Below are 114218 nucleotides of genomic sequence, written 5' to 3' on the forward strand. Positions count from 1 at the left end.
CTGTGTAAGTTATTCTTAGATTTTTTTTTTTATCATTAGGTAAAATCCATAACTCAAAACCATTGAATCTTTTTTTTTTTAATACTTGTAAACTGCAGTTCTTTGGGATCATCAGATCATCATCGTCAGTTCTCTGACCTTCCTTTTCATCTCTTTTTTGCTTCACTTGCTCCCTAGCGCCTACATGATGAGGCTTTTCTATCTTTCCCCTCTTCTCCCTTGAATCCATATCTTCTCCAACACTGACCTGACACTGTGTTCTCTAGAAACTTAAAATATTTACATTGTTTTTCTTAACATTCCTGCTAGTGGGAAATGGGATTTCATTTACTAATAAGGCTGACATTGCATCATCTGAGACATTTCAGAGTATAGGAATAAAAACTTATCTAGTTAAAAATATAAAGCCAGATTTTTTATGCTCACATTCCTAAAACCCATAGGAAACAATGTGATTGATATAGATGAGCAAATATCTCTTAAATAACTGTTATAATTTGCCAAAAATGACAAGTTGGTGGACAAAGCCATATTTGGAAGGTAGGGGGAAGTCCAAGAAAGGGTTCGCTGCCAAACCCTGGGCTCATGGGGAGAGAACAGCAGGATGGGAACATATGGAGCATGTTTTAAGACAAAATTTGGACAGGAATGCAAGTGTGATAAACATGGTGGTCAGGAGAAGAATCACTGGTATGTCCACTGCAGAGCAGAGTACAGCGCCAGTGAGGAGACGTTCCAGACAAACTAAAAGTCTAGACTAGAGGTCCCAGTTCACTCTTCTTTACCTTGTACCACATCTTCCCTGTTTAAAAAAAAAAAAAAACTGAACACGGACATGGGAAAGATGTTTGTGTGCTGTGTTCTCAGTTGCTTGGTCATGTCTGACTCTTTGTGACCCCGTGGACTGTAGCCCACCAGGGATTCCCCAGGCAAAAATACTGGAGTGGGTTGCCATTTCCTCCTCCAGGGGATCTTCCCGACCCAGGGATCAAACCTGTGTCTCCTGTATGTCCTGCACTGGTGGATTCTTTACCACTGAGCCACCTGGGAAGCCCTGGGCAAAATAGCAAGCAATAATTGGGAAGCTAGAATTGTAGCTCCAGATATGGAAAGAAACTTAACTGCCTTGTAAGCTTCTTCATTTAGACTTCATGGTATTGGTCCACTTATCCTTAACATTTCTTCAGTGCCTGGCACTGAATGGATACTGGTTGGATGAATGAATGGACTAAGAGTGATCTGTGGGCCCCCTTCCTGAGTGCTGAGGGACAGGTTAAAGAGAGAGAAAGGTGTTGCTGGTTGACCGAATAATATTGGTGAGGGGTTGTGGGGGAATCCTCAAAGCTGGAAGCAAGAGAATTAATGGGAAGAAACAGGTTCTACTGCTCAAAGAGTTCTTAAGAAAAGCACAAATGGAGGAGAGTGAAAAGGCTTGATTAAGAAGTAGGCTTGGCTTCCCACTGTACTCACTGCCTGCAGGGGTGCATCTTGGCTCTGGGGTAAGCCTGAGTGACACACGGCGTATCAGTTACTCAGTAATCTAAGAAATTACATGTTCAGGGACTTCCCTGGTGGTCCCGTGGCTGAAACTCGTCACTCCCCAGTGCAGGGGGCCCAGGTTCTATTCCTGGTCAGGGAACTAGATCCCGCATGCCTCGACTAAAATTCTGCAAGCCACAACAAAGACTGAAGATCCCGAGCAGCAGAGCTAAGATCCAGTTCAGCCAAATGAATGAATAAATATTTCTTAAAAAAAGAAATTACGTATTTGAAGCTTTTGGATGTCTCTGCCCAGGAAATTATGAGTCTATCGTCGTAGCTGGTTGGTCATTTTGTTGTTGTTTAGTCACTAAGCGGTGTCTGATTCTCTTGCGACGCCATGGACTGTGGCCCTCCAGGCTCCTGTGTTCACGGGATTCGCCAGGCAAGAATCCTGGAGTGGTTTGCTCCAGGCCTTTCTAATACCAGCCCTTATTTTGAAGCTCTGACATCAACTCTTTGGTGTTCCATTTTTAAGTTATCACAACTCTAATAGCAAAAACTTTACATTATTCAAACTAGATAAAAAAAATTTTTCATGTAAACATTTAAAACAATTTCACACATATTTAGGTACCACATCTAACAAATAATGCAGTTGTACATTAAAAAATAATGTACATAAAAAAGGTTCAACTCACATAAATGAATCGCAGAAGGCAATGGCACCCCACTCCAGTATTCTTGCCTGGAAAATCCCATGGATGGAGGAGCCTGGTGGGCTGCAGTCCATGGGGTCGCTAGAGTCGGACACGACTGAGCAATTTCACTTTCACTTTTCACTTTCCTGCATTGGAAAAGGAAATGGCAACCCACTCCAGTGTTCTTGCCTGGAGAATCCAGGACGGGGGAGCCTGGTGGGCTGCCGTCTATGGGGTCACACACAGTCGGACACGACTGAAGCGACTTAGCAGCAGCACATAAATGAGTGAACCCAGGGCTCTGATTGGAGTTTACTTCGAATAGTCACCTGCCATTGATTCCATGAGTTGGCAAATTAGAAATACATTTGTTCCCACTGGTACTTTACGCATTCTTTTCTCAAATATAAAATGATTTCAACGTATGGCTTTCTTTAAGCTTAAGTTGGCAAAGTTCCTCAGAACCAGCTTACCCCTAGTGAGGTAATTCAGTTACAGAGCTTCATTAAGGCTGGTTTGCTTTGGGAAACTGTTTCAGTGTTTGGGATCTCTGCAATGCTAAATTATTACTTTTAACTTTATCTTGTAAAAATTATGATCTAATTATTTTTAAGTACTTTCGGTTAACAAAATACAGCAGTGGGTGTGCCTTGTAGCAGATGAAGAGACCACTTTTTACATTCCTTAGAAATAAGATATGGTTCAGTATTTTAAATCATAGCAACAGTTGATAAGAAAAACAGCAAAAAGGTAATCATTTCCATATGGAAAGAGAAGGAAGAAACCAGTGAATCTGCGAACTGTCATTTTTCCACATAAAAATAAGGCACCACTGGTAGCCCTGGCAGAAAGGGCAAGTGGTCTATTTGTTTCCCATTTTCCATCTGTTAACACACTGCACGTGATGCGTTTTATTGAAATACGCCATTCCCCTCAAACTCAGCTGCCAATTTCCAAATGTGTTTTGTCCTAAATGAGACCAACATCTATAGGTGTCAAGTTCACCTAGCACAGTATTTCTTTGTAGCTCAGATGGTTAAGAATCTGCCTGCAATCAGGAAACCCGGGTTTGATCCCTGGGTTGGGAAAATCCCCTGGAGAAGGAAATAGCAACCCACTCCAGTATTCTTGCTTGGGGAATCCCATGGACAGAGGAGCCTGGAGGGCCACAGTCTGTGGGCTCTCAAAGAGTTGGACACAACTGAGCAATTAGCAATAGTAATATATTAGTATTTCCTTGGTGATAATTGTATCAACCTAGTGACAGTTTGGTGAAAGCTCTCACCGCTTTTATTGAAAAGAATAGACCTTGAAGTATATTACCTTATAATTACCTTCTTCCACACCAGCTAAATACTTATCAGTAATTTAAAAACACTATTTGAGCAAAATCAATTCCTACTCTGGAATTCTAAGATGTAAAAGAAAAACAATTTTCTGATGCCCAATTTAAGAAAAGCAAACAAAGTAAACACTTGCTTATTTACTTTTTGCACTTAAGCACGATATACATTAACAAAATCCTGACATTTATTTTTAAATAGCTGCTTAAACTGGAAAATCTTACCCTGTTATAGAATAACATACTCAAAAAGAGATGTTCACATCATAGCATTTGACAACAGCTCCCTCTTGTGGTCCAAAACATTTACTTCAAAGATGAATATATTTAAATACAGAATTGTAATTTCTTAACTTAAAATTGTGCTATGAAAGTTTAGCTCATATTTACTGAATGCTTTTTGGAATAAAGAGGGAAGTTTCCTTTCTGATAGCTTCAAAGTTGTAACATCTCAGCCAAGTGTTCCCAAAATTCTTTAAAGAAGCACCAATTTTTTTTTCTTACAAAGGAAAATACCAAGTAGATGTTTTCATTGAAAACATGAAAGGTTTTCCTCCTCTGACGCTATAGCATAAAGAAGGAACCAGCATTCGACTTTAGCATCAGCAGACTGGAATTTTAAAACCTTACAGAGAAAGCAGTACTGCAAGTATTTTAGTCCAAAATTGACTTAAGGTAATTTTTCCTCTTGGTTCAAAATCAGAGGTTGCAGTAACTAGCAATAACCTGTTCTAACAACGTGAAACTGTCCAAAAAATCCTCTTCTTCAATTCCAAATTTTGTGTACTGATGAAGGTAGGCTCTGGTGAAAGAAACAGAAAATACGAAACAAAAATCTCAGGCAACTGAATAATTCGGAATCAAATAACAGCTCTTTTGTAGCTCATGAACATGTGAACATGGAAAACTCTCTTAAAAGTCTTATCTTTGCTTCAATGTTTACTCCAAAAGTTAGCAAACTTTCAAAATTTATTTCAAGCTCCATCTATTCAAGACAGTGACAATAAAAGGCAATAGGAGGGGAATTCCCTGGTGGTCCAGTGGTTAGGGGAGCTTCCCAGGTGACTCAATGGTAGAGTCCACCTGTCAATGCAGGAGATGCAAGAGGCATGAGTTAGACCCCTGGGTTGGGAATATCCCCTGGAGGAGGAAACAGCAACCTGCTCTAGTATTCTTGTCAGGAAAATCCCATGGACAAAGGAGCCTGGTGGGCTACAGTCCCTGGGGTCACGAAGAACTGGACAGGACTGAGCGAGGATGCACGCGTGCCAGTGGTTAGGACTCGGAGCTTTCATAGCCAGGGCCTGGGTTTCATCCCTGGCTGGGGAACTATTATTAAGAAACCTGCAAGCTGCCAGGCGTGGCCAAAAAAAAAAAAAAACAGCACATAGGGGAAAAAAAGTGTGTTCAGATTTGGCTGTCTACCCAGCACATATTCAACACCCTAGAGGAGATGACTGGGTTCTCTATAAACTCTTAAGAAGTGCCTGGGAAGTCTCATCTAAGGTGTGAAACTGTAGAAACACACGGGTCCGGTTCTAGGAATGAAATGAAGCCTCCTAAGTGTTTTTCAGACAACACTTAATTTGCACTTATGCCAGGTGATCCTGTTAATAGCCCCAGCCCCTCAAAATGTTCTGTAGGAGGAGAAATCAGAATATCAAGGGCAGACATGAATTCAGTTAGTGAAAACAGCTGCTACCATTTAATGGCAGTGGGACAGGAACTAGACCAGAACTATACAGAAAGTGCACAGTCCTGAGGAGCTGGGGTTCAGGGAATGGCCATGTACAGGACGGGAGACCCTTGGGAATCCTGGCTAATCAAAGTTCAGGCTTATCCAGTCATCTGAGGAGTTCTGCTGTCACATTAAGTAACTGGCAGAGGACAGGGAACCCACTAATGCAATTCTTCACATCAAGCAGACATTTCATAGTATCAGGTGGAGCTGAACTTGCTATATCCTTCTTACTGAGCAAGATCAGGATCTCGTCCATTCTCAAGGATCTTATTTTGGAAAATGACTATGGAACAGTTCTTGAGCATTTACTAGTCAGGCACTGGACTGGATGTTTTTTCACATTATTATCTCATTTTAACCTTCACCACATACATCCTCTCTTCTGGATCCATCATACAGGAAAGGAAGTGAAGCCAGAAGGAACGTGTTCAAAGTTTCATATCTACAAAGCGCTTACTCCATGGCACAGACTGAATGTGTTCCCCCCATATTTACACAGTGAAATCCTAACTCTCAAGGTACTGATATTAGGAGGTAAGGCCTTTGGGACTGAGATGCGGTCACCACAGTGGAGCCCTCGTGAGGGCAGCGACAGGCCCATGAGCGCTCCTTTGCCTCTGCCGCCAGCTGAGGACACAGCAAAAAGACGCCATCTATAAACCATGAAGTGGGTCTTCACTGGATATCGCATCTGCGGGGATCTTAATCTTGGAATTCCCAGCCTTCAGAAATAAACTTCTGTGGTTTATAAGCCACCCACTTTATGCTATTTTTGTTATAGCAGCCCAAATAGGCTAATACACTCCAGAACCTGCCTAGCAGTTATCTGCCTAAGGTTAGGAAAGGTTTGTAGATTTCTTTTGTACTTACCTGGAAGCAAACATATTCCATGCTTTACCCACAATCATATCAAGTGGCTTTACTAAGGACTGGCTATTGCTGACCAAGGCTGCAGACTTCTCATATTTCCTAAAGGCTCTCTGGGTTTTCCACACACTGAAAGCGTGAACAGGCTCTAACCAGGAAGTATAGAGAGCTGGGTCTTTAAATGCTCCTAGAGTAAAACAACAGGCTGCTGTTCATATCACAAATCATCAATTTTGGCAACAAATTAATAAACAGATACTTTCTTTTCCATTTCACCATAAGTCTTTTGTACTGCGTTTTAAAACTAGCTTTGTATTGCTTTTGGATAAATGATCCATGTTCATCATTATTAAAAAAATTCACACCATTCAGAAAAGTATTAAGAAAATTTAAGTCAACTCAACAGCTGAAATGTCACCACCCAGAAATAATGACTATGAACAGTCTGCTGACCCTCTCTTATATTGGAATTTTACACGCATGCTCTCATGTGATTTGTATTTTCCATCCACCAATACGCTGTGAACCTCTTTTCCATGTCAATAAATATCACTCATATTTTTAAAAGCTTCTGTGAACATATCATTTACTTAACACATTTCCTACTGCTGGGCATTTTGTTGTTCCCACATTTCTGTCAGTGTGAAAGATACTGCAATGAATATTTTTGAAAGAACACCTCCATGTACCTGCATCATTTCCTGTGGGCAAATTTTTTAAAGTTAGATTACTTTACATGTCCTTTTATTAACTCTCTTATTTTAAAATTTAAAATGAAGAATATGAAGAAAGTACCGCATCTGATTGACTTGATAAGACCTCTTAATTATTACTAGTTTTTTATTTAAGGGTGTTACAGGGGCTTTCCTCATGGTTCAGTGGTAAAGACTCTGCCTCCCACTGGAGGAGACGTAGGAGACAACGGCTCGATCCCTGGGTTGGGAAGATCCCCTGGAGAAGGGGATGGCAACCCACTCCAGTATTCTTGCCTGGGAAATCCCAGGGACAGAGGAGCCTGGTGGGCTACAGTCTATGGGCTCTCAAAAAGTCGGACACAACCGGGGGGTAAACAACAACACAGGGATGAGACTGACTCTCTTTATGTCACAGCTGCCACCATGCCGCACCAAGCCGCACTCAGTCGTGTCCAACTCAGTCGAAGGGGTATAAACACAAGCGTGGGGTGTGACCCGTGCAGGACCAGGCCTGCCCTGCTTTGCTTATGCCTACGTGATCTGATGGAAAAGGCGATGGCACCCCCTCCAGTACTCTTGCCTGGAAAATCCCATGGACGGAGGAGCCTGGTAGGCTGCAGTCCATGGGGTCGCGAAGAGTCGGACACAACTGAGTGACTTCACTTTCACTTTTTACTTTCATGCACTGGAGAAGGAAATGGCAACCCACTCCAGTGTTCTTGCCTGGAGAATCCCAGGGATGGGGTTGGCGGGGGGGTGGGGGGCCTCATGGGCTGCCGTCTCGGGTTGCACAGAGTCAGACACGACTGAAGCGACTTAGCAGCAGCAGCAGTACGTGATCTGATGGCTGAAGCACTAACAGATGGCTCTAAGCCTGAAGCCACAGGTGAGGATGACAGAGCAACCAGATTCAGGAAGAAAGAATTAAAACTTGTCTGTTATTTACACCACTTCCATTTTGGTGTCTGGTCACCTACTGGTACAGGGGTTACATTTTGCTACTAAAACAGAGTTGTTATTTTTCCTTTCTTTAAAAGAATGAATTTGGGGGACTGGCATTGACATATAACTGGTAAGAACTACTGTAGCATAGGGAACTCCCTTCAGTGCTGTGTGTGACCTAAATGGGAAGGAAATCCAAAAAAACAGGGTATGCATGTATAGCTGATTCACTTTTCTGTACGCCTGAAACTAACACAACATTGTAAAGAAACTATACTCCAATAAAAATTAGTTTAAAAAAATTCCAAGAGATATAGGGGAAAAAAAAAGAATAAATGCAGGGGGAAGTTCCTGGTGGTTCAGTGGTTAGGGCTATGAGCTCTCACTGCTAAGGGTGTGGGTTCAATCTGTAGCCAGGGAACTAAAGATCCCACAAGCCACATGGTGAGGCCAAAAGAATAAGTTCAAGAACTTCTTTTTTTTTTTAAAAGAAACCATCTGTACCATGAACATCTGCAAAATGTGCGTCTTAATTTTCACCCTAACTTTGCTCACCCACATCCGCACTCTGCACATCTTTCCCACGAAGGATGACCAAGTTAGCAATGGAAGTGTTAAAATGAGTCTCTTTGTTGACAGACATTTTACCAAGAGGAGGAAGTCCTGATAAAGGTGGCCGCACCTGCCAATCAATACCTACCAAAAGAAAAAAAAAAAGATTTTACAAATGGCCTTGAACAAGAACAGAAAAATGTTAAGATGATATATGTATTTTATAGAAATTTCCATTTGATAAGTACAAGTTAGGGGGGTGGCATTCTGCTAAAAATTTAAACATTCTTATCTGGTTGACCTAAAGTGATTCAAACCATTCAATTCTGAGACACGCATGAAATATTTCTTCACTGAATATTAAAGGATGACAGTAAGTACAAAGGATGGAATTCTACACTGCAATAAAAAGAAACTGACTATGGATACACAAAAAGACACAGATAAATCTCAGAGGCATGATGCTAAGTGAAGCAAGTTTGACTGAAAAGGTTACATACTGTTTGAGTCCATTTATAGGACTTTCCTGGGCTTCAAAATCACTGCAAATGGTGATTGCAGCCATGAAATCAAAAGACGCTTGTTTCTTGGAAGAAAAGCTATGACCAACCTAGACAGCATATTAAAAAGCAGAGACATTACTTTGCCGACAAAGGTCCATATACTCCTCAGCTATGGTTTTTCCATTAGTCATGTATGGATGTGAGAGTTGGACTATAAAGAAAACTGAGCGCCAAAGAATGGATGCTTTTGAACTGTGGTGTTGGAGAAGACTCTTGAGAGTCCCTTGGACTGCAAGGAGATCCAACCAGTCCATCCTAAAGGAAGTCAGTCCTGAATATTCATTGGAAGGACTGATGCTAAAGCTGAAACTCCAATACTCTGGCCACCTGATGCAAAGAACTGACTCATTGGAAAAGACCGCGATGCTGGGAAAGATTGAAGGCAGGAGAAGAAGGGGACGACAGAGGATGAGATGGTTGGATGACATCACCAACTCGATGGACATGAGTTTGAGTAAGCTCCAGGAGTTGGTGATGGACAGGGAAGCCTGGCATGCTGCAATCCATGGTGTCACAAAGAGTCGGACACGACTGAGTGACTGAACTGAACTGATAGGACCATCTAGAAAAGGCAAAATCATAGGAATAAAATTCAGATCAATAGTTGCTAGGGGCTTGGGGTGGAGAAAAGAGACTGTCTACAAAGGGGTGTGAGGAGACTTTTTGGAGCACGGAAATACTGTCTCAATTGTGGTGGTTACATGGTATTAAGTGTGTCAAAACTCATGGAACTATCCACCTAGAAAGAGTGAACTTCATTCTACATGTCTCTCTGAATAAACAAGCAAAACAGATACAAAAATGGTAAGGGATGTAGAAACACAAAGCAAAAATAGGATTGAAAACTGACTAGTCAAAGGGAAATATTAAGAAAACACTCTTAAATTATACATAAGATAGGGAAAAATTTCAGTGTGCAGTAACAGTTTGATTTTCAGCAAAAGAAATTTCAGAACAAATAAAAAAAATACTGGCATACTGAAATCATTGATAGTAATAAGACAAACAGGCCAATTTAAAAATCTGGAAAGATGTTTGAACAAACATTTCACCAAGGAAGATAAACAAGTAGCGAATAACCACATGAAAAGATGCTCAACATCACTGTCATTAGGAAAATGCAAACTGAAACCACAAGGAGACACAGCTTCACAGCATCTAGTATGGCTCGGCCACTGGCTCTTAACTGCACCACTAGGAATGGCTAAGCCGCTGACTCTTAAACTGGCTTTACAACCATGTGAGGCACATCTGCCTTTGACTCCTGCTCAAGGAATGTTGCTAAACTTGTCTGTTTATCATGACGACTGCCTCTTTCCTATCCTAGCAGGAAACTAAAGGTTTGCTTTCTGGAGAGGAAAGGACTGAGTGTCTCAGTCTGAAGAACGCCAGGCAGAGCTAAGGGCACGGTGCACACCAAAACTGGAGAGCAAGTGAGACCCAGGATAACCATGGCCCCCCCCCCCCCCCCCCCCCGCCGCCCCCAAGACCACTAGGGCTTTGTCTAAACCCTCTGGGCAGAATATCTAACACAGCAGACAGGCAAACAGAATATCCAGTATGACAGACATACACGGGCTAGAGAGGGCAAAAAACACTGGACTGAAGCAGGTCAGAAGGCTCTGGTGAAGGTTTCTCTAGGAAGATGAAACTGACAGAATACTTGAATACAGGCAGAGCTTGCAGGTTTTGCATGCTTGGTTCCAACCACCACAATAAAGTCAATTATCCCAAATTAAAAGACACTTGCTCCTTGGAAGATAAACTGTGGCAAACTAGACAGTGTATTAAAACGCAGAGACATTACTTTGCCAACAAAGGTCCAGACAGTCTAAGCTATCGTTTGTCCAGCAGTCATGTATGAATGTGACAGTTGGACCATAAAGAAGGCTGAGCGCCGAAGAACTGATGCTTTTGAACTGTGATGTCGGAGAAGACTGTTGAGAGTCCCCTGGAGACTTCTCCCCTGCAAGAAGATCAAACCAGTCAATCCTAAAGGAAATCAGTCCTGAATATTCATTGGAAGGGCTGAAGCTGAAGCTCCAATACTCTGGCCACCTGCTGCGAAGAACTGACTCACTGGAAAAGACCCTGATGCTGGGAAAGATTGAAGGCAGGAGGAGAAGGGGACGACAGAGGATGAGATGGTTGGATGGCATCACCAACTCAATGGACATGAATTTGAGCAAGTTCTGGGAGACGATGAAGGAAAGGAGAGCCTGGCGTGCTGCAGTCCACGGGGTCGAAAGTGTCAGACGTGACTGAGAGACTAAACAACAATCCCAACAAAGCATGTCACACAAATGCTTTTTCATTTTCCAGAGCATATAAAAGTTATGTTCACACTATACTGTAATCTATCAATTCTGCAATAGCACTGTGTCTAAAAAAACAGCATACCGACCTTAATTTAAAAATACTTTATTAGTGCTAAAAAATGCTAACCGTCATCTGAACTTTCAAGTTATAATCCTTTTTTTAACTTGAAAGTTGTTTTGCAATAGTAACATCCAAGGGACTGTCCTGGTGGTCCCACGGTTGAGAGTCCACCTGCTGATCCCCAGTCTGGAAGGATCCCACAGGCTGCAAGGTAGCTAAGCCTGTGAGCTGCAACTCCAGAGCCCACACTGCAAAGCCCGTGCTCTGCAACAAGAGGAGACACCACAACGAGAAGCCCGGGCGCCACGACTGGGAAGTAGCCTCCGCCACCACCACGAGAGAAAGCCTGTGCGTAGCAACACAGGTCCAGCACAGCCAAAATAAAGAAATAGTGGTTTTGAAAAAAAAAAAAAAAACACACATGATGACATAAAAAAAATAGTAACATCAAAGATGACAGATCACCATAACAAATATAATAAGAAAAAGGTGGGAAATACTGTGAGAATTGCCAAAACGTGCCAGAGATGTGACGTGAGCAAACACCGCTAGAAAAATGGTGCCGACAGATTTGCTAGGTGAAGGGTGGCCACAAACCTTCAATCTGTCAAAGAACACAATATCTGCGAAGTGCAATAAAACGAGGTATGCCTGATATTAAGAAAAAAAAAATTTGGACAAGTAGGGAAACAGGGCTGAATAATTGACAGGTACATAGAAAAACTAGGCAAACGAGAAAACAAGGCAATCATTAACGCCAAAGAAAACAAAAAAAATTATACAGGAAGGGAAAAGTAATCACAGGATGCTCTGTTGCTCAGCTGTGAATAGCATTTACTTGATCATGATAGTATAAAACTGAGTATCGCTTTAACCCAATGATGACACTACTGTATCAGAAAGATGAGGAGACAGAGGGTACTTCAGGGCTTAGGGTCCAGTGTCAGGAAAAAGCTGAATCCTAACTCTCCATGGTGGGAAGTAAATAGGTAATAAATAAATGAAAAATCTATAAGTGGCAATATGTAGATAAAAACAATAACAAACAACAACAGAGTTTTGAGAGACAGTTACCTTTAACAAGGAGACAACAGAAGAAGGTTATGGACTAAGAATTTTTAACAACCAGCTTCATAGAATTAATTCACTCTTTAGGTACATATAATGAGTTGTGGCTTATAGAGTAGAAAACTATGCAGCTACTAAAAAGAACAAGGCATGTCCAAATGAATGAACTGGAATAAAGGCTACACAATACTACACTCAAAAAAGCATAACAACAACAACAAAAATACATAGTGAAGGCTATGGTTTTTCCTGTGGTCATGTATGGATGTGAGAGCGGGACTGTGAAGAAAGCTGAGCGCTGAAGAATTGATGCTTTTGAACTGTGGTGTTGGAGAAGACTCTTGAGAGTCCCTTGGACTGCAAGGAGATCCAACCAGTCCATTCTGAAGGAGATCAGCCCTGGGATTTCTTTGGAAGGAATGATGCTAAAGCTGAAACTCCAGTACTTTGGCCACCTCACGTGAAGAGTTGACTCATTGGAAAAGACTCTGATGCTGGGAGGGATTGGGGGCAGGAGGAGAAGGGGACGACAGAGGATGAGATGGCTGGATGGCATCACCGACTCGATGCACATGAGTTAGGGTGAACTCCGAGAGTTGGTGATGGACAGGGAGGCCTGGTGTCCTGTGGTTCATGGAGTCGCAAAGAGTCGAACATAACTGAGTGACTGAACTGAACTGAATGTGATGTTAGTTTTATTTAAGTGTGTTTATATATACGCCCTTAGAACTTCGACTCTCATGTGAATACATTAATGCAAACTAGCAAAAATAAATCAACTAATAAAGTTTTTAAATACTATAAGTAAAACTTAAAAGTAAATAAAATTGTAATTTAGCTTGGTTCAGAGGGCCAAGCCAAAAGCTGCGGAAAATTCTTCCCAGGCCTTAATGGTTTAATCAAGAAACTACCAGCATGTACCCTGCTGATCCTTAGGGACCAATGATGTCTGTGTTCCTTCCGTGTCCCCTTTTGGGAAAGCAGTGTCTACAGTTATCCTCCACCTGTTCCAGCATGGTCTATAGGGAGTGGGGCGTCCTTAGAGAGCTGTACTCAGGAAATCTCACCCGAGAAACATAAACCCACACCTGGACCTGTTTTTACATGACAAGGTTCTGCGTTTCAGGCTGATGGGCTAAAGCAGTGTGCTAGGAGGCTGGCGTGCTAACTCTGGAGGGCCTGGGACGGGTTAAGTGCGTTCTGCAAGTGGGAGGACGTGACGCATGAGGTGACAGAGGGCAGAGGGTGGCAGCCAGCTCCCAACAGCGACTCCTGTGCTCCTCGCCCCTGGTGTTCAGGCTCTCGCATGGTCTTCTCCCCATGGGACAGGCTTGACCTTAATAACCAAAAGGATCATGCGAAATGATGGCATGTGACTTCCAAAGCTAGGTCATAGGAGACACTAACTGCTGCCTTGCTCCTTCCTGAGCCACTCTTCCTTCCTGTTCTGAGGACATGGAGAAAGATACATTGCTGAAGGCAATACTGATGGGGTCGATCTTCACACAGAGCATTCCGATAATGCATGAGGAGCTTTAAGACTATATCCTTCAACCTGGTTAGTGACATAAATACATTTATTCATATATTTACTTTGGTCACCTGATGTGAAGAGCTGAGTCATTGGAAAAGACCCTGATGCTGGGAAAGATTAAAGGTGGGAGGAGAAGGGGACGACAGAGGATGAGATGGCTGGATGGCATCCCCGGCTCAACGGACCTGAGTTTGAGCAAAGTCCAGAAGATGCTCAAACATCTGGCGTTCTGCAGTCCATGGGGTCGCACACTGTCAGACAAAACTGAGTGGCTGAACAACAGAAATTTATAGGAAAACATTTAAATGTTCAAAATTCATATCTATAACTGAAAAAATGTTGGTACTCTAAATTCCCATATGGAAAAATGACCTGAGAGGGCCCAGAGGCCCACGTCATAAGCTACCCTGAGGTACACTGTGTTCCTTGAGAACAGGTATTGCCAGAAAAACAGGTCCTGTGGCCAAAAAGTTTCCAAAGCGTTACTTAAGATGTGAACTTTCCACTTATCTCCAAACCTCAGGCACTATGATCTAAAATCCATAAGGTATTACAGTAAATGTAGAGGAAATCCACTCTCATAGTACTGAAACCTAACTGATTGTAATCTGTGGTAAAATAAACACTCCCAAAATTGTACACAGTAGTGACTTCAGTTAAACACGACAGACTGAACATACCAGTTTACTCCTCAAATCTCACTCACAACACAGGAATTTTTTTAAAAGGCACGAAAAAAATGGAAAGAAGATAGCGGTGACAGAATTTTCGAAGCTGGAAAGCAAATGAACCAGTGGTTACTGAGGTAGCAAAAACTGAGACTTCTGCCCACAGTGAAGGTCCTAGAAGCTGACCAAGTGCTTCTAGAAGAGGAGGAGATGGGAGGATTAGTTAAAAACCTGTATGAGAAGCAGTGAGAGCTCCAGGCCCTTCCCCAGCCCCTGCAGTAGGTGGGCTGCCCCTCTCCATCTTGGAAGGGGGTTTCTACTCAGTAAAGGCGAAACCTCTGATTTTCAGCAATAAACACCCCAGATAAAGATCTCTGCACTCATAAAGTTTACAGTGTCATGAGATAAAAGATCCACTCTAAGGAATTCCAGAATGCTAGAAACAAAGAGGAAATCCTAAAAGATACAAGAGAGATTAGAAATCAGACTGAAGTGGGACTGCTCAGCTGTAACACTGGAAGCTGGAAGATTATAGAGCAAGGCTTTCAAGACCCTGAGTAAAAATGATTCCCAGCCTCAAATCCTATACCTGGCCGAATCATCAATCAAATAGAAAAGCAGGATAATGATATCTGCAGCCTGAAAATGTTTACCTTCCCTGTACTCTTTCTTACAAAGCTCCTGGAGGGTAATGTCCAGATGAGGGAATAAGCCTAGAAAGAGGAAGATCTAGAATCTAGGAACCGGGCTAGAATACAGAAAGAGGCAGAGAGGCCAGTGCTGGCTGCTTCTCAAGCCTGCAGAGTAAGGGTGATGGCCTCTGGAAGGGATATCTTTAAGAAGATAATGGAAGTAATAAGATTACCTGATGGGTTGGCTGAGAAGAGTTTCATTTTTACGGGAAAGTTTAGGGGTAGATTCGTAATAGGTACAAAGAGTATCAACCAAATAATTATTAATTCTAGGAGGAAAAAATAAATGGTACATGAAATAAAATGTAATCTGTGTATGTAGTACATGGCTCAACTCTGAATAAAATTTACATAGCAAAAATAATACAAACACTGAAAACTTATTTTAACTAGACTGGGAGGCGAGAGGGAAGGTGTGTGTATGTGTGTGTAGAGGGTATAAGAAGATTTAATTCTCAGTTTTACGCTAGGAAGGCAGAGGATATCTAAACCTGGAAAATAAAACAAATAACAGAATAAGGAAGATTTTAGAAATGGAGGCCAATTCCAGAAAGAACATCTCAAATGACTGAAACAGTGCCCGCTGGGCTGTGGAGAAGTGGAGAGCTGACTGTTCTCTTCCCCATTATAAATTCATACTGGGCAATTATGTGACTTTTTAAAAATTTAAGATGTACTTTACATACAATGTGATGTACAGATTTAAATATACATTTAAATGAGTTCTGACAACTTGATTCTTTTAAAAAAAACTACATTCATATATTACTTTGATAAAAATAAAATAGAAATAATTGTCACACTCATCTGAATTTTTTTTTTGAGAAATGAAACTGTGAAGTGATTAAGAAATCTTCCCAGGATATGCTGGTGAGTTTTTATAGGAGCCTCCCAGATCAGAAGAAGGCACTATTATTTCAACTGGCCCAAGCCAGTTTATATTGGGAACTTCAGTACAGGCATTTTTCCCAGCTTGTGGGCTGCATATTTTTAAAATACCCTTTACCTTCTTCCATTTTCGCATTAGAAATGAGCATCTGTCTCAAATGCTTGAGGAGGCCAGCCCAAGTAAACGTGCTGTATGCCAGTGAATTCTCAGACATTTGAGGAATGTTACGAACACCCAGCATCTTGAATTCTGGATGGGGAACTAAATTCTCCATTAAGTCTCCTGCAAAAAAAAAAAAAAATCTGAACTCAATTCTTAAATTCCATGTTATTTTCGCTGGCTCATATACAACCATGATTGGACGGCTTGGGGGGACCAAATATGTTTTCTCCTCCAAGGCTAAAACTGCTTAAATTTCAAAATGTAAATACAATTTCGGAGACAATATGTATGAATGCTTGATTAATGCTAATGCTTAATCAACTAATGCTTGGTTTTGGCACCTATTTGAGCATGAATGAAAAAAAAACACACTTTGCCAAAAGGAAATAATAATTTTTTTTAAGTTAAGAACCTGGAAATGTGAATGAAATATTTAGCTAAACCTCAGGAAATCAAAGTAAGCATTAGAGATAATATATTTTTATTGTCATTCTGTGTTCACTAAATGCCCGCTTAGAAATTTTCTTAGATCTCTAATTTATTTTATTTGGTTAAATGATAAGCAGAACCTCTTAACATTAAACTCTACTTGGAAAGAAGACAAGATTAGTAATTCTTGAACACAGGAATATGTCTATCTTTAGAACGTTATACTTGTCATGAAAGAGAATGAAGGAGAAAGGCTATACTTTGTTTTTCATTCAGAGCTTACTTATTTAAAAAATATTTTTATCTTTTTAATATATCTTGCATATATTTTATACATTTATAGAAAATACTCCTTTCTAGAGGAGAAAGAAAAACCTATTACCGTAACATGAAATTTAAATCTTATGGGGACTTCCCTGGTGGTCTGGGGGACTGGGTTTAATCCCTGGTCAGCAAACTTGATCCCACGTGCTGCAACTAAAGATCCCATGTGCCACAGTGAAGGTCGAAGATTCTGCATGCCACAAGAGCCTGCGCAGCCACATAAAGAAATAATACTAAAGAATAAATTTTATGATAACATTGATTGCAAACTCATAGCCTATGTCCTAATGTTAAGAACAAATTCTGACACAAACATCTACAAAATGTTGCACAAATTGATCTTATGGCTAGTGGTGTTTCCTCTAAACGTAAGAAGCCTTTTCTGTAAAGCAGCTAGGGCTGAATTCTGTCACATAGCATGTATAACAGAAAACAATCAGCAAATAATCCCTGAATGCTAACGCACAGATTCTTAAAATCTGTGTTTACCTCCAGCTTTCTTGTTCACCTGGTCTCATCTTAACCATTCTTGGCCTTGTCAAACTCTGAGTTTATGTCCCCACAAATTCCCACATTGAAATCCTTACCTCCAAGGTGATGGCTTTAAGGAGGCGATGGGGCCTTTGGGAGGTGAAGTCTCCTTATGAAAGAGACCCCAGAGAGATCTCTTGGCCCTTGTGCCATGTGAGGACAAAGTGAGAAGAGGGCCATCTGTGAAGACGGCTTCCCATCAGTTCTCCACAGGCAGTCCAGTGGATTTTTCACAACGCGATTATGCCAACAACCTCCTTAAACTCCTTCAGAGGCTTTCCCCTGCTCTTAGATTAATGAGGCAGCCTTTACATGCTCATGGGCTTCCCTGGTGGCTCAGACGGTAAAGCGTCTGCCTGCAATGCGGGAGACCCGGGTTCGATTCCTGGGTCGGGAAGATCCCCTGGAGAAGGAAATGGCAATCCACTCCAGCACTCTTGCCTGGAAAATCCCATGGACGGAGGAGCCTGATAGGCTACAGTCCATAGGGTCGCAAAGAGTTGGACACGAGCAACTTCACTCACTTTCCCTTTACATGCTTACAGGGACCTACAAGGTCGGCCCCTGCTCACTCCCCTAGCCCCAGGAGTTAGTCGTCCCCTACACCATTCTCTGTGCTCCAGTGACACTGGATTTCTCTCTGTTCCTAAAGGGCCATGCTTCCTTCTGCCACAGGGCCTTTGCACATGCTATTCCTGTCTCCCTCCCTTTGCTTAGTTAACTCCAAGTCTTCATCCAGCTTTTTGCTTGTGTTAACTTCCTCAAGGGCTGAATTCTTTGCCTCATCAGCCTAAGTCTGGTCCCACCGTGACCCATTCTCTTGGATCTGCATTCCTTTCCTTCAGAGCATTTAACTCAGTTTTTAATTACACCTTCTTGGCATAATTGTTTAGTGTGAACACAATGTCTACACTGGTTCCTCACTGGATCCCCAACATTTAGCATAGTGTCTGGCACATAGCAGGAAGTCAATAAATACTGGTTGAATGAACAGATGTGCAATATGGTGAGTACTGTGGAATGCACAGAAATTAACAAGACACATGTCGCCAAGGAAGTTGCAAATTAGTGGGGACTACAAGACACGCACATGACAGACTCCTCCAAGGAAACACATGACGCTAATCACAGCGGCGGCATCTGGGAGGGGTCAGAGGGTGACTTCCTTTTGATTGCATATTCTTTTGTACTCCTTGAAAAAATATGTGCGTTTGTCTGTGTAACTCTTAAAGATAAGCAAACACACTTAAAGAAATAATAAAGGCAAAAAACATTAAGTAACATAAAGGAGATACAGAATGCCGAGGGAGTACAGGGGTAAAGAACTTGCCTGCTAGTGCAGGAGATGTAAGAGACATGGGTTCGATCCCTGGGTCGGGAAGATCTCCTAGAGGAGGGGATGGCAACCCACTCTAGTATTCTTGCCTGGAGAATCCCATGGACGGAGGAGCCTAGCAGGCTACAGTCCATAGGGTTGCAAAAAGTTGGATATGACTGAAGTGAGCGTGCACACACAGGAGTTCAGAGGTGGGAGGGTTAATTTGGGACTTCCCTGGTGGTCTAGTGGCTAAGACTCTGTGCTCCCAATGCAGGGAGCCTGGGTTCAGTCCCTGGCCAGGGAATTAGATCCCACAGGCTGCACTAAAGATCCTGCATGCCTCAACTAAGATCCGGGGCAGCCAAATAAACATTAGAAAAGAAAAAAAAAATTATCACTTGAATTGGATCCTAAAGGATGAGTAGGTTTCAGTAGAAGTGAAGAAGGGAAGCAGGAAGTGATTTTTAAAAGAGGAGACACCGAGCCAAAGGAACAAAGAAGCAAAGTTCCAGACTGAAGAAGGAAGTGGAGACAGGATGAAAAGCAAGTGGGGAATCTATGCGGAGGAGGCAGAAGGTGACAAAAATGCAAAGTTAAGACTCAGAATATGGAGGCCAGGCTAAGGAATTATGACAAATCTGGCAGGTCATGTGTGAGCCACAGAATGGGGGGGGAGTAGAATACGAGGATTGGATCCATACCTCGGGGAGGCTCATTGGGGTCAGTGTGTCAGGAGGACAGATGCCGGGGGAAAAGGCAGGCAGCAGGAAGGGAAGCAGGGTTAGGACCACCTTAAGCCAGGGATGTCCATGTAGCTGCAAGCTTCTGTTTTTATGAAACAGAGACAGAAAGAGAGAGAAAGGCAGAGATTGAGAATAAAAAGAACTTTGTATTCAGGGGGAGCACGCAATATCAGTTAAGAGATGCTGACCAACTGAACCAATGTCAGAGAGACAGGGAGGCAGGAAAGAATGCAGACAGCTGGGAGAGATGGCACCAACAGGTCTGAGCATACTGATGAGATAAGAGGACAGTGGGAGAAATTCACGCAACAGGAATGGAGGAAGTGGGGGAGGGGAGATGAGCCAGGGGGAAAATGATGAATCCGTTCAGGGCATGCTAAATTTGAAGAGGGACAGGCAACTATTTGGGAAAGGGTAGGGCTGAGACGTATAGATTCCTGGGTCCTTTGCATCTGGATGGTTTGAATGGATAAAGCACCACTTGACAAATAAGCTGAAAGAGTGGTGGGTTTTATTGCAGAGTGATGAAAATGATGGTTATGAAACTTTGTGAATATGTTAGAAAACACTGATGTGCATATTTTAAATGGGTAAGTTGTATGGTATGTGAATTATATCTCAAAATTATTTTTTAAAATAGGGAAGGAAAAAGAAAAAGAAGAAAAACAGTCCTGAATAATGGAATCAGTAGAAGGTTTTGAAATGAGGGAGATGTGAGTATACCTTCAGGTAGAGGGGAGAGCCAGAGAAGAACAGCTTTGAGGTTTTCACAACATCAGACTTCTCTACAAATAACCCACAGGGACACAAATACCTAGTGGATTTCTCCTGTAGTGAAATAAGCCTTCCCCGGAGTAAGTAGGCTGGAACACACTTCCCAGCTGATGTGCGAGGACTTGATTTATATCACAGAAGGAGACCTGCTTGATATTCATCAGCTTCACACAGATCTTATGAACAGCATCGTTCTCATGAACAAGGAGGGCGTCTGAAGATCGGTATAAGTGAGAAAGTGTCAAAATGGAGTTGTAGTTCTGAACAATAACCTGGAGAGGAAGAGGCCACAAATAAGAAAGGTAGGAGAAGGACTTCCCTGGTAGTCCACTGGCTAAGACTCCACGTTCTCAATGCGGGGGCCAGGGTTTGTGCCCTGGTCAGGGAACTAGATCCCACATGCTGAAACTAAAGACCCCGTGAGCCACAGCTAAGACCTGGAGCAGCCAAATTAATAAAGAGTAAAAAAAAAAGAAAAAAAGGTAGGAGAGAATAGCAGTTAAGAGGGCATCCACTTAGGTTCAAATCCTGGCTCTTCCACTTTCTAGCTATATGATCTTAGATAAGTTACATAATCTCTCTCTGTCTCAGTTTCCTCATTTGTAAAATGTGGGTAATAATTATACCAGCCTCTTAAGACTTCTAAGAATTAATGACAGAATACCAGGAAAGCACTTAGGATAGTGCCCTGTGTATAGTAAGGGTTCAGTAAACGATGACTACACTATTCCTTTCACTATTACTATCATACTTTCTACATCATTTCCTCCTGTGACTTATTTCATCTCCATTTTATTATTTCTCCTACTAGGCTGATCAACAGCAAATTGGCTTACATAGAAATGTCCTTTCAGTGGTAAGAAATGAAAACTCTTTGAAGGTTAGCAATGGCAGGTCAAGGTCCCTGCTTTACAGGCAGTAGCCAGAGGGACTGACCCAGGAATGGGTTTCTGAGAGAAGACGCACAGTTGTCTTCTTTGGAATTTTTATAAATAAGGACACCTCATTTGCTTGGGAAAGTTTAAACAAAGTTAAATGAGTTGTTCATGAAAGTATCATACTGTATACTCACTCCTGACACAATAACTTAACATTTCCAAGGAAAGGATGAGATAGATCTTTTACGTATGTTTGTTTTAAATCACAAACACTACAAAACAGAAATTTTTAAATTGATATGTTCATACCTCACCAGTTCCATAAGGCCATATAATCTGATTCATTTTCAAAGCGCTTGAGTACTGATCTTGTAAGTTCTGAGTAACGAAGGCTCCTAGCCCAGATCCGGTGCCTCCAGCCATACTCATTATGATGAAAAAGCCACTCAAAGATTCGCACTTCTCTACTTCCTTCCGGATTAGGTTCATTATAGATTCTTCATGCCTGGGTCCATGAACAGAGTATCTATGCAGTCAAAACAAACATCTTTCAATTTAACCAGAGTGATGGATTGCAGAGAAAAGTACAGGAGAGAGAAGGCTTTCTAAACCTATGGAAGTGAACTACCTCTCATGAGACATACAGGTACCCTGAGTGACCAAATTTTATATACACAAGTTAAGGGGACTTCCTTGGTAGTCCAGTGGTTAAAAGTCTGTGCTCCCAAAGTAGGGGGCACAGGTTGGATCCCTGGTTGGAGAACTAAGATCTTGCATGCGACACAGAAGGGCCTAAAGATAACAATAATAATAATATACACCAAAAATAAAATGAAAAATAGAAGAAGAAAATAATAAGATACACAAGTCGAACAGTTTTTAAAAGTGAATAGGACTGCTGCTGCTGCTGCTGCTAAGTCGCGTCAGTCGTGTCCGACTCTGTGCGACCCCATAGACAGCAGCCCACCAGGCTCCCCCGTCCCTAGGATTCTCCAGGCAAGAACACTGGAGTGGGTTGCCATTTCCTTCTCCAATGCATGAAACTGAAAAGTGAAAGTGAAGTTGCTCAGTGTGTCCGACTCTTAGAGACTCCACGGACTGTAGCCTACCAGGCTCTGCCATCCATGGGATTCTCCAGGCAAGAGTACTGAAGTGGGGTGCCATTGCCTTCTCTGAGAATAGGACTGCTAGGAGAGCCAATTTACTGGGAAGAGAAAATTCTCTTTAATAGGCCACTCCTTTGGCTAGAATTACCACGTGGTTCTAAAGATTCAGTTCAGTTCAGTTCAGTCGCTCAGTCATGTTCGACTCTTTGCGACCCCATGGACTGCAGCATGCCAGGCTTCCCTGTCCATCACCAACTCCCGGAGCTTACTCAAACTCATGACTATCCAGTTGGTGATGCCATCCAACAGTCTCATTCTCTGTCATCCCCTTTTCTCCCCCCTTCAATCTTTCCCAGCATAAGGGTCTTTTCCAATGAGTCAGTTCTTTGCATCAGGTGGCCAAAGTGTTGGAGTTTCAGCTTTAGCATCAGTCCTTCCAATGAATATTCAGGACTGATCTCCTTTATATGGACTGTTTGAATCTCCTTGCAGTCCAAGGGACTCTCAGTCTTCTCCAACACCACAGTTCAAAAGCATCAATTCTTTGGTGCTCAGCTTTCTTTATAGTCCAACTCTCACATCCATACATGACTACTGGAAAAACCATAGCTTTGACTAGACAGACCTTTGTTGACAAAGTAATGTCTCTGCTTTTTAATATGATGTCTAGGTTGGTCATAGCTTTTCTTCCAAGGAGCAAGCGTCTTTTAATTTCAAGGCTGCAGTCACCATCTGCAGTGATTTTGGAGCCCAAGAAAATAAAGTCTGATACTGTTTCCATTGTTTCTCCATTTACTTGCCATGAGGTGATGGGATCAGATGCCATGATCTTAGTTTTTGAAATGTTGAGCTTTAAGCCAACTTTTTCACTCTCCTCTTTCACTTTTATCAAGAGGCTCTTTAGTTCTTCTTCGTTTTCTGCCATAAGGGTCACGTCATCTGCATATCTGAGGTTATTGATATTTCTCCCGGCAATCTTGATTCCAGCTTGTGCTTCATCTAGCCTGGCATTTCACATGATGTACTCTTCATATAAACTAAATAAGCAGAGTGACAATATACAGCCTTGACATACTCTTTTGTCGATTTGGAACCAGTCTGTTGTTCCATGTCCAGTTATAACTGTTGTTTCTTGACTTGCATACAGATTTCTCAGGAGGCAGGTCAGGTGGTCTGGTATTCCCATCTCTTTGAGAATTTTCCAGTTTGTGGTGATCCACACAGTCAAAGGCTTTGGCATAGTCAATAAAGCAGAAGTAGATGTTTTTCTAGAACTCTCTTGCTTTTTCGATGATCCCATGGATGTTGGCAATTTGATCTCTGCCTTTTCTAAATCCAGTTTGAACATCCGGAAGCTCACGGTTCAGGTACTATTGAAGCCTCGCTTGGAGAATTTTGAGCATTACTTTGCTAGCATGTGAGACGAGTGTGAATCTATAATATTACGGTACAACATAATCTTCAATATTCATAACAGTACTCCTAAAGCAGGAATTCTAACTTTGCCACACATTAAAATCACCTTGGGAAGCTTTGAAAAATTCCAAAATTCAGACTTCATCCCAAACTGATTAAATCAGAATTTCTGGATGTGAGCCCTAGGCACTGGTATTTTCTAAAGAATTCAGGCAATACTACTGTGTAGTCATATTCCCTATTAACTAGAATACTTGGCAGATAAAGATACTGTATTGATAATAAGTTGGCTGGCAGAACAAGAGTGAAAAAGTGGAAACCCTTCTGCAAAAGACACTTGGTTTCAGCAATACCTAGACCTGAAGCATACAGAAAGGTGAGACAGAATGAGTGACTTCTGGGTGAAATCACACTCTAAATGTTAAAACAGAAATTCAAAGTTTGGTATGAGCTTCTCAGGTGGCTCAGTGGTGAAGAGCCCACCTTGCCAATGCAGGAGACATGGGTTTGATCCCTGGTCAGGAAGATATCCTGGAGAAGGAAATGGCAACCCACTCTGGTATTTTTGCCCGGGAAATCGCATAGACAGAGGAACCTGGTGGGCTACCATCCATGGGGTTGCAAAAGAGTCAGACACAGCTAAGTGGCTAAAGAACGACGTTTAGTATATCAACTGTGCAGTTATAACTACACTGTTCATCAACTGTGCAGCTGTATCTAAACTGAAAAGCATGAGAATTATTCTTACCCATAGGCCCAGTTGTTTCCAGAACCTTGCTTTTGACAGAAGCATGAATGCTGGCCATATTTCCATCGGCCAGAACAGGCGGCCTTTGACAGTGTTTGATTGATAACTTTAGGTTCCATGTCAACAAGGACAGCACGAGCAACTGGAACTAGAGAGGGGGAAAAAAAGATCAAAAGAAAAATAATGCATATAATCTTATTTGGGGTAACTCAGAGCATAAACTTCTCTAAATTAAAAAAAAAAACAATTCAAAGATTGAGAATAGAAAGATGTGTCATTCTGCTTAGAAAGTGAGGTGGGCAGCAGCAGGCAGATGCAGATGGTTCATATGCCCAGCATTCTGCTGGCAGGCTGAATAAATATAGGCTAAAACGATGACTGGGTCAGGTTTACAAACATCTGTTGAGTGCTTATAATGTGCTATGTACTGTGCTAGAAACACAGAGATGAAGACAGTATGAATCCAGCCAGAGGAAAACCAGGGAGGGAAGCAAAGCACAGCAACACTGAATCATGAAGCGATGTGATGGGACCCAGAACAAATCCACAGTAACACAGGCGCATATTCAGAAGCACAAAATACCAAGGGCACAAAAAGCATCTCAGGATTATTGAAGCAGAAGATGGAGACGCGGGGTGTAAGAAATGATGGACAGGATGGGAAGCGGCAGGGCTCAGATATTAGAAGTCCTAATATACAATGCTAAAAACCTTGAAACTTGTTTTTCAGGCAATGAGAAACCACTGGAAACCTTCAAGGATGAAAGGAATAGTCACGTGTCTTTTTTTTTTTTTAATGTCAGATGTCTTATTTTTTTAAACAGCTTTTTACTACATTTATTTCTTTACTTATTGTTAAGTAAGTTTAAGTACTTATTGTTAAGTAAGTAAGCAAGGCATATGGGATTGTAGTTTCCCAACCAAGGATAGGACTGGCCCTCCCTGCAGTAGAAGTGTAAAGTTTTAACCACTGGACCACCAGGGAAGTCCCTCAGATGTCTTTTTGAATACAGCAGTGTGGAGGATGGACGTGATAGATGCAGGAGACCAGGCAGGGAAACTCAGGAGTGTCTTGAAACAATCCAGATGAGGAATGACAAGAGCCAGAACTAAGGCAATGACAGCGAAGATGGAGACGGGAGAGGCGTTTCAAGGGACACGTAGGAGATAAACTAAGCAGATCTGAACGTAGGCAGTAAGAACACTGTTTTTAAGGGAAAAACAATGCATGCCCTCGGGTATGGAGATGTTGAGTTTGAGGTACACATAAGAGACACAGGTGATGTTCACTAATCAGTCTGCAGCTTGGAAGAGACGCTAGGCTACAGATTTGAGAGTAACCAGTATAAAAGATGGAGCAACATTTCAGAGTCACTGAATTTGCCCAGAGAGAACTACACAAGTGAGGAAGACGCTGAGATGCAACCACTAGAAAAGTTCAGTGACTAAGAAGAAGGAGTTTCAAGGAGGGAGTTTTGTAGTTAATGTTATCAAATCTGGTAGAGAAGTTAAGTGAATTAACAAAAACAGTTACTGGCTCTAGTAATTAGGAGATCACTGGGAATTTTTCATGGGACAGTTTTCAGTGGTATTGTAAAGCAGAAGCAGGATTATAACTGGTAAAGAGGGTTCTCCTTTGAGAATCTTAGATGAGAAGGAAGGAAAAAAGCTATAGTCAAGAGCCAAGTTTTATTTGGTTGGTTGGTTTTAGATTGGCAAGATCTGAGCAAGCTCATAGCCTGAGGACATGATGCCACTGGAGAGGGAAAGCTTAATACAAAAAGAAAGGGCTGAGAACAAAATCTTTCTGCTGCAAGATGAAGGGGGTTCAGACACCATGTGCAGGGCGAGGCCTTGAAGAGATTGGTTATGTGGACCACACATACCTCCATTTTCCTCCTCACTGAAGAACCTTTCTTTGCAAGATGCTTGATACGCCTCATTCTCCCTTTTAGAGCAGAGTCCTCGGGAACAGTGTGAGTCATTAAATAAAGCATCAAACACTTCAAAACCAATCTGATTGCCACACTGACCAAGCTGCACTGTTACTATTGACATGCTGAGAAACAAACCAAAACAAACTCCTTCGAAAAAGTGAGCAACCTGTAATAGAAAAAATATGGTCTTAGAGAACCACTACATTACTAAGAACAAACAAAAATGTTCAGTTCAGTTCTAATAAAAATATATAATTTGTAAATACTATATACAGATAAAATACCTATGTTGTTTAAGGAGCCAATCATTCAAGGAAATTGTTCTTTTTCTGTATATGGTTTCGGGACTTGAGACTGCTGTACCCAAATCCATTCATACACAGCTCAACAGTTTCCAAAATCTCACGTGTAATCGCAACTTTCTACGCATGCGTTTAAAACAAACAAAACAGTGAATTCTGGTTGAAGTAATTCGTAGTATCCATGTCACACCAAAGGGACATAGAAAATGCAAAAGTGAGCTCAACGGTAGCAGACTTAATTAACATTAATTTTCTTGCTTCTAAATAATAACTTTCTCTCTCCACCAATCAACTTTCTGTACTGGTAACTATCTTAACACTTAAAAGAAAGTCTTTGTATTTAGCTCAAATAAGACAGCAAGGAAGACGAGACTTAGAAGAAAAAAAAGGAGCAATAGTAGAGCAAGTATCCACTACTTTTAACAATAAAAAGAGACAGTTTTTGGTAAAGACCTTATTATGGGGTCAATGCAGCACTGGAAGGAGCCGTGGCTTGTAAGCCAGACTGTACTTAAAATCATCAAACAACTCTGCAAAATTAGTATCATTATTTTTATATTACCGATAAGGAAACCGAGGCTCTGAAAAGTCAGTGACTTTCGCAAGGCCACTGAGCTGGTACAGAGTAAAGCCAACTTCTGCCTTTCTACACCTCCCCAGGAGCTCCCCATTAACCCCACTCACTGGCAACCCCAGGACCAGCCGTTTCCGCCCGGTTCAAACTTCACGGGAGCAACATTTTCCTAATGCGCAGGCTCACTTTCCATACCGAAAAAACTACGGAGAACGAATGCGCATGTTCCACATACAAGCAGATTTGTTGTGGTTTTCTCCCCCCGCCCCCCCATTCAGAAAGGTTAATTACGCATGTTCAAATTTATCAACTTCAGACACGGCACGCATGCTCACTGTCCATCGGGCTTTAGCTGACTCTGCGCATGATCTAGCTTCCAAGCGAGGCTTCGGAAGCGCTTCTGCGCATGCTTCCGCCAGTACCTGGCCCAGGCGGCGGCACTGCGCACGTCCGTTGCCCATAGTTCGGCTTCACGGAGTCCTGTGCGCATGCCTCGGTGCCGAACTTGAGGAGCCAGTCTGGGGCCTAGGCGCAGACGCACTGAGCCCCAGCGGCCGGTGATGGCGGCAGCGGCGGCGGTGGCTGCGGCGGGTCCGGGCCCATGAGGCGACGACGGAGGCGGGACGGTTTCTACCCAGCGCCGGACTTCCGAGACAGGGAAGCTGAGGACATGGCAGGGGTGTTTGACATAGACCTGGACCAGCCAGAGGACGCGGGCTCTGAGGATGAGCTGGAGGAGGGGGTGAGGCCCGGGGTCCCCGGGGGTGGGGTGGGGGGGGGGGGCACCCGAGGTGACAGGGCCGGGGCGGCGGCGCGGGCCCGGGAAAGCCCGGCGCGTCCGAGGGCGCGGAGACCCGGGAGCGGGGGGCGCGAGTCGTTCCCGGAGATCCAGGAGGAGTCGAGGCGCCGCGCGGCCCGGAGCGGGGCAGCGGGCGGGGAGGACCTGGCCCTCAGGTGTGAGGCCGCTGCTGGGCTTGCAGGTGCCGGTCGCGCCCCTCGCCCCGGATGAGCGCAGCCGGGAGCAGCCCGTGGAGGGGACGGGGACGGGCGCGCGCGGCGGACTTGCCCGGAGCCCCGGGACCTGAGTGTGCGGGACGCGCGTGCTGCAAGCGTGTGCGTGTGCGGGGGGGAGGGGGACTGCGTTTGCTGGGTGTCCCGTAAGTGCAGGTGAAGCGCGGAAAGGGTGTCCCTTCGACTGTAAGATCTCAAGTGTTGCATCTTCAGACGTCCCACAACCACCTCTCTTCTCGGCCTGTCGCTTCTCTCCTAGGAAGCGCTCAGCTGTTAGAAGTGACAGCTGAAAACTTCTGTCGGGAGTAGCGCTGCCGCTGCAGTTACAGCCACCAGGAGTTTTATTTCGGGAGCAAGGGGGCTCTGCTGCATCTTCCAGGGTTTGTTTGTTTGCTTTTTTTTTTTTAATTAAAAAAACCCCTTCCGTGTGACTTAAAAAAATAATTTATAACGACACACGGCATTTGTAACTTACTTTTCCCTTAGTTATAGATGTCTATATTTTTTTCGAAATACTTGATGTAATTTTGGGGTGGAAAAAAACCAACGTTGACAGCTGTGATTTGGCTTGCCAAAAATAAATTGCTTGAACTGAGACTTGTGAATGGTGGTGTGAGGGCTTTCCTCGCTGTAATTTAGGGTGCTAAATTTAGAATTGTTTTTCCTAAATGCATAGCTCGTTTTTACCTTTGCTGTCTTAGTTATTCTTTATTCAAGATAAATTTATTGCAAAATCACAAGTTGTACCTGACGTTCACAAATAGTGTTGTCATGCTAAATCACTGATTCTGGGGCAAATGACCATCAGTGATAACCTCATGATAATTTAGATTGTAAATTCCATTGTCTAGATGAGTACATGGGTTTATGACTCAAGTCAGATATTTGCTCTAACTACAGAAGGGGCCTCCCTTTTTTTTTCTCCCACCCTATCTCCTCCCTCTGGCAAGTAAGTTGTTTCCTGCTTGTTGACAGAAGATGCTATATATGTTAAATACTTTAGGAAAATAGGTTTTATAGAACAGAAATGCTCTTCTTATCAGTTGAGTCTAAATCGAAATCAGGCAGTGTGGGCTGTGTGGAAGGTGGGTATTGAGATATATACTTTTTTTTTTTTGGTGGCTGCACAGCACAGCTAGTGGACTCTTAGTTCCCCAACCAGGGATTGAACAGGTTTCTGGCAGTGAAAGTGCCAAATCCTGACCACTGGACCGCTAGGGAAATATCCCTGATGTATATTTTTTAGTATGCTTGCATATGGAATTGCAGTTAGCTTCTCAATGGAACAAATATGGGATTACTTTCATTACATATAACATACTCTCATCAGTTATATTGGCTCCATATGGCAGTGGCTTGGGAGCGAAGCAGGGGAGGAAAGGATAAGGGTGCTTTATATCAATAAAATCTTCACCAGTTGAACTGATAAAATTTCCAGACCTTGGGTTTATTATGAGCTGAAAGTAAAATACCGTATTAAGATTCTTGCTGTGAATTAGGACCCCTCTTGAATGTTCGTTCTGCTGGGTACAGGCAAATAGGATTTTGAGCAGGTGTGGAAGAGGAGGTCAGAGAAATTGGTGGAAATAGGAAAGAGGAGGAAATATGACTACTACCCTAGGGAGAGGAGCTTTAATTACAAAGGTAATTAAAGAGGATTTTGAGGAAGAGGCTTCAGCAAAATATATCTAACATAGCAGTGCTTTTGGAGTCGAAAATGTTTCTTTTGAGTGTGTTATTCTAAGAGATGCAAGGTGGACAAGCAAAGAGTTGGAGTGGAATTGGGTTGGCCACCCAAGGAGATTCAGTGACATCCAGGTTTCTCTATAGGTTTTAAAATTCTGAAAAATGAGAGAAATTTAGATTCTTAGAAAATCTGACTACTGTGAATTTCTAATAATATAATTAGAATCCTGTTTGTGAATTTGTATCCTTTAGTGTGTCCATCCATCAGGTGCTCAGTAGTATCCAACTCTTCGTGACACCGTGGACTGTAGCACACCAGGCTCCTCTGTCCACGGGATTCCCAGGCAAGAAATCCGCGAATTTCCTCCTACAGGGGATCTTTCCAACCCAGGGATCTAACCCGAGTCTTCTGTGTCTCCTGTATTGCAGGCGGATTCTTTAACCCCTGAGCCACTGGGGAAGCCCCCATCCTTTAGTACAGAAGCTTTTAAAACATTGGTGCATATCAGAGTAGCCTCACATCCTCATTTTACAGAAAGGAAACTGAGGCATCAACCAGGGATATGATTGCCCAAGACCACGGAGATAACTAGTGGTAGTATCTTCTGACACAATTCAGTAAGCTTCGTTGCACAGCTTCTTCACTGCATTCACTAGTCTTGTTTGTAATGTACCTGTTTGTGGTGTGTCAGAGCTAATTCAGATCCTTCCAGCCACGCTCACTGACTGCATGATCTCAAATAAATTGCTTAACCTCTCAGACTAAAGACTCAGAAAAAAGACTTTTTTCTTCTCCATAAAATGAAGACTGTGTGAGATAGAGTATATCAAGTACTCTCAAAATATCCTGGCACATTATGTAGTTAGCTGGTTTATGGAAATAGAGCTTGTCAGTGTTAACTGATTGCCAAGGAACCAATCATTCAAGTTTACCCTCATCTATACATAAAGACATAATAATAAATGCAGTTATACTAGAGGTACTGCATTTTTAGAACAGCAGTTTGTTTCTTTCCTTCCTTGCTTTTTTTCTCTTTGTCGTTGGTCCTATTTAGAAATACATCCCCCCCCCCCGCTTTTTAATTTTTAAATTTTTGGCCGTGCTGGGTCTTTGTTGCTGTGTGCGGGCTTTCTCTAGTTGCAGAAAGCAGGGGCTGCTCTTGAGCTGTGGTGCGGTGGCTCCTTTCGTTGTGGAGAACGGGCTTTAGGCACAAGGGCTTCAGTGGTTGTGGCATGTGGGCTTAGTTGCCTTGTAGCATGTGGCATCTTCCCAGACCAGGGATTGAACTTGTGTCCCCTGCATTGGCAGGCAGATTCTTAACCACTGGGCCCCCAGGGACGTCCTAGAGATACCTACTTTTTAGGTATGTGACACTGAGTGAATCTATATTAGTGAATATATGTATTTATAGTAAATAGATGTATTTACATGGCGCAGTTAATTTTTCAGTGACTAAAAGATGAGAATTAGTTTTAAGTACTATATTAAAACCAGTGGTTGAAAGGGTTTTTGTTTTTCTGTTTCATTGGTGATAATATAATTTGGGAACAGAGTTGAAACTAAAGGAAAGTTTTCCTTTAGAAATTTTTTCATTAGATTATGAAAATGTTGGAAACCTCTGCTTTCTGTGAAGACACAGGTTAAAAGAGTAAAAGAAAATTGTTAATGCAACTTAAAAAAATCATGAATTTTTACTCTGCTAGTTCAAAATTTGAAATAGAGACTTCCTGCCGAATTTCAGATTGGGTTAGTAGATTTTTATTGAGCAAAAAGTTTAAAAAATTTTTAGTGTTTTGAAAAATAGTGGTATATAGATAATATGTATTCAGATGTTCATGATTATTAATATCTCAATATCTTGCATTTTATTAGATACTTACTGTAATGTACTTTTAAATAGCCAGTATTTGAGGCCAGATTTACTTCTTTTCCCCAGATTACTGAACCTTATTTTATAAGGAAATATCTGTGAACAGGCAGGCAAGTAGATAAATGACTTAATGAATATTTAGATTAAGGATATTTTTCACCCATTCTGTAACAATTTATTTAAAACTTTTTAAACAGTTTGTTTAAATTTTTATAAAATTGGGACTTAAGGCATATTAACTTGAATTTATGTATAATTTTAATTTAAAACTTTGTAAATAGTCATTCTGGTGGGCTAGTTTGAAACAGTTACCTTCTATAGTACCTTATTGTGTAGTCACTAAGTCCTGCGTCCAGCTCTTTTGTGACTCCATGGACTGCAGCCTGCCTGGCTCCTGCATCCATGGAATTCTCCAGATAAAAATGCAGGAGTGGGTTGCCGTTTTCTTCTCCAGGGGATCTTCCCAATCCAGGGATTGAACATGCGTCTCCTGCGTTGGCAGGAGAACTCTTCACCCCTGAGCCACAATGGGGAGAATTCTACTTTGTCAGTCGTAGTGGCACATACACAAAAAAACATTAGATGGGTCATAAAGCTTAAGGCAGAAAAAAAAATCTGCATAAAGTTTCCTGTGAAGGATAACCGTCAGTATGTCCTGTAGAATAGCTTGGTGTTTCTGGTGTTGGACTTCTAGATACCATTGAGTAGCAGAAAAAAATTGTGCCTCAAAATGCTTGTGCTCCAGAAGTAACGGTAGGAAGTTCTAAGCCCAGATGCAGGTGGCAAGACAGGCCTGGCTGACTCCGGAAGTGAAACATAGCCCCAGGGCATGTGGCTTCTTTCTAGGTGGCTTCAAAGTTGTGGCTCAGTGTTAATTACTCTGTAGTCTTTAATTTAGAATTAAGTAAAGTGAATATTAAAGATAAAACAATTATATAATACCAATTTTATAGAAGTTAGCCTTTTGTCTTTAAAGTGAAGTCTTCATAGGTGATTGTATGAAGCCCCAGAGACCTCCCCCCAAAAAAAATCCTCTAATGATAACCACCCCTGCCTGCCCCTCCCACACAAAAGAAGCTGTATCAAGTTGAAACTGCAAGTATTTTTTCCCTTGATACCGCACCCCCCTCCCCCCACTCTACCCCATTTGCCTAGGTCTAATCATGAGACACACATCCTTGGTGTTAGACTTCATCCTGAGTTGTTCACACTGTGGGCAAGTTCTGACTAAAACACTTGTTTTGAGAGCGCATTTGACCACTCATTGTGTAAAAATACTGTCCATTGCCTTTGTGTATCATGACTGTGTACTGGTATCTTTGAAGAAAGATGAGTTCACCTAAATATTCATTGAATTATTCCAAAATTCTTAATAAAAACTTTAAAACTTCTAATTTTTTGATGCCTTTGATAGAAATTGAGAGTTCATAATCAGACTGTATTTAAGAATACTCATTTTAAAGCTGCATTTTATAATACTAATAACTGAGTTTCTGCTGCCAGGTTATATTTTAGAGTTCCGTGACTTTTAGTATATTTATAGAGTCATATAGCCATCACCAGAATTTAGTTTTAGCACATTTCTGTCGCCCTCAACAGAAACTCCTCACTGCCATCCCCAGCCCTCAGCAGCTACTAGTCTGTTTCCCATACCTGTAAATGTGCCTTTCTGGAGCGTCCATAAGTGGGCTTATATATTACGTGGCCTTTTGTGTTTGGCTTCTTTCACTCAAGTTGATGATTTAAGGATCATCTTTGTTGTAGTATATATCAGTGTTTCATTCCTTTTTATAGCCAAATAGTATTCCATTGTTAATGTCAACGACATTTATCATTTCACTGGTTGATGTTCATCTGAGTCGTTTCCATTTGGGGGCTATTGTAAATAATGCTGCTATGAACATTTATGCCTGAGTCTTTGTGGAACATGTTATTTTCATTTCTCTTGGGTAGATACCAAGGAATAGATTTGCTGGATCATATGGTAAGTCTATGTTTAATTTTTGAAGAAACTGCCTAACTTTTCCAAAGTGGTTATACCATTTTACATTGCTGCCAGCAGTGTATAAGGGTTACAATTTCTCTGCATCCTTGCCAAACTTTTTTTTTTTGTCTTTTTAATTGTAGCTATCCTGCTGAAGCTATCCTAGTTGATGTGAAGTGATATCTCCATAGAGTTTTGGCTTGCACTTCCCTAAGGGCTAATGATACTGAACGTACTTTCATGTGACTTTTGGCCACTTACCTTCTTTGTGGAAATGCCTGTTCAGATCCTAACCTATTTTTTTTTAAGTGGGTTACTTATTTTTTTTATTATTGAGTTATAGAAGTTCTTTGTATGTTCTTATTTTATGGATTGTGAAGATTTACTCTCTCCTAGTTCTTCTAAAAATTTTATAGTTTGTAGTTTTAGTTCTTACATTTAGGTCTGTGACCCACTTTTACGCATGGTGTGAAGGTAAGGATCCAAAGTAAATGTTCGCATGTGGATATGCGATTGTCCTGAACTGTCATTTATTGAAACAAGTCTCTCTCCCATTGAATTTTCTTAGCATCTTTGTCAAAAATCAGTTGACCATAAATGGAAGGGTTTATTCTGCGCTCTCATTTCTATTTCATTGATTTATATTTCTGTCCTTATGCCAGTACCACACTGAATTAATTGCTGTTGCTTCATAGTACATTTTGAAATCAGGACATGTAAGTCCCCCAACTTTGTTCTCCTTTTTCAAGACTGTTTTCACCCCACCCCCACCCTTGATTTTCTGAGTGAATTTTAGGATAAGCTTGGCACTTTCTGCAAGAAAGGGACTAGGTGTTTTTAAAAGATTGAGTTGAATCTGTAAACCAATTTGTTTAGTATCGCCATCTTAACAATGTTAAGTTGTCTGATGCATGAACATGGAGTGTCTTTTGATTTATTTAGGTCTTTTAAAATTTCTTTCAGCAATGTTTTTGGAGTTATTAAATATTGAAACCTTGCACTTTTGTTAAATTTATTTCTAAGTATTTTATTCTATTGATGCCACTGTGAATGGAGTTATCTTAATTTCATTTTTGAATTGTTCATTTTGCTATTGTACAGAGGGTTAAATTAAGTTTTGCACTCATTTATACTATGGTCAGAATAAATGTTTGGCCAGTATGACTCCACACAATTTGAGACTGTTGCTTAACTGTTTTGCTTTGATCAGCCGTATCATTCATGACAATGTCTTGGAATGGTTGTGGTTACCTTAGGCTTGGTTAGGTTGCAGTTACATAAGGTTTCTAGCATTATGTTAGTCTTACCAAAAGCATGTCAAAATAACTTTTTATAAGTCATTTGATTAACTCAGAATGCGGTACCTTTAGTTTAATAAAATGCAGAATACATACTTTGAATACATGTAATTTTTGAAGGAGAAATCACCCGGTTTTGTTTGTAGGTCATTGACGAGCAGCATCTATAGCTTAGTTGTCACATAAAATTAAAAGTGAAATCCCCCCAATATTGTTTGTGTGCTTTACTTTGTTCATCACATTTACCTATTAATAAAGCATAGAGAATTTGTAAGCTGATTTCTTTCATTCATTCTCCTTCAGTAATGGGGTGAAGCATTACATTTTTAAATTTCTTGTTTATGGGATTATTTATTTTTAAAACTTTAACATATTTTTCAGGGTCAGTTAAATGAAAGCATGGACCATGGGGGAGTTGGACCATATGAACTGTAAGTATATTTGAAAAGGTTTCACTGTGCTGTCTTTTTTTAATTTAGGTTATATCAGCTCCAGTTTACAGCCATCATGTGATTTTAATAACCTATTCTTAAATATATAGTCATACAGAGACTTGGTTTATTGAGCTTGGCACCAATATGAAAACATATCTGGGGTTTTGAGATCATGTATGGATTTTGAGAAGAAGATTATTAAAATTCAGAGTATTCTGATTATGAGTCTAAGTGTGTAAAAGATTTTTATTAGTTTAATATGGAGAACTACCTTTTCCTACTGAACAATAAAAATTTTAGAAATGCTCCCCAAATCAAATCCCTCTTGTTTTGCTTGTAATGCGTCATCTAAACAGAGATTTGTGCATTCTTGTGTCATTCTGGGAAAGCTTCATTAGTTGAATAAGGTGTATCCCACCTTCAAGTAAAAAGCCTTGGATTGTGGGGAAATTAAGATCACTCATAGAAAGCATTTAAATGACAGATAAATTGCTACCCTTTTTGGAACCTTTAAGTATATATGGAAAGATGCATGGTTATAATTTAATAACAAGAATTTTTAGCTGAAAACTTGAACTAATTGGGTACTTTTAGAAAGTGCTTAGATTTTCTGCTGATGTTGCCAAGTACAGTTGGATAATATCTAACCTCAGACATTTTGAATAAACTAAATTTGAATAACTAGAAGACTTTTTTCCTTTGTCAGCTTAATAAACTTGTTCTAATTCATCTTAGTTTGGGAGTACTTGATGCTTATGAAAATCAATAATCAGTAGCACATTCTGTAAACAAGCAGATCAGCAGACAGTTCTCAAGCCACCCTAATCTTGACCTACCATGTCATCGAATCATTAACTTAGAGCACAGATACTAAATTTGCTATCATGTACTTTTTTCCTTTTACTTAATTGGAGTATAATTCTCATTCTAACAATATGCTGAAGGTAATTTAACTTCTCACAAATTTACTTTTGGTTTTGTTTTTCTCCCCAGTGGCATGGAACATTGTGAGAAATTTGAAATCTCAGAAACTAGTGTGAACAGAGGGCCAGAAAAAATCAGACCAGAATGTTTTGAGCTCCTTCGAGTACTTGGTAAAGGGGGCTATGGAAAGGTAGGAAGTATTTTGAAATGAGAGCTGTCTTTGTCTGTCTCGGGTAGATTAATGTTTACACCGTTTCCAGCTGTCTTCTTCAGTCTTTGTAAGCTCTCAGCAAAGGACAGGATCATTTAACCTGGTATTATTTGAGCAATGTATAGAAGCTCTCCTCTTACTACCATTCACATAACAGCCTGGCACTTTGTGGGTACTCAGTCAATATTTGTGGAATAAATAAATAGGCAGCTGGGCTAGGGAGTATCTGTTATTAGAGGATTCATTCCTTCCTTTTGTTAAATGGTACCGACTATAGGTATTCTTTTAAAAAACAAACTACTCCTTACTTTCAAGAGGCATGGCACATTAGATTAGTATCAGTTACTGAGACCTTAATCTAAATTGATTTTCTTTGACTTGCAGTATTCAGAGCAATAGAGTTAGGGCAGTTGAAGAATTTAAAAGAGGAGAAGAAAAATGAAGAACATCTTTTGGTTTCATAGTTTTGCCAGAAACTTTCTAATTTAAGACCTCACCTTTGAGTGTTCTATTCAAGAAAATTTGGACATTCTGTTTGCCATTCTTTTTCAAAAGACAGAGTTTGGGTAACATGTTAGTACTTAAGATTAAGCTTGAGAACTACTTATGCTATTGTGTAGTGTTAATTTTTGCAAAACATGGCATTTGTAGTTTATTCTTAGGCTTTAGGACACATTCTCGTCTGTTTTAATCATTGTGAATGTATAGCACATGCACTGTGAATCTCATATTTTAGCTGTTGCATGAGAGGATATTATGGCTAATCATTTTAAGGCTTAAGTAATTCCTGTCAAATATTAAATAGTTATATGTGAAGCATCTCTGAAAATTTATGAGCTATTTTATAATTTCTGTGTGTCTAGGAAACATGATTATAGTCTTTTCTATGCAAACTTGGATTTTATAAAGTAACATGGAGTGCTTGTTATTAGATGGTAATGACCACTTTTGCCACCAGATGTCAGCAGAATAAACAGGAAGGTTCTGTGTTGTATGACAGTTTTCACTACTAAGGACTTCCTAGGTAGCTCAGCTGGTCAAGAATCCTCCTGCAATGCAGGAGAACCCAGTTCGATCCCTGGGAAGTGAAGATCCCCTAAAGGGACACGCTACCCACTCCAGTTTTCTTGGGCTTCTCTGGTGGCTCAGATGGTAAAGAATTTGCCTGCAATGTGGGAGCCCTGGGTTGGGAAGATCCCCTGGAGGAGAGCATGGCAGCCCATTCCAGTATTCTTGCCTGGAGAATCCCCAAGGACAGAGAAGCCAGGTGGGTTACAGTCCGTGGGGTCGCAAAGAATCGGACACGACTGAGTGATTAAGCACACTAGTAAATCTTGAATGCAGTCTGGCTCTTTTAGCTCATCATTTTTGTACACAGTCCTTGATGGTGCTAGTTTCTGTAAGAATATAGACTGCTGTATCATTTGCTTCGTATACCTAGGAATTAAGGGACTGTGACTTAACATAGTTTAGCTTTTAATAACACACACTTTTATTTTTCATCCAGGTTTTTCAAGTACGAAAAGTAACAGGAGCAAATACCGGGAAAATATTTGCCATGAAGGTGCTTAAAAAGGTGATTTCTCTCCTCCCCCTCAACTATGTTCTTAATTGCTATAAAATTGATATTTTGGTCTAAAATTCTCAGTTAAAAATTGTATTTCTACCACAATTATAAGTCCTCTTGGAATGTGGGGTACATTTTATCATTCTTACGCCTGTTTTATTCTGCTTGGTTACTTGGTGAGGGTGCAGAGGAGATCGTTTCATTTCTCCTCTGAGGTTAACTCTTTAGCCCTTTGTTCTGGTCTCTGTATTTCTAAGTAATAAGCATGTTCTGCTGTGACTTAATTCAGTAGTTTTAGAATTAGAGATTGACTTCCTGTTTTATTCCTTTCTTCCTTTTTCCCATCCTCATCTGGCATCATTTTCTTTCGATCTACTGTTGCCTTCTCAAACCTCCCATCAACTCTAAAACACCTTTCAGGCCAGTGTATGAGCACACTTATGAGATAAGTGACTAGTCCTGTTTATTTTGCTCGGGCCACCCCAGAGGAGCCTTCTGTCCCCTGCTCTCACCTGTGCTGATCTTTCTCTCGGCATTGCTGTCATTACTGGACTTCCCCTTCACTACAATCCTTCAGATCCTCCTGACTCCGTCAGTGTTGGATCCTTTGTTCCTTGGATCCCAGATTTTCCTTTTTCTTAGTTTGTGTCCTGTTCCCTTGCTCTGGTGACCATTTACTGGTGATTTCCTGAGAAACTGAAAGAAGGGGAATTTGATATTCCAAATTTTTGCAGTGATGTGTCTTGCTTTGATTCTTATTATTTATTTTTACTGTTTCAGTCTTAAAAGTTTTCGTCTTTTAGCTCCAGGGAATTTTCTTTTATGATCTCTTCGATAATTTTCCTCTGGTTGTTTTCTTCTCTTAGAATTGCGTTTACTTGGGTGTTGGACCTCCTAGACTGATCATCTGTTTTTCTTTCCTTTCCACTTGTCCATTTCTTTATCTTTTTGTTTACTTTCTGAGGTTTTTCCTAGAAATTTATTTTCTAATCATTTTTAAAATTTAGTGTATTTATTTGGCTTTGCGTTATGGCTTGTGGGATTTCATTAATAGTTGCCCGACCAGGGATCCAGTCCAGGCCCCTGGCAGTGCAAGTGCAGAGTCTTAATCCCTGGACTGCCAAAGAATTCCCTTACTTATATTTTAAAAACTATCATATTTGTAATTCCCCAAAGCTCTTTTTGTTGTTTTTTTTTCTTTTTATACCTATTTTGTGAGTACAGTATTTTCCTTTATTCCTCTGAGACATTTTAATTATAAATTCTTTGAAATATTCTTTTGTCTGATGGGCGTGTCTCTTGTCTAGGTTCCTATTTTCTTTGACTTTGATTTAGTGTTTTGTTGCCATGTTAGGGGCCTTCTTTACATGTCTGGTGTCCTTGAAGAGTGGAACTCTGAGAAGCTGATCAGAAGCTGAGTACGTGTAGCCTTCTCCAGTGTGCAGTCATGAGATTAGCTGGCAGTTGACTAAGAACTTCTAAACGTCAGTGTCTAAAAGTCTTTTTTCTGATATGGATCAATTCGTGCTGGGAAAGATCCTCTATTATTCTGCCTAGAAAAAGCATTCTGGGGCTGGATGACAGACAGGAGATGGAGATCTCACCTTTCAACATCAGATTTTTACTGAAATCACGTTTGTTTTGTTTTTAACTTTATTGATGTATAGTTGCTTTACAATGTTATGTTCATTTCTGCTGCACAGCAAAGCGATTCACTTACACATGCATATTCTTTTTCATCCATTATGGTTTATCACATGACATCTATTATAGTTCCCTGTGCTATGCGGTAGGTCTTTGCTGTTTATCCAGCCTCTGTGTACTAGTTTGCATCTGCTAATCCCAAACTCCCAAACCTTGCCTCTACCTTCCCTCCCTATCCCCAGCCACGAGTGTATTTGCTTTGTGCGTCTATTTCTGTTTTGTAGATAGCTTTATTTGTTGTATTTTGTTTACGTAACTGATACATGGTATTTTGTCTTTCTCTTTCGGACTTTGCTTAAATGTGGTAGTATCTAGGTCCATCCATGTTGCTGCAGATAGCATTGTTTTGGTCTTTATTATGGCTGAGTAGCGAGGTCAAGTTTTTACTTCAGCACTCTACTCTATCTGATCCTTCACTCTTTTTTTTTTTTTTTTTTTCTGTAGACTACATCTCTCCAAGTGGTAGTTCCTGGCTGGTTACTATAGATTTGGGAATCTTGCTGATCTATCTGTTCTTACAGAGACTTTGAGATAATCCTCCTGTTTTCAGCCCTCCACCTTCTGCATTCTTTTGAGATGCAGAGTTACATGTGTTTCTTTGTTTTATTAACCTTGGATTGTGTATGTTTGGTTTTTTGTTCTTTTGGTTTGGGATTGATTTCTGAAAATATCTCACTGTCTTAAAATCTTAGTAGGAAACTATATTAAGACAATGAAAATGACTTTTAAAAAAAAATACAATGTTTATATATCATCCTATTGTCCCTGATTTTTACTTAAGCAGTACAAATGACTTCTTAATTTAAAAACTGAGGAACAAATACTGTGACCACAACTTTATTGGTGATTGTCTTAAAGAAGCAGTTTAGGTATTTTCAACTTCAGTTTCTGTATCAGTAAGCCAGAATTAATCTGCTCTCTGGCTTTCCCATTGGAATCATTTGAGATTATGGATTTTTTTATCTATACAGTATTTTAAGTCTAAAATTGGAGACAGTATAAATAATACTTGTTCTTGCAGTGTTGAAAGAAGTACTGGTCAGGTTTCTTAGAATAATCCATTCCTTTTGATATGTTGTTTATGAACGCCTGATAATCAGGGCTGAGCAAAATTAGTCATAATTATATCTTAAGTGTCTGGCACAGATATCTTTAATGGAAAGAAGAGGGTTTTTTTTTTCCCCCTACTGATGGTAAGCGGGTGTGGATTAATATATTGGGAAGTCCATAGACGTAACTGCTGCCATTTGTCAGGCTTCCTTTTTGTGCCCAGGCATTGAAGACCTAACTTGCTTTGCCTCTTCTTTTGCTTAGTTACCATGCGTTCTCACTGTGTGGCTTTTCTTTCCCTAAGCCTGGCTAGAGAATCACGCACTGTCTCATTCTTTCCTTGCTGTTCCCGAAAAGCTAGGGTTAGGTCCAAGGTTTTAATTCCTAAATCCCTAGGTAAAGATAACTGTGTTCTCCCTTTGAGTTTCTTCTTTTGATTTTGTTATCCCTGGAAGCAGAGAGTACTAACCCTCTTGGCCTGAGTATGTGGTAAAAATTTACCTCTTTCTAACCTTAAAGATAAAATCATAAACCAGATGTTCCCTTGTCTTAAATGAGTTGCTTACGTCTGAATAATCCATCTGGATTTATTAGTTCTCCTGGGCTTGTTTACTCACTATGAGAAGCTTAGAATGTTGAGGAATAGACTGTTTCCAACAACTATCTCTCTGTCCTACCAGTTGCATCAAAATGTATACTCTAGAAGCAAAATATCATTGCCCATGTCATTAGTTCAGCTTACATTGTAAATTTTACAACCTTTGGCCAAAGGCTTGTAGCTCACAGATTGGTCATGTTTCTTTCATTCCTTCTTTTACTGAACCAGCTGAGACTCTGTAGTGTGCTAGAGACTAGGATTTAGCACTTGAGACGAATGTAATCTATGCTCTCACTCTGTTTACTGTGTAATTCAAGGGAAGAACTGATAAGCTTATCTATAATTTCTACTCTAGTCAAAACCTTCCCACTTTGAGGATTAAGCTTATACTAATCTCTTAGTGTTTATCAGTCATTTTCCCCCCACTCTCAAGTCTTATTTTCCTGGGTGTATTCTGTATCCTTGTATTAAATAAGTAATCGATTGCCTAGCCTTCTAATTCCTCATTGATCTCAAATCCATCAGCGTTCACCTCCATTTCACATCGCCAGGCCCCATAGTTGTATCGTCCTCTTCTGAAACACTGGACTATAATAGAACAACATTCTCGCTTTTTATTCCTATAGTGCCTGGTCTTTGGCCCTTTTAGTGCTTTGACCTTTCTGTTTTTCCCTTCAAGTTCTTAGTCCCCTTTTAATTTTCCTTATACCTACTCTAGCCTAATCAACATGCTCTGCCACGTCAGTCACCTGCTATCCCTGGTTGACCTTATCCTCCAGAACGCTCTCATCAGTTTATCTGTTAATACTCCTTTATTCCTGTATCTCAGTTATTGAACATCACTGGTAGAAATCACACAAACTTTAAATTGCTACTGGGAAAAATTCATAGTCCCCAACTCACGTAGACCCTCAGTACCCACCAAAGGTTCCTAGCCAGCCCCTGCCATTCTCTGCAACTAGTAGAGACTTTACTGTCAGTCCAGCTATTCTTTTTTAGCAAACTGCCTCTCTTCCTAATTGAGGCTGTCGGACACGATTCCCTTCACTTTTCTTACCCTAATGCTGTGTTGTCTGCGTTTTCACCTGTCTTCATCTCTCTCTCTCCAGGCTTAGTGGGAGATGTGTTCTTCCTCCTTTCCAAGGCCAAACTCTCTCTTTATGTTTGGATCCCCTCTCTTTCTGCCTGCTTAGCGTCTTTTTGTCACTTCTCTTTCTGCATCCTGATTTCATTCTCTGTTTAAATATATTCATGTCTTTGCCATATTTAGAAAGTAAATCCTTTCTTTACTCGAAGTTTATCATAGCTTCCAGTCTCTGCCATTCATAGACTAATTTCTTAAGAAGTCATTTTCTATTATTTTTTTTACTCACTATCTTTTGAACTCACAACTCTACTATTTTGATGAAACTCTTTCCCTTTGTCAGCAGGGATCTAATTGCTGGATCCAGTAGTCTTTTCCTTCAGTTCAGTTCAGTCACTCAGTCGTGTCTGACTCTTTGCACCCCCATGAATTGCAGCACACCAGGCCTCCCTGTCCATCACCAACTCCCGGAGTTCACTCAGACTCACGTCCATCGAGTCGGTGATGCCATCCAGCCATCTCATCCTCTGTCGTCTCCTCCTCCTCCTGCCCCCAATCCCTTCCAGCATCAGAGTCTTTTCCAGTAAGTCAACTCTTCACGTGAGGAGGCCAAAGTATTGGAGTTTCAGCTTTAGCATCAGTCCTTCCAATGAACACCCAGGACTGATCTCCTTCAGAATGGACTGGTTGGATGTCCTTGCAGTCCAAGGGACTCTCAGGAGTCTTCTCCAACACCACAGTTCAAAAGCATCAATTCTTTGGCACTCAGATTTCTTCACAGTCCAACTGTCACATCCATACTTGACCACTGGAAAAACCATAGCCTTGACTAGACGGACCTTTGTTGGCAAAGTAATGTCTCTGCTTTTCAATCTGCTGTCTAGGTTGGTCATAACTTTCCTTCCAAGGAGTAAGCGTCTTTTAATTTCATGGCTGCAATCACCATCTGCAGTGATTTTGGAGCCCCAAAAAATAAAGTCTGACACTGTTTCCCCATCTATTTCACCATGAAGTGATGGGACCAGATGCTGTGATCTTAGTTTTCTGAATGTTGAGCTTTAAGTCAACTTTTTCACTCTCCTTTTTCACTTTCATCAAGAGGCTTTTGAGTTCCTCTTCACTTTCTGCCATAAGGGTGGTGTCATCTGCATATCTGAGGTTATTGATATTTCTCCTGGCAGTTTTGATTCCAGCTTGTGCTTCTTCCAGCCCAGCGTTTCTCATGATGTACTCTGCATAGAAGTTAAATAAACAGGGTGACAATATACAGCCTTGATGTACTCCTTTTCCTATTTGGAACCAGTGTGTTGTTCCATGTCCATTTCTAACTGTTGCATCCTGACCTGCATATAGGTTTCTCAAGAGACAGGTCAGGTGGTCTGGGATTCCCATCTCTTTCAGAATTTTCCACAGTTTATTGTGATCCACACAGTCAAAGGCGTTGGCATAGTCAATAAAGCAGAAATAGATGTTTTTCTGGAACTCTCTTGCTTTTTCGATGATCCAGTGGACATTGGCAATTTGATCTCTGGTTCCTCTGCCTTTTCTAAAACCAGCTTGAACATCTGGAAGTTCACGTTCACATATTGCTGAAGCCTGGCTTGGAAAATTTTGAGCATTACTTTACTAGCGTGTGAGATGAGTGCAATTGTGTGGTAGTTTGAGCATTCTTTGGCATTGCCTTTCTTTGGGATTGGAATGAATACTGACCTTTTCCAGTCCTGTAGCCACTGCTGAGTTTTCCAGATTAGCTGGCATATTGAGTGCAGCACTATCACAGCATCATCTTTCAGGATTTGAAATAGCTCAACTGGAATTCCATCACCTCCACTATCGTTGTTCGTAGTGATGCTTTCTAAGGCCCACTTGACTTCACACTCCAGGATGTCTGGCTCTAGGTGAGTGATCACACCATCGTGATTATCTTGGTTGTGAAGATCTTTTTTGTACAGTTCTTCTGTGTATTCTTGCCACCTCTTCTTAACATCTTCTGCTTCTGTTAGGTCCCTACCATTTCTGTCCCTTATCAAGTCTTTCCTTAACTCATCCTTAATTTACCTCTCTGTTGCACTGAAGCTATTGACCACAGCATTTTGAAACTACACTCCCCTGACTTCTGTGGCTCTTTTGTGATTTTTTCTTTCCTAATTCTTCATCTTATCTTCTTGATGTCTTGCTTCTCAGACTTTCTCAAAATTACTTATTTAAACAATTCAAACCTCCTGAACAGGTAAAAAATAACACCTTGGAAGTTTTTCAAACTTTGCAGAGTTGCAAGAATAGTACAGTGATCACCAGTTGTTAATTTTGCCGTATTTTCTTTGTCTGCCGTTCCCTTTATCTCTCCTCTCTCTGTATGTACACATATGTATATTCAAAGTTTTTATTTTTTTATTTTTTATTTTTTTCAAAGTTTTTATTTTTTTGCTATACAAATTGAAAGTTATTTGCAGATATGGCACTTTGCCTTTAAAATCTCTAGTATACATAACCACAATGTAATTATCACATTTGGGAAGTTTAATATTGGTATACAATTCTGTTTTCCTGATACATTGTCTATAGTCAAACTTCCCTAGTTATGTCAATAGTATCCTTTACAGCTATTTTTTGTTTTTAATATCGAGGATTTAAAGAAGGATCACACATTACATTGAGTAGTCTGGTGTCTTCAGTTTCCTTTACTCTAGAGTCCTGTGTCTTTAGTTTCTTTTGCTTTAGTTTCCTTTACTTTTTTGTCTTTCATGACACTAACATTTTTTGAAGACTCTGGGCCAGTCATTTTGCAGAGTGACCCTGATTTGGATATGTTTCATTATTTCCTAATGAAAATGCTTAAATTTTAAATTTAAGTTAAATGCTTTCTGCAGGAATAATTACATGAGTATTGTGTCCTTAGGAAACTCATAGTGTTAGTCTGTCTCATTATTTGATGAGTTTGATCATTTGGTTAAGGTGGTGTCCACAAAACTTCCCATTCTACCTCTGCCGTTTTCCCTCTGTAATTAAAAAGTATCTATGGAATGAAAATTAGAGATTCTGCTAATATTCCATCCTAATAATCTTCTACACCCAGTGGTTTTACTATCCATCATTTCTTAGCCAAATCAAGTAATACTCTGGTGATTATAAAGTGGAGACTTTTCTGTTGTATCATTTTTTTCTATATTAGTTGTCATTTTTCTGTAAAGAAGAGATTTTCATATATTAAAAAAATTTTTAAAACCATTTTTATGTATTTTTTGGCTGCACTGGGCTTTCTCTAGTTGTGGCGAGCAGGGGCTCCTCTCCAGTTGCACTGCACGGGCTTCTTTTTGTGGTGGCTTCTCTCGTGGAGCACGGGCTCTAGGCACAAGGACTTCAACAGCTGCAGCTTGTGTGCTGGGCTCTAGAGCACACAAGCTTCAGTAGTTGTGGTGACAGGTTTAGCTGTGCGCTGGCATATGGTATCTTCCTGGAAATCCATGTCCAAATCTGTGTCCCCTGCATTGGCAGGCAAGGCCTCAACCATGGACCATTAGTGAAGTCCCAAAGTTTAGTTTTTTAAAACAGTGTGGACTACTTTTTTCATAGTGTTATCCATTTCTTTCATTATTCAAATTTTGGTATGAGAAATTTCCCAAATTTTTCTGAAGAGAGCTCTTTTAAGAAGGCTTCTGTGTTCTTTAACATATCCCTGTTAGTTTTGGAGTACTTCCTTTCTGTACAGTAGTGTGCTCCAGGTTTACCTTGCGTGTTCCCTCACCCTGGCCTGGCACCATCTATTTTTCCATGGAGCCCTGGTTTGTTTGGTAGAGAAACCAGGATCTGATTTCTAAGCTATGGTCTTTGGTACTGAAGTGTCATTCTTCTGGCTTTTTCAGAACAGAGCTAGGAAGTTTTGTTTTTGTTTTAAATCATGGCTTCACATTGATATTCCTAATTTCAGTCCAGTTCTTTAGGGTTCTTTTTTCTTCAGTCTACATTTGCATCTTTTTCCACATTGAGAGAAGCCTGATAACAACATTTACTCATTTAGTTAGTGGTACAGTATATGCTAATAGTTTGAGAATTATAATACCAATAGTACTAGTAGTAGCTGCAAGCCTGCTAAGTGTGGCCTAAGATTTCCTTGCAATTTTTGTTATGCTTACATATATGTTACTTAAGAATGTGCAGTGTAAAGTTATTTAAGTATCTTCTTTCTCTTTTTGTGGTAAAATTATCAAAGAATTGGATTGGCCAAAAAGTTCACTTGGGTTTTTGTACTATTGTATGGAAAAACCCAAATGAACTTTTTGGCCAACCTAATAAAAGTCAATTAAATTTATGTATTTCTCTTGTATTCAGTTTTATTTGCCTCCCCTGTCCTTGTTGATTTAATATTTTTTGAAATGTATAAAACATCATGGTTCAGAATTCAAGATCTCCATTTTATAATCACATATGATATTGATTCAGGTAAGAAGAGAAATAAATGATAAAACTATTAAGCTTTTACTTAAAATTCCTATTCCTTTTCTTGCCTTCCCACAGTTGTTAGCTCTTTTTTTTTTTGATAGGTTTCTTTTTGGGATTTTATTTTATTTTATTTTGTTGGCCGCACCACACAGCATGTAGGATCTTAGTTCCTTGACCAGGGATTGAACCCAGGACCTTAGCAGTGAGAACTAGACTGTCAGGGAATTCCCTTTCGTTAACTTTTGACTTATCTTAGTTGTGCTCATTATTGCGTTTATAAGGATGTACATATTATTATATTTTTATTTCCTCTTTTACACAAAAGGTAGCATACTGTGTATACTGCTGTGCCATATACGTTCTTTTGCACCTTGCTTTCATAGAGATATTCCTTGTTTTTTAAAAAAATATTTATTATTTTTCTTTCTTTATTTGGCTGCTCTCTTAGGTGCAGCATGCAGGGCTTTTAGTTGTGGCATGTGGGATCTAGTTCCCTGACCCACGATTGCACCCACGCCCCCTGCATTGGGAGTGCAGAGTCTTAGCCACTGGACCACCAGGGAGGTCCCCCTCATTCTTTTTATAGCTTTATAGGGTTTTCATTCACTGTCCTGTGCTTAGGCATTTAGGTTGTTTCTAATGTTTCACTTTTACATATTGACAATATCCCAACCAGTAGCCTTGTGTACATGCTTTTTCATGTCCAGAACAATGTATCATTTCCCCAAAACTTTCTTCTTTGTTTCCATTTCCTCAGTGACACTATTAGTTACACAGAAACCATGGTATCATTCTTCTCAAATCTCATTAGTCAGGAAGTGCTTCTGCTGCTGCTGCTAAGTCGCTTCATTCCTGTCCGACTCTATACGACCCCTTAGACGGCAGCCCACCAGGCTCCCCCGTCGCTGGGATTCTCCAGGCAAGAAAGTGCTAATGATGCGGTTTTACGGTTTTACCCTTTTTCCCCCCAGCTTCGTTTTCTTAGTTACAGATTTTACTTCTTGCTTACTTTACTAGCCTCCTAACAGATGTTGTTTCTTCCCTAAAACTTCACACTGCTACTTGAACTGTCTTTCTTAAAGACAAGGGTTATTCATTTACCTTAGCTCAAGATTTCTTCTCAGCCTCTAAAAATATAATTCAAATGCCTTTGCCTCGATGCTCAGACTTTCCATTTCCTGGCCTCCACCTGTATCTCCAGCCTAATATATCTCCTAAATGCTTCTAACCATACTGAGCTACTTAATAGATCCTCTCAACATGCCCAGTCCTGTCAGGTCTCTTTTGCATTGGGAATGCCTTTTTTTTTTCCTCCACCGTCCACATTTTATCTTAGTAACTTTTTATGACACAGCTCAGGTATACCACCTGCAGGAAGACTTCCGGCTGTCGTATCTAGTTCTGCTGTTCACCCACAGCACCTGGTGCTTAGCTCCATTGACTCCTCTCTCTTCCCTGGGACTTTGGGCTCCTATGGGCTGGAGACTCCTATGAATTCTGCTTTCTTGTTAAGAGCCTAGAAAAGAGTATACATTCAAAAAAGTTAGTGAATATCTGAATAAACTTGATCTGTTTCCATTAAAACAAATTATTTAGGTTTTCATTTACATGTTTACTGCAGAAAAATCCAAACAGTGCAGATGTATATAAGAGGCGAATGTCTTCCGTTTCCCCTGTCTCAGTCTCTAGTGAGACCTAAGATTAATAGTTTAATGTTGGCAAGAAAAGCACAAAATAGATTTTCCCCATCCTATAGGATAAAAATGTCTACTATTTTGTTCTTATAGATCATCTCTTTTCCTTTAGGCAATGATAGTAAGAAATGCTAAAGATACAGCTCATACAAAAGCAGAACGGAATATTCTGGAGGAAGTAAAGCATCCTTTCATTGTGGATTTAATTTATGCCTTTCAGACCGGTGGAAAACTCTACCTCATCCTTGAGTATCTCAGCGGTCAGTACACAGTTTGGTGTAATTTTTTGCATTAGCTCCAGAAACTTGTTCAAAACATTATTTTTCAATAGAACAATGCTTTTTCCCAGTGTGACCAAATAGTTCTTAAAATTGACAAGTACATTAACATAAGGAATTCATATGGGACCAAATGTTTCTTTTTGTAGACAAATATGAAGGAAACTTTAAAGGTTGTCTTTTTTCTTCATCTGTAATGTTTTATCTTAATTCTCTTGTAATCAGTTAACAACATAACAAATACCTAATGGATAGCCATCAAATTGACTGCACTTGGGTAAGATAATAAAATTCAATAAACCACTAACTGAAAAGGAAAACTTAGAATATTGTTTAAGGTAATGAGTATTTTTCGTATTGCATCTTTAAACAGAAGTGTTTTTTGTTTAATGTAATTCTACAGATAGATTTTTCAGTTTTACATTGGAAATCTCCCACTCATTCCAGGACTTACCCCTTCCTAGGAATTCATGGCACCCCATAGCATTTTTAGATCGCAGGTATCTACTTTCAGCAAACACACTTGAGTTTTCTGAAAAACAGATTTCACAGTAGCCTGTAACATGGAATAGAAAGCTGCACAATTTAATAACTTTTTGGGGACTGTTACCCTTTTTTCTTGCAACTTTATTTTAACATAGTTTCAGATTTACACAAAAAAGGTGCAGCTTACGTAAGACAAAGAATTCCCACCTACTATTCACCTAGATTCCCCAAGTGCTATCATTTTACTACAGTTGTTTTGTTTCATCATTCTTTTTTCTCCCTCTCTGTATATGTGTATATGCAGGTGTGTATATAGATATATATATACATAAATATGTTTATAGACATATAAACACACATATGTGTTTATACATAATTTTTTTCTGAACTGTTTAAGAGGGTGTTGCAGACTTGATTTCCCTTTATCCCTAAATATTTCAGTGTATAATTTTCTGAAATTAACCACAGTATCTTACATAACTCTACTAAAATTATCAAAATAGGAAATTAACACTGATAGCAGTAATCTCTTTCCTTAGTTTCCCATAATCTGTAACAGTTCCTAAGTCTTTCTTTGTCTTGCACGACCTTGACAGTTTTGAAGTCTAGTTTGTAGAATGCATCAGTTTGGGTTTATCTGGTGTTTCCTTAGGATTAGACTCAGGTTATGCATTTTTGGGAGGACCATCGAAGTGGCGTCCTGTCCTTCTCTGTGTATCAGAGCAAGAAGTACATAAGATTTGTATCTTTGTTCCATTACTGTTGATTTTAACTTTGATCATACATATAAGGTGGTGAAGTTTTTTGTGTTTTTTTTGATGAAGTTTTTCCTTTTTTAATTAGTATCTTAAGGAGATACAAATATCTCATCTCTCATCAAGCTTTCACATAGTTTTAGCATCCATTGATTCTTGCCTGAAACAGTTAACTATGATGATTGCCAAGTGATTTTTCTTATTCCATCATGCCTCCTTCATTTATTTGGCATTCTGTTGTAACAAAGAGCTTTCTGTTCTCCCCCATTATAAAAAAGAAATTTATCTATTCTTTTATTTAAATAATTGTGGACCATGGATTCATTAGAATCCATGGATTCTAAGATTATCTAGTAGACTATAACACTTTGTTAACATCGTAACATTGTTTATTTTGATATTCAAATCATGCCATACTATTTACCTAAGACATTGACAAATTCATTCTGTTTTAAAGTTCTAAAAATGTGGAATGTGGGCATTCACTAATTTGCAAGGATGATTTAATTACGTATTAAGATTTTTCTACTTACCGGTGAAATGTTAGAGAAGCTATAATCAAGATTTTTTTTTAACCTCAAGTCTGAAATCTGTTGTAAATATTTTGAAGTTTATAGATGTAAAACCTAGAATTCCCAAACTTGTGTATTTCACATAAGAAGAACACTGCTAAAAATGGAATCCTGAGGACTTAGTTTTAAACCTATAATTTTTAGGATCTGTTTTTTATTTTTAAAGGGTTGATGTCTTTTAATTATGGTTAAGAGGAAAGCACAGACCCACTCATTAGAAGTGGATTGTTGGAAATAAAGATTGCTGTATTTCTAATGTCTTTTTCTTTTCTTTACAGGAGGAGAATTATTTATGCAGTTAGAAAGAGAAGGAATATTTATGGAAGACACAGCCTGGTAAGTGAAATTTTTGTGGTTGCATGAATTCAGGTAATAATAATTCCTAAAATTAAAAGCAAAGTCCTGTTCCCACTTTGGGCAGCCAGTAAATTGTTCTGGAGCCAGTCAGTCACTCAGGACTCAATGGGGAGAAGCAGCTTTGGGTCTTGGCAGCTATTAGAGATCACATCATTCCTTTGCCCCCAGGCCTTGGGTGGAACGTTCTTCACACCAGTTCCTAACAGAACCATTCTCACTGGGGCTTTATTTCCTTGAATTGGTAAGCTGCCTGCCTTGGCTCTGGGTGAGTGTGGTTTTCCAGTGAAACTTTTATGTGTGGACCCATGGAAAGTATCAGAAACCATCTCCTTTTTTTTGTAGACTTTCCAGTTCCCAAGGTGCAGTCTTAGGGAGGTGATAAGTCTGCACACATCATCTGTGGATTGATTCAGTGGCCAGGATGGGATCTACCCTTCTATTTCTTAAGATGGCATCTGCTTCAAATTAAAAATATACATACCCTTTTGTGAGATGACAGTACTGGGTAACAATAAATCAGTTTATCCTACACATTAATTGAATAGAAAACACTTAAATGTTTTTTTCTACCTTAATTACCAAACTGCATTCCATTGTTTAATTTCAGGCCTTTTCTAACACAGAAGCTGCATTTAAGAGCCTTAGGGATGAAGTGCCCTTTTTTGGAGGAGGCTCTCTGAGCCGTGTTGGAGGCTGTGTTTGTGGTCCTGCTGGCTGTGAAACTGCCTCAGTTCTCTAGGACACACCCTCTCCATCCTGGAGTAATCTGCAGGATTGCAACATTGTTATGCAGCCAGTATTGCAGTGCCTTGTGCTTTTCGAATCCAGACAGGGTTGACTCAGCCCTTTATTCTTTTGAGGTAGATAAATTTGAGTGTCACACAATTTATAGTTGTGGGCTGGCTGGCAAGAGGGAGGGCAGATACTGTGGGCATGAGCTGTATATAAATATGCAGCTGTATTAAGTAAGGGATGAGTGGGCTTTTAAGGGTCAGGTTATAAGGTATTTTTTAAACTAAGGCTTGATCTCGGAGAATAATGAAGTTCCTATTTCCTATGGAATTTAAAAATTGGGGGTGGGTGGGAGAAATTTGCTTTGATCTGAATGACTATTGGCCCAGTTCCCACATAGACAGAACAAAACATGACCAATGACAGTTTGGCATAATCTGGACTTCTTTGCAGTTTTAGCAAGATGTTTTATTGATGAAATAAAACATTTTATAGTTTCACTAAACAAGTGAAACATAAATGTCTCCATGCATTTTGGCAGCAGCCTATGCCATCTCTTCTCCCCATACCCACCCCCACTAATTTGGTCTTTGGTGCATGTCTATTTCTTTCAAGGAATTTTGCTCCAAACATAAACTGCTTTGAGTGGATTATTCTTTTTAATTTTATTAAATCACTTTTGTTTCCAGCTTTTACTTGGCAGAAATCTCCATGGCTTTGGGGCATTTACATCAAAAGGGGATCATCTACAGAGACCTGAAGCCGGAGAATATCATGCTTAATCACCAAGGTGGAGATATACTGTAAACAGTTCTATAGTAAATAATCATCTTAAAATCTTGCCACACAGGTTCATGGTCATTTTCAAAGCCCCATATTCATGTGTCTGTTACTATACGTTCCTCCCTCAGAATTTATAGCATCATGATGCTTGTACTTACGGTTAATGAGATTGGAAAGAGTTGAGGATAACTGGCCACTCAACTCCCTTTTCTAGTTTAACCTTTACTCTTTATAGCTTTGTCCTTCTTTTGAAATCCTTACATAAAGTGTGGTGAGCCAAAAGCCAGTCCAAGTACTAATTTTGGTTTGTTTCTTAAGTTGGAAAGTGAATCTTAACTTTATAAATCGAGTTTTCTTTAATGATAAAAATACAGAAATATTAGAAACAATGTTTTTATGATAAATTTTATTAATGCTATATAAAAGAGAAGGAGATTAGAACTGAACCAAACCATTTGATTATACTTTGGAAATAAAATGTTTAGTAGGCATCAGTTTATTCTTGCTGTTTGTAACAAATGTAGGAATCAGACAGACTAATATTCTATACAGCTGTGGGTACAGCCGAGTGAACCTTGATTGTAACTGCATGTTGGTACAGACAGTTCAGCTTATGTGAGAGTAACCTGGGCTGGGGAGACTTGGCAGTTCACTCACATCCCAGAGGAGCAGCCAGCCAATCCGGGTATCTGGGGGTTAGTGGCAGCTGCTGATCCTTAGGTGTTTATCCGAGGACACAAGAGGTAGTTAATGCTCGTACAGAAAATGGCTTATGGAGAACCGATGCCAGAATAAATGTTTCAAATTGTGGGGTTTTTCTCTTTTCTTCTCCCCCCCCTTTTTTTTTTTTTTTAAAGAAATGCTGTATTTAACCACATTTGTCGTGGATATCTATGTATCTTCCTTTCTCCCAGTTCTGTCCTCATTGCCTCAGATTTAGATTCTAAATTCTAAGACAAGGGATAGAATAGGCATGTGATTAATTAGCTTCTTTGATCCATAACCTAAGTGTATCAGGTAATTCTGTGGAAATGTCCTATTTCTTCTTCTGTGTCAGAGTGAAGTACACATTTACATGTGAGTTAATAGTCCATTGCCTTTTCTTGAAATAAACTTGGAATAGTAGGGTCCCTGGGGTTGCTGAACCACTGGATAGCTAATGACAGGTCGGTAGGACTAAACTTGAACTGAAGTTTTCTTTGTATAAGGTGATGAGTTTTTTACTTTCTGGATCAGAAATGATGGTTCCATGCTATGTAGCAATTTCATTTCTTTTTCCAAACTGCATTGACAGAATAAGCTAACTTGTTATAGTGACTAAGACTGTTTTAAGAACTGTTAGGTCACGGTTCATGGTGATAAAAGCAATATATTTGAAGTACAGTGTCACACCTCACCTTTGTTTAAAACATGCAGAATATTTTTTTTTAGGGTCTGTATACTTAATCCAGACTTCATCAAGTTTTCCCAGGACTTACTTGCTCAGGATGATAAAGGATTTTTGGTATAAAGTAAAGCTGGAGCCTTAGACAAGCTGTTTTGTCTTTTTCTCATATTTATTTTCCCACAAGATAGATTATATCACTGGCAAAAGTAGTTTTGCCTTACCCTTCACAAATTAGCATCCTTATTTTTGGATGGAACATTGCTAGTTCTTGATCTCAAAAAATAAATTTAAGGCAGAAAAATTAAAATGAAAGGATAGATTATTATCTTGTATGAAAACATTTAAACACTGCACGTACTTAGAATTCTCAGAATAACCATCTTTAATCTTTCCTTCTAGGTCACGTCAAACTAACAGATTTTGGACTATGCAAAGAATCTATTCATGACGGAACAGTCACACACACCTTTTGTGGAACAATAGAATACATGTGAGCTGCATGTTGAAAGAAATATTACTGGTTTGGGGGTAATAGCTAACTTTTACCTGGTTTAAGTAATAAGTGTGCTAAATTTTCTGTTGCACTATTTGATTCTGTATCTTGTAGAAATTTTAATTCAGATGATATGCAACTAGTGGACTGTTTAGGTGTATTATTTTTCTCTTTGTAGGGCCCCTGAGATCTTGATGAGAAGTGGCCACAATCGTGCTGTGGATTGGTGGAGTTTGGGAGCATTAATGTATGACATGCTGACTGGAGCAGTAGGTGCACAGTTAAAAGCTGCATGTATTATGATCTGTGCCGAGTAGTTACAAAGTCATTACAGGAAGAGATGATGTCTGTTTTTGGAAAATGTTACCAATGAAATTATTTTTCAATGAAGTTATTTTTAAAAAATCTAACACTAGCAATGCTTAATTAGTGGTATTATGGGCCTCTGTACTTTTAGAAGTATTTTCATCTGTACTTTTTGAAGTATTTTCATTTAGATGATCTATGTCATGGCCTGTGGTCCTATGAATCAGAGGCAAAACAAGTATTGCCCTTATTTTATAGATGGACAAAGTGAAGCATAAAATCAAATGGCTCACCCATTATCACACCAGGCTAATGGTGGAAAACCAGTTCCTTCCAGGACATTGCTTTTTCTCTGTGCCATTGCTTAAAAACTACAGCTCTTTAGCGGTCAGTCATCCCACATCACAGCATACATTTCTGATCTCTGTAACTAATTCAGGAAATGGATAATTCTGTTATTTAAAATTTGATATTCTTTCTATGCTAATTTTTCTTACTCTCTTCTCTTCTTAGCCCCCGTTCACTGGGGAGAATAGAAAGAAAACAATTGACAAAATCCTCAAATGTAAACTCAATTTGCCTCCCTACCTCACGCAAGAAGCCAGAGATCTGCTTAAAAAGGTAGGATTCTAAAATTAGCACTCAACGCATAAGTCTCAACTACTAGGATTTAAATAGACAGAACTGAGTATATATTTTGAATATAGAATCATACACAGATGTTGACAAAAAAGCTTACAGTTTTTGCTTCCAAAGTACAAATGTGTTTATTTAAAGACTTTCTTTTCTTTTTATTCCCAGACAATATTTGGAAGTAATTAATAAAGCATATGTTCTCAAGGCAAAATAGACCTGCAAATTCTATAAAGAAAAAAATACTCAGTTTGATTAAGTTCATCAGTGTTTTTCTTTTCCTTCCTAAAAGCTGCTGAAAAGAAATGCTGCTTCTCGTCTTGGAGCTGGTCCTGGGGATGCTGGAGAAGTTCAAGTAGGGACTGGCATGTTTGGTTATTTGAGGGGAAGATAATGCCAATTTTATATATTTGTGAAGGTTATATGTAGTTGCTCAGAAGTATATCTTATTTTGTGATTGGTAACTTCAGATAGTCTGTTAATTTGTCAGTCCAGTGAAGTCTGTTCCCCTTAATCTTTCTTCCTGCTTTTTTTGTTTCATTTTTTCCCAGGCTCATCCATTCTTCAGACATATTAACTGGGAAGAACTGCTGGCTCGGAAGGTGGAGCCCCCCTTCAAACCTCTTTTGGTGTGTATTCATGAAAGCATGTAATTTGAGAGACCTGGTACTTTTTTTACAATAAGAAAATCTCAGACCAGTTAGAAATATTAATGATACAAAAACCTTTGGCCTATCCTCTCTTCTCTTCACAATCTGTATTCTGCGCAGTCTTTTAAGGAACTACAGCAGCAATTGATGACTGTATTAACTGGTTTTAAGTTGGTTGCTTAAAATAATAAAATCATTTAAGTAATTGGGACTTTGAGTTTTCTTGCTTTGTTTTTGTTTTGCTTAACTCAGCCCATTTTGAATTTGCTTTCATATAGCAAAGTGTCATAAACTAGGTGGCTTAAACAAATTTACTGTGTTGCAGTTCTGGAGGCTAGAAGTTCAAGATCAAGGTATTGTCAGGGTTGGTTCTTGCTACAGGCTATGAGAGACTGTTTCATGCTTATCTGCTAGCCTTTGGTGGTTTGCTGGCAGTCCTTGGCATTTCTTGGCTTGTAGGCACATCATCCTGTCTTTTCCTTCATGTTCATGTGGCATTCTCCTTGTGTGTAGATCTGCATCCAAATTTTCTGTTTTTTTGTAAGAACACCAGTCATTGGATTAGATAGCATATTCAAAAGCAGAGACATTACTTTGCCAACAAAGGTCCATCTAGTCAAGGCTATGGTTTTTCCTGTGGTCATGTATGGATGTGAGAGTTGGACTGTGAAGAAAGCTGAGCGCCGAAGAATTGATGCTTTTGAACTGTGGAGTTGGAGAAGACTCTCGAGAGTCCCTTGGACTGCAAGGAGATCCAACCAGTCCATTCTGAAGGAGATCTTTGGAAGGAATGATGCTAAAGCTGAAACTCCAGTACTTTGGCCACCTCATGCAAAGAGTTGACTCATTGGAAAAGACTCTGCTGCTGGGAGGGATTGAGGGCAGGAGGAGAAGGGGACAACAGAGGATGAGATGGCTGGATGGCATCACTGACTTGATGGACGTGAGTCTGGGTGAACTCCGGGAGTTGGTGATGGACAGGGAGGCCTGGCGTGCTGCGATTCATGGGGTCGCAAAGAGTCGGACACGACTGAGCGACTGAACTGAACTGAACTACTCCAGTATGACCTTATCTTAACTAGTTACATCTGTAATGGCCTTCATTCCAAACAAGGTTACATTCTGAGATCCTGGGGTTAGAACTTCATCATGTGAATGTTGGAGGGACACCATTCAAACCATAACAATATGTTTATAAGTGAATGAGTTAGTGTATTAGTTCTTTCTTTTTCCCATCTCAAGAATTTGAGAAAAGATAATTTCTTTTTCTGTTTCTTGAAGTGGAGGAAAAGGAGTAGGATAACGATGATGGTTATTTGGTCCTAGGAGCACAGGGGTTGCTTGCTTTAAAATTTCAATATATTTTAAAATTTAAAATTTGAACATGACCGTCAGGGTAAAACCCTCATGTACCAACTGCCCAGCTTGAAAAATTATCAGGTCATTTGTTTAAACATTAACATAACCACCATGCTATCATAATAACTAAAAAGCTAACAATTTCCCTAGTTGTTTCTTTTTTTCCCTGTTGTTTTGATTCAATAAGGATTCAGTCAAAACCTGTATAGGTTGACTGTGTTTTTTTAAGTCTTAAGAAACTGATGAGTTTCTTAACTGATCCATAGATCAGTTCAGTTCAGTCCCTCAGTCGTGTCCTACTCTTTGAGACCCCATGGACTGTAGCACGTCAGGCTTCCCTGTCCCACACCAACTCCTGGAGCTTGCTCAAACTCATGTCCATTGAGTCAGTGATGCCATCCAACCATCTCATCCTCTGTCTTCTTTTCCTCCTGCCTTCAATCTTGCCCAGCATCAGGGTCTTTTCCAATGAGACAGTTCTTCGCATCAGGTAGCCAGGAATTTCAGCTTCAGCAGTCAGTCCTTCCAATGAATATTCAGGACTGATTTCCTTTAGGATGGACCAGTTTGATCTCCTTGCACTCCAAGGGACTCCCAAGAGTCTTCTCCAACACCACAGTTCAAAAGCATCAATTCTTTGGCACTCAGCTTTCTTATGGTCCAACTCCCACACGCGTACATGACTACTGGAGAAACCATAGCTTTGACTAGATAGACCTGATATCTGCTCTCAATTCCTCCTTTGAGGACTTACTAAAGAAACTTTACCATATGTCCTGTGCAGTTTCTCATATTTTGATTTTGCTGATTTTAACTCCATGACATGTCCTCAGCCATGTTCACCTGTTCCTCATATTTCTGAGAACTAATAGTACAGATTTAGTTTAGATCTGATTCAGATTAAATTTTTGGTGCTATATATATTGATCAGAAGGTATAATGTGTACTTAAACATTTCTTTTAGTGATGTTAGTGGTCATTAATCATTGCCTGTATCAGTGGTTCTCAGCCAGGGTTGATTTGGCAATGTCGGAGACAAGCAGTCACAACTTAGGGAGGAGTGCTACTGGTACTTACGAGTAGAGGCCAGAGATGCTATTAAACATCCTGTAACGCACCGGACAGCCTCCTGCCACAAGAGTCATCAGGTCCAAAATGTCAATAGTGCTAAGGCTGAGAATCTAGAGCCTAGTTAGTTCCAAGATTTTGTTAAGGGTTTGAAAAATTGTCCTAGTCTAATAATCATTATTCATTCTTTATTAGCTGGAATTGTCCTGTGAAAAGATACTCTTACCTTAGCTGTTTGGTTACCTGAGGCACAGTTTATATAGAAAAGGCAGGATAAAAGTTTTCTTTCCCAGTTCGTGAAATAATGAATTAGTTCCCTAGCATCTTCCAAAATTGACCAATGAATTATGTGATTTTTTTACTACAATTATGAATTCATGCTGTTTAACATATTTGAGTTTTAATTCATTTCAGTTATTTTTATTGTTCAACTTTTCTCATCTTTAGACATCTTTTCCATCTTGTTGGTTCCCAAGCTCTTTTTTTTTTTTTTTTTGCTTTGCTATGCTGTGCAGCATATGGAATCTTACTTCTCTAACCAGGGATTGAACCTGGGCCACGGGCAGTGAAAGTGCAGAGTCTTAACCACTGGACCACCAGGGAAGGCCTGATTCCTGAGTTCTTTTGACACAACCACGAGTCTGGTGTTGCACCAAAGAGAAGAAACAGATCGCGTAGTCAGATTTAGGTGATAATATTCCTTCACAAGAAAATACACTCAGGCAGAGCAGAATATTATTCTTGCTCCTAGAGAAATTTAAAGGAATGAAACAAGCTATGGGAAGAATCTTTTATCTAGAGCATGTTATAAGTGTACTTTGTGTTTAAACTCTGCTTCAAGTTTTTTACAGCTTTGCCAATTGTGCAGATTGTCTCTAAAAAGGGATTTAGCCACTGGGCTAGGCACACCGAAGCTTTGTGAGAGGGGATGATTTATTCTCAGATTTTTAATAGAAATGATAACTAAAGATGTCATTTGACCTTTGATACTTTATAGTTGTATTTATTTTTCAATCTGTGCCAGCTCAGGCTGTTCTACTCTTCTATTACAGTCAAACCCTGAGAAAAGAGCTTTATCTGGAGCCTTCTCTAATGCATGTAATGCTATTGATTGTTATGTATAATACAGTCTCGGAGAAGGCAGTGGCACCCCACTCCAGTACTCTTGCCTGGAAAATCCATGGACGGAGGAGCCTGGTAGGCTGCAGTCCATGGGTCGCTAGGAGTCAGACACGACTGAGCAATTTCACTGTTACTTTTTACTTTCATGCATTGGAGAAGGAAATGGCAACCCACTCCAGTGTTCTTGCCTGGAGAAGCCCAGGGACAGGGAAGCCTTGTGGGCTGCCATCTATAGGGTCGCACAGAGTCGGACACGACTGAAGCGACTTAGCAGCAGCAGCAATACAGTCTGTTCACCATTTTCTAATTGTTTTTTTTTTTTTATAAAGCAATCAGAAGAGGATGTGAGTCAGTTTGATTCCAAGTTTACACGTCAGACACCTGTTGACAGCCCAGATGACTCAGCTCTCAGTGAAAGTGCCAACCAGGTCTTTCTGGTAAGTGAAAGACTTTCCAGTGTAGCCATGGGAAATTTAAATATGAGGATGGGCCCTTTTCAATAAGAAAATTAGAATGTAGATAACCTGAGTTGTTTTTTTCAAGTTATCCGCTTATGACTTATCATTGATAAGTAATTGATGTTGCATAACTCAGCATTCCATTTTAGCGATTAGAATCAGAGTATATGATTCATTTTTTGAATAGGCCGCTGACTTAAAATGTTTGCTCAGCATCTTAACTAAAAGCCACACAGCCATAGCAGTAGGAGAAGGGCTCATAGTAACTATTTTATTCCTGAAACTGCTAAAGATTTTTATCTGTAGGGGATTTTTAATCTGTTGATTTTGAATATTTGACATCAAAATACATTGCTTCATGTGTGATTGTAAGCAAATTAACCCTAAGGAGGAAGTATCTGTATTGATTTATACTTTGTCTCCCCAGATAGAAAACCAAAACTTCTAGATTTTGATCAACAAAAATGATAGATTTATACCTGATGACCATCAGTGCATATTATTTGCCTAGTGCTTATTTTATTACTATAAGTACATGTCATTTGTTTCCCTCGTCATTTGTCATTATCCTTTGGTATTTCTTTTTGGACTATCTGTAGGGAGAATAGAATATGGGAAAAGTAATCATTTGGAAATTTTTTCTCCCTTGTTTACTAGTTCACAGGATTTGCCATTAACTTCATTCTCAAATCACAATGTGACACAGTGTGGTATCTTTTGGGGTGGAGGGTCAATTCTAAAGTTAGCATGGAACAGAAATCGTGTAAAATAATACTTAAATCACCATAGTACAGCATGCTTTTGAGTAAACAACACTGAATAGTAATAATTCTGTAAATGTATGATTACAGAGTAGTATAATATAAATGAAAAATATAATTTTATAGCATTTTAATTACTTAAGAAGGAAGATGAATGCATTATGTCTACGTGATTTGCAAAATTACTGTATCCCCCTTAGTAAAATCTCTCATTTAGGGGAGTAGGCATATCCCCCTTAGTAAAATCTCTCATTTAGGGGAGTAGGCATGATTCATTTCCGTGCTGCTGTTGCTTTCTTTTTTTTCTCTCATGATATGGAGTTTTATTTTCTACTGATGTGGAATTTATACCTTTGATTCAACATACAGACCCTTTCTTCAGTTGGGTGTTACAGAGTTTTAGCTAGTGTGACAATTTTTTCCCCCATTAAAAAGTTTAGAAACATCTTACCTTGCTACAAAGAAATCCAAAGTTGTGGTGGCAGAAGTTATGGAGCTAAGCTTTCATTCCGATTTGTTAAGCTTCTCTTAATTATTTAAATTGAACAACTAATGAACATAAGAACAATTCGTTTTTAGGTGGTAGCCAGAATTCTGTTCACAAAGATTTCTTTTAAAATTAATTTAAAATAGTAACAGCCCACTTATCTGGGGATTGTGACTGTAGTAACTGCAGTTCAGTATTTTTTTTATTGAAAGATAATTGCTTTACAGTATTGTGTTGGTTTCTGCCATACAACAATGCAAATCAGCCATAATTACATATATAATCCCCTCTCTTTGCCGCCACTCCCTCTCCCGTCCCGCCAGAGGGCCAGTCTGGGCTCCCTGTGTTTGCAGCAGCTCCCCACTAGCTCCGTTTTCACGTGATAGTGTGTATGTGTCAGCTGCTTTCTCAGTTCACCCTACCTTCTCCTTCCCCCGCTGTATGCACAAGTCCATTCTCTACCTCTGAGTCTCCATTCCTTCCCTACAAATAGGTTCATCTGTACTATTTTTCTAGATTCCATAGGATAATTGCCTTACAATACTGTGTTGGTTTCTGTCACACAGTGCAAATCAGCGTAAGTGTTGTGTGTTTGTGTGTGTGTGTATATATATATATATATATATACCCTCTCTATTGACCCTCCCTCCCACCCACCCTCCAGTAGTTTAAATCCTAATAGAATTAAAGGATATTCAAAGATGATTAAGGCAGAGTCTGGTCCTCCTGGTTAAGCTTCAGCTCACTAGAGCATATGTGGGAATGGCCTTGGTGGTCCACATGTAGCTGTCACAAAGTATGTGCTCTATAGAATTGCACCTCACTCTTCAGGACTTCACCCAAAGCCTTATTGAGTCTTTTTATAATAAGTCAAATGCCTACTTGTAGGTCACAAGGATAATAGAAAGGAAGATAAGTATAGGATTAACTGTTAAAGGGATGAACATTAACAGCAAGATAAATGATAGCTGGTAACCTAATAGCCAGGTCCAAGAAAGAACTAAGGCTACCAAACTGCATTATTGCCTGTTACAGTTAATAGTTTTCACAGTGTTGGCCCTTATTTGTCAGGAAAATACAAGTGTATTCAATCATTGGCATAAAACCAGAAAGACCATATATGCCAAGTTAGAGAATTCTATTTTTATTTTGGCCTAATAATGAGAAACTGTTGGGGGGATGAGAATATTAGTTGCTTATATGTATGTGGCTAGAAACAGTAGAATCTCTCTGCATATATCTTTGTATTTACCATCTTAATGTAGAGCCTGTATTTTTCCTGTTTTGTTCTACTTCTTTTAATACAGTGAAATTTTGTTTGCTGGCCTTTGGGGTTCAATGAATTCTGCTGTCTTGGGGTCTATGCCTCTAGAAATGGCTGGAAGGAAGGTAATGGTGTGAAATGAGATTGAGGAGGTTGGAGAGTAAACACATTGGTGATTTTAGGTGTACATCATTATCTTGGTGTGTCAGAGACCGAGCAAAAACATTTTCTCGACGTTCTGTAGTCCACTGTTACTATCTTTCAGGGTTTTACATATGTGGCTCCATCTGTACTTGAAAGCGTGAAAGAAAAGTTTTCCTTTGAACCAAAAATCCGATCCCCTCGAAGATTTATTGGCAGCCCACGAACACCTGTCAGGTATTCAGACTTTGTTATTATTTTTTAATCTAGAAGAAAGCACATTGTTTAAGAAATTTATGCCAAGTTACATAAATGGAAAATCTGTCATCCTATTTGGTTGGCGTAAGCACAGCATCTCTACCTTCTTATATTGCAAGTGATCCATCTGTGACTAATCAATGAGAAAATGCTATATAGTTTACCTTCCCTCCTGAAAGTAAGCTGCTGCACTGCAAAGTGTCTTCTTTAACCATTCAACATGTATTATGCACCAGGGATTGTGCTGTGTGCTAGAGACACATGATTATGACAGGAATTGTCCTTGTCCTGATGGAAGCTTACAATTCAGTGAGTCAAAACAAACAAAGAAGGAAATACAAAAAATATGTAATTACAAGTAGTGTCAAATGCTCTGTGGAAAAAAAGAATGTGTTAGTAGAATGCAAAAAATAACATAGGGGCTCCTATTCCTGAAGGAGCTAGCCATACAAAACAGAGAGGCACAGGGGTGTTACAGGTAGAAGAAAGCGCTGCAGAAGTCCTCAGGGAGGAAAAGCTTGGCTGCCTTCTTGGAAATGAAAGGGAGGTCAACATGCTTGAAGTGTGGTGAGTGAGGAAGAAAATGGCAAAGGTTTGGAGAAATATTTTAAATGCAATGAGAAGCTGTTTTAAGTAGGGGAGTAAAATAGTTTTTTTTAAGTATCACTGATGGTTTTATGAGGGCAAGTGTGGAGGTTAAGAGACCAGTTAGGAAAGTAACAATTAGTCTAGGGGAGAGATGGCTCAACTTCTGCCTCTGTACCAATACATATGAAAAGGAAATTAATTGAAAAAAAATCACATTACCCCACTTGCTTTAAATGTAAGGGAAATGTTTCTTGTTGAGATAGTACTTGAGACAAATGATAGCTCTTCCTTGTCTTAAAGCCCAGTCAAATTTTCTCCTGGGGATTTCTGGGGAAGAGGTGCTTCAGCCAGCACGGCAAATCCGCAGACGCCTGTGGAATACCCCATGGAAACAAGTGGGATAGAGCAGATGGACGTGACGATGAGCGGGGAGGCTTCAGCACCGCTTCCAATACGACAGCCAAACTCCGGACCGTACAAAAAACAAGCTTTTCCCATGATCTCCAAACGACCAGAGCACCTGCGTATGAATCTATGACAGAACAATGCTTTTAACGAATTGAAGGCAAAAATGGTGGGGAGGGGATGTGTGAGCATCCTGCAGGGTGAAACAAGAAGACTCAAAATGACAGTCTCGAAGAGTCAGTGTCATGACATAGAACACTTTGGACAGAGGAAAATTAAACATGGATTAAAAAAAAATCAATCAATGGTGCAAAAAAACTTAAGTGAAAATAGTATTGCAGAACTCTTAGGCACATCAATTAATTGATTCCTAGCAACATCGTCTCAACCTATCAAGGATTTTCATGTTGATGGCTCAAAACTGACAGTATTAAGGGTAGGATGTTGCTTCTGAATCATTGTTGAGTCCTGATCATGTCGAAGAAGGGTTATCCTTCCATTAGGCAAAGTATGAATTTGCCTATAATACTTGCAACTAAGGACAAATTAGCATGCAAGCTTGGTTAAACTTTCCAGCAACATGGAATCAAAGACGAAAAAAAACTTATCAATTGATGTTTTACGTGCAAACAACCTGAATCTTTTTTTTATATAAATATATATTTTTCAAATAGATTTTTGATTCAGCTCATTATGGAAAACATCCCAAACTTTAAAAATGCGAAATTATTGGTTGGTGTGAAGAAAGCCAGACAACTTCTGTTTCTTCTCTTGGTGAAATAAAAATGCAAATGAATCATTGTTAACCACAGCTGTGGCTCGTTTGAGGGATTGGGGTGGACTTGGGGTTTATTTTCAGTAACCCAGCTGCAATACCTGTCTGTAATACTAGGAGAAAAAAAAAAAAGAATCTACTTAATCATTTCTGTTTGCAGTACTGTTATGTGCTAAGCTTAACTGGAAGCCTTGGAATGGGCATAAGTTGTATGTCCTTCATTTCATCCTTATCCTGGGCCTGCATTGCACTGGAAAAGTACCACCACCTTATACCAGTATTTAGTTCAAGACGTCAAACATGTTCAGCCTGTGGCTGAAGGACAGAAGCAAGTCAGGATAAAATGCATATCGTGGGGCGGCAGAGAGGAGGGAAATCCAGGGGAAGAGGGTGTTGCCATGGTCCACTCTCTTGTGTCTAATGTCTTTACAGCAATTTGGTAAGGTTTTAAGTTTTACTTCTTTTTACTGTTTTTGCTGTCTACCTTCCTTATATTTCTTCCTCAACGGTTTTAAAAGGAAAAAAGATGTTTTTTTCTCCTATATTGGGGCTACATTTTTTGCTTATAAAAATATTTGATGGCCTTTTGATGAATGTCTTCCACAGTGAATAAAACTTAGTGACTTAATTTAGGAAACATGTTAACAAGACACTGTGTTTTGCAGTTGTAACGAAGTCTACATAAGTGATTCACAGGCACAAAGAATAAAAATAAAGGTGACTTTACCTTTCTTAAATACTTCCTGCCTTAAAAGAGCATTTCCGTGACTGTAGATGGTGAAAGGGTTTAATATCTGCAGAGCTTTATAAAAATATATTTCAGTGCATACTGGTATAATAGATGATCATGCAGTTGCAGTTGAGTCTTATCACCTCTTTTTTGTTTGTCTTTTATAGTGTCTTCAGTCTGAGTGTGCAAAGTCAATTTGTAATATTTTGCAACCCTACAGTTTTTTTAAATAGATGCTGCTTGCTATGTTCTCCAGACCTTTTTGAGCCATAGGATCCAAGCCATAAAATTATTTATGCATGTTGAATTCAACCAGAAAAGAGACAAGCTTTGCTTAAACAGCAATTCAAGTGATAGAAGATGAAATCCTATGACATTAAGCAAAAATAGAACCAGGAAAAATGATTGGAAATACACCTTTTCAATTGTGGCAATAAACAATTGGTAACAGCTCATCTTTGGACAGAAAGTTTAAAAAAAAAAAAAAAAAATCCCTCCCTCTAGACCTCCTCTTCCCCATTGCAGCAGTCTACTGAACTTTATAACTATAACTAGTATATTAGAAGCTACAATAATGATAAGGGCAGAAATTGTACTTAAAAGTGCAGGTCTTTATGATGTTTAAAAAAAAAAAACAGAACCCAAAAACTATGGTGATAGATACAGGCTTCATTTCAGACTGTAAATGACTTGTCCTATTCTGATACTTGTTTCAAATATGTTTACTAACTATTAATATTGTGTTGACTGCCTGACCAAATTCGTTAAAGTTTTACACCAAAATATTCCTCCTCAGTCCTATTTGCTAGTAACATTTGCATTGTGATTGCCTGGCTATAACCACCCCACAGGTAAACCATTTTCATCATTAGTACTGCCAGCAGTAGTGGCAAACACTGTAAGTAAACTCCTGCATAAAAAGCATTAATTGCATACCTACCATCCATACAAACAAGAGTTTTTCAAACTTTAAACATTAAGTGAAATTAATTTTCTATACTGTGGCCAAGTTTATTGAGAAATTGTTTCATAAATGGATATCCCTACTATGACTGTGAAAACTTGTCAAGTGCCACTTTAGTGTCACAGACAGAAAGCACACACCTATGCAATATGGCTTACCTTATATTTATTTGTAAAAAACCCAAGCATAGTTTAAAATATATGTCAGTAATACTAGTCTTGAGTTTCTGAAAGGGTTATTATTCCAGGTAAGTGTATAAAAAGAGATTTAAGTGTTTTTCTTTCATCACTTATTTTCTTTAAAATCAGCTATTTACAGGATATTTTTTTATTTTATACATGCTGTTTTTTAATTAAAATATAATCACTGAGAACTGAAGTTTACTAATTTTGATTTTATAAGGTTTGTAGCATTATAGAATAAACTGGGATTTATAAACCAGCTGTGATTAACAATGTAAAGTATTAATTATTGAACTTGAACCAGATTTTTAGGAAAATTATGTTATTTCTTTTTCTCCTTTATGGTCTTAACTAATTTGAATCCTTCAAGAATCTTTCCATACTATTTTTTGAGATAGAAGGTAATGGGGGTGGTGTGGGGGGGGGAGAATGCATGTATGGTACTCCATAAATTCAACATTCTTTAAGAAATACGTGATTATAAATAAACTGCATCCAAGCCTTGGATTTTATATTTAAAATAGGACCTAACTATTTTGGTTATTCAGTCATGTGGTTCCTAGCTTACAAGGGCTAGATCTAAGATTATTCTCATGAGAAATGTTGAATTTATGAAGAATGGATTTTGAGGCTCTGAAAATGGTTAATTCCTCAAATATAAACATCAATGTCCAAACATCTACCTTTTTTCCATAGGAGTAGACGCTAGCAAGCTGGACAAAATAATCATAAGTATTTGTCCCACCATGACCTGTGGTCTGTGGCTGACTGATACAAAATTCTTCGTGTGTGATTCTTAATTTACCACTACAGCACAAGTATTATCTCAGTGGATTATCTGAAGTAACATTTGAAAGAAGGGTTCATCTGTGTTTGCTCTTTTAAAACTTTTTTTTCCCCTACCCCAAGTTGGCTTTGCATCTATCAGAGTAAATAAATTCTTCAGCTGCCTTATTAGGAGTGCTTTGGAGGGTAACACCTTTTCTGCTTTTCATCTTGTGTTTACTGTATTAAAGTATTTGATTTCAGATTGAATGAATGTAAATAGAAATTAAATGCAAATTTGAATGAACATAAAAGTGATTTTTTTTATTATTATCATTATTACCCTAAGATAGGAAGAAATAACTACCAGATACACAAATGGTTTCAATAATTTTTCCCATTTATATGCTAGATGTGTTCAGGTTCTCATATTTAATAAACTATATATGTGAAGAATAACAGTTGTAAAAATTGCTTTTGTGGAGAAACTGAAGGAACAAATTTGTAACAAGTTTTAGTACTGATCTTCTTAGGTGTTAAACATCTGTGATTTCCAAGTTCTGTCAAAGTAGTAGAATGTAATAAAAAAAAGTTCATTTGAAAAATTATGTGAGAGCCAGCTTCACATAAAAACACTGAAGGACTTTCTTGTGCATCAGTTTTTTCAGCTGTATTTGCCAACTTCATTATTTGATGTGTATGCACAAGATTAACTTAGTGGACAAATCTGTTTTTAACTAATATCTCAATATATCTGCTGTAAGATGGGCGTTTTGTGTAAACCATCTCTATTTATGAGGTAATTGAATCACATTTGCCAATATAGTTTCTCTATAGAAGTTCTCAAATGGGACTTTTTTTTTTTATAAAACAGTAGTGACTCTTGATGTTAAGTCTTTCAGAGGGTATGATCTGAATTCACAGAATAAATGGGTTCTAATTCCTGTTTTTGAGCTGAAGGAATAAAAGTACAGAAATGCCTCTACTTCATCAGTGCTATTAGTGAACAACACAGCTCTCCTGCTGCATTTCCCTCCTTTTCAGTTCACAGTGAAGTGCTTGCTTGCTTGTTAAAACAAAAAATCCCCCACTGTCCACCACAGACTTGTTATTCAGTCATATTAAGAAAGCTGTCCATATGGCCATAGGGTAATCAGGTATTGTGTTAGGGCTGAAATAACCCATGTGGTAAGATGTTACTCTTATGTTTTTACCAAGAAGTTAGCGTATTTTTTACACCCAAATTCTAATCTCAAATTGTCTTTCTTAACTCATCCCTTGCTGTATACCCAAATAACAACTATTGGCTTCATCACAAAATTAGGAAGGTGTTTTTTTTTTAATTTTTTTTTAATATTTGCAGTGATTCTCAAAGTAGGTAACACAGTTCACTATCCTTATTAATCCATGCTGGTGTAGTCTTTGTCTTACCAGTGTTGTAAATCTGCTGAAAATTTCTGCCTCTACCCCCTAACTTCTCCTTCTTACCACTGTCTTTTTTTCTTGTGTGCAAACTGATAGATGGTAAACAAGAAAATGAGCAGAGGTCTCACATCAAGATGTAGATAATAACCAGTCCTTCAGACCTGTCACAGATCTTGAATCCCTCATGAGGTTTCAAGGGGAGAGAAACAAATACCTGTAAGCAAACAAACCACTCTCCAAAGTTTTGTTGGTCTTTGTACAAGCTTTAATCTCCCAAGTAATGATGATTCAAGCATGAGGTTCCAACACTCTTTTAGAGAAGCTAGTTATAAGGGGAGTTCTTTTTTAACAAATTTTTTTTGGCCCAGGTGGCATGCAGGACCTTAGTTCCCCAACCAGGGCTTGAACCCACACCACCTGGATTGGAAGCATAGAGTCTTAACCACTGGACCATCAGGCAAGACCTGGGGAATTCTTTTCTAAGAGTCTGAGTTGGTCTTGTTTGTCACACTATTCAAATCATCATTGAAACCAGCTGTATGTAATCCATGTGAATTATTTTAATAGTTAATTCAAGAAAGTCCATGGCACTATACAAAAAGCAAAATCATGAACATTAAAGCTGAGGGCAGGATTGTATGTATTATATCCACAAAGAAAAGCAATTTGTCTTTTATTCTCAATGACTGCTAATCATACTACAGAGAATAACAGTACTAAAATATTTCATCCTCAGTAAATTAGTCTTCCTTAGAAAATTCTGATTGTACAGGTAAAATATAACATTTATAGCTTTCATTTAAAAATACAAATTTTAGGAAAAAATTTAAGATTTTTAGAATGGGAATTATAAAAGTCAATGCTAAATAAAATTCTACTTTCAGGTAATGTGTATCTTAAAATATTATGAAAAATACTCTTTATTCTGAAAACAGTGTCTGGAAAGAATACCTGAATTCCTCTAAAACCAGTAGCTGTATTACCCAATTGTCATTTGGTAACATTAACAAGAAAACACATTTACAATTTAACACTGCCATCATAAGTCAAATAAGGATAGAATAAATGTTTCATATGCATTAGGCTGAACATTACATATATAATATAGGATCTTTCATTTAATATTTTGATAAACTGGACTACACACTTAACTATAATACTCTAAAACCATTTGGGAACATTTTCCTTACCTTCCAGCCCTGAAAATCCATTCTAATGTCTTTACCAGTAGTCACTGTAACCAAATAAAATTAGTGTTTTGTGGCCTTAATATTAAGTTGAAAACTTAATATATTTGAAGGTGTGATGAAGTGGCTCCATCTTTCCATTTGTTTATATGGTCCGAAATCACAGTTCTGCACAACGGACATGTTTTTTCTCTGTTAAACCATAAGGTAATGCACTCTTCACAAAATATATGCTGTAAGGGAATTACGAACTTTTTATAGTTGGTAACATTTTAACTTTAAATTCATCACACTGCAGAAAAACAGTTCATTTTACAAGCAAGACAACAAAGTATAACATTCAAGAACACAGAGTGTTAGTGGCAGAGACAAGTATTCTGACTCGTCCTATCCGCCTAACCACCTTTAATAAAATACAAGTTATGTTTAGGTGATGACTTTAAGATCAAGGATAATGACTAAAAAGGGCTTCCCTGGTAAAGAATCTGCCTGCCAACGCAGGAGATGAGGGCTCAATCCCTGGTTGGGAAGATCCTCTGGAGAAGGAAATAGCAGCCCACACCTGTCTTGCCTGGGAAATCCCACAGGCAGAGGAGCCTGGCTGGCTATAGTCCACGGGGTTGCAAAAGACTCAGACACAACTTTGCAACCAGATGACAACAACATAATGACTAACAGCTTAATACAATCTTTGAGAGTTACAGGAATAACAGGAAATGGCCTTATACAATCCAGTAACATGCTGGTATTCTTAAAGACTAGTATTCTGTTATTAAAAATAGTGTGTTTTCCAGTCACTTTGGTATCCTGTTTGCGATCCCTTCATACACGTTTCTACATAAAAACTATTAGAACATAAGGGACAAAACTTAGCTAACCTACCAAACCCCCAATCACAAATAAGAAATTCACAGTATGTGCCCTGAATGCTAGTTTCTGCTAAACAATATACATATTTTTTCCTGAAAATTAACATAAATGTGACTTTTCCAAGTCCAGAGAAGTGCTGTATTAAGGTTGCTTAAAAATAGAGTTACCTGACAGATGAGAAGAATTGGCTTTTGAAATTCAGCTTGACATATTGAACAAATATCATCCACATCTGAACACTGTCTCTTGCTGGCAGGGACTCCGTAACTCTATTATATAAAGATAAGGTTCTGTTCCTTAAATACATAGGTGATAACTGTATTTCTCAAATCTCCAAGGAACTAGGCATTTGAAAACTTTCCCAAAGGATATAAACATTTCAAACCTGATCTATGTATACAGAATCATGTCTGCATCAAGGTGAACTCATTACATTATACATAAACAGAATCTTGGAAGATTGTTAGATTCGTTGGATTCCCAAATAATGATAGTGCTTGAAATTCAAATGCAATGTGAAATATAAGAATTATGCAATCTATATTCATGTACTATGTGACCCAGTATTGCCAAATTGAAGTCAATGCTGAGCTTGTTTGGCTGAATGTAACTCATGTAGAGACTGCTTTAGATTTCTGTGCTCCACATTGGAGATTGATTCAATAGGTCCAGATATACCAATAAGGTAACCCAGAAATCTAATTTTTGAAAGCTTTCCACATAAGTTCAATATGAAGAAGGTTTAGGGGGGGACCACTAAACAGTGTCCTGCCACTAAATCTAAAAATAATTTTAATTATCATCTTTATCACAAAACCCAGCATTTAGTACTAGCAAAGAATGATAAAATTTTACAAAAGAACTGTAATTGCAAAACGTCACTTGAGTAGCGCTCTACTGTCAAAACTCAACACACATCTTTGAATTTCCTTTTCTGAAGTCCTAAAAAAAGTTTCTGATCTTGTTAAGATCTTATAACTTCCTTACAAATTCAGTAGAATTTAGTCATTAACGGGGTATGACAAAATGTTATAAATGAGATCATCTTTCTGTAGAAATGATGTGGAAAAGGGAGCTCAGGAAAAGAACACCCAAGTTTCAGTCCTAGTCATCAGACCAAGTGTGACATGACTTAGCAACCGAGGCTATGATCTAAACTTACTTTCAAAAGTTAACAAAATCAAAGGATATAAATAGAAAATTAAAAATTTTTGAGATCAGTGATGTTAAAGATTCTAGACATAAGATACTGATGGATGATCTTGATGCCAATTTCCCTTCAGTAAATGCCATTTAGAAGAGTGCACTGCACATGGATATGCTGACAAGCTTTTAAAACAGCACTCTTGTCTGGTACAATGCAGACTCCCTTCAGGTGAAAATACCCTGATGATGATTGCCATTTCCAGGGGCAACATTAAGGAACATGAGAATCTCAAGAATAAAATAGAGTGTTGATGACTGTGATAGTCTCTTAATGCTTCCTGGAGAAAATACCAAAGGCATTTCAAGCTCTATTAGATTAATTGCTACAGCAGAAGCCTAGTACAATGTACTCAATAGCTAAATTCAAAAGCTAAAGTCTGGGTTTTATTGGTATCTTTTTAAGGAAAGAAGTCTGAATAGGATGCAGTGAAACTTGTTACTATGTTACTATCTTAGGGAAAGGGTCCTGGCCAGTTAGTTTAGTCCACTTCATTGGTAAAATCCTGTTGTTTTTTTCAAACATATATTATTAGATTGGCATTCTTGTAAGTCAGTCTCTTGAGTCCTGACCACTTAACTGTTGAAGTACCTAATGGACTCTATAACTGAGAATCAAACTCTGAAATCTGGTGATCACACTTATATACTGAGAACCTCTGAGGCTAATAAATAGCAAATGAGCCATTATCATTTGAGCTGTGACAGACACCCTTTCTCTGCAGTTTGTTACATCAGTAGAATCACTGATGTATAGTAAAGTTATAACTGACAATGGAATCTCAATTTTAAAGTTTATTGATACCGTCAAGAACTTATTTGTGCATACGGAATTCAGTATTGGGGAAATTTTTCCAGTAAGAAAATTCCAAGGGATATGATTTTTGGTAGTAAGCTTTCTTCATGTACACAATAAATTATAAACACTTTCACAGAAGCTGAATAGGAGTTAATGAAAACACACAAAGCCACTAACTGTGGATTAAAAGAGAAACAAAAGTTCATATGATTTTTGGGAAATGTTTATAAAAGGTTAAAAATAGGCGATCTGAAAGGGCAGGAGACACATTCAAATACACAATTACTTCATCAACCATTAGGTGTTGTCAATACACAAATTAACAAACGGGTCACAGAAATAAAACCTTTATCATCATAACCTCAAGTGCCAAAGTACTAGAAGTATTTCTAAACAAGCATGTAAGTCTGCATTTGTAAAACTACCGAACTAAAACAATTTTATAATGAAGAAAGGTAAAAAGTTTCCTATGATAAAAAATACTTACTGGTCGTGTAACAAATATTCGCAAAACCTGTCTGAAAGTTCTCAGGTGTCCAAAAAAGTCCAGAAGCTGAAAGGGAAAATAAATCCTAATTCATTAATTCAAAGAGCCATCTCTGTTAAACTTAGAGATCAATGCTAATATCAAATACTGCTATTAACAATGCTCATTGCATACCACAACTAATCATTTCATTCTAAATATACTTAAAATCCAATTATGGGATATTTTACTCAGCTTATCAATTTCAGCCAATTCGTAACCAAAATGAAGTACATCTGAATGCCTAGAGTTACAATCTGGTCAAGACAAATATATACTTAACTAAATCAAAGGCAAGGCAATTTTACCTGGTTCACATGTCCTTAACATATTTAAAATTTCATAAAGTGACTAAGTTGAGGGGACAGGACAAGATACTCCACTAGTTTGAGAATTATGTACCTGATAGATGCTACTGATGGGGGTGGGTATGTTCTCTTCTACTCATTCTCTCCCTTAGATACTGCATGCTACTCCCCCAATAAAATCTGAGAACCACTGGATTAAGATAAAGATACCTATTTCCTTTTCTCCATTTCTAAGTAAAGAATCTGCCATTTATTTCAAACTAGTGATATGAAGATAAACTATAAAACAGTTAAAGACAAAATCAGTTACAGGTAAAATCTGTAAACATTATTACATGAATCATTATAAATGACAAAATTTATTATGTTACCTACTTTTAGTATGAGGTAGAGTAAAGCCAGCAATATCCCAAGACTCCATCTAGTTACATTACCAAACTCCCCATAGCTTATAAGGTAACGAAACCAAACTGGTATGGGAACAAAAGTTCGGTAATACTGACATAATTCTTCTAAAAGCATATACCAGTAACCCTAAAAAGGAAGAAAAAAGAAAACAGAGCCAACGAAGCTACTTATATACACAGCACAAATACTCCATATTGGACTGAGAGCATCATGAATATACGGCACAATAACACAACTATAAAATTAGTATTCATAATGATTATGAGTAACCTCCTCAACTTGGTTCTCAGATGTTACAGTCACTGGTTTGTTTTCAAAAAATTTCTAGAGTGACAGTGAAAATGTTTTATGTACAATAAAATATCTTGCTGACTACAAAAATTTAAAGTTTTAACTGAATATGAAAAAACACCAAATAACTGCATATAGTCAGTTATCAATTATCAATTAATAATGCCCTGGAGGAAAACCGAAGTATAAATGTAAATATTTTCCCATATATGATGTGGGGACTGACTTTTAGATTATTCCAAAGCAAGTACTGTATAATTGATTTTATTGGAACAGATATTTTGTTTCAATAGGTCTGAGATAATATAATAATTAGGTTATTGAGCAAACTGGAAAATTATAAAAAGAATCATTTAAGACTAAATGGATGAGATGGTTGGATGGCATCACCGACTCAATGGACTTGGGTTTAGGTAGACTCTGGGAGTTGGTGATGGACAGGGAGGCCTGGTGTGCTGCGGTTCATGGGGTCGCAAAGTCAGACATGACTGAGCGACTGAACTGAACTGAAGCACTGATATGGTTTGCTAACATCTTTCCAATAAAACATAGTATATCTTACCTTGGATTTAAAAGGCATGATCAAAGAAGGCACCAATAAAATAAGGCATTTTAAGCCCATGAAGAGGAATTTCAGAATGAAGTCTGTAATTCCAACAACCCAAAGTACTTCCCAGAAGCTTGAATAGTCCAAAGTAGGATTTAAAAAAATTAAGCTACCAAGAGAAGAAAAACACAAAACTTACTAAAAGCAACATAAAAAGATAAAAACATCAAAACTTACTAAAAGCAACATAAAAAGATAAAAGTGCTGACAGGGGTTCTAAATTTGCTACCAAATAATGTGTACAAAATATGAGTTTGACAAGTGCTAGAGTTTATGTAAAAAGATTATTTTGGTTATTTTAAACAGACTTTTTAAATGTTTTCATTTCAAATCTTTCCTCAAAGAAAACGAAGAGTCTTCCTAACTTGTCATGATGGATATCCTCTAGCCTGTAATCTAAAAAATTCACAAATGATAGATGTATGTCATTCTCTCCTTAACCAACTCCAGTCAGGATTCTCATCCCTCCTTTCCAGTGAACTGCTTCTGTCAAGATCATCAACTCCCTCCCTCTTGCTAAATTTGAAGGTCACTTTTTCCATCTTCCCTCCTTGAAATATTTTCTGCGTGGACTTCTGACACCACTCTCTTCAAGTTGCCCTCATATGGTCTAGTTGTTCTTCATGATTGCTTCTTAAGTCTACTTCGCTGCTACTCCTCTGGCTAATCGTGGGCATTGTCCAGTCCTAGGCCTTCTTCTCGGTCTATACTTTCTTTCCCAGGTTCGTCTTGTCAAGTTCCATGTTTTTAAAATATCCACCATGTGCTGATAACACCAAAATTTACAGCTCTAACCTCCACTCTGAGCTTATGACAAATAACTATAATCATTTTAACAGTTCTACATGGCCTCTCAAACTTTTAACATGTTCAAAACAAAATTACTGATTTTCCTTCAAAACCACTTCCTTCCCCAGTCTTTCCTAGCCTAGTAAATGGCAGCACCATCCAGCCAGTTGCTTAAGACTAAAAAACCCAGGCATCAACCTTGATTCTTCGCCTCACCCACCCACCCAATCCAATCTGAGTGGTATCAGCTACACCTACAAACTATATCCCAGATTTGTCCACATCTCTCCAATACCACTGAAACCCAGATTTCTAGTTATCTGATTAAAGCTGAAAATTCAGAACACTTCCATCTGACTTGGAAACTGATCAACTACTGTTCTTTAGCAAGTTTTCTTCTAGAAACAAATATCAAGTGTTCTCATCACATATACACACAAGAAGGTAACTAAGGGAGGTGATGGATATGTTAACTTGATTGTGGTAATCACTTCACAATGTATACATATATCAAAACATGTTCTATATTTTAAATATATACAATTTTTGTCAAAAAAAAGGTCACCAACAACAGTCTAATGGTATTTAGTAACTATTGATTATATAAGTAAAAATTTTAGTATCAAAAGTTATTTATTGAGCACTTGCTATGAGGCAAGGCACTGGGTATAAAACATGAATAAATCACTTTAAGCTCACTAACCTGGAACTAGACAAATACGTAAAAATTGAACTCCAATAGTAAGTATGTACAAGTAAAACTTTACAAAGTGCTATGGAATATATGATTATATAAAAATATGTGATTGTGCACTTGGGCCTCTAATTACCTGTAATAAAGTGACTGAGAATGAAAGGTGTAATATAAAAGAACAGAAGATCCTGCTAAGAATACCAGTAACCAAGCACACTGAATCTTTGAGCACCTTTCCTGAAAAATAAATAATTTTATAATTCATTACTTTGAATTATGCCAGAATTTTAAATATCATTTAACTATTTTACTTTAATGACTAATTTATTAACTTAAAATGTTTTAATAGATTAATTTATCTTAATAAAAATATAGATTATTTGTTAAATTGTACATATCATTCTATTTTATATAGCTTTAATGAACAAAACAACACAAATTTAAACAGATTTTTAAAATACAAGCTTCCTCATTGTGTAACAACATTACCTATGTTTCAAAGCCAAATCTTCTACAAACTGACATAAAGAACCCACCTAAATGAAAACTTTACTTCTGTAGCTCCCTATATTTGCCTTCCTAACAAAACAGGCGTGCAGAAAATGCATTAAGTTATCAGGGTTTATAATTTTAAAAATTCTCCTACAATTCAGTAAGAATTTGTTTTTAATCTGTTTTATAATTAAGTTTTAATTACTAGTTTAATTAAAAAGTTTTACTAGTTTTAAACCCTAAATTAAACTTTTATGGTTTGATAGGGTGTAACTACAAATTTTCAGGTCAAAATATATGATTCTTTACACAGATATAACCCTTTAAAAGTTGCTTGAGGATGAAATTTTATAAACTAATCCCATTTTTGCAATAATTTACAAGAATAGGACTGTGACTATAATTAAGAAAAAACTTCTTGGGTTTAGTTTTCTTTAAATAAGAGAAACCTAAATAATTCAATACCCATTTGTTCAATGTACACTTTTAAGTATTTTAAATCTTCGAGTACAATAGCTGAAGTTTTAAATAATGGTCATATTACTTAGTATAGTCAAATTAACTTAAAACATGAAGGCACTTGACAAATCAGACCATATGGTGATCTGTCTAGGTTTTAATCCTTCTGTCTAGCTTTTATCAGGAACCCAACATACAAAGAAAATACGGTGAAACAATTTATTAGGACAAATCATTTATGCCAGGTCATTTAGATAACAACATTTAATATGGATGTTACATTATACCTATTTAAATTTATCAAATAAACTATCTTAATTCCTATTTCTCTCAAAATGAGCATATAATTCTACAGGGAAAAACATTTAATGATTTTTTAGTTGCTGGTTGTACTTACTCTTAGAAAAACCTGATTTACAATGCTTTTGTTTGCATATATAAAAGTTGTAAGCAGCCCAATTCCAAGAGAAATTCCTGTTAGAAAATAAGGTCCAGTTAATTGAAATTTTAAAAAAAAGAGCTAACATAATGACATGATTTTAAAGGAAGCATACACAATTTTAAAAGCTAACAGAAAATAAGAAACTGAAATGCATGAAGTAGGTTACCAATAGACAGAGAATTAGCTGAATATAGCAATGAAACAACTCAGTGCTTTTATCATACCCTACCTGTTGTATGCTGCATAACAAGTTTGACACCCAGAATCAAAATATATGGAAGACTCTTCTGCAACCACTTGAAGAGATACCGGAATTCTGAGAAGGAGCTGCTACCATGATCTCCATACTCCATGTCGCTATCATCAGGTTGCCTGGCTTCATTGTGGGTGTGACTCCGTAAGCGACTATGGGTACATCCGTGGGTACAGCTGTGGACACCTGACCTTGTATTTCTGGAGCTTGGATTTTCAGCACATTCTTTAGGTAGGGAGCTTATCGGGATATGAACATCTCCAGAATAAAGACAGGAAGCTTCTCCTGTCAGTCTTGCTTGGACACACTGGGAGGCTGAGGCATCCTCACTGCCTGCAGCTCCTGAAGGGCTGTGCAGTTGACTACAGTTGGCTTGCATGGCCCTTGAATACTTGTTCTGTGATTTCTTTGCTTCACGGCTCTGTCTCCTAAAAATCAAAGAGCAGAAACTATTCTAAGTGAACGGTTAAGTACAGGCAATATGTGGCTCACTAGGAATTGGTTATTCGCTAAAGGAGAGGCTGGTAATCACAGCAGATGAGTTATTTTCAGGTTATCTAGCACTCCTCACTAGACGACTCCTTCCTCCCCACTGACGCGAAGGCGCTGCTACCCTGTGCAAACTATCTTTCAGGGAACATCTGCCACGGAAAAAGTTGCCCTTCAGATGCCTCCAGTTCTCTGACAGAAGGAACTGGCAAAATACTCAAAGTATGGGTGCCCGGCAGATGTTGACAGTACTAATAGTACTCATTCATACTAGAACACCCAGTGCATTTACTCGGCTCAACTAGAAGAGTGAATCTGTTTTTTTAATGCCTACAAAGGCTAAGAAGAAAACATCAAATCTTAACTCCGTATTAAGCAACATCATGCGTAACTGATACTAATAATAAACATTTCATTTAGGTGACCTACAAATTTCCTTTTATGCTGAAACAGCTTTCCCGAAGCTAATAAGTTTCCAATAATAATTAACACCAAGAAATATTATCCTTCCCTGCCACCCTCAAAAATATCTTTAAGACTTTGGGAGTCACCGTGTAATTGCTAAACGACTATTCTGAATAAGGATAATTACGTAGTCTGCACATTAAAAATGCGACTCTGGAGGGGTGGGAAATCCGGCAAGAAAACATCGGCATCCAAAGATCCCTAAATGACGAGTGTGGGTGGCCATCAGAATCCAGTTGAAAAGCAGAGCTTTTCTGCCGTTTCCGTAGGAGGAAGCTGGGGTTAACGTCAGGGCAAGTTTTGTGTCATTCTATTTCATTTCTAGGTCTGAAAAACAATTTTTTTTCAGTGACTGTTGGGCGGTTTGGTTTTCAGTGCTCTTCACCAAAGGCTTTCACCGATGCTCCAACGCCACGATTGCCATTTACTTCCTCCCATCTCTGGATACACCGACGCCGGATGGGTCAGTTTCAGCGTCTTTTTCCATAAATAAAACCCGAGAACCTTCCCACTTTCCTTCAAGCATGAAGCAAGAAAGGGGACAGAAAGGGAAGAAAAGTAAAATGCAAACGGCTCTTCCGGAATCTCCAGGATAGACTTTTCCACCCACGTTCGAGCTTCGAGTGCCTCTGTTATTCTCCCCAGAGCCCATTTCGCCGCGGCCCCTCGCCTCCTTCGCCCGCTTCCCCCAGGCCTGACCTCTCATGACGATGAGCGGACCGAGGCCCAGGCAGCGACGGCAGGAACAGCGAGAAACGCCGTCTCGAGGCCTTCGGTCAGAGCCATCACCTTCAGACCCCGTCGCCGGCAACTCTGGCCCAGCTCGGCGACGGCGCGCGCGCTCCCGGACGTCCTCACGTGCGCGCGCCCCGCCCCCGCGCGACGCGCCGAGGGCCGGGCTGCGACGGCGGGGCGGGGCGGAGGCCGCCGGTGGGTGTGGGCTGTGAAGAGAGGCGTGCGGCGGAGGACCGGCCGCGGGCGTCGGCGTTAAACAATCAGCGTACGTGCGTCTGTTTGGGGCCTCCAGAACCTGCCCTCGAGGGAGGAGCCTGCAGTTGGGGGCGGACCTAGTCCCGCCCCGGCTCTCCCTGCCTCTGGAGGCTGCCCTGCCCTTTGGTCGCTTGGCTCGCGTCCGGCGACGCGTGAGGGGGAAGAGCCACGTAGGCGAGGGTCGGCGCGCCCCTGAGAGGGCGGGACGGGGCGGGAGCGTTCTGGTGTCGGCCACCTCAGCTGACCCACTTGTGAAGTTGTAACTGAACTGGGTTTTTGTTACATTCCTAAAGTTGCTCTGTGAGAACGAGGCCCTGACGAAACCTGAGGAGATCAGGAGCAGAGAGAAGTAGGGGATGGTTTGGGAGAGAACGGGGTGGTGTAAGTATCAATAGAAATTAAGAGTTTAAAAACCCAGTGGGGTGTAGAGAACGCTGTACTATCTTCGCGGTAATTGTTAACCTAAAACTGTTCTAAAATAAAAGATTTATTAAGGAAAACTTTAAACAAAAGAAACACAAAAATCCTTGCCTCTTGTTCCCGAGCCAAAATATATCATAAATGATATTTAATTGTATTCTATGAATCTGCCCCATTCGCGACAACTACCAATAGTACTTTGAACCTTAAGTTTTTTATCTTAATTTTCTAGAAGTTGACGTCAAGTAAATCTTGGTGGTCTTTCTATAGGTCTTGAAATTAAATATTCCATGCCGCTGGTGAGCTGTTCAGTCTTTCCTCACTAGAGGATAAATTTCATACATATGCGCACATGTCATGAATTGAAAATCTAGTGGGAAAAGTGATACTTTTTTTTTTTTTTTAATTTGGTCTCGATTTAAATGGGGACTTCCCTGGTGGCTCAGACGGTAAAGGATCTGTCTACAATGTGGGAGACCCGGGTTCGATCCAGGTCGGGAAGATCCCCTGGAGAAGGAAATGACAACCCACTCCAGTACTCTTGCCTGGAGAAATCCATGGATGGATGAGCCTGATGGGCTACAGTCCATGGGGCCGCAAAGAGTCGGACACGACTGAGCGACTTCACTTTCACTTTTCTGCTTTAAAACCATTTAAAACTATTCACAACATGGCTCAGAGGATAAAGAATCTGCCTGCAGTGGAAGAGACCCAGGTTGGATTCCTGGGTAGGGAAGATTCCCTGGAAAAGGGAATGGCCACCCACTCCAGAATTCTTGCCTGGGAAATCCCATGGACAGAGGAGCCTGGTGGGCTGCAGTCCATGGGGTGGCAGAGAGTCTGACACGACTGAACCACTAACACACACAGCTTACACAACAGCTTTGCCCAAGTTAGTTTGATGGCGTGTGTGCACCTTATTTCCTCGTGTATCAGAGTACAATTGAACTCACTATTTAACCTGAATTAACCACTTTGAGGATATTCTTAAATCAGATTATTTTTATTACCAAACCATTTCTTTTGGTTAAAAAGGCATTCCCCCTCCTTCCCACAACAGGTGTTAGATCTACTTCCCATTGTCAATTAAGATATTGCTAGATATTTTTGTTTGTTTTGGTTTTTGTTTTCTGTTTGTTTTTTGATATATGGCTCCATGAACTTCACAAAGTCTTCATGACAAATTAGGTTCCTTTGTCAGAAAGTCTTAATCTGTTTGGGTTGCAGTAAGAATATGGCCTGGATGGCTTATAAACAACAAATTTATTTCTCACAGCTCAAGAGGCTGGGAAGTTCAAGATCAAGGTGTGAGCAGATTTGATGTCTGGTGAGTTCCTGCTTCCTGGATTATAGACAGTTTTGTCTCTGGCTGTGTCCTCACATGGTGGGAAGGTGGTAGAGCTTTGGAAACTCTTTTATGAGGGCACTAATCACCTTCATGAGAGCCCTTTCTTAATGCTCTAATTATCTACTGCCACCTCTTTATACTTTGCCAACAAAGGTCCGTCTAGTCAAGGCTATGGTTTTTCCTGTGGTCATGTATGGATGTTAGAGTTGGACTGTGAAGAAAGCTGAGTGCCGAAGAATTGATGCTTTTAAACTGTGGTGTTGGAGAAGACTCTTGAGAGTCCCTTGGACTGCAAGGAGATCCAACCAGTCCATTCTAAAGGAGATCAGTCCTGGGTGTTCTTTGGAAGGAATGATGCTAAAGCTGAAACTCCAGTACTTGGGCCACCTCATGTGAAGAGTTGACTCATTGGAAAAGACTCTGATGCTGGGAGGGATTGGGGGCAGGAGGAGAAGGGGCCGACAGGGGATGAAATGGCTGGATGGCATCACTGACTCAATGGACGTGAGTTTGAGTGAACTCTGGAAGTTGGTGATGAACAGGGAGGCCTGGGGTGCTGCAATTCATGGGGTCTCGAAGATTCGGACACGACTGAGCGACTGAACTGAACTGAACTGAGCCTCTTTATACTATCACACTGTCGATGAGGTTTCAACATAGGAATTTTGTGGGGGACACAAGAATTAGGTATGTAGCAAAGGCTGAAGCCAAGCTCTGGGTTATAATGAATTTTTAAGGAAACTTATTTATGTAGTATATTATATCATTCCTACTACACCATGGATATTTTTATTTTAAACTTTAACATTTATGAGAATTTAGGAAACAGAAAAAATAGACTCACATAATCCAGCTACCACCACAATGAGGCATCAGTATGTTTTAGTACACTGATAATTTTAGAACATTTGCAAATTTAGTACATTTATATACCTTAATATAATGTTTAAATTCTCATTTTAACATATTTATAATTTATTGAAGGTATGCTAGTTCATATTGAAAGTTTTGGTATACTTGAAACTGCATTCCACTCGACTGAAAAGTAACATTTGAAGAAGAGTACTGAGTTAATGACAAGATTTGACAGTGACAGACTTATCTGATAAATTTTCTTTCCACTGTCATCTAGAATGTTGGAAATGGATGTTTTAATTGATAAACTCAAAAACATTTGTTGAGTACTTACTGTCAAAAATTATAGTAGATTGTTGGAGATCTAGACATTAAAAAAGACATAATCCCCATCCCACAGTGAAATATGTGGTTAGACAGGTCTTCAAGCAAGTAATTATAGTATATTGGAATAAACACTATAATTGAAGGTTGTGTGAGGTGCAGTGGATGCAAGAAGTGGGAGCGTTTAACTTTGCCAAGCAAGAAATACCTTATTAAATCTGTGATATTTAAGATGAACATTGGACTTTCCTGGCAATCCAGTGGTTAAGACTCTGCACTTCCATTGCAGGGGCCATGGGTTCATCCCCTGGTCAGGGAACTAAGATCCCATATGCTGCATTGTGTGGCCAAAGACAAAAAAGTTGCATATTGAAGATTAAGTTGAAGTTTACCAGGATGTAAGTAGTAATAGGACATTGCAGATGAAAGCAGTATGTGTAATGTCATGGTATTGTAATTGCACAGAAATTGAGGGACTTAGTTTTTTTGTTTCTGAAAGAGTAGGGTGCATATGAGGGAAGAGTAAGAGTAAATAGGGGCTAGAAAATGAAAGATTTTGTGGGTCTCATTTAGGAATTTATTTTAGTTTATTCACATGGCGAAAGAGAAGCTATTAAGTTTCAAGCAGCAGAATTATGTGGCCATATTTGTATTTTTCCAGAAAATTCTCATGCTAGTAACTTACAGCAATGCAAGCTCAATTGGGAGACTGTTACAAGTAGTAGAGTAGGACATGAGAAGGTCTTGAACTTCTCAGTGAAGTGGGATTCTAGAGGAAGGATGCGTATGGAGAGAGGAGATAGAGTCAATCGGATTAAGGGTGGTAGATAGTTACACTTCTCTTCTCGAGCTAGTTTTCCATACCTGCTGCTGCTGCTGCTGCTAAGTCGCTTCAGTCGTGTCTGACTCTGTGCGACCCCAGAGACGGCAGCCCACCAGGCTCCCCTGTCCCTGGGATGCTCCAGGCAAGAACACTGGAGTGGGTTGCCATTTCCTTTTCCAATGCATGAAAGTGAAAGTGAAGTCGCTCAGCAGTGTCCGACTCTTCGTGACTCCATGGAATGCAGCCCACCAGGCTCCTCCATCCATGGGATTTTCCAGGCAAGAGTACTGGAGTGGGGTGCCATTGTCTTCTCCGGTTTCCATTCCTACCAGCACCCATATCCTTGGGTAGGCTTTTTCCAGGCTAACTCATGCAACTTACTCTGGCTTCTGAGATACTGGGACGAAAGCAATTATAATTTAGCAGAGGCTTGCAAAACATTTGCATGTTGGGACTTGCCCTCTTATTGCTGGCAACTCTTCTATCACCATGTACTCAAATTAGGGCTAGCCTCCTAGAAGATGAAGGGCTACTTGAAGAGAGTCCACAGGTGTCTTAACCATCTTGGCCTCCTCAGTTGTGGCCCCAGACACATGTGTGAGACCATCCTAGACCATCTAACTCCAACTAAGATGATTCAGACCAGAATAATTAGCCAATCAACCCACAGAATCACAGGAAATAATAAATATTTTGCTTTAAGCCTCCAGATTCAGAGCAGTTTCTTTCATAATAAGAGCTAACTGATACCCTAAGTGACCAAGTAGATGTGAAGTGGGAAAGAAGTGTAAGATGAATCCCCAGTTTGTTCCTTGGGTGGATGGATAAATCAGTTGGAACGCTATAAATATGAGAACAAGTATAAATATTAGAATGAGTCATAGATCATAGGAAATGCATTTTTTATAAAAGGCCCAAGTTTGGAGGGATAACAATACCTTCAGCTTTGGAGGTACTCAATCTTAGGAGTCCATGGGACATACAGGTGAAGATATCCAGTTGGTAGTTGAATATAAAGATCTGGAGATAGAAAATTTGGAGTAAAAGCTGTAGCTATGAATAACATTACTTATTCTCATTTATTAGTTTTTAGAACTCTTTTCCTTGGTATTTTAGACAGTGTTGTCTACAAATAGAGACAACCTCTTCCTTTTCAGTCTGTGTGTCTTTCTTTATCATTTTTGCTGTAACTTTCATCACATGTTGAATAGGAAGGGTTCATGAATATTCATTGCAATATTCATTGGAAGAACTGATGCTGAAGCTGAAACCCTGGTACTTTGGCCACCTGATACAAAGAACTGACTCATTGGAAAAGACCCTGATCTGGGGAAAGATTGAAAACAGGAGGAGAAGGGGATGACAGAGGATGAGATGGTTGGATGGCATCATTGACTCTATGGACATGAGTTTGAATAAACTCTCAGAGTTGGCGATGGACAGGGAGGCCTGGCGTGCTGCAGTCCATGGGGTCACAAAGGACTGGACACAACTGAGTGACTGAACTGAATTGACGAAGAGTTAGAGTAGACATCCTTGCCTTGTTCTTGATTTTAGAGGGAAGGCATTCAGTCTTTCACTATTATGTTAGCTGTCAGTTCAGTTTAGTCGCTCAGTCATGTCCGACTCTTTGCGACCCCATAAATTGCAGCACGCCAGGCCTCCCTGTCCATCACCAACTCCTGGAGTTCACTCAAACTCATGTCCATTGAGTCAGTGATGCCATCCAGCCATCTCATCCTCTGTTGTCTCCTTCTCCTCCTGCCCCCAATCCCTCCCAGAGTCTTTTCCAATGAGTCAGTTCTTCACATGAGGTGGCCAAAGTACTGGAATTTCAGCTTTAGCATCACTCTTTCCAAAGAACACCCAGGACTGATCTTCTTTAGAATGGACTGGTTGGATCTCCTTGCAGTCCAAGGGACTCTCAAGAGTCTTCTCCAACACCACAGTTCAAAAGCATCAATTCTTCAGCACTCAGCTTTCTTCACAGTCCAACTCTCACATCCATACATGACTACTGGAAAAACCATAGCCTTGACTAAACAGGCCTTTGTTGGCAAAGTAATGTCTCTGCTTTTGAATATGCTATCTAGGCTGGTTGTAACTTTGCTTCCAAGGAGTAAGCATCTTTTAATTTCATGGCTGCAATCACCATCTGCAGTGATTTTGGAGCCCAAAAAAATAAAGTCTGACACTGTTTCCACTGTTTCCCCATTCTTTTGTACATATTAATACCATTTTTCAGGTTCAATGAGTTCCCTTATTTTCCTAGTTTAGTAAGAATTTTTATCCTGAATAGATACTGAATTTTGTCAAATGCTTTCCCACCTTTATTGAGAAATCATCTGGTTTTTCTTCCTTAGTCTGTTAATTTGATAGATTATGTCAACTAATTTTTTTCTTTTTGGCTCTGTCACGTGGCTTGCAAGATCTTAGTTCCCTGACTAGGGCTTAAACCCGGCCATGGCAAAGAAAAGGTCAAGTTCTAACCACTGGACCACCAGGACCACCAACTGATTTTTAAATGTTGAACCAGACCCTTCATTTCCAGGATAAACCCCACTAGGTTGAAGTGTGTTATTATTTTTTTTTACATGTTGCATTCCATTTGCTAATATTTTGTGGTGTGTTTTTGCATGTATGTTTATAGGAGATACTGCTTTTCTAATGTCTTTATCTGGCTTTGGTAATGAGGTCATGCTGTTTGATTTGGAGATGTCTCCTGTTCTATTCTCAGAAAAGATTGTATGGAATTAGTATTATTTCTTTGTCAATGATTTGGTAGAATTTGCCAGTGAAGTCAGCTAGCCTAAAATTTTCTTTATGGAATGATTTTTAAACTACAAATTTAATTTCTTTAATAGATATAGGATTGTTCATGTTATATATTTCTTTTTGAGTGAGCTTTGCTAGTTTGTACCTATGAATGAACTGGTGTAAAATTGTTTGTAATATTCCCTTATTATCTTTTAAATATTTGTAGTGTCTGTAATTATATTAGCTTTCATTCCTGAGTTTGGTAATGTGTCTGCTTTGTTTTTTTGGGGGGGGAGCAGTATAGGTAGAAGTTTATAGATTTTATTGATAAATTAAACAAATTTATTTTGGTTTTATTTACTTTTCTCTGTTGTTTTCCTGTTTTAATGTTATTGATTTCTGCTCTTTATTATTTTCTTTCTTCTGTTTGGTTCAGATTTAATTTGCTCTCTTTTATCTGGATTATAAAGGCGAAAGTTTAGATCATTCGAGATTTTTATTTTTTTCCAATTTAAGCATATGATTTTATACATTTCCTTCTAAGCACTAGTTTGGCTGAATTGCATGAATTTTGATTTGTTATATTTTTATTTTAACTCAGTTCAAAATATTCTAATTTCCCTTATGACTTCTTTGATCCCTATGGTTTCTTTAAAAGTGTGTTGTTTAATTTCCAAATATTTGTGACTTTTCCAGATATCTATTATTGGTCTCTAATTTAATTCTGCTGTAGTCAGAGAGCATGCCCTTCATGATTTCAATTCTTTGAAATTTGTATTATGACCTAGCATATCATATGTCTCGATGAATACTCCAGGTGCACTTGAAAAGAATTAGTATTTTGCTGTTCTTGGGTAGACTGTTCTGTAAATACCTTATTACATCAAAGTTGGTTGATAGTGTTGTTTAGGTCTTCTCAATTTTTGGTGATTTTCTATTCTAACCATTGCTAAGAGAAATATTGAAGTCTCCAAGAATAATTAGGAATTTATAATAGCTGTGTGAATAAGAAATATATTTGGTCTCTGCCCCCGCTTTCTAACACAAAGCTTCTAAAACCCTTGTAATTTCCTAAGCAGTGGAGGTGATAGGAGCATCTTACATAGAGGTCCTAAACCCCCTGAAATGTTCTGAGTGACAGGAGCTGCTTTTGTTCTAAGGAGTTGACCTTGGTGGGCTTCTGGAGAGCTTCAGGATGGGAGCTGGTCACCAGAAATACCAAGCCGTGACATAAAGCTTGGAATTTTCAAGCCTGCCCTCCATCTTCAGGAGAAGGGAGAGGGAATGGAGACTGAGGTAATGATTGATCCTACCTATATAATGAAGCTTCAATAAAAATCCCTAAACTATGGGGTTTACAGAGCTTCTAACTGGTAACACTTGCACGCCAGGGCATAGGTATATTCCAGCTTTATGGGGGCAGATGCTTCTACACATGGAACCCTGGTAGACTTTACACTGTGTAACTGTTGATCTATATCCTTTACAATACCTTTTATAAAAAACCAGTCACCATAAGTAAATATTTTCATGAGTTTTATGAGCCATTCTACAAATTATTAAGCCTGAGGGAATGGTTATGGAAAGCCCCGACTTTGTAGCCAAGGTATAAAAATGTGGATACCCTAGGGACCCATTACTTGTGAGTGCCATCTAAATTAAGGACAGTTTTGTGGGACGGAGCCCTTAAGTCTGTGGAGTCTGACCCTACCCAGAGTAGAACTGAATTAAAGTATAGGGCATCCACTTGCTATCCAGAGAGTTGAAAAATTAGTTGATTTGGTGAAAGAAAAAAAAAAAAAAAACCCACATGCTTTGTTTCAGAACTATTCTGTGGGTAGAGGAATAGTTTTCCTTTAGTTGGTATCAAAGAAATGGGATTTGCAAGAATGGCTCCTGTCTCAAGGAAACATAGGAAACATGTAGTTTGTGGGAAAAAGGGGTGAAAGGATGAGGATGGGGAACTTTTGACCCCTGAATGGCTACCTAGCCACCCATGGTATGAAACTTCAGCTGCACTGCAGTAAGTTACTAAAGGTAAAAATTACCAGTGGAATTTAGCAGTGGTGGTAGATTCCAACTCCTGAAAAGTTGGCTTATTGGATCTGTAAGGAAATGAAAAATAATAAGAAGCATGCCAACTATATAATCCCTTGGTTATTGGTATCTGTAATAGCCAAAATGGAATGAAGTTCTGGGTCAGGCCTTGTTGCTGGACCTAACTCTGATTTTGGATGGTCTGAACTTTAGTCACTAGTCTTAAAGCTTCCCTCAAAGAGAAAAATTATGCCAGAGCAACAGAAATTAGCTGTAATATCTCTCGTTGCCAAGAAAGTAGTCAACACAGGGGTTTCAGAAACTCCTGAAACCAAGAGGTTTAATGTGAAGGAGCTGTCTCATTTTGTAGATCAGTATCATCAGCCTTCTGAAAAACCTTTACTAAAATGGATAGTGAAAATAGATAAATTAGGAGCAGTAGCTTTGGTTTTAAGTCTTACAGTGTAGAAGAGTTTGTTTGGGTTGATATAGGACTAGAAGCTCACTCTTGGCTCACAGATGGCTGTACATGATACAGACACACAGGACACTATTCTGGAACCAACAACCAGCATCACAGATGACAAAAGCCACCATAAACGGTGTTTATTCTGAGAAGGGGGACCACCTGGCTCCCCCTATAATCACCAAGTAGAACACCACAGATGAAGCCACTGATATGCTTTGTATGCAAGCCATGTGGGACTGGCTTTATATTAACTGGGTTATTCACCCACTGAATTGCCCATTACTCAGGTTATGGTAGGTGCTGTGATTAAGGGACCCCTGTCATATGGGCACCCCATATCACTTTTACTGCTGCAGAATTAAATAACAGTTTGAGAAGTCCTATCAGATTAGCCATTTCATCTTCCCAGGACAGGTCTTACTGAAACCTAAATCATTAGAGGAGTTAACAAGAAAATGGGGGAGAGACAGAGGGAGAATCAAAGGACTTGTCTTAGCAGAGTGAAAGTCTGTGTGTTGTTGAGAAATAGGACAAATGTGGTGGGCATTGATGATGCTGAAATAAGAGGGTTGATGCAGCACTATCAAAGCTGGGTGAACCAGTGAACCAAGGGGACTCACTGCTAGTCCCCCAACATTAAAAGGCCCTAAACAAGTCTGCTCTATTTATCTTCATTTCAGTTCAGTTCAGTCGCTCAGTCGTGTCCAACTCTTTGTGACCCCATAAATTGCAGCACACCAGGCGTCCCTGTCCATCACCAACTCCTGGAGTTCATGCAAACTCATTTCCATAGAGTCAGTGATGCCATCCAGCCATCTCATCCTCTGTCGTCCCCTTTTCCTCCTGCCCCCAATCCCTCCCAGCATCAGAGTGTTTTCCAGTGAGTCACCTCTTCGCATGAGGTGGCCAAAGTATTGGAGTTTCAGCTTTAGCATCACTCCTTCCAATGAACACCCAGGACTGATCTCCTTTAGAATGGACTGGTTGGATCTCCTTGCAGTCCAAGGGACTCTCAGGAGTCTTCTCCAACACCACAGTTCAAAAACATCAATTCTTAGGCTCTCAGCTTTCTTCACAGTCCAACTCTCACATCCATACATGACCACTGGAAAAACCATAGCCTTGACTAGACGGATCTTTGTTAGCAAAGTAATATCTCTGCTTTTGAATATGCTATCTAGGTTGGTCATAACTTTCCTTCCAAGGAGTAAGCATCTTTTAATTTCATGGCTGCAATCACCATCTGCAGTGATTTTGGAACCCCCCCCCCCAAAATAAAGTCAGACACTTAGAAGGATGTAAAAAGCCAGAAGGCACAAATTACACTGAGAAACCTTAGCCAGAATTGCCTAGGGTGATAGATAGGTTAACCAAGGTAAAGATTTACCAAGGGGCCAAGGTCTTCTGGCCAGACCCCCAAAGCTATATGTACTTGTGTGGGTAAAGTGCTCAGGTCTAGAGAGATTTCTGAGACTTCCTTACAACAGAGCCCCCACGCACTGTGGTATGGAAACCCATTTATAAAATGCTAATTTGAACTTTAATCAAATTGAGAAATTATAGAAATAGAAGAGTTGATAAGATTATAAAATTAGAAGGTTTTGTGTAAAGAAATTGTGTCTCCTTTATCTGAATGTTTTATGGGAAAGACTATTATGTCTGACTGGGGAATGTGTCCCCTTGCTGTTGTTTTAAAACCAAAATCTGTTGATGAAGTCATGATACAGGCTACAGCTAGGAATGTCAGCATTGGTGGGGTTAAGGTGAAAGTTTGAAGAATAGTATGTTTGAATAGGCTTTATATGAAGTGGTTGGGTCTTTTACCTTGCTTATATTATGGTGATGAACATTTATTTGGGGAACATTTCACCTACTAAGTATTGTAAAACTGGAACAAATGTAAATCTGCCTTTGAAGCAATATTATTTGGTTAAATGGAAACCAATTAGATCGCCTGAGTTCAAAACTACATAGAGTACGAACTGGAGTGCTGACATGGACAAATTCTCTGTTCAATAGCTGTGTATGAAGCATAGACTGGGCTTATTGCAAAAGCCTGTGTGCACTTCCCAGCATTGAGTACTAGGACTTTAGTCTAGAGAATTGCTATCTGAGGGGCAATTACTGGCTTGCTATCAGGCATTAATAAAAACAGCCCATATGACTGAAGGATAGAAAATAATCTTGAAACCTGAACTAACTATGATGTTTCTGGATGGCATCAGAAAAGCACTCTGTCAGGGAAGGCAATAACCCAGATGAGTTCCATAATAACATGGAAATGGTTTATACAGCATCATGCTACCTGTGGAATGCAAGGATCATGTACTCATGAGCAGGGAACCTTTTTTCCCCTAGGACTAACTTTGAAACTATATGAAGAGCTGCCAGATTGTGTTATCACTTGAACAGTACCCTAATAAACAGCTCTCAACTGATTATCATATGTGAAACAGATTGCCAGTTCAGGCTCAATGCATGAGACAGGGTGCTCAGGGCTGGTGCACTGGGATGACCCTGAGGGATAGGATGGTAAAGGAGGTGGCAGGGGGGTTCAGGATGGGGAACACATGTATACCCATGGCTGATTGATGTCAATGTATGGCAAAAACCACTACAATATTATAAAGTAATTAACCTCCAATTAAAATAAATAAATTAATAAAAAAGACATATTACTAATTACAATGTGTAGGACTTATTTATATCAAGATTCAAACTGAGAAAAATGAGATAAAAATTTTGTGACATTTAAAACAACATTAAAACAAATTTGAACACTGGCTGGGGAAAAAAAAAAAAGAGCTGCTTGGTTTATAGATGGGAGGTGTAATATAAACAGATAACCAACCTGATCAAAGGCCACTACTCTGATCAAAGAGAGTAAAAACAAATCAGCAAGATGGGCTGAATTGCACGCTGTTTTCCTAGCAGTGGTGGGAATTGAAAAATGATAAAAGCCCCTATGTTTTAGTTGTTACCAACTTATGAATGATGGCCAATGAAGGGCAATGGAAACCTGATCTATTAAAGGGATGCCTGTATGGGGCACCTCTATGGGAATCACTATAGACATTTGAGGGGCACATTGAACCCAGGTCTCCTACATTGCCGTTAGATTCTTTACCATCTGAGCCACCAGGGAAGCTGGTAGGATATGTCAGTACCTATCAGAAGAATCCCCTTCCTGGACATTTTGAATTTTTTTTGTGTGTGTGATACTCCAGGTCCTATGAAAATCATCTGAAGCATGTTGACTTCTCTTGTTTTTTTCAGCACCCAGTCATCCATTGGATTGAGACTGTAAGGTCTGTTTTATCCTTTCCTTCCCCCACCCCTCCACCATGGGTTGCAGTGTCAGGACAGTTCTGTCCTTCCTCTATGCTACTCAGGGATTAATCTCAGCCTTGTGCTTTGCATCATATGGTTCAGTTCTCAGGGACTTTGCTACTTATACTACTCTGGAGTGTACCTCCAAAATGAGTCCTAGACATATGCTGGTTCATACACAGAAATAGAACCCTTTTTCGTGTTCTCTTCTCTCTTGGATACTCCTCAACTTCCTGCCCTGTGCTGTAGGTAGAATGATGGGGTTTTTTAAGGAACTGAAGTTGCCTGTGCCACAGCAGGAGTAAACCAGAGAGAACAAATGGGGATTTCCCTCCCACAGTTCTTTGAACCCCAGGGACCTGTTTTCTTAGTCCTCTGTCTACAAAGACAGGGTTTTTCTAGGAGTTTTAGTTGCCCAGCTGCCACTGTGACAGCTTCACTTGGGCACCCATCCTCAAGTAAAACACACACATATGCATACACATACAAAAGGAGAAACTCCTGTATGGGCCCCTTCTCCAGTTTTGACTCTTTTCCTGAATATTGCTTGTGTTGATTTTTTTGTTCAAGTAGTTGCTTTTTTGTATTTTATCCAGAGTATGTAGTTATAATTAGCAGTTAGGACAAGCTTTATTGGACTATGCCTTCTTGGCTGGCACTAGAATCTCTAAATATGTATTTCTTAAATTAGGCATTTAATGTCTGTCTCTTCTATTACATGCAGTGTCAGCAGGGACTGTTTTGGCTTTGTGTATTACTGTATCCCCATGCCTAATATAGTTCTTAAGTGAAAGAAAGTGAAGTCGCTCAGTCATGTCCGACTCTTTGTGACCCCATGGACACCAGACTCCTCCGTCCATGGGATTTCCTAGGCAAGAGTACTGGAGTGGGTTGCCATTTCCTTCTCTTGGCATATGCTAAATAGCAAATAGATATTTATTTAATAAGTGAGTGAATGGACCATTTTCAGACCAAATTTTATTTGATGTTTTTTGCAGCATTCTACACTAAGGATTGTTCCCACCTGGATTCTTTCTTGCCTAGGCTTCCATATTACTGTGTTCTACTGGTTTCCCCTCTTCTCTAGTATTTTTTTATAGGCAAGTTGCTACATCTTTATGATTCTTACAGGTTCAGAAAATGCTTGTAAAAGGGGGACACCTACATAGTCAGCCCACAGAGGCATAGGTACAACCTTAGTAATAAATGCTCAATCATCATTTCACCATCCTAGAACACAGAAGGTATCTGTTAATTATGTGGTGACATACCTTTGCTCAACAGATTCTCCAGCTTGGGGATCTGGCAAAGGGACTGAGAACTTCCAGGGAATTTGACTTTGAGGGCAATGGGATTTCATTACAGAACTTGCACAGGACTGGGGAAACAGACTCTTAGAGGGCACAAACAAAACTTTGTATGCACAGGACCCAGGAGAAAGGAGCAGTGATCCCACAAGAGACTGAGCCAGACTTGCCTGAGTGTTCAGGAGTCTCAGGTGGACACGTGGGTCGATAGTGGCCTGCCGCAGGGTTAGAGACGCTGAATACAACAATCCTGGGAGCCACAGGGTGTGCTGGCATAAGTCTTTTTGAAGGAGGTTGCTGTTACCACCATTACCCCTACCACAGTTTGGCCTCAGGCCAAACTACAGAGAGGGAACACAGCCCCACCCATCAAGAGAAAATTGGATTAAAGATTTACTGAGCTTGGCCCTGCCCATCAGAGCAAGACAGATTCCCTCACAGCCAGTCCCTCCCATCAGGAAGCTTCCAGAAGCCTCTTATTATCCATCAGAGGGCAGACAGAATGAAAACTACAATCACAAAAAACTAACCAAACTGGTCACATGGATCACAGCCTTGCCTAACTCAGTAAAACTATAAGCCAGGCCGTGTAGGGCCACCCAATGGACCATGGTGCAGAGTTCTGACAAAACATAGTCCATTGGAGAAGGAAATGAAAAGCAGCTTCAGAATTCTTCCAGTCCTGTGGCCACTGCTGAGTTTTCCAAATTTGTTGGCATATTAACAGCATCATCTTTAGGATTTAAAATAGCTCAGCTGGAATTCTATCACCTCCACTAGCTTTGTTCATGGTGATGCATCCTAAGGCCCACTTGACTTCGTGTTCCAGAAGTTCTTATCAATATGCTTGCCTTGAGAACCCCATGAACAGTATGAAAAGGCAAAAATAATGACACTGAAGATGAAGTCCCCAGGTCAGTAGGTGCCCAATATGCTACTGGAGAAATAACTCCAGAAAGCATGAAGAGGCAGAGCCAAAGCAAAAACAATGCCCAGTTGTGGATGTGACTGGTGATGGAAGTAAAGTCTGATGCTGTAAAGAATAATATTGCATAGGAACTTGGATTTTAGGTCCATGACTCAAGGTAAATTGGAAGTGGTCAAACAGGAGATGGCAAGAGTGAACATTGACATTTTAGGAACTAAAATGGACCAGAATGGGCGAATTTAATTCAGATGACAATTATATCTATGACTGTGGACAAGAATCCTTTAGAAGAAATGGAGTAGCCCTCATAGTCAACCAAAGAGTCTGAAATGCAGTACTTGGGTACATCTAAAAAATGATAGAATGATCTCTGTTCGTTTCCAATGCCAACGATTCAGTATCACAGTAATATAAGTCTATGCCCCAGCCACTAATGCTGAAGAAACTGAAGTTGAATGGTTCTATAGAGACCTACAAAATCTTCTAGAAGTAACACCAAAAAAAGATGTCCTTTTCATCTATAAGGAACTGGAATACAAAAGTAGAAAGTCAAGAGATACCTGGAGTAACAGGCAAATTTGGCCTTGGAGTACAAAATGAAGCACAGCAAAGGTTAACAGAGTTTTTCTAAGAAAACGCACCAGTCATAGCAAACACCCTCTTCCAACAACACGAGATGACTCTACACGTGGACATCACCAGATGGTCAATACTGAAATCAGATTGATTATATTTTTTGCAGGCAAAGATGTAGACACTCTATACAGTCAGCAAAAACAAGACCAGGATCTGACTGGGGCTCAGATCATGAACTCCTTATTGTCAAATTGAGACTTAAATTGGAGAAAGTAGGGAAAGCCACTAGGCCATTCAGGTATGACCTAAATCAAATCCCTTACGATTATGCAGTGGAAGTGAAAAATAGATTCAAAGGATTAGATCTGATAGATAGAGTGCCAGAAGAACTGTGGATGGAGGTTCTTAACATTGTACAGGAGATGGTAATCAAAATCATCCCCAAGAAAAAGAAATGCAAAAAGGCAAAATGGTTGTCTGAGGAGGCCTTACAAATAGCTGAGAAAAGAAGGGAAGTGAAAGACAAAGAAGAGGAAAGATGTATCCATCTGAATGCAGAGTTCCAAAGAATAGCAAGGAGAGATAAGAAAGCCTTCTTCAGTGATCAGTGCAAAGAAATAGAGGAAAACAATAGCATGGGGAAGACTAGAGATCCCTTCAAGCAAATCAGAGATACCAAGGGAACATTTCATAATAATAAAGGCACAATAAAGGACACAATAAAGGACAGAAACACTATGGACCTAACAGAAGCAGAAGATATTAAGAACAGGTGGCAAGGATACACAGAAGAGCTATACAAAACAGATTTTAATGACTCATATAACCACCAATGTGTGATCACTCACCTAGAGCCAGACATCCTGGAGTGTGAAGTCAAGTGGGCCTTAGGAAGTATCACTATGAACAAAGCTAGTGGAGGTGATGGAATTCCAGTTGAGCTATTTCAAATCCTAAAATATGATGCTGTTAAAGTGCTGCACTCAATATGCCAGCAAATTTGGAAAACTCAGCAGTGGCCACAGGACTGGAAAAGGTCAGTTTCCATCCCAATCCCAAAGAAAGGCAATGCCAAAGAATGTTCAGACTACCACAGAATTGCACTCATCTCACACGCTAGCAAAATAATGCTCAATATTCTCTAAGCTGGACTTCAGCAGTATGTGAATCGTGAACTTCCAGATGTTGAAGCTGGATTTAGAAAAGACAAAGGAACCAGAGCAAATTCCCAACATCCATTGGATCATATAAAAAGCAAGAGAATTCCAGAAAAACATCTGCTTCAGGTTTATTGACTACGCCAAGCCTTTGACTGTGTGGATCACAACAAACTGTGGGAAATTCTTCAAGCAATGGGAATACCAGACCACCTTACCTGCCTCTGAGAAATCTGTATGCAGGTCCAGAAGCAATAGTTGGAACTGGACATGGGGCAACACACTGGTTCCAAATTGGGAAAAGAGTCTGTCAAGGCTGTATATTGTCACCCTGCTTATTTAACTTATATGCAGAGTACATCATATGAGATGCCGGGCTGGTTGAAGCACAAGCTGCAATCAAGATTTCCAGGAGAAATATCAATAACCTCAAATATGCTGATGACAAAACCACCTTTATGGCAGAAAGCAGAGAAGAACTAAAGAGCCTCTTGATGAAAGTGAAAGAAGAGAGTGAAAAAAGCTGACTTAAAAACTCAACATTCAAAAACCGAAGATCATGCCATCCAGTCCCATCAGTTCATGGCAAATAGATGAGGAAAATATGGAAACAGTGAGAGACTTTATTTTCTTGGCTCCAAAATCATTGCAGATGGTGACTACAACCATGAGATTAAAAGATGCTTGCTCCTTGAAAAGCTATGACTGACCTAGACAGCGTATTAAAAAGCAGAGACATTACTTTGGTGACAAAGGTCCATCTAGTTAAAGCTGTGGTTTTTCCACTAGTCTTGTATGGATGTGAGAGCTGGACCATGAAGAAAGCTGAGCACCGAAGAACTGATGCTTTTGAACTGTGGTGTTGGAGAAGACTGAGAGTCCCTTGGACTGCAAGGAGATCCAGCCAGTCTATTCTAAAGGAAATCATTTCAGAATATTCATTGGAAGGACTGATGCTGAAGCTGAAATTCCAGTACTTTGGCCACCTGATGTGAAAAACTGACTTATTGAAAAAGACCCTGATGCTGGGAAAGATGGAAGGCAGGAGGAGAAGGAGACGATAGAGGATGCAATGGTTGGATGGCATCACTGACTCAATGAACATGAGTTTGAGCAAGCTCCTGGAGTTGGTGATGGACAGGGAAGCCTGGCGTGCTGCAGCCCATGGGGTCGCAGAGTCAGACACGATTGAGTGACTGAACTGAACCTGATACCTTTGCTGTCCCCTTGTCACCTGTTATTAGGTCCTCTATGACTCTTTCCCCCTACTTGTCTAGCTTATTCTTGCTTTCCTATACACATTCTTCATGCATACTCAGACACTTCAATCATGTCTGACTCTGCAACACCATAGACTGTAGCCTCTCAGGCTTCTCTATCCATGGGATTCTTCAGACAAGAATACTGGAGTGGGTTACTGTACCCTCCTCCAAGGGATCTTCCTGACACAGGAATCAAACCTGCATCTGCTGGATCTAATGCATCATTGAAAGTGGATTCTTTACCCGCTAAGCCACCAGGGAATCCCTAGAGTAATTATCAAAAACATGGTCTGTAGTGCCAAACTCCCTGAATTCAGGGACAAATTCAGGACAAATTGCTTAACCTTGCTCTTTCTTCATTTTCACATCATAATGGGCTATTGTAAGGAATTTTTACCTATTTATTTACATAATTGTGAGAATTATACACATATATAGACATTTATATACATAAATGCATGTATGTCCACATACATATATACACACTCCATGTATAGCGCTTTAGTCTAAGAACATGGTAAACACTGTACCTCTTAGTTATCTTTACAAATTAAACTTAATACCCTTCCTTAAATGTATAGCAGTTCTAGATCTTTTCTCATAGAAGAGTATTAAAATTTATTTAAATGTTTATGTATCATAATTATATATTTTTTCATTTTGTAAATAGATTTCTTGAAGGAGCTGTTTGCTCAAGAAAAGAAACTTTCAATTTGTTCACATCCAGAATGAATAGATCAATTTGAAATATTCTTCATAAAATGGCTATAGGAAGCAGCAGTGCTAAGAAACATGAATTTATGAACATAGCTACCTGCTTTTTTCCCTTCAGTTTGATTTAAATTTAATATCCTCCAACAATGGAAAATGATTTGTGGTAAAGAAATGAACTGGAAGAAATAGGAAAATGGAAGCAAGATGTCATTTCTTTTTACTATCCAACAGATTTACCATCTGCTTTAAAATGATGTTGACCATTTACAGTAAATGAAACAAAATGCTTTTTAAAATAATGTAACACTTTAAACTATTTTTACTACCAAACTTTCCCTCCCCAGTGAACACATTCATCTGACTGAGCAAAGGTTTATTTAAGCTACACTTACATCTATGTTGTTTTTAGCTCATTTCCTTTTTAAAAAAGCAATTGGTGAATTTATTTCCCAGCTTAGCTGTTATAATAAAATATAAAAGGCATTTCTGTTTTGGCCTCAAGTATAACATTATCAAAAGCTATGAGAGTTACAGCAGAATATAGGACAGCATAAAATTAGAAACTGCTGGTGTTTCTTTAGCAGCAGTTACCGCACTTGCAATTTCCCACCCCCTGCCCCCTGCTACCAGCAGAAATCTGAAAGTCATCTCTGTGTACCAGACAACAAACCCAAAGTGTGTTTTTTGAATAGTAGCTTTACTGAGATATTATTCACATAACTTGCAATTTACCCTTTTGAAGTATACAATTCAGTAGGTTTTAGGGTAGTCACAGAGTAACCATCATCATTATGAATTTAGAATATATGCTGTACTGCAAAACAAAACCCAATCCCATTAATAGTCACTCCTCATTCCCCCATCTGCCCTTCCACTAGCAACCACTAATCTACCTTCTGTCTCTGTGGATTTGCCTATTATCAGTTCAGTTCAGTTCAGTTGCTCAGTCATGTCCACATGGGCTGCAGCACGCCAGGATTCCCTGTCCATTACCAACTCCCGGAGCTTACTCAAACTCATTGTCCATCAAGTCGGTGATGCCATCCAACCATCTCATCCTCTGTCGTCCCCTTCTCCTGCCTTTAATCTTTTCCCAGCATCCAGGTCTTTTCAAATGAGTCAGTTCTTTGCATCAGGTGGCCAAAGTGTTGGAGTTTCAGCTTCTGCTTCAGTCCTTCCAATGAATATTCAGGACTGATTTCCTTTAGGATTGACTGGTTGAATTTCCTTGCAGTCCGAGGGACTCTCAAGAGTCTTCTCCAACACCACAGTTCAAAAGCATCAGTTCTTCAGTGCTCAGCTTTCTTTATGGTCCAACTCTCACATCCATACATGACTACTGGAAAAACCATAGCTTTGACTAGATGGACTTCTATTGGCAAAGTAATGTCTCTGCGTTTTAATATGCTGTCTACGTTGGTTATAGCTTTTCTTCCAAGGAGCAATTGTCTCTTAATTTCATGGCTGCAGTCACCATCTGCAGTGATTTTGGAGCTCCCCAAAATAAAGTCTCTCACTGTTTCCATTGTTTCCCCATCTATTTGCCATGAAGTGATGGGACCAGATGCCGTGATCTTAGTTTTCAGAATGTTGAGTTTGAAGCCAACTTTTTGCCTATTATAGACTTTTCATATAAATGGAATCATAGAGTATGTGTCTTTTGTGACAGCTTCTTTCACTTGGTACAATGTTTTCAAGGTTTATCCATGTCAAAGCCTGTATCAGTACTTCGTTCCTGTTTATTGCCCAGTAATATTCCATCATATGGATATACCAACATGTTTATCCATTCACCATCCAATGGACGTTTGAGTTGTTTCCCAGTTGTTGACTGTTAGGAATAAATGATGCTATTAACATTCTCATAGAAGTTTTTATATTGGACATAAATTTGCATTTTTCTTGAGTACATATATAGAAGTGGAATTAGTCACATGGTAATTCGGTTTAACTTTTTGAGGAACTACCAGACTATTTTACAAAGTGGATGTACTGTTTTACATTCTCACTAGCAGTGTATGAGTGTTCCAATTTCTTCACATCCTTTCCAACACTTGTTATTATCTCTTTGTTTGTAACCATCCTAATGGAAGTGAAGTGGAATCTTACTGTGGTTTTGATTTGCATTACTCTGATGGCTAATGTTGTTGAACATTTTTTCATATCCATTATCATCCATTTGTATGTCTCTTTTACAGAAACGTCTTTTCAGAGACTCTTTAAAAATTGGGCTTTTTGTCTTCTTGTTATTGAATTTAGAAATTTTTAGTTGTTACTGAATTTAGTATATTCTGGATACAAGTTCCATATCAGATATATGACTTGCAAATATTTTCTCCCATTCTGTAGATTGTCTTTCACTTTCTTAATGTGTTTTGTTTTTTTTTTTCGGCTGAACCACTTGCAGCATGTGGGATGTAGAATCTTAATTTCATGACTAGGGATAGAACCCATGCCCCCTGCAGTGGATGTACAGAGTCTTAACCAATGGATCACCAAGGAAGTCCCTTCTTAATGATATTTTTGAAGCATTAACATTTTAGTTTTATTGTAAAGCAATTACCCTTCAATTAAAAATAAATCTAAACTTTTTTTCTAATTTTGATAAAGCCCAATTAATTTTTTTTCCTTTGGTTGCTTGTTCTATCTAATGTCATATCTTAGAAACAGTCACCTACTCCCAAGGTTCATGAAAATTTACTTCTATTTTTTTCCTAAGAGTTTTACAGCTTTAGCTCTTGCATGAGGTCTGTGATCCTTTTTGAGTTAATTTTTATATATGATGTGAAAAAGGAGTTCAAATTAATTTTTTGCACTTGGATATCCATTTATTGAAAGACTGTTTCTTTCCGCTCTCTTTCCCATTGAATTTTCTTGACATCTTTGTTGAAAATCAGTTGTCCATAAATGTAAGACTTTATTTCTGGCTCTAATTCTGTTCTATTTTCTGTTATGTCTGTTCTTACACCAGTAACACACTGTTATGATCACTGTAGTTGGCTGGTATGTTTTAAAATCAGGAAATTTTGGTCCTCCAACTTTCATCTTCTTGTTTGACTGTTTCGGCTAAAAATTTGTGTCCTTTCATTTCTATGTGAATTTTAAGATCAGCTTGACAATTCCTGCAATTATGTGTAGCTTTCATACCTTTATCTATTCATTTAAATATATCCTTGAAAACACATTTTATATTTTTAAACAAAATTACAATTAATTTTTGGCGACTTTTTTCTCTCCCCCAATATTTTATTATGAAAAATTTTAAGTGTAGAGGTTAGTTGAAAGAATAGTACAATAAGTACCCATATACCCTCCTCCTACCTCCCAGTTTATATTCTATAGGTAACATTTTGATATATTCATGTTATCATATAACTAACCATTCCTAGCCATAACCAACTAGTCTATCTTCTGTCAAATCATCTTATTACTTTGTGCATTTCAAAACAAATTGCATATATTCTCAGTATGCTTCACCTTTAAAGACTTCAGCTTATGTATTGTTAACTAGGGTTTAATTTTTCTACAATTTTTATATGTAAAGTGAAATGCATAAATCTTAAGTATACATTCTGGTGAGTTTGACATATATACATTTACCTGTGTAATCTTAACCTTTATCAAGATATAGAATGTTTTCATAACTCCAAAACACAACCCCCTCTCTTAGTCAATTCCTGTCCTTAGCCAATGTTGAAAGCAATCACTATTTTTTTCACCATAGATTTAGTTGTTATAGAACCTTATACTCTTGTACAAGCCTTCTTTCACTCAGCATAGCATTTTTGAGATTCATTTACTTTTCAATTATTCATACTCTTTGAGATTCATTCATTCTATTGTATGAATCAATAGTTTTTTGTTTTTGTTTTGTTTTTTGCTAAATATAACATCCATTGTATGGATGCCCCACAGTTTATTTCTCCTTTTTCCTGTGGATGAACAAATTTCCACTTACCTGTTTCACTAAAAAGTTCTGATAACTGGCTTTTGTTTACATCAAAGTTATAATTATTATAATAATATAGTAATAATCATCTGGAAGCTTTGTAAGTGTGGAAGTACTTTTTAAATTAAATAAATGCTTTTTTCAGAGTCTTTAAGTAACATATACTAGAGATTATGCAAACTTCAGTTGCCAAATCATGTCTGACTCTGTGACCCCATGGACTGCAGCACGCCAGGCCTCCCTATCCCTCACCATCTCCTGAAGTCTGCCCAAGTTCATGTCCATTGAATCGGTGATGCCATCCAACCATCTCATCTTCTGTTGCCCTCTTCTCCTTCTGCCTTCGATCTTTCCCAGCATCAGGATCTTTTCCAATGAGTTGGCTCTTCACATCAGGTAGCCAAAGTACTGAAGCATAAGCTTTAGCATCAATCCTTCCAATGAATATTCAGGGTTGATTTCCTTTAGGATTGACTGGTTTGATACCCTTGCTATCCAAGAGACTCTCAAGAGTCTTTTCCAGAACCACAGTTTGAAGGCATCAATTCTTCAGCACTCTGCCTTCTTTATGGTCTACTTCTCACATCTGTACATGACTACTGGAAAGACCATAACCTTGACTATACGGGCCTTTTTTTGCAAAGCGATGTCTCTGCTTTTTGATGCACTGTCTAGGTTTGTCATAGCTTTCCTTCTAAGAAACAGTCATCCAATTTCATGCCTGCAGTCACCATCCACAGTGACTTTAGAGCTCAAGAAGAGGAATCTGTCACACTTGCTCCTTTCCCCTTTCTATTTGCCATGAAGTGATGGGCAGGATGCCATGATCTTAGTTTTTTCAATATTGAGTTTTTAGCCTGCTTTTTCACTCGCCTCTTTTACCCTCCTCAGGAAGCTCTTTAGTTCTTCATTTTCTGCCACTAGAGTGATACCATCTGCATATTTGAGGTTGTTGATATTTCTTCTGGCAATCGATTCCAGCTTGTAACTCATGTAGCCCTGCATTTCGCATGATATGCTCTGCATATTAGTTAAATAAACAGGGTGATAATATTCAACCTTGATGTACTCCTTTTCCTATTTGGAACCAGTCTGTTGTTCCATTAATTAAAGTTCTAATAAAGTTAGAACTTTAGCATAGGTTAGGCTTTAGCATAGTCATTGTAGTCGTATTCATTTTCCACAAAGGAGTAAAATTTAAATCTGAAATAGCAGAGGAGTTTTATTGACCTCCCTAACTATATTGCTTTCTCTTCCTTTACAGCAGCAGAGCTTCTCAAACTTTCACATTTGTATGAATAACCCCAGTCATCAGGGGATCTTGTTAAAAATGCATCTTCTGATTTGGTAAGTTTGGGGTAGAGCCTCAAATTCAGCATTTCTAATAAGCTCCCAGGTTATGCCAATGATTCTCATCCATGGAATAGCAAATATCTCTAGCCAAACTGTACTGCTTACCTTTCTATGAATCCATCATAAATTCCCATTTCCATTCCCGTATATGTGTGTATGCTAAGTCACATCAGTCGTTGTATCTGACTCTTTGCAACCCTGTGGATTGTAGCCTGCCAGCCTCCTCTGTCCATGGGATTCTCCAGGCAAGAATATTGAAATGGGTTGCAGTGCCCTCCTCCAGAGGATCTTCCTGACCCAGGGATCGAAACTGAGTCTCTTCTGTCTCCTGCATTGGCAAACGTGTTCTTTACCACTAGCGTCATTCGGGATGGCACTAGTGGTAAAGTAAATATAAGTATTTTTATATTGTGTTACTCAAAATATAAGTGTCTTTAAAATATTCAAAGTCTGAAAGGAAAAGAATCCTTAAAGCAAGAATGGGACATTATGAAAAAAGAACAAGCAGATTTTTAAAGGAATTCAGTATTCTATAAATGAAAAACATTTTCATTAAAGTTAAGAAATAAAACTTTAATAGAAGGGGTTAAATCTTCTCCAGTTACTTTCTTCATAGTAGGAAGATGGCTTCCAGCAACAGCTAAAACTGCAATTTCCTTGTTTATGTCCCATAGGACATAAAAACTTCTCTAACCATAGAATAAAAATCTTTCCCAGGACTTCCCTGGTGGTCCCGTTGTTGGGAGTCCACTTGACAATGTGGGGGACATGGATTCGATCCCTGGTCCAGGAGGATCCCACATGCCATGGTGAACTGGGCCAGGGTGCCACAACTACTGAGCCTATGCTCTAGAGCCTGCGAGCCGCAGCTACTGAGCCTGTGCTCTAGAGCCCACGAGCTGCAGCTACTGAGCCCTCAAGGTGCTACTACTGAGCCTGTGTGCCCAGGGCTCACGCTTCACAACAAGAGAAACCACCGCAATGAGAAGTCCTTGCACCACAACAATTGCAGCTAGAGAAAGCCTGAGTGCAACAGCGAAAACCCAGTGCAGCCAAAAATAATTAATTAATTAATTAAAAAAATCTTTCCTTGTAGTGTAATTGGTTTAATACACAGCTGATAGGGAAATGCCATGCGTGGCAATAGGATGGGTCATCTTTCCCTCAGTTAGTGCGCTCCTTGGGAGAAAGGAGTGAGTACCTGAACGAGTAAGTTTTCTTTTAGCAGGAAAAGTAGAGGAATGAATGCTTGGTATGCAACTAATAATGCCTCTATCATGAATAGGCAAATTTCAGATTCAATGAAATCTTTTTTTTCAATAAAAATTTTGAAAGTTGTTTAACATCATGCTAGAATACAAATGGAAAGTAGGAAAAAACCCAAAAACCCAACTGCAATCATTCTATCTACATTTGTCTTCCTTTGTATTTGCTAGGATTATTTCATTGCATGTTAAAGAATACCCAGCTTAAACTGGCTTTAGTTGTAAACGAAGATTTTATTGAAAGCTAATGGTATCACAGATAGAAAAATAATGCTGAAGACAGAGTAAAGATATAGATCAACCTCTGAAAAAACTGGCACCAAGAGTGTAAAAGTCATGAGAGCTCACTTTCTCTCTTCCGCTCCTTTCTGAGCAATTTTCTTTCTGTCTCTACGGTTGACTGCCTTTGTTTCCATGTTCCATCCAAAGGGAAGCAAGGCTGCTGATAGCTCCAGGATTTTTACTTACAGCTTCAGCAGCTGCTGGATAGAGACTGACTCAACTCCTTGGATTCAAAGCCTGTATAATCTTGGGTGTGCTCTGATCCACCCAGATGCCCACTTCTAGAATTAATTATGGCCAGGGGTACAAAGTTACATTTTTCAAGATGGTTGGTCCCATGAAAACAATGTGGAAGCTAGTCAAATAATACTATAGATGTCCTATAAACTGATGACAAAAGATTTAGGATATTCAGTATCTTCATATTATGTCCCCCATAAAAAAATGACACTGCATAAGTAGGGCAGAAAATTAGGAAACAGCACTTTTTGTTACCAAGTAACATTAGGTTAAATAAGCAGGGTGACAATATACAGCCTTGACGTACTCCTTTTCCTATTTGGAACCAGTCTGTTGTTCCATGTCCGGTTCTAACTGTTGCTTCCTGACCTGCATACAGGTTTCTCAAGAGGCAGGTCAGGTGGTCTGGTATTCCCATCTCTTTCAGAATTTTCCACAGTTTATTGTGATCCACACAGTCAAAGGGTATGGCATAGTCAGTAAAGCAGAAATAGATGTTTTTCTGGAACTCTCTTGCTTTTTCTATGATCCAGCGGATGTTGGCAATTTGATCTCTGGTTCCTCTGCCTTTTCTAAAACCAGCTTGAACATCTGGAAGTTCACGGTTCACATATTGCTGAAGCCTGGCTTGGAGAATTTTGAGCATTACTTTACTAGCGTGTGAGATGAGTGCAATTGTGCGATAGTTTGAGCGTTCTTTGGCGTTGCCTTTTTTTGGGATTGGAATGAAAACTGACCTTTTCCAGTCCTGTGGCCACTGCTGAGTTTTCCAAATTTGCGGGCATATTGAGTGCAGCACTCTTACAGCATCATCTATCAGGATTTGAAATAGCTCAACTGGAATTCCATCACCTCCACTAGCTTTGTTCATAGTGATGCTTCCTAAGGCCCACTTGACTTCATATTCCAGAATGTCTGGCAATGAGAAACACTGGGCTGGAAGAAGCACAAGCCGGAATCAAGATTGCTGGGAGAAATATCAATAACCTCAGATATACAGCTGACACCACCCTTATGGCAGAAAGTGAAGAGGAGCTAAAGAGCCTCTTGATGAAAGTGAAAGAGGAGAGTGAAAAAGTTGGCTTAAAGCTCAACATTCAGAAAACTAAGATCATGGCATCTGGTCCCATCACTTCATGGGGTAGACGGGGAAACAGTGGAAGCAGTGTCAGACTTTATTGTTTTGGGCTCCAAAATCACTGCAGATGGTGACTGCAGCCATGAAATTAAAAGACGTTTACTCCTTGGAAGGCAAGTTATGACCAACCTAGAGAGAATATTCAAAAGCAGAGATATTGCTTTGCCAACAAAGATCTATATAGTCAAGGCTATGATTTTTCCAGTGATCATGTATGGATGTGAGAGTTGGACTGTGAAGAAAGGTGAGCGCCGAAGAATTGATGCTTTTGAACTGTGGTGTTGGAGAAGACTCTTGAGAGTCCCTTGGACTGCAAGGAGATCCAACCAGTCCATTCTGAAGGAGATCAGTCCTGGGTGTTCATTGGAAGGACTGATGCTGAAGCTGAAACTCCAATACTTTGGCCATCTCATGTGAAGAGTTGACTCATTGGAAAAGACTCTGATGCTGGGAGGGATTGGGGGCAGGAGGAGAAGGGGACGACAGAGGACGAGATGGCTGGATGGCATCACAGACTCGATGGACATGAGTTTGAGTAAACTCCAGGAGTTGGTGATGGACAGGGAGGCCTGGTGTGCTGGGATTCATGGGGTCGCAAAGAGTCGGACACAACTGAGTGACTGAACTGTACTAAAGTGAACATTAGGCTTCTAAGTGGCAAGCTAATCCCATATATTTCATTCCTCAGTAGAATATTAATTGGAAGTAGGAGAGTGACCTTACTTAGAATAAGAAGGAAGGAGCACCAAAGGTCTCCCATGCTCAAAAATATTTCCCACACATTCTGTAAGTTAAAAATTGTTATGGCTTAAAGTTAAAAAATGAGTATGTGCCTATCAGAGCTGATACTTAATAAATATTTAGTATGAGGAATTAAGTATTTCAAATCAATATTTATTTTACCTAAAAATATAACTTTTAAAATTGTAAAAAAAAAAAGTAATATGTGATTAAAGTTTAAGATAGAAATAGTGCAAGAAGATCTCTATTAAAAAGGAAAATTCTTTCTTCATCTTGAAAGTAATCTTAGTTAGGAGCCGTTGATGTGTTCCTTTTTATCTCATTGTTTTTAGTTTATTTTAGGCTTTGTGATTAACTTTTAAAAATAATTTTATAATTAACATACCTTTATTATTTTTTTAATTAACATACCTTTATAATGAAGCTAAACAATATAAGAATGTATAAAGAGATATAATCCACTTTTTCTTCCAACCTCAATTGGCTGGCAAAGCAATTTTAACAATTTGGGTTACATCCTTCCATCCCATTCTGCATACTGATGTATACTTATATGTCTTTTCTCTTAAAAAGGAATTGAGGAGGTAGCTGTGGAGAGACTCAAACATTTGAGTCTGTGGTAATCACTAGCCACACATAGCTATTGAACACTTGAAATGTAGCTAGTCAGAATTAAATTGTGCTGAAGTATGAAATACATGCCAGATTTCTAAGAGTTAGTTTAAAAAAAGAATGTGAAATATCTAACAAATAATTTTTATTGATTACACATACAGTGATAATATTTGGAGTATATTGGGTTAAATAAATAGATTATTAAAATTTGTCTATCTCCTTTTAATATAGCTATAAAAGCTTAAAATTACACATTTGGCTCACATTACCTCTCTATTGGGCAGGGTTGCTCTGAAGTAATAGATGAAGATTCTAACACTTTAATAATTGCATAATAGTCGGTAACAGGGATGTGAAGCAATTGACTCATCTTTCCCCATTGATTACATCCAAAGTTTTGTAGCTCATTTTGTTTTTTCACTACTGTATCAAATATTTATTTTTCTGTGAAGCAAATCATCTAAATTAGTGACTTAAAACCACAGTATTTATTATTTCTTAGAATTCTGAGAGTTGGCTCGTCAGTTCTCATCTGGGCCAGCTTAGCTGGAACTGGAGGGTTTAGAATGGCCTCACTCACATATCTGGGGTCTCAGCTAGGATGGTTTCCAGGGTCTTCTCCACATAATCTCTCATCCTCCAGGAGGCTGTTCCTATCTGCAAGAAAGAGCAAGCTCCAATATGTAATTACTTTTTAAAACATTTTTTAACATTTTAAAATAATTTTATTTATTTATTTATGGCTGTGCTGGGTGTTGTTTGCTGCTCAGCCTTTTTCTGTAGTTGCAGTGAGTGGGGGCCACTCTCTAGCTGTGGGGAGCGGGCTTCTCATTGCGGTGGCTTCTCTTGTTGGAGAGCATAGTCTTCAGGGTGCTCTGGCTTCAGAAGTTGCAGCACATGGGCTCAGTAGTTGCAGCTCCCAGGCTCTGGAGCACAGGCTCAATAGTTGCTGGGCTTGGTTTGGCTTAGATGCTCCATGGGATACAGGATCCTCCTGGACCAAGGATCAAACCCCCATCTCCTGCATTAGCAGGTGGATTCTTCACCACTGAGCCATGAGGGAAATCCTGCAATTGTATTCAAACTTCTGTTTGTGCCACAGTTGTACCATCCCATTGGTGGAAGAAAGTCACCAAGTCCAGGATTCAAGAAGTAGAGAAGTAGACTTTAACTCTCAGTGGCTGCTGCTGCTAAGTCGCTTCAGTCATGTCAGTGGAAGGAATACCAAATCACACTGCAAAAAGGACAAGCATGCCAGGAATCATGAATAAATTAAAGACAGTTACCATGATACGATAACCATGATAAGAGATATCCAATGTCATCAATGTATTTATCTTGCATTTTGAGGCCTTTATTTCTGTAGGATAGATTCCTTAAAACTGAGACTGTTTGCTCAAATATTTTCCAAGTTTGTTGAAGCAGTTTATATTCCTACCAGCATGTATGAGTTTCCTTTACTCAGTACCAGATATTATCACACTTTATGGTTTTTGGAAATCAGTGATAAATGATAACTTATTTTTGTTTTTATTTGCATTTCCTGACTAGTGAGGCTGAGCATTTTTTCATATTTTTATTGAATGTTTGAATTTCTTCTTTTGCACCTTGCCTATTGTATTCCTTTTCCATTTTTTCTACTGGTCATTTGTTTCTAATTAGTCTGTAGAAGCTTTTTGAATGCTTGGGACTGTAACTCATATGTTAGTAATATAAATATTTTCCCAGTCTATTTGTTTTGATTTTATTTATGCTTTCATGATAGAAAAAACTTAATTCGATTCTTCTCCCCTGCCCCTGGTAATCTATTTATTTTAATGTCTTAAGTTTTTTTTATTGATGTGTAGTTGATTTACAGTGTTGTGTTAATTTTTGCTATACAGCAGAGTGATTCAATTATACATATATATACATTTAAAAATATCCTTTTCCATTATAGTTTATCTCAGAATATTTAATATAGCTTCCTGTGCTATAGCGTGGAACCTTGTTGCTTATCCACTCTGTAGTGTGCATCTGCTAACCCCAAACTCCCCCTCCACCCCTCTCCCACCTCGCTTGGCAACCACAGGTCTGTTCTCTATGTTTGTGAGTCTGTTTCTGCTTCGTAGATAGGTTTATTTGTGTCATAGTTTTAGATTCCATATGTAAATGATATCATATGGTATTTTTTTTCTCTCTCTCTGACTTACTTCACTTAGTGTGATAATATCCCATTCCATCTAGATTGCTGCAAATGGGATTGGTTAATATTCCTGTTTGTGTACGTGTGTGTATACATATATGTATATGTATCACATCTTCTTTATCCATTCATCTGTCAGTGGACATTTAGGTAGTTGCCATGTCTTGGCTATTATGAATAGGGCTGTTGTAAACATAGGGGCTTAAGTATCTGTTTGAATTATAGTTTTGGATATATGCCTGGGAGTGGGATTATGGGATCATATGGTAATTCTATTTTTAGTTTTTTGAGGAACCTCCATACGGTTTTCCATGAGGGTGCACCAGTGATTCTTCTTAATTAAAGTCTCCCCCACACACCTCCATATTTTTATCATTTTTTATGTAGATACCTAAGTCATTTGAAGTTCATCTTTGTATGTGATATGATATAGGTGCTGAGTTAACAGAATTTTCATTCAACTATGCATAGTACAATCCTTGTTAAAATGTCTTCATCAGATAGGGTTTTTTTAATGTGACATAAAGAATGGAAGTAAGAAGTCAGTACTGGTGTGTGACTCTACCATGCCATCAAAGAACTAGGCTGCTTCTCACTTTCAGTTCGACAGTCATTAGATTATTATTTTCTTTCTCATGTAATACAGTTTCTATACTCTAAGCATCACATTTATGTAATAGACAGGAAGAATTTTTCAGGGAAAAGGGTAAGAGGCAAATTCTTTTTTTTTTTTTAAATCAAAAAACAATAGCTTTCCTGGAAGTTCTACCCATTAGATTTCTAATTATGTCTCAGTAATTTAGGTCATACCTGAATGGTCTAGTGGTTTTCCCTACTTTCTTCAATTTAAGTCTGAATTTTACAATAAGGAGTTCATGGTCAGAGCCACAGTCAGATCCCGGTTTTGTTTTAGCCAACTATATGGAGCGTCTCCATCTTTGGCTGCAAAGAATATAATCAATTTAATTTCAGTATTGACCATCTGGTGATGTCCATGTGTAGAGTCATCTCTTGTGTTGTTGGAAGAGGGTGTTTGCCATGGCCAGTGTGTTCTCTTGGCAAAACTCTGTTAGCCTTTGCCCTGCTTCATTTTGTACTCCAAGGCCAAACTTGCCTGTTACTCCAGGTATCTATTGACTTTCTACTTTTGCATTCCAGACCCCTGTGATGAAAAGGACATCTTTTTTTGGTGTTAGTTCTAGAAGTATTGCAGGTCATCATAGAACCATTCAACTTCAGCTTCTTTGGCATTAGTGGTTGGGGCATAGTCTCAGATTACTGTGATATTGAATGGTTTCCCTTAAAAACGAACAGAGTTCATTCTGTCATTTTTGAGATTGCACCCAAGTACTGCATTTCGGACTCTTTTTTTGACTATGATGGCTACTCCATTTCTTTTAAGGGATTCTTGTCCACAATAGTAGATATAATGGTCATCTGAATTAAATTCACCCATTCTGTGAATTTAATTCTGTGAATTAGAACAACTCTGTGAATTAGTTCACTGATTCCTAAAATGTCAATGTTCACTCTTGCCATCTCCTGTTTGACCACTTACGATTTACGTTGATTCATGAACCTAACATTCCAGTTCCTATGCAATATTGTTCTTTACAGCATTGGACTTTACTTCCATCACCAGTCACATCCACAACTGGGTGTTGCTTTCGCTTTGGCTCCACCTCTTCATTCTTTCTGGAGCTACTTCTCCACTCTTCTCCAGTAGCATATTGGGCACCTACTGACCTGGGGAGTTCATCTTTCAGTGTCATATTTTTTTGCCTTTTCATACTGTTCATGGGGTTCTCAAGGCAAGCTTGCTGATAAGACAAAGTACCTGAAGAACTATGGACAGAGGTTCATGACATTCTCTTTGTGACTCCATGGACTATACAGTCCATGGAACTCTCCAGGCCAGAATACTGGAGTGGGTAGCCTTTCCCTTCTCCAGATGATCTTCCCAACCCAGGGATTGAACCCAGGTCTCCCTCATTGCAGGCACATTCCTTAGCAGCTGAGCCACAAGGGAAGCCCAAGAATACTGGAGTGGGTAGCCTATCCATTCTCCAGTGGATCTTCCCGACCCAGAAATTGAACTGGGGTCTCCTGCATTGCAGGCGGATTCTTTACCAACTGAGCTATGAGGGAAGCCCATTGTACAGGACGTGGTGATCGAAACCATCACCAAGAAAAAGAAATGCAAAGAGGCCAAATGGTTGGCTGAGAAGGCCTTACATATACCTGAGAAAAGAAGAGAAGCAAAAGGCAAAGGAGAAAGGGAAAGATATATCCATCTGAATGCAGAGTTCCAAAGAACATCAAAGAACGATAAGAAAGCCTTCCTAAGTGATCAGAAACAGAAAAGCAATAGAATGGGAAAGACTAGAGATCTCATCAAGCAAATTAGAGATACCAAGGGAACATTTCATGCAAAAATCGGCACAATAAAGGATAGAAATGCTATGGACCTAACAGAAGCAGAAGATACTAAGAAGAGGTAGCAAGAATACACAGAAGAGCTATACAAAAAAGATCTTAAGACTCATATAACCACCATGGTGTGATCACTCACCTAGAGCCAGACATCCTGGAATGTGAAGTCAAGTGGGCCTTAGGAAGCATTACTATGAACAAAGCTAGTGGAGGTGATAGAATTCCAGCTGAGCTATTCCAAATCCTAAAATATGATGCTGTGAAAGTGCTGCACTCAATATGCCATTAAATTTTGAAAACTCAGCAGTGGCCACAGGACTGGAAAAGGTCAGTATTCATTCCAATCCCAAAGAAAGGCAATGCCAAGGAATGTTCAAATACCGCACAATTGCACTCTTCTCACATGCTAGCAAAGTAATGATCAAAATTCTCCAAGGTAGGTTTCAACAGTATGTGGACAGAGAACTTCCAGATGTTCAAGCTGATTTAGAAAAGGCAGAGGAACCAGAGATCAAATTGCCAGCATCCATTCATTGGATCATAGAAAAAGCAAGGGAATTCTTAAAAAAACCTCTACTTCTGCTTTATTGACTATGTCAAAGCCTTTGACTGTGTGGATCACAACAAACTGCAGAAAATTCTTCAAGAGATGGGAATACCAGACCACATTACCTGCCTCCTGAGAAATCTATATGCAGGTCAAGAAGCAACAGCTAGAACCGGACATGGAACAATGGACTGGTTCCAAATTGGGAAAGAAGTACGTCAAGACTGTATATTGTCACCCTGTTTATTTAACTTATATGCAGAGTACATCATGTGAAATGCCAGGCTGGATGAAAAACACAAGCTGAAATCAAGACTGGCTGGAGAAATATCAATAACCTCAGATATGCAGATGTCTCCACACTTATGGCAGAAAGCGGAGAGGAACTAAAGAGCCTCTTGATGAAATTGAAAGAGGAGAGTGAAAAAGTGGCTTAAAACTCAGCATTCAAAAAATGAAGATCATGGCAATCAGTCCCATCACTTCAGGGCAATAGATGGGAAAACAATGGAAGCAGTGGCAGACTTTATTTTTGGGGGCTCCAAAATCACTGCAGATGGTGACTGCAGCCATGAAATTAAAAGACACGTGCTCCTTTTAAGAAAAGCTATGACAAACCTAGACAGCATATTAAAAAGCAGACATTTTTTGCTGACAAGGGTCCATCTAGTCAAAGCTATGGTTTTTCCAGTGTCATGTATGGATGTGAGAGTTGGACCATGAAGAAAGCTGAGTGTCGAAGATATGATGCTTTTGAAATAAGGTGCTGGAGAAGACTATTGAGAGTTCCTTGCATT

The 114218-nt window shown here is 39.1% G+C and overlaps 3 protein-coding genes across 4 annotated transcripts; 1 reads left to right on the top strand and 2 right to left on the bottom strand.

The window, feature by feature from the left end:
• Nucleotides 1–3628: 3628 nt before the first annotated feature.
• Nucleotides 3629–27533, bottom strand: TUBD1 (tubulin delta 1; the record flags this gene model as incomplete). The annotated part of the gene is given in 9 exon segments (NM_001075470.2): nucleotides 3629–4324; nucleotides 6134–6317; nucleotides 8323–8463; nucleotides 16230–16394; nucleotides 20434–20665; nucleotides 21581–21797; nucleotides 24542–24689; nucleotides 26428–26644; nucleotides 27465–27533. Coding segments are annotated over 8 exon segments (1362 nt in total). The 3' UTR covers nucleotides 3629–4221.
• Nucleotides 27534–27955: 422 nt separating this feature from the next.
• On the top strand, nucleotides 27956–64383 carry RPS6KB1 (ribosomal protein S6 kinase B1; the record flags this gene model as incomplete). The annotated part of the gene is given in 15 exon segments (NM_205816.1): nucleotides 27956–28096; nucleotides 35586–35635; nucleotides 36632–36752; nucleotides 38281–38349; nucleotides 49023–49170; nucleotides 51280–51337; nucleotides 52780–52880; nucleotides 54660–54750; nucleotides 54932–55022; nucleotides 55573–55680; nucleotides 55985–56047; nucleotides 56244–56321; nucleotides 60221–60328; nucleotides 63127–63239; nucleotides 64149–64383. Coding segments are annotated over 15 exon segments (1575 nt in total), but the record flags the coding sequence as incomplete, so codon positions are not given.
• A 5251-nt stretch (nucleotides 64384–69634) lies between these two features.
• RNFT1 (ring finger protein, transmembrane 1) lies at nucleotides 69635–80222 on the bottom strand. 2 transcript variants are annotated; one of them, NM_001435061.1, is made up of 9 exons: nucleotides 80076–80222; nucleotides 78399–78850; nucleotides 78125–78201; nucleotides 76913–77013; nucleotides 75249–75402; nucleotides 74363–74521; nucleotides 73641–73706; nucleotides 71319–71420; nucleotides 69635–70514 (listed from the first exon to the last, which is right to left on the bottom strand). In NM_001435061.1, exons 2-9 carry the CDS (start codon nucleotides 78799–78801, stop codon nucleotides 70380–70382), a joined length of 1197 nt encoding a protein of 398 aa, NP_001421990.1. In that variant the 5' UTR covers nucleotides 78802–78850; nucleotides 80076–80222; the 3' UTR covers nucleotides 69635–70379. The 2 variants fall into 2 exon arrangements, 1 of the variants encoding a protein (NP_001421990.1); NR_198894.1 differs by lacking the exons at nucleotides 76913–77013; nucleotides 78125–78201.
• Nucleotides 80223–114218: the final 33996 nt, after the last annotated feature.

Source organism: Bos taurus, chromosome 19 (assembly GCF_002263795.3).
Source record: "Bos taurus isolate L1 Dominette 01449 registration number 42190680 breed Hereford chromosome 19, ARS-UCD2.0, whole genome shotgun sequence".
NCBI lineage: Eukaryota > Metazoa > Chordata > Mammalia > Artiodactyla > Bovidae > Bos > Bos taurus.

Excerpts from the sequence above, each read along its gene's own strand:
- RNFT1 (NM_001435061.1), bottom strand. The coding sequence starts at position 78,801 with ATGCAAGCCAACTGTAGTCAACTGCACAGCCCTTCAGGAGCTGCAGGC. Across the intron at positions 73,707-74,362 it reads TACTCTACCTCATACTAAAA|CTTCTGGACTTTTTTGGACA; the intron begins GTAGGTAACATA and ends TTTCCCTTTCAG. Across the intron at positions 70,515-71,318 it reads CAATTCTTCTCATCTGTCAG|CATATATTTTGTGAAGAGTG; the intron begins GTAACTCTATTT and ends ATTCCCTTACAG.